Genomic DNA, 144179 nt, shown 5'->3' on the forward strand with positions numbered 1-144179 from the left:
TAACTATTCTGAGGACAGGTTATATCCCTAAACTGTGATAGTGACCTATGAGGGCCTCGTGGCTTACCTCGAGTAGGTATTTGATGAAGACCTGGGGGATTGAATGGCCTTTATCTCCTATGTGGGGGAAGTGGGCACAGGGAGGTCAAGAAGCTTCACCAGTGATAACAAACTGTGAAGTACTAGCAGAGACAAGAACTCAAAACCTCTTGTCCCAAGGCCCCAAACACCAAGCATTTCCTACCTGTGACACTTGCCTCCTTCCCGGCAGTACCTGGTCTAAGAGACTATGGCAGTGGTCATCATCAGAAAGAGAGACTCGTGGTCAACTTCTCTGTCTTTCTGCTTGCTCCACTCCTTGGCACCTCTGACCCATCTCTGTGCCTGCTGTGTACTCTGGACACAGGCTGAGAAGGTGGGGAGGAGCCCGGGGGTGTGTGTGCTGGTAGAGCCTGGTCTCTGTCAAAACTCTAAACACCAGAGAAAGGCCAGCAGCTTGGTTTCCATGACAATCTGCCCACCCTGTCCCTGCAGCTGCAGCCCCTCACAGGCCTTGTGGCGGGGGCTATGGGTGCCCTGAGTTGGCCCCGTGCCCACATCAGCCCCCACTGGGTTCTAGGGCCATGGCAGGAGGGAGGGAGTTTGGACGCCGCTCGCTCGGAGTTAGAGGTTTGCTGGATATGGTTCCCATGGGGACAGCTGTGGGCGGGTGCTACCTGTGATCAGATGCCTGAATTCAAGCTGCCCCACCATTCTGCCAGCTCTTCTCGGCCTCCGAGAAGAAAGTCCGAGTCTGGAGTGCTTCCTACCACACCCCAGTCAAAGTGGGGGGTCTCAGAATTGGAGTTATATGGCTCTCTGATTTCATCACACCCCATCTGTGCTAGACCCTCATGGCAACAGGTTGGCCAAGGTTCTGTCTCATCTTTATCACAGGTCACTTTCCCATCAAGAGCAACTTAAGGTTTGAGTAAGTTTGAGGACAGAGCCCATCATGGCCGGGATGCCTTGACCAGGGAGTATGAGGGGGCCTGGTCACATTGTGCTCCAGTCAGGAAGCCGGGAGAGGTGAATACTGGTGCTCAGCTCACTTGCTCCTGCTTATTCTTCTGGGCCCCCAACCTACGGGATGGCACCGTACCGTTTAGAGTGGGGTTCCCTGCCTCAATCAACTCAATCTAGAAACTCCTTCAGAAGCGGGCCTGGAGGTTTTCCTGCTGGATAATTTCAGCTCCTGTCAAGTTGATAATCTTAGCTGTCAGGCTGCCCTTAAGAACCGCTGAGGAAGAGCTGTTGTGCTATCATTAATCATTACAGTACAGTGTGGCCCAGCAACAGAGCAGCTCAGAGATGGAGACGTGAGGACTCCCTCACTCTGGGGAAATGTCAGAGATGAGGGCGACGTTGCAGATGAGGGAGGGCCTGTAAGATGGGACAGTATGCTGTGAGGATCACAGAGTTTGGGGTGGAGCCTGCCTGGGAGTAGACAGGACCTCCTGAACTGAGCTGTCGTCCGCCGAACTCTAAAGAGGTGGCGCTACACCCCACATGACACAGGAGTGGGGTACAGAGGCACAGAAACAGAATCTCAGCTCTCAGGAAGCTGAGGCAGGAGGGTTGCGAGTGTGAGACTCACTCTCAAAGCAACAGCACGGCAAGCAACAATGGGTATGTCTCTCTGTACAGAAGTACTGTGCTCTGAGACGCTACATTTAGGCACAGGGGTAAGACCAGAAGGACAATAACACAGCTACAGACATCAGGACAAGGATGCAGAGAAGGACCAACCACAGAGCCAGAGATCTCTGTCCCTGCAAGCTGTGGCCAAGGCACTGACTCTGCTTGTTGGAAATGGCAGGCATGAAAGCCACGGGACAGTGACTGACACATACCTCACTCCCTGCCACAGGAGATTGGTTCTTGAGGAATGTTCAGAGATGAAGGGAAGCCTGAGGGAGCTAAGTGGGGAATGTCGAATCCTGATGACAGGATTGAGGGAGGCAGGCCTCAGGGAGTCTGGATAAACCCACAGAGAGGGCTCTAGAGCTAAAGGTTCTGTCAGCGTTGACCTATTTGGGGTGCAAAGCCCAGGTTGAGTCACCACGTATACAGCAATGCTAGACAGACATGACCTAGGTCTAACAGGCATGACGTAGGCAGTTATCCAGCCCAGATGGTCCCTGGAAAACTGAGAGCCCCAGTGTGCCTTCAGGACTCCCGGGGCTGGTCTGTGGATCTTTCACTGGATCATGTCCACTCATGATTTAGACTGTGAACTCTGAAACGACCTATATTGCCTTGCTTGCTGTGGGATTCTCGGCAGCTCTTACGAATGAAAAACGAGTGGGTTTGGATGAAAACGTCCAGATGCCAGCTCCTAGACTCTAGACCTCTTATGGGGGTCACATAACTGAACATGGGGAAGGTTCCCAAAGGGTTGGCAACAGTGAAAGGTTTTTGAATGCTCCGCCCCATAAAATTAATTCAAAAGCAAAGGCCATGACTTCAAGATGCTCCTGGCCTCAGTCAGCCGTGTCATGTCATGTGACCTCACTGCAGCCGTGCTTCTGACCACACACATGTGCCCCTTGCTCTGCACCAGAAGTCACGAATGCTGCCCGAAACCTCAGCTCAGGTTCAAAACTATTCTCTCTTATGGCCTGCCATGTTTTTCCTGTAAATATGAGATCTTCTCTTGCAGAAACATAATAGTTTGATTACAGGAAACCGAGACTTTTCATGTCCCCCTACCATTGTTCCCAGTGTGGAAGCATCAAGTTTGTACAACTTCACATTGTCCTGGGCTTGAGTCTTTTAAAAACTACTGTGTGGTGGTTGACTCAAGTTTCATTTTAAAAAAAATTATCCAGTGAACTTGGGTTGGCCCCAAACATATGTCTACGGTTTATACTATGAATTTATGCAAAAGCAGTATTCTCAGAATTGGTGATTATAAGTAGAAAATATCAATCAATTCTGAAAAGTGTTGCAGAGGCTCTGTGTCCTCAGTATAGAACATCCAGCCAAGATTTAACTCTCATGTAAAAATAAACAAGCTCGCCCACTTCATCAGCATGTATGTTTTCTTTTGTCTTTAATAAACAGTAAATTATATGTATACCAACGAATTGTTTAAGATAAGAATATGAGTTGATACCAGCAAATCTTCGATTTGTCTGTGTATCAAGGATTGCATCAAAATTATTGGATATAGAGAGATTGGCGAATGGAGAAAATTCAAGAAGCCCTGCTCCAGAAAGTCCTCTCAAGCTTGGGCCTCAGTTTGTGTGCTCTGAAGTCAAGAGGTTGTAACAACAGCCAAAACTACAAGGTTGGTCCTGCCTGTGACAAGGGCACAGATCCCCACCTTCTGCAGCCGCTCATGGAACTGTTAGCTTTTTCTATGGGAGAGAAAGCCAGGCTCAGAGATGTGGTGCACCATGCTGGAGTCCATGGTGCTTGGTGACAGGAGAAGGTCTGGCTTCCGTATTCAGCCCCTGAGAGTTTATTTTACCACGTACCCTCAGCCGCACTATCCCTTGGTTCCTGACCATGCCCTACCCTTGTAGGAAGAGAGGGGGATAAAGCAAGCTAGGGAGATGGCCTGGCTGTTACACTGCTTGCCTTGCAAGTGTGAACACTCAAGTTCAATACCCTAGTACTCGTGGGGAAAGCAAGGCAGGGTGGCACACGCTTATAATGCCAGCGCTGGGGCGGTGAAGACAGGCAGGTCTCTGGGCTTTGCTGGCTAGGCTGTCTATCCCAATCGGTGACCTCCAGGCCAATGAGAGACCCTGTCTTAAAAGAGCAAGGCGAGAGTAACTGAGGCCTGATACCCTAAGTTAATCTCTGGGTTACACACACACACACACACACACACACACACACACCCCACAAATATGCATATACAAAGTAAGCACAGGTCACTCAGAAAGCCTTCTAGAGATGACGCACCATTTACCCAGTATCCAGGGTGTGTGTCTAAGGTCCAGGACATCTAGGCTCCTGTCCCGAGAGCCTTGGGAGGGATGCAGGTTGGAAAAGATGGTCCTTGAGCGGCTGAGGGTGTTGCTTGAGCTTGAGTGTTAGAGCACTCACTTAGCATGCACGGAGCGCCGCAATCGATCTACAGTGCGATAGAAAGTGGGCCAGGTGTCCTGTCCCTGTACCTAAGGGGGTACAGACAAGAGGATAGATGCTGTCATTCTTGACTCGAGAGGGTTCAAAGCCAGCCTGGGGCTCCATGACCTTGTCTCAAGAACAAAACCAAAGACAAGTTTGAATCTCAGCAACTGCGTCTATCTGGGTTCAAAGCAGAATCCACTCGGTGAGTGGGACAGGTTGGGGAACCTCATTCTGAGAACCATTGCGATTTACTCAGGATTATCTCCCTCCAGGGCCTACATCTCCTTCCCTTGTAAATACCACTGCGAGGTGAACTCTCTCCTTCTGTCTCCTGGGAGCCATTTCTCGGCGCTGCCAGGCACTGAGGACTTTTTGCTTCCCGGCAAAAGCAGGTGCTGTCTTCCCAATTCTACACAAGAGAACGCTGTCTAAATCACAGAGCCGTCACAAAGCAAATCTGTGTGCAGCACTCCATCCATGCAGCCCTGTTGTAGACAGACAGATTGACAGGGGGTCTGGGTATGGGGGCGGGACTACAGAAGACATAGCTTTGCAGGCTCCAGCAAGAAAGGAGAAGCTACCCAGAAGTGGGGTTACTCGGGTTAGATGCTAGAAGCTGCGGCAAAGTTTCTTCCCTCCCCATGGGGCATTTAGAAAGAATATTGGAGGTGGCTGGCTTGGAAGGATGTCACAGGAGTCTTAGAGAGTAAAGTCTGAAGGATAGTGAAGTATGACTCAGGAAAGCTGCCCTTTCCTGTCTGGGACTCAGGGCTCCTTAATGCAGGCAGCAGGGTATCCTTTAAGGATCTCATGGTGCCTGGAGCCAAAATAGTTGTTATTAGAACAAGTGAGGTGTTTGCTAAAGTGGGTTTACCCTGGGCTCCACTTCGAGGACCTGGCTCAGGAGGCCAGATTTGGGGAGAATTCCTCTTTCCTGAGAAACCTGCAGTGACACTGGGCTCCTGACCCCCACTCCCAGCATGGTTTACTGGATGCCTCTCCTGCCATTGTCCCAACTCTTCCAGTCTCTGAGATCCAGGACTCTGCACTCGCTCAGGAAGGGCCAAGATGGCCTTCTGCTCTTGGAATCATGAGAGAGTGCGGCCACCACTGAGCGTGTGTGTATGTGTCTGTCTGTCTGTCTGTCTGTCTGTCTGTCTGTCTGTCTGTTTGTGTCTGTGTGTGTGTGTGTCTGTGTGTGTGTGTGTGTGTGTGTGTGTGTGTGTGTGTGTGGTCAACCTTGGATTTTATACCTCAGGCATTGTCTATACCTTATCTTTTTTTAAAAGCTAGGGTCTTTCACTGGCCTGGATTAGGCCAGGCTGGCTGGTCAGCAGACGCCGGAGTCAACCGTCTCACTTTCCCAGCCCTGGAATTACAAAGCCACACAACCAGCTCCAGCTTTTTCTAACACCGGGTCTGCATGTTTATCAGACAAGCAGGAGCCATCTCCCCAGCCCCGGGTGCATGGGTTTTGTTGGTTGGTTTGTTTTTGTTCCAGGTTTACAGACACAAACCTAGAGCTCAGAAAGGGTTTTTCAGCCACGAGGCTACAAAACTCACAAAGGCCAGAGTCAGCACCAAACCCTGGAGTTCAGCTGAGACCTTAGAGAATCAGGCACAGAAGCGCCGGAGGACTCATGTTAGACCCTCCAGGACCTTGGATGGTCATTGTTCTGTGGGAAGGTAGAGGCGATATTCATTTGGGATGCCCGTGGCTCTGCGGAGAGCCAATTCATTCATTCAGCCCCCAATCCAAGCTCCTGGGACAAGAAGGCTGATGGGATTGAAGAGGTGCCATCTGCTGAGGGTTCACTGGGGAAGAATGGCTCAACTTCCCCTACTGGGGTTCAGACAGAGACCAACCAAGTTCATGGAGGTATGAGCTGGCAGAACTCAAGAAGAACGCCCCTTTGCAAGGAAAAGCCGGGAACACAGCATTATGCTCAGCAGAATACCAAAGGAGACATGTTTTGTTTTGTTGCCCAAGCTCCCCCATTACAATAGCCTGGGAAGTAGGTGGTGTGTGTGGGGAGGTGGGGGGAGCTACACACATTATGATCGTTTAAAATAGATTCATATTCTTTTAAATGACAATTGTTTTGGAGTCATAATTGATCCCTGTTTTTATCATCTCAAAGTATGAGGGAGGAAATAGTAAAAAGAAACAACACCTAAGCCAGAGGCACCGTGGAATCTGAAGCTGCCGCCTTCCAAACAATAGCACTTTTTATATCGCGCTTGGCTCAAAGGAAGCTGCCCCTCCTGGTGTGGATGCTGTGCAAGCTGGAGGGAGCGGCTTTCATAAAAGGAGACATTTAGGATGTCTACCCTCTCGTTTCTGAGCAGGAAGAAAGCTCGGAGTGGACTGAAGTAAGCAAGCAAGGGCGTGCCCTAAGAGCTGTGGGATGCCCAAGAGAGAAGGGAATCGGAACACAACTGAATCTAAATGGACAAAGGAAATACACACTGGATGTTAATGGAGATTTCAATCCAAGATGAAATTTGAGTACAAGGAGCATTTCAATATAATATATATTTAATTGAAATGAACCACACACTTCTTAAACCAGAAATGATGTTGCAGTTCCACACAGGATGAGGGCTGCTCGGATAATCCTCCTTCTTCTCCCTCCGTGATGTTTATTCACAGAAATCAGTAGAGAAAGGTTTACCATATATACTTTGAGGGGAAGGAGGAGGTGGCTCAGTGGGTAAGAACGTTGGCCTGGGCGAGCATGAGGGTCTGAGTTAGGTCATCTATTTCAAGCCAAGCATGCCTGCAAGAGTCTGTGGCTCCAACACTGGGAGGGTGACAGCCAACAGAGCAGAAAAACAGTGAGCTCTGGGTTCAGCCAACAGTGAGCTCTGGGTTCAGTGAGAGACCCTGCCTCAAGAGAATGTGGTGGAAAGGGATAGAGGGGAATACCAACATCCTCCCATGGCTGCCATGCACTTGCACATGCTTAGAATATATGCACACATGCACTCACACACAGAGTGTACCTTGAATTATGCAATTAATTTCCTGTGCTTTCTAGGTTTCCCCACCGTGGAGACATAGGACTTTGATGGTTGGAATAGAATGAAAGCTGGGTGTGGAGGAAAAGTTCTGGAAAAAAAATTCCCTGAAGGGAATTGGTGAGATGCCCGCTCTCCTGGGTCAGAGATATTTCCCCGGAGCCAAGAATAAACTATGAAGGGGCAGTTGAAGGAGGATGCCAGTCACAAGACTGGGCTGCCACCAGCTGCGACCGGGCTCCTTCTGAATAAGAAACTGTGGCAGATGAGGGAGCCATATTAATATTTATTGCACATAACACACATATCCTCTCCCTTCCTCCCTTCCTCCCTCCCTCCCTCGTCCCTCCCCCCCTCTCTTTCTCTCTCTCTCTCTCTCTCTCTCTCTCTCTCTCTCTCTCTCTCTCTCTCTCTCTCTCTCGGAATGGGGTTTGACCCCTCCTAGCACATTAGCTGCTGCACTTCAGCTACGCCTTGAGCAGGAAATAGAGGAATCTTCTCCTCTCTTTCAGTCTTAGCTCCAGCAACTCACTTACACAGGGGTGCATTGATTACCTATGCTACATTGTATGTATTGTGCACTGATTAACCATGTGTTACATTGTATGGGATTCTAATTTTAGCCCATATTTGGACCTCACCATCCCATATGTATCATGTTTGTATCTTTTCTTTTAGTAGAATATAAACTAAGGCACTAGTGTGGGCTGTGAGTGGCACCTTGTGAGAGACTGGTCCTCAGTCGCCAGCTATCGATTTGACTTTTGTGGGTGTGAAGGAAATAATTCACAGTTGAGCTAACCTGAGGCATAGATCACAGAACCATGCTAAGGTATTTACTGTATATAGAGTTCATGGGACTTTTTATGTTTTTACTACATTTTTATGGTGCGTGTGTGTGTCTGTGTCTGTGTGTGTGTGTCTGTGTGTGTGTGTGTGTGTGTATGTGTGTGTCTGTGTCTGTGTGTATTCCAGTGTACCCTGGTACACATGTAGGGGTCAGAGGACAACTTGCAGGGATCAGCTCTCCCCTTCCACCATGTGGGTATGATAGATCAAACTCAGGTTGCTAGACCTGCTGACAAATACTTTTACTGGCTGGGCCACTTGCCTGTCCTCAGGAGACTTTTACATCAGAGAGGCAGAGAGGTTGACAGAGGGATAGATGGGAGACTGATTTTGAGAAGATCTGTATTATTAAGAATTCCAATTTAAAATCTTTATTACTTATTTTAAGAGACCCCAGGGAGAGTTTTCTAAGCCTGGTGGCCTTTCCCTGTGAGTGGGGAGCTAAGTCTCCCTAAGACCATAAGGATGCATGCTGGGATGGGGGTGGGGGACCGAGGGCAGCGGAGGAAACAATGCACCTAGTGAGAAGAGCCGCAATGACCTCAGAGATGCACGAGCCACCGGTCAGACATGATGGGGACACAGGGGGCCACTCTCCATCACCTTTCTGTGCTTCCTGGCACTCAGCAGGTGATCCAATGTAAAGATTGTCCTTGGAGCTGGGGTGGAAAAGGGCTGGCCAGGGTCCCTAATGGGTCCATACGGGACGTGTGAGGGAGAGGATGGCTTTGGGTTGTCCCCGAAAGTCTCACACACTGAAGGCTTTGTCCACAGCCTGTGGTGCTGTGTGAGGAGGTGGAGCCCGGGTGTGAGGAAGTTAGGTCATCGTGGATGAGCCCTTGAAGGGAAGTCTGAGATGCTGGCCTCCCTCATTGCTTCCTGGTTGTTGGGAAGTAGAGAAGACTATTCTCTACAACACACTGTCCTCATGATGTCATGAGGCTCACGTGACCGTGGACTGAAACCACAAGCCCGAATAAACCCCTCCTCTCTCTCGAGCTGCTCCTGTCAGTTGCGGTTGGGGGCATAAGACGGGAGAGCAAGGCACCGAAAGAAGCCAATGAGCAGAAACGCTGGAAACTCCTGCCCACTGAGGCTACACGCAACAGGCAGAACAGCACAGGGAGAGTGTCTCATGCTTGATGTGTATAAGTGATCCATAAAAGGTCATGGCTCTCCTGTCCTAGGGCCTTTGGGTTTCCAAGCCTTTGACCCACTTCTTAATAAGCTGTCCCTATTTCTACCCTTATCTACACGTATGTGGTTGGATTCTTTGTCTTGAAACACCAGAGTCTGGAAATCCCAACACGTGCTCCCTCTGAACTTTATGACATTATGACTCAGTGGTAGAAAACTGAACAACACAAGAAAGAAACAATGTCTCCCAGAATCCCCTGGAGGAATGCCTGCATGAGCTCTGGAATCAGCCAGGAGCTTCCCCAGAAAAGCTCCTGCTACCCACCAAGAGCCACTCTGCTTGGTGAAAGCAAGGGTATCCTGTCCTGTTGATCACAGCTCCCAAGATGAGACCAGAGGGAGCCACTGGAAGGAAATTGTCTGACTCTATGCCCTAACGTGCATCTTACCTCCCAGGTCCTGACCTGGGTTGGCGGCAGGGGAAGTGGCCCTGGGTGTCAGGCAGCAGGAGTCACTTTCAGGAGGATTAGGACAATAAGCTCCCTGAAGCTAGTTCTTCCCCTGAGAGCTACATCCTGGACTGAGCTCAAAGAATTCCATTCTCCTGGAGCCTGACTCTCCTCACATCTCAAGTTCACATAGCAAGAAAGCGAGACGAAGAGGGCAAAATTTTAAAGTGCACAGACTCATGAATTTATCTCATTTAAAATTTTAAACTATGTTTCTTTATTTATTGGGGGATGCATGCCATAATATGCTGAGGAGGTCAGAGAATACTTTATGGAAGTTGATTTGCTCCTTCCACTGTGTGGGTCCTGGGATCGAACTCAGGTCCTCTGGCTTGGTGGCAAGTGCTATCTTGCTGGGCCATTGCTTGTTCCTTTTGAAGACTTTTCACAGAGCCTCATATGGTGAAGTCTGTTTATACTTTATGGCTAGAGCTTGCCATAAAAAAAAGTCTAAATTCAAGGCAGAACAGAATATCACAGTTTTTAAAATCAGATTGCTTCAATACCTCAAATAAAATTATGTGTGTAAGAATGTGTGTGCACATGTGTGTGTATATGTGTGCAAGTGTATGTACATGTGTGAATGTGTGTGTGCGTGCATATGAGTATGTATGTGAGTATATGTGTGTATGTGTATATGTGAGAGTGTGTATGTGAGTGTGTATATGCAAGTGCATGTGTGAATGCATGCATATGAGTGTGTGGTGTGTGAGTGTGTGCACATGTGTGTATATGTGTGTGAGTATATGTGAGTGTATGTATGTATGTATGTATGTATGTATGTGTGTGTGTGAATGTGCTGGGGGGGGTGTCTGGTTGGTTGATATCATTGTTCTTCCTATGGGGTTGAAAACCCCTTCAGCTCCTTCAGTCCTTTTTCTAAGTCCTCCATTGGGGGCCCCGTTTTTAGTCCAATGGTTGGTTGAAAGCATCTGACTCTGTGTTTCTCAGGCTCTGGCAGAGCCTCTCAGGAGACAGCTACATCAGGCTCCTGTCAGCATGTACTTCTGAGCTTCCACAGTATTGTCTGGGTTTGGTGACAGTATATGGGATGGATCCCCGTATAGGGCTGTCTCTGAATAACCTTTCCCTCAGTTCTCTGCTCCATACTTTGTCTCTGTCTTTCCTCCCATGAATATTTTGTTCCCCCTTCTAAGAACTGAAGCATCCACTCTTTGATCTTCCAATTTCTTTAGCTTCATGTGGTCTGTGGATTGTATCTTGGGCATTCCGAGCTTTTGTGCTAATATCCATTTATCAGTGAGTGCACACCATGTGAGTTCTTTTGTGACTGGGTTACCTCACTCAGGATGATATTTTCTAATTCCATCCATTTGCCTATGAATTTCATGAAGTCGTTATTTTTAGTAGCTGTTATTTTTAGTAGTCGTTATTTTTAGTAGTACTCCATTGTGTAAATGTACCACATTTTCTGCATCCATTCCTCTGTTGAGAGACATCTGGGTTGTTCCCAACTTCTGGGGTTTCCCCTGTCCACACTTCCCACCTCACCACAGGAGCACTGAGATTACAGACACATGCCACCCTTCCTCGCTTTGACATAGATTCTGGAGGTTGAAGTTAAGTCTTCCTGCTCATGAGGCAGAAACCCTGAACCATGTCTCCAGCCCCAAATGTCTTTTAAGAAGGAAATTGTCAGTTAGGGTTTGTACTACTGAGGTAAAACACCATGACCAAAAGCAAGTTGGGAGGAAAGGGTTACTTCAGCTTTGCAGTTCCTCATCACAGTCTGTCACCCAGGAAAGTCGGGGCAGGACTCTGGAGGCAGGCACTAAGGCAGAGATCATGGAGGGGTGCAGCTCACTGGCTTGCTCAGTCCCATTCCTTACAGCACCCAGGACCATAGCCCAGGGATGGCACCACCCACAGTGTGCTGGACTCCCAAACATTAGTCGGTAGTCTTTTCTAAAGGGAAATAGAGGAGGGGCAGTGGATGTGGAGGAGGGAGGAACTGAGGAGAAAAGGAGGGAGGCTGCAGTTGGGATGTGTTATATGGGAGAAAAAATTTTAAAAGATAGAAAAAAAGAAAAGAAAAGAAAAGAAAAGAAAAGAAAAGGTCCCACAGACTTGAATCCAGCCTCACCCAATGGAAACATTGTTTCAGTTGTGGTTCCGTCTTCTCAAATAACTCTAGCATGAGCCGGGCCAAGTCGACAAAAACCAACCAAACAAACAACAGGAGAGAGGAGACCGCTGAGTCTGATTCTGGCCGGCCACTGTTCCGTATCTTTGCCCTCGAGTGTTCTTGGAGCACTTCACAGAGACTAAGCTGGGAGTCATTTCCACCATAGGAGACCTAGAGGGCTGCCTGTCTCTGCTTTAAGGTCTTCCTTCTACAGCAGCTGATGTGTTTATAAAAATATAAAGGGGTTGGGAGGATATGTTCTATGGAGGTGTGGTGAGGTCTAGGGAAAGGGCGTGCCTCGGAGGGCCCATGCTGAGGCATCCCTTCCCCCCTGAGGGACCAGGCACACAATGGTATAGAATAGAATAGAGTTTATTCAGGGCATGGGGCGGAGAGTTAAGAGGGTAGTAGAGATGGGGGGGGGGAGGGAGGGAGGGAGGGAATAGAGAAAGAAGTAGAGAAGTATAGACCAGTGCAGTCATAAACACTTGGAGAGAGGGAGGGGGAGGGAATGGGGAAAGAGGAGAGAGCAAGAAGGGAAGAACAAGAGCAAGAGCAAGAGAGAGCAGGGAGCCAGCAACTCCTTTTATAGTGAGTCAGGCTCACCTGGGTGTTGCCAGGTAACTGTGGGGCGGGGCTTAGACAGAATGCTAACAGCAGCCTTCCAGTAAAGCCAGGGTGGTACAGGAGAATAAAGACCTCTGGTTTGGCAGTGCCCTGGGCTTTCTGTTCCCAGGTCACCAAAACTGCATTAATTATGCTTCTCATAGTTGGATGGTGTTGCTGTCACAGAATACCTGAGGCAGGGCAAGGTCGAAGAATAAAAACCCTTTTCCTCGCCATTCCTCAGGCTGGAAGTCCAAGATTGGAGGTGGACACCTGTGGAGGCTTTTTTTTTTTTTTAACAAGGCACAGGGCAGAGAAAGACAAGAGGGCCGGACACACCCGATTAAGATCACTAATCCTAGCCATGAAGGTGGATCACAGTGTAGTCACTTCTCAAAAGTGCCACGTCTTGGGTCTGGAGAGATAGCTCAGACAGGAAGGTACCAGCCTGGAATGAGTTTGAGTCCCCAGCACACCCAAAAGCAGTCAGACACAGTGAGCTGTGATCCCAGTCATAGAAAGACAGAGACAGATAGAGCCCTGGGGCTCACCGGCCAGCCAGATGAGCCTACTTGGTTAATTCCAAGCCAGTGACAGTCAGCTCCTGAGGAACAAGATCTGAGTCTGAACCCTTGACTTTTACCTGCACACATAGACCTGTGTTTTTAAAAAGTTTTGCCTTTTAACGTAAATGTCAACATTTATTTGAAGGCTGTACACAAACACACACAAACACACACACACACACACACACACACACACATACGGATGCAGAGATACAGACAATTATGCCTCTGTCTCTCTGTGTCTGTCTGTCTGTCTGTCTGTCTGTCTGTCTGTTTCACTCTCTCATGTTCCACTTTTTTTTTTTTGTTTGTTTTATTGCTGTTGTTTTCAATGTGTTGTTTTCATGTGACAGGCCTGGCTGTCTGGGAACTTGCTCAGTAGACCAGGCTGGCCTTGAACTCACAAAGATCAGATCACCTCAGCCCCCTAAATTCTGAATTAAGGATGTGCACTGCCAGTGTCCATGTTCTGCCTCTGCAACATTGTTGCAATTTTACTAACTGCCAACACTACCATCCTCTAGAGATCTTGCTCACCCCATGGGGTCCTTAACCTTGTTGGGCCCCGGTAGGCTCAGAGAGTTGTTGCAATGCAGTCTCCCCTGCTACTGAAAGACCCCTGGAGCCGGGAGACCCTCACTCAAGTCTCAGGATGACGTGACCCCCCCCAAAAAAACTCATGTGAGACCGTCCTTGCTGTAATAACACTAGGTTTATTGATAGGAACCAGTGCACTGGGGTTGAGACTTGTATCCCATGCAAGGGTAGAGGGGTTCGACCACGAGGAGCTGGGAGAAGAGGTATTTAAAGGAAGAAACCACAACCCAAGGGGGTAGGGATGGCGTCATTGGAAAATGTCGAGAATATCAGTGAAAAATCACAAGGAGAAGCTTCCCGTATCTCAAGATTGTTCTTTAAGATTTTAATCTAACTTTTATGGTCAGCCAATTCCTGGAGCAGAGTCACTGAACTGGCTAACCTACATTTTTGGCTCTACTCTGTTTGCTAGGAGGTCTGAATTTTTCCTGGTCCTTCACTACCACAGCAGTAAGGCATCAGACTGTGTTTGCATTTTCACAAGTTCCTGGGAGACTCACTTGAGCAGTGAAGCCCAAGAAGAAAGCTCTTGCCTGAGGGCTATGGCACTAGCCACACAAGGCAGACAACAGCCTCCCCGACCCTCACTGCAGTGTCCTGAGGAAGGCATATTCCTCTGGGCTCAGTCCCCCCCATTGCAGTTTGAGGGGCATACTCTACGCTCTGGGCTCCTCAAATGTGTTTGTGACCTGAAGCGTCCGTATCAGCACTGCCTTGAGCGATGTAGAGTCCAAGACCCCACCCTGAGGAGCTGCACTGAAGATGTGCCTATGTCCCGCACTAAGGTATGCCTGTGCTCCGGAAGCCCCGGATTAGGGAAAGTTTGCATAGCAGCTATCCCCAGGGATCTGTGCAGTGATGTAGATAGAGAACCCAAGTGAGGTAGAATGATCCCCCTTTGCACCTCAATAATTGGCAGGTTTGTGGACTGGGGAGATGTAAGAAGGGCAAACTGTTGGGCGGTGCCACGGATGTCTGTGCCAGGCCTTTGGGTTCCACACCTGGCACGTCTCTGCTGCTAGCTAGATACATGGAGACAGAAACAGGAGAGCCAGGTGGGCTCTGGGAACGGCCCTGACCACCCTCCTGCATCGTCTCTTCTCCCCACGTCAGAGAGGCACCCTGAGGTGCACCTCCCTGGGTTTTTCCACCAGCTTCGGAACAGAGCCTGCCTTCCTTCCCTAACCAGCCTGGCAGGAAGGAAGACAATCTCAGAGGAGCCACACCCCTCTCCTGGGCCAACAGAATACCGAGACAAAGTCTCTAAGGAATCGGGAGCTCCCCAGGCGTGAGGGAAGGAAAGAGCTGAAGCCAGATGCCAGTCCCAGGAAGAGACTTCATACACTTCTGACAAGTAATCATTCAAGAATGACTGGGGCGGGATAGGGATGTGCGTGACGGCTGGGACGGTACCTCACCCAGGACTGCCGAGAGACGCGCACCTCTTGCCTTCTGTTAACTTACTTATCTGTGTGTTTTGACTGCGTGTGTGTATGAGCACTCTGTGTACGTGCATATGTGCAGTGTGTGCATGAGGTACCATGGGGACTAGACGTGAGCGTCAAATTCCCCAGAACTCAGACACTTGTGAGACACTGTGTGGGTGCTGGGAACTGAAGCAGAGGCCTCTGGAAGAGCAGCCAGTGCTCTTAACTGCTGAGCCATCTCTCCAACCCCCTTCTTACTATTGAAACCTACACCTCCTTCACATCGAGAATCTAAAGATGGAGTTGGGGGTCACCAGACCTCTTGGTGTGTTGATTTTTTCCATTGTAGAATATGGAGTAAGTCTGCCTCTCTTTATGACTTGTATCTTAATCTGCCTGTTGAGGATGGTGACTGAGGATGGCTTGTTGGACCACCAGGGCCCAGGCTCTGACACTAGAAGCCCTGGTAGCAATTTTGCTGGCCTTCCTGCTATGGAAGATTCATTTGTCTAAAAAACAAAACAAACAAAACAAAACAAAAAAACCTTTGAAACCATTTGAGACTCGGGCCAAAAATAAAGCTATGCTCCTACTCCAAGTGAACTCATAATGGAGTCTAATTTTAAAAAAGAAGCCAATTAATAGCTTTGTAAATATAAAAGAAAGGCTCTCTTCTCTCCCACCAACCTCTTGACCAAAAGGCCCCAGAAGTCAGTCCTGCAAAAATGTCAGATTCTGCTCTAAAGAATGGCAGGACTTCTTGGAGGAACTAACAGGAAATGACTCACAGAGGGCACCCGGAGGCTGCTCAGCCTCACAAAGAGGCCCCCTGCGTAGTAATGCCTGGCTGCTGGCCTCAGCCAAAGGCTGGGAGGAATGTGTCCCGCCTACAAGAGGGGACATTGCCATCTTCTCCAGGCAGGGCAGCTCCATGGGGCAAGGGGGCAAGGGGAGGGGGAGCGCTGGAGGGCTGGCTGCTTGTTGGCTGGCAGGACCAGAACAGCACCTCAGGGTGGCAGCCAGGCAGTCAGGATTTGGTGCCTGCATTATCTATGAGTTCCTGAGACAAAATAGCCGACTTCTTGGGGGTGAGGTGGGGGGTTGTTTTGGCTCCAGTTTGAAGGTCCAATCCAACATCTCGGGGAATCGTGGCAGCAAGAGCTTGAGGAGGCAGTGGGTCACATGGCACCCGGAGTCAGGATGCAGAGAGCTGTGAATGCTGGAGCTTAGCTGACTCTCTCCTTTGTATTCAAACCCAGGAACCCAGCCCAGGAGATGCTGCCCACCACAGTTAAAGTAAGAGTCCCCAGCTCGATTAGCCTGATCAAGACAATCCATCGCAGATGCTGCAGAGACGGCTGAGAAGGGACTGTTCCTGCAGAGGACCTGAGTTCTGCTCCCAGCACCCACATGATGATTAGTAACCATTTATAACTCCAGCTCTGAGGGATCCAAGCCCTCTTCTGACCTCCACAGGCTCCGGCACGCACGTGGGACACCGGCAGGCACACATACATATAAAATTAACAGATAGTATTTTAAGAGATAATCTCTCACAGATGTACCCAGAGGCTTGTCTTCTCAGTGAATCTAGATCCTGTCAAGTTAGTAACTGACCGACTCCAACCATCACAGTGCCTGAAGGAAACCTCCTGCCTGTAACGGTCAGTCAGAACATGGTGTCACTGATCTGGGGACAACGTGTCACCCTCCTGATGTTCTTTTAGGCTCCTTCATAGGTTCTATGTGGTGGGTTAGGTGAGTTTGTTGCAGACCAGACCCGGCAAAGACAATTTCCTCCCTGACCTCTTCATGAACTAACTCAGGCCTGAATCATACATATGTGGGCACGCGTGTGCACGTGTTTGTGTGTATGTGTGTGCTCGCGCATGTGTGTGTGGTTGTGTATGAAGGCTAGAGATCAACTGTAGGTGTTGTTCCTCAGACACCACCTACCATAGGTTTTTTTTTTTTTAACAGTCTCTCTTATTGGCCTGGAGCCCTCCAAGTAGCCCTCCAGCTAACCAATCATTGACCCCTAGGGACTCACCAGTCTCTGCCCACTCAGCACTAAAATTGGAATTCTGTGTTGTTGTTGTTGTTGTTGTTGTTGTTGTTGTTGTTGTTGTTTTAACGTGAGTTCTTGACATCAAACTCAGGGTCTGGTCCTTATTCTTGCGCCGCAAACCCTTTGTAGCCTCAATACCTCCCCAGCCCGGCCTGAATCTTAGTCTGCAGTCTCACTTTCTCCCTGGCCGCCCCTGGACTTCCCTCTTCCTATTTCTTCTTCTTCTACTTATTTCCTCCTTAGTCCTGGGGCTGTTACCTAGGTATTTCAAGGATGGGTGAGAAGAGACTCAGATCAGACACAGCAGCACAGCCATCATGGAGGCACGAAGAACGTAGTAATGGTTGGTGGCTTCAGCAGCCCTCACTGCTCACACGCTGAGGGTTTAGGACCCTGCTAGTGGTATTACTTTGAGAGGTTCCAGAATTTGGGCAGGTGGGGCCTGGATGGCAGAGGCGGGTCACCAGGGGCTGCCCTTGAAGGTGCCCCTGGTTCTCATCTTCCTCTCTCCCTCCAGGCTGCAGTAAACAGCTGTCCCCACCCCACGTTCCAGCAGCCACGGTGTTCCACCCACATAAAACGGAGCCAAACAACTGTGGCCTGAATCTTCTTGGAATTGTGAGCCCAGATAACTCCTTCCTCCCTTGAGCTGTCTGTACCAATTATTTCGATCAGAGAAACAGAAGCTAAATGACCCAGCAGTGTTCCTTCCACGGAGGCTGCAGCCTCGAGCTGTATTAGCAAGCGGAATCCTCCTCGGGTGGTTCACGGAACAAAATTTGACTACACAGGTATCCATGCAGCTCTGGTTAGACATCTGTAGCCGTGTAATGAAGGGCCTAGTCCTTGGCAGCTGAAAACAATAAAGGTTTATGGCCGCTCACAGCTTCTAAGAGATGAGGCTCTGAGAGTGGCTTGGCCACGTGGCCGTGGCTCAGGGTATCTCCCAAGGCTGTAGTCAGGCTGATTGCAGAGATGACCATCATGCAAGCATCTTGCAACTGCCCCACGGCTGCAGGGCTCTCTATGGTTATTCAAGGAATCGTTGGCAAGCTGCCCTTACTTGCTGTTCAGGATTAGATGCCTCTGTGTTTAGGCTTGGGGCTTTCTCTGGTAGAGCTGTTCATAGCCTGGTGATCTGGGCCAAGAGAAAGCAAGCCAGAAGGTTTCCAAGACAGAAGCCACAGTCTTTCTGTGCATGTGCTTGTGCACACACATGTATGCATGTGTGTGAATGAGCAGGTGTACATCCATGTGTATGCATGCACCTACAGAGGCCAACAAAACCAAAACCTTGAATGTTGTGCTGTCTGTTTTATTTTCTTTCATTCATTCATTCATTCATTCATTCATTCATTCATTCATTCATTTGTGTTTTTGAGACTGGCCTGTAACTAGCCAAGTAGTCTAGGCCAGCTAACCAGAGCTGGCCAGAGAGCCCCAGGGATCTGCCTGTCTCTGGCTTCCCAGTTCTGCAACATTGGAGGAACACGGCTGCCACTGAATCCTGAGTACAAGAACCCCAAAGTTCAGCCGGCCACAGGGAAGAGGCATCGAGGAAGTACCTGACCACAGGGGTTTCCTGCTGGGCCTCCTGTTGCCGAGACCCAAGCAGAAATCAGGCAGCGAGTGAGATGAGCAAGTTAATATGAACTGAGCAGGGCTCTCCCCACAGACAGAGACTGAAGAGGGACAGAGGGTGGGTCTGAGATGAGGGTGCACTTGGGGGACTCTGGGCAGCACCCCTAAATGTTCTCTCCTGACACATCTGTGTTCAACAGAACTTGGGATCCTACAACAAAAGGTTCACCTAGCCACGTTCTCATCAGCCTCCTGTCCTCCTTTCAGCCAGCTTCAAGGACCCTCTCAAGCACCCTAGCAGCCTGTCTGTGACCAGTGCCCATGAAGCAGGTTCTTTTTCCTGACTCAGCAAAGTCGCCAGTTTAGATTTGAGATGGATCTTTCCAGATCGCCGTGTGTTACCTGTGGGCCAGCAAGCTCCCTACCCCACCTACATGGATGTGTGTACATGTGTGTGCCTGTGCCTGAGCCTGTGTGTACCTGTACTGTACATATACATGTGTGTGCTTGTGTTTGTGTGTACCTGTGCATGTGTGTGCCTGCCTGCACTTGTATGTGCCTGTGCATGTGTGTGCCTGAGCTTGTTTGTGCACGTGCTTGTGTGTGCACCTGTGTTTATTTATGCCTGTGCATGTATGTGCCAGCACATGTGTATGCCTGTGCAGTTTGTTTGTGTATATGTGTGCCTGCTCATGTGTGTGCCTGTATGTGTGTGTGCCTATCAGTATGTGCCTATACATGTGTATGCCTGTGCAGTGTGTGCCTGTGCATGTGTGTACCTTTGCATGTGTGCCTGTGCATGTGTGTACCTTTGCATGTGTGTGCCTGTGCACATGTGTGTCTGTGAAGTACAGGCCAAAGATTGATGTCAGGTCCATCCTTCATGACTCTTCTACCTTATTCATTCACGGAAGGTCTCTCAATCAAGCCCATGGCTTGCCAATGCAGCTAGTCTAGGTCTCTAGTTTACCCTGGTAATCCAATCGCCACCTTCTGAGGCTGGCATTGCTGGGAGGCTACCGCACTCACCTGGCATTTATAGGATTTCTGGAGCTCAAACTTGGCTCTTCATGCTGGCTCAGCTATTTCATTTTGGGTTCTGGTATACTTTGTGGGGTCCTGGTGGCCTATGATGGGGTGGTACTTTCCCATGTCCTCAGACAGATCTTGTTCCACAACCCAGGATCACCACAGAATGAATGGAGTTAGCCATCGAAGCTTCTGGAAATGGAGTGCAGAGTTGCCTCAGGAAGGGAACAGGAGGGGTTAAGACACTGTAGAGGATGGGTAAGAAGAGACGCAAGACAGAAACAGCCAACCTTGTGAATGTGGAGCCATTCCTGGGCCCTGCCTGAGCTACTCACTGGGCATCAGAGACCAACGTGGTGCACCTGGAGCTGCCAAAGAGCGGTCTGTGCTTGGAGGTGAAGTCAGATCTAACCCTGAAAAGAAAATGGCCACATCCCTGTCCTTGTGCTAAATTTTTGCATAATCCTTGCATGCTGGTTAGAGTGGGTCCATTCTCCAAATGGCCAGAGTCCTCCCAGAATGTCTCTTTTCAGCCCCTTTGGTCAATGATGCTCCTGCCTTCTCCCTTCTCCTTCACAGACCTCTAACTTGCTGCGTCCAGAGACAGAGCCTGGGAAGAGGAATAGATGAAGCCCAAGAATATCAACCACAGTCAACGCTTCCATTTTCACGAATGTCAAATCAGGCCCAGAGAGGGGATGACCTTACTTCAGGTTTCACAGCAAACTGATGGGAAGAAAGAGATCTACCGCCCTGCCTCGTGGAGAAAAGCAGGGGAGTTTTCTTAGCAGAAGTCGGTGAGAGACGCTCACTGTAGGTCCCGTGGCTCAGAGACGAGCTCGGGCGCTGATGAACGTACTTAAGTGTAATTGATTCTCAGGCATTAAACTTTTACCAGAATGAGCTCACATGGCCTTTGGGGAGAGGGAAAGTGCCTCTACCCCTTAGGGTTCCTCTTGGGTGCAGAAAGCCTACAGCAGCTACTGATGGAGGCCTCTTCTGGGAGGGAGTGAGGGCGAGGTCCCTGGAGAGGCCATAGGAAGGATACAGAGTGCTCAGTGGCCATGTTTTCTCACCAGTTCTGGGTAGATCGAGGGGCCATGTACCCAGAAGCTCTCCAGTAGCATGGTGTGCTGTTTGTCACAAGAGACACAGGGAGAAAAGATGGAGGACTCCATCCCTGCCTTGATCACTCTTCCCCTCACCCTACTCATTCCTCAGTCTGTTCCCATACCCATGACTTTAAGTCACTACCCATTTCTGGGTACCAGAATCTTGAATCTGCGTGTTGAGGAGCTAAACAAGGTCAGCCCTGTGTTTCTAAGATCTGGTGTTTCCTAACAGGGCTATCCTTGTTCTCATGCAACAATGCCCACAGACATGAAGAACCTCTCTACTCCCTCGGGCATCCTTCTCTACTGTTTTTCAGGCAGTTGGAAGGCATGGAGGCTTAGCAGCCATCCCTGGAACAGCAGCCAACTTTTCCTTCACATTTCAATGAAGTGAGAGATCCAGAGGCCTGGAGAGATGACCATTGAGAGCTAGATTTTTCAAAATTGGTTCCGTAAGCTAGGTGTGGCAGTGACTGTAAGCCCAGAGCTGGAACAATGGAGACAGATGGATCCCAAGGGTCTGCTGGCCAGCCAATCTAGGCCAAATGGGCACATGCTCACACACATGCATGCTCCTTGAAGTTAGACTTCACATATTTAAACAGTACACCTGAAGATGAATGTGGTGGTACACATTTGTACTCCCACTCTCAGGAGGCAGAGGCATATGAGCTCGGGCCATAATGAAACTCTGTCTGAAAGCAAACACAAAGTTACAACTTGACAAACTAGAAATTTGTCTCCTTACATGTGAAGCTGATACCACAGTCAAGATGGAGACTATATATATTCCTGAAAGTTCCTCATAGAACACTTTTGTGCCTCTCTTCTACCTTGCCCCACCCCAGATCATGACTAGCTTATATCACCCTAGCTTAGTTTATATTTTCTCAAATTCTATGTAAGTAAAACCATCTTGTTTTTATCTCAGTCGCTTTCTATAAATCTCTTGAGGCCATTTGTTGGCCCACTGTCTTGCTTGTTGAATGGGCATACCACAATCTTGTTGGTCCATTGTTTTACTTGTTGAATGGACATACCACAATCTTGTTGGTCCACTATCTTGCTTGTTGAATGGGCATACCATAATCTTGTTGGTCCATTGTTTTGCTTGTTGAATGGGCATACCACAATCTATTTAACCTTCCCTCTGTTGATGGATGGTGGTATCAGGTTTTGATTATTTAAAACTAAATACTTGGTTTCTACTTGGAGTACAGATTTTTGTGGGCATGTGACCTCATTTCCTGTTAGGAACTGTCCAGTGGAATGGCTTTAGGCCATCCTTTGTCAGTGTACATTTAACTTTATGAGAAATAAGGAAACTATTTTCCCTGTGGCTGAACCACTTTCCAGCCCCAACCCCAGTGCTGTGGGATGGTTTCAGTCACTCAACATTCTGAGAAACACAAATTAGGTCAAATTTTATTTCTCCCCTTCCCTCCTTGTCTTCCCTATTTGATTCCCCTCCCTTATGTCTTCCATTCCCTCCTGTCATTTTCTTCTCTTGTCCTATCTTGCCATTTAGATGAAGTCCAATTTACTGATTTTTCTTCACTATTTAGGGTTTTGTGTATCTTAAAACTTATGCCAACTCAAGATCACTAAGATTTCTGTTTTTCCACAGATGTTTTTCTTTTATTTTGAGGTTTATTTATTTTATGTATATGAGTACACCATTGCTGTCCTCAGACACACCAGAAGAGGGCATCGGATCCCATTACTGATGGTTATGAGGCATCATGTGGTTGTTCAGAACCTTTGGAAGAGCAGCCAGTGCTCTTAACTGCTGAGCCATCTCTCCAGACTGCTACAGATGTTTTTATAACTGTGCTTACCCTGCTGTCTACGGTCCACCTGGAGACTCGGCTTATGTGTGATAAGAGCAGGGTCTCATTATGTAGCCCAGATTGGCCTTGAACTTGTAGTCCTCCAGCTTCATCCCTCCAAGGGACAGAATTACAGAAGTGTACTGCCCAACCTAGTGTGTTTGAGCCAGTTATGTATTTATTTACTTTTAAAGATTTATTTCATTCTGTATACATATGTGTGTCTCTGTATGGGTAAACACACATGAGTTCAGGGCATGAGAGAACCAAAAAGAGGGTATCATACTCTTTGGATCTGAAGTTCCAGGTGCTTGTGAGCTGCCCAACGTGTATGCTGGGAGCCACACTCGGGTCCTCTACAAGAGCAGTATGTACTCATACTCTGAGCCACCTCTCCAGCAGTAGTTCTCCACTTCAAACTATTAATTTATGGTGGAAAACTCTCTGGAAGTCTGATGAGGGTTCGTGAGTAAACAGCGTGTGAGGCACTTGAGTAGTTCAGCTCTGTAAAGTGATAGTGAAATACCAGAACTTAGCAAACGGAAAGACAAAACATGACCTGATGCTGTGCTGGCCCAGTAGCTCATCCAGGGTGACTGAAATCGGAGGGCTGATGGGGGAAGATGAAGGGAGGCTAAATCAATACTCACAAAGATGCATCATGGTGCCACCACTGTCAGACTGGCAGAACTGGGCTTACAGCAACAGCATTCTATTGCCCAGAGCTATAACTGTAACTCAGTGGGTGGTGCTCTTGCCTAAGGGGCACAAGCCCTGGGTTCAATCCCCCACACCGCATTAACTGACACGGCTACATGGCCTTGTATGAGCCTCAGTTACCTCATCTAGACGAGAAAGGCTAAAGGCGATTTCTCTCTAACGGAGCTTCGGTGAAATCTCAGCCAGGTGTCGGGGATGGCGTGATGACCTAGCCCAGAACACGCTCTCGGTAAATGTTAGCTCTCCTTCCTCACAGCTCTGCTTTGATTACTCCTTGTGTGTGAGGGACAGGATTGCCCACTGAATGACCCCAGAGGTTCTATCCTGGTTGCCAAGCAACAGGCTACCTGAGCACTCTCCCTCTCCTCCTCCATCAAGAGGGAGATTGTATGGGACTTGAACTTTTCCTAAGGCCTGAGGTGCTTGAAGCTGACATTCCAGGGCTGTTCCTGGCATAGCTGGCTCCTGAGCCCGGCTATTTATAAAGTGAGTGCTTATCTTTGTCCCATAATGCACACGGATGTAAGGGCATGGCTCTTGGTGCTTGGCGGGAGGGGTGGGAACATGGGGTCCTGATGCTCTCACAATAGGTTGTGGTGTTGGCTTTGAGCAGGCGGCCTACACCCTAAGCTGGGCTCACACTACCTCTCCAGGTCATGCCCCCTGCCTTCTGGGTCTGACTGTGCTCTCTGCCCTGATGTCAGCTGCTCCTGGGGTTTTAGATGCCTGTGCAGCGAACTCCTGCTGCACCTGACATTACATTTCTGTGCCTGTCTGCAGATAGAAGACACCTTGGCCCTGGGATCTTGAACCAAACTGAAACAGCTTGGGGGTTTCTTCCTCTCTAATCGTGAGAACAAAAGAAATGGGAAGGAAAAAAAACTCTTGGATCTCCCTCCCCTCATTGCCTTGGTAACGTGTTTGGGTTTTTTTCCCTTTAGATGATAGTTAGTTGTTAGTGTGTGAAGTGTGTGTACATGCCATTGGGAGTGAGGTGAGTGTGTGCAGAGGCCGGTGCAGGGATAGTATCAAGGGACAGCGTGTCCTGCTCTACCATGCCTGTGCCTTCCCTTCCTACAGGGTCTCTCCCTAAACATGGAGCCAGGCCAGTGGCCAGCAAGCCCTGGTGACTGCTCTCTCTCTACCCAGTGCTGGGATTATAGGTGGGTGTGGCCAGTCCCGGCGTGTGTGTGTGTGTGTGTGTGTGTGTGTGTGTGTGTGTGTGTGTGTGTAGATGCTGGCACTCTTACCCACAGAACCACCTCTCCAGTCCCACCTTGGGAGATATTTTACTGCCGTCTGTCTGTCTTGCTACCAGTTCCTAAGTCTAAGGGCCTCCCAGACTATTCTTCTAAGGGAGCCAGCTGGTCCCAGCATCACAAACACAATACGTTGTCCCTCTGCCCTCCCTGGCTCAACCTTTCTTCTCCACCAGGGTCAATGTCACAAGTGTTTTTTCCTCCTCTCTGCCCATCCCATCCAGGTATACTCTCTGCACCGTCCAAACACCGTTAGTGCCTCCCCAGCACCAACTGGGTATAACTCACAGTGGTATTTGAGTCTCTTCATGAGTAGGGGTGTGTGTTTGTGTGTGTGTGTGTGTGTGTGTGTGTGTGTGTGTACTCTTGTGTACAAATGTGTATGTGTGGCTTACATGTATCGGTGTGCATGAATGTAGAGGTCAGATGTCAACTCAGGTCTACCTTGTGTTTTAAGAGAGAACCTCTCACTGGCCTAGAACGTGCCAAGCAGGCTGGCTGCCAAGTGATGCCCAGGTGTCCCGTATTTACTTCCCCAGCACCGGAATGGAAAGCTTGTCACAACACACCTGACTTTTCTCATAGGCTCTGGGGAATTAACTTGCATCCTCATGCTGGCAACATCAGGATGATACTGACTCAGCCATCCCTTCAACTCAGACGTTCCTGGGGTCCTGCTGCTGCCTCTACTCTGCTCTCTGCATTTCTCCTGCTGTTCGTTGGGTGATTCAAACCACCTTATCTATCCTAGCTTCCCTGGTGCCGCTGGGGGCTGTCTCCTCCACTGAAAACACCCTGCCACACCACCTGTCTTGTCAAAATCCTCCCCACCCATCCTTGTCAAGCTCACACCACTGCCACTCAGCCGAAATCCTCCCCGTCGACATCCCGAGAGCAGAGCTATCCCGGGTTTCTGGCATTTGTTACATTGTTACTGTTTTATCACCGTGTAAACACTTGTGTGATTCTCTTCCTAATTAGATGCTCTAAAGGTCAAGGGCCACTGGTTAGCAGCTGTCACACAAAGTGTGCCGGATCTGTCCTCAGGACTGTTGACTGGATTTAGAAATGGATCTACAGAGACAGATCTGGCAGAGAGGACACAGAGGACAAATGGGTGGGAGGCCTCCATGTCTGTACAGCTGTTTATTGGGATATTTGGTGTGTCCCCACCCCGGAGGAAAACACTGAGAGCATCATTTCACCCTTCTGGACTACATCTGATTTCCCAGTCCAGAAATTAACAAGCACATGACACTATTCTGGCTTTTTCACCAGGATTCTGGGGGTTGAACTCTTGTTCTTATGCTTACAACACGAACACTTGATTGGCTGAGCTCTCTCCACCCAGCAGTCGCCCTCCTAAGGTCCCTCTGACCGCCTGGCACTTGCCCAGGGGGAGCCATCCCTGGGGGGGGGGGGGACTAGCTTCCAGCTCTCCAAGGCTTCAGTAATTCTCCCTTTCCTGCCTGAGTGTCCCCCTCAGCCTTCTGGTTCCCCTGTTCTGGCTCCCCTGGCACTTAGAAAGATCGAGTTGGGTGTTTGCTGCCATCTAGTGAAGGAAATGTGCATAGTTCAACCCCTGCCTGGAGCCAGTGCTTGCCTTCAGAAACCCATTCCTTGCTCTAGAAACCCATTCCTAGCTAGGGCCCATGTAAGGGTGGATGGACATATGTAAGGGGGACTGAAGGAAAAATTAGGGTTTTCCAGTAGAGTCTCACTGGATATATAAATTACACTGAGGGCAGACCCCATGCTCATCAGTAGATGGCCAAAACAAAATAAACTCAACGGTATTTCGTAGATTTTTTAAAAATTATATTGCTTTGCTTGGACATTCTTTTCATCTTACAGGTCTTTTGTTTGTAAAATATGTTTTAAATTTTGTGTTTTTATGAGTTTTGTGTGTGTGCCCAGGTGCGCATGTGTGTGGCATGTGTGTGTGGATATGTGTATGTGTGTGGCATGTATATGCATGTGTGTGGCATGCGTGCACATGCACACGGGTGTTTGCTGTTTCTCTGTATATTTCATTTTCATTTTTTGCCTGTTTTTATTTGCCTGTTTGAGAGAGAGACAGACAGACATAGGGTTTGGGTGAATGAGAAGGTTTCGAGAATCTAGAAGGAGATGAGAAAGGGGAAAGTGTGATAAGAATATATTGTAGGGAAAAAATACTTTCGATTAAGAAGGGGAGCCCTTGGGATGGATCTATAAGGTCCCACCCTCGACTAGCTTCTATACAAGGATCTATAAGGGCACACATTATCTAGCCTGCCTCATCTGTAATCACCCAGACCCGAAAGGAGAGAATATCACTGTGACTTTTGAACTGGCAACTCCCTCAAGATATTTACAGCCCTGAACAGGACTCCTTGTGGCTCATCTCAAAAGGTCCCTGGTCTCACAGGCACCTCCTTCCTCTTTCCATCAAGGTGCCAGGGGTTAGTCTGTTTCTGTCACTGTGATAAATCCATAACCAAAACAACTTGGGGAGGAAAGGGTTTAATTTCAGCTTGTAATTCCAGAAAATAATCCTGAATGACTGAAGGAAGTGAAGGCAGGAAGCTGAATGGAAGCAGAGACAACAGAGGAGTGCTGTCTGCTGGCTTACTCTCTGGCTCATGCTTGATGAGCTTTTTATACACTCAGGCCCTCCTTCCTAGGAATGATGTCGCCCACAGTGGGCTGGGCCCTTCCACATCAATCATCATCCAGACGGTTCCTCACAGATGTGGCCACAGGGCAATCTGATGGAGGCAATTCTTCAACCAAAGTTCCCTCTTCCAAAGTAACTCTATGTACATCAAGTCAGCTATCAAAAACGAGCCAGCAAACCCTGTCTCTCTAGGGAGCTGGGATTATGGGTGATAGCTCCAGGTTCTAATATTGCCCAGCCACGTTCCCAATTGAGCCATACCCAACCCCCTGCTCTAACTCTGCAAATACTTTACCCAGAGTCAACCAGGATTCTTGTTGAAACCAAGAAATGATGGCTGGAGCCAATCCAGGCTGGCTCTTGGACATTTAATACACCCATTTCTTCCCATCTCACTCCTCAATAACTTCCGTGTTTGTAGCCTGAAACCAGTCACGGCGGGGACATTCACGTCACAGAAATATGTGACACTGAGACACAAGGCCTTTTCTACCCAAAGAGCCAACAGCTAACCACCTTCCTGACAGATGACTGGCTCGGGGCTACGTCAAACCCCTGCTCACACAACCACCAAGCAAGAGGGACATTTCGGCCCCTGACTCAATGAAATGCAAACTAGATGTTTCTTTTACCTATTTATTCGTTAGACACCTGGGACAGAGATTGGAGCGTCTGAAAGTCGGGGTGCTGACTGACAAGTCAGAGTCATGCTTTTAGGTTTGAGTCATACACCCAATTCTGTGATGCTGGTAGGAACACCCGTAGCAAGCTATTAACTTACTGCAGGGTTTTGACGTACATGCAAAAAAGAGCTACATGTGGCAGGTCACATACTCAAAACACCGAACAGACACATTGGGGAATGTACTGAGAACACAATCTGAAGTTTTCCTGGGATCTTTCCTTCTTGTTTCTCATCTTTATGTAAGTTGGACTGTCCTCCAGGCCTTCCGTTATGGTCGGTGTCCTTTGCAGTCCCTTCTAACATCTCTCTACATGAAATCTTTCCAAGAGTCATTTAAAAATGGACGCCAACCTGTCACCTCGTTCAGCCAAAAACACAGATCGAACGGCCTGTGTTCAGTGAGTCTGCCGCCTGCTCGCCAGAGGCTGGAGGCTAAGCTGGGAGGCAGTGAGGTAGGGGTGGAGATGAGGGTTCAGTCATTGTGAACCTTGACCTTGGCCACATCCAAGCTGGACAAGTCTCCATTGCAAAACACCTGGTGCGATGAACTTGACCTGTCCTTCAGCCTCAGTTTGACCATCTTCTCCATGTGTTTCCGGTAGGCCCTCTGGATGACGGCGGCGCCTTGCTCCTCCTCCTTCCTCTTGGTGGTGGTGACTATGGGCTCGTAGAGCTTCTTAAAAGGGTTGGCCTCCATAAACTTCTCCTCCATCATGGTTTTCATGGTATCCAAGCCGCTGGAGTCCCCGAGGACCCTGGTAGTGAAAGCAAAGAGAACATCCATGCAATGGAGGCGGTCGCCCATCACCATGGGCAAGTCCATCACTAGAAACTGAAACTTATTCGGCTTGGCCACACGCAACGGCTCCGGCAGGGCGTCCGCAAAGTCAGAGAGGGCCGAATACTGGATGAACTGCGACGCCTCGGGGTCAAACTTCTCCCAGACCTCATAGAAGATTTCAAAGTCGTCCTCTCCCAGAGGGTCCTCGCTCTCCTCCGTGGCTGTGTTGAAGTTCTCGAGGATCACAGCGATGTACATGTTGACCACGATGAGGAAGGAGATGATGATGTAACTGACGAAGTAGACGACGGCTATCTGCGGCTGCTGACAGCTGTCTTGGGAGGAGGAGTTGCAGTGTTCTTTTGCCTCCAGCATGGGGTTGAGGAGGGTATCCCAGCCAGCCGAAGTGGTTATCTGGAAGAGGCACAGCATGCTGCCCGTAAACGTCTCGAAGTTGAAGATGTCGTCGATCCCGGAGCCCTTCTTCACTTTGGAAAACCAGCTCATCCCAAAGATGGCGTAAATGAACATCACCAGGAAGAGCAGCAGACCGATGTTGAAGAGAGAGGGGAGAGACATCATCAAAGCAAAGAGGAGGGTCCTGATTCCCCGGGCAGCCCGGACCAGCCTGAGGATTCGACCAATCCGAGCCAAGCGGACGACTCTGAAGAGCGTGGGCGGGAAAGAAATGTCACTGTCCTCCAAGCGGGAAACCAGGGTACCTAGAGAGGGAGGACCAGTGAGCTCCCAACAAGCACTCCAGCTTCGAACCCAGCCATTCTCCCACCTCAGAATCCTGAGGGGACCAACTTGTTACACACACCTTCTCATTTATACACAAAACTAAGAACTGGTCACTTGTGTTTCAATTTGAAGAATAATCTCTAAGGGCCATAGAATTTTAGATGGAACTTTTGTGGGGGCTGGGATGCCCACGCCACTGAAGGCAAGTAAGGAAACTATGGCAGCTTATACTATGCAGGGTTTTACCTGTTGCATTTTCCCACAGGGCCACACCTGCCACGATGTTTCCCTATTTACTGGATGTAGATGGGACACGGGCCCTTTCTTCAAATGTTGACTCTCCCAGAGTGCACGGAGATGCTTCTCCTAGAGTATGGCTGAGAGACCCAAGCTTATTAAAAGGGACGGATGCTTCTTCATCTGGGTTCTGAATGGGGCTCTGCCATGAGGACGGACTAACTGTGCTGTGTAGAGCTGCAGGGACGCAGAACTGAGCTTTCCTCTACTCCGAAGATGCCCACTGATCCCTGTTTGATGTTCTGCTCACCCTGAGGACCCGCTGAGGTCTCACGAAGCTCACACATGTTCTCTGCTGTGGACAACCCAGAAATGGTGTCTCCGAGCTTTGTGAAAACTGGTGAATATTTGGGCCTAAAATGTCACCCTGTTTTCTCATTGCTTGTCCAGCCGGTACATGCTATGAGCAGTTAAGGCAATTTACATTTTGGCCCAAATATTATAGAATGGCTGGAACATGCTTGCCTTGTGTAGGCATGGTCTTCCCCTTGCTCTGAGGTCATTAGGGATCATGGCAGTGAAAATGCTTTTGCCAGTCTCCTAATGACTACAGAGAGCTCACTGGCTAAACCTTGTCATCTGACTGTATAAAAGACATACGCTAGTTGGGCAGACAATCCTAGCAAGGATGGTGCTCGCTCAGCAATACCAGCCCTTTCAGGCTCGGCCTTAAATCCTTTCTGGACTAACCGGGTCTGTGTGAATCAGTCTTTTCTCTGAGTGCAGTTTTTTTTTCTTTTTTCTTTTTGTGTGAACCCCATGTTTGGTATTCAACTAAAATGAGTAAGCCTTACTTGGCAACTAGACAGCTAACTCCCAGACTCACTCATTTTGCGTTACTGTAAAAGCTCAGGGAGAAGCCTGGGGAAAGTGTAGAGACCAGGTGCTGGATGTGTGGAGACCAGGTGCTTTGTGTGTGTGTGTGTGTGTGTGTGTGTGTGTGTGTGTGTGTGTTAGACCAGGTGCTGTGTGTGTGTGTGTGTGTGTGTGTGTGTAGACCAGGTGCTGGGTGTGTGTGTGTGTAGACCAGGTGCTGGGTGTTGTGGGGGCGGGGGAGGAGACCAAGTGTTGGGTGCGTGGGGACCAGATGCTGTGTGTGTGTGTGTGTGTGTGTGTTTGTGTGTGTGTGTGTGTGTAGACCAGGTGCTGGGTGTGTGGAGACCAGGTGCTGGGTATGTGGAGACCAGGTGCTGGATGCAGACACACATGGGACTCTGCATGTCAGTGAAAAGTGTTTGGCTTCTTGTGAAGGTTGGTCCTACATTGGAGCATGTGGGATTTCCATCATCTGGGAGCTGTTAGAAGGATCCCAGATATAGTTCTAGAAGCTGCACAGTCACCCTAGAATGGGTGGTGGAATGAGGACCCTCTTCACTTATGAGAGGAAGGGCTCATGGTGCTCCCTTTGGTGCAAGGAGATCCCCGAATCATCTGTTCACCATTCTCCAACCTCAATTGACATCAATTTCACCAGAACTTAGGATCGGGACTAATTAATAAGGATCATAGGTCTATTTTGCTGCCAAGAGATGAGCCTATTTAAACTAACTACATAAACCTCCGAGCTTAGAACCCAAGCACACTCCCTGACAGCCCGCATTACTCGAGAGAAGCCACTCAGGTGTAAACCTGTGGTGCAGTCTTTCTGAGATGGGATGAAGCCTCCATTTGTAAAATGTGGTTCTCCTTGTCTTCGTTGCTTTCTGAACTACGAGAAAGACTCTTGGACCCTCCTGCACCATGTGAAAGACGAGGTTAAGTCAGATGTGACAGCACACACCCATAATCCCAGCACTCAGGAGGCTGAAGTAAGAGGTTTAAATGAGCTTGAGGCCAGCCTAGGCTGTATGATAAATCCCAGGTCAACCTGCACTAGAGTGACACCCCATCTTAACATTCCTTCTCAGAAAAAGAGAAAGAGGGGAAAAAGTCAAATTAATGGATTAGTTCCAATCAAATTTCAAGGACCCAAATAAACTCTAATCTCTTAGCCATGAAGAAGTATAATACTTAACATGCACAGGACTGAATTTTGATTCTCAGCACAAAAGAAAGAAAAAAAGAAGGAAGGAAGAAAGGCCGGAGGGAAGAAAGACAGGCAGGCAGGCAGGCGGGCGGGCTAGAGACGGCCCAGAGATGAAGAACATGAGCTTCTGTTGTGTTGCACTTAAGTTTGATCACTAACGTCCACATCAGGTGGGGGCCTGGAACTCCAGCTCCAGAAGTTCAATGTCTTTGGCCCTGGTCTCCTTGGTCACCCATACACATAATTTTAAAAACACGAAAGAAGAAAGGGAATGAGTGTGTGCTAATAACGCTCTTTCTCCCATTTGCTCTGCGCTTGATACGGCGGGACTGTAGCTATGAAAACCCCACTGGTTATAGAAAGAGGCTTGCCGGCCATGGTGTCAGCTGAGACGCATGCAGCCCAAACCCTGTCTAAGTAAACAGGGGATTCAGGTCAAGGAGTGTGTACTGCTTCTCATGTGAGGCAGTCTTGACAGCTGAATGGGAAGCAAGGGAGCCCCAGCAATGGATACTGGTCCAATAGCTGCTCTAGTACCCTTGTGGGTTTTGAACCCAGACACAAACATCAGTACTAACCGACAAGCTCCTAAAACCACAAACTGCCCACGGGGGGGGGGGGGGGGGGGGGGGGGCTCACGGTAGCATGAAAGAGGTGGGAATTCCTATTCAGCCACCTGAGATGTCAGGAACCATGGCAACAACTGTTAATGGAGATACTTTGTTTCTCTCCATTGAACAAGGGAACGGGTCAAGAAAGGAAATTACCGCCTGTGGCAACTTTCCAACAGAGCGGGCCATTCTTAGCCCCCTACCGCCACCCCTGGGGCTACATTAAGCATAATCTGTTGCTTTGTGGAAACCCTTGATACACTTCCAAATGATTATCTTTAGGGTTTATGTCTGCCTTTCCTGGAAAGTCCTGGCTACTGGTTTTACTTACTAATGATAGAAAGAACCACGACCACACAATCAAATAAGTTCCAGCCATTGGTGAAGTAGTGTTGCCTCAAAGCAAAGACTTTGATGAGACACTCTATGGTAAAGATGACCACGAAGGCTATGTTGAGGATATCAAAGGTTTTCTTCACATCTTTGGGCTGGTCGGCAGATTCAGCCATCATGATAATCATATTTAAGACAATAAGACCCAGAATGATGACGTCAAAGACCTGGCTTGTGACCAGGTCAAACACAAAGGCTTGACATTTGTTCTGAAGAGGAAAAAGGAAAGGAGAAAATTACATCGTTAAGACAACAAAATTCATTTTCTCTTACAATGGAGGCAACTCCTTGAAATATACACAAGACCCCTTCAAAGGACAAGACATTCTCATAGCTTCCCATTGTGGCTTGGGTAACTGTTTTATGTGCTCAAGCCTGTATTTTCACTTCTACTTTAAAACAAAAAACATAAATCAAAATATCTCCAGTAGTGACACAACTTTGATGCGATGTGCAGTCAGTGAGGCTGAGCTAAAATGGCTCATGTATGATGTGATGTGCAGTCAGTGAGGCTGAGCTAAAAGGGCTCATGTATGCTTCAACGATAGAAAGATGGCCCTTGATGTCTGTGTCTGCATTTACCCAAAAGATGGACGCAGAGAGCATCTACATCTTGGGCAAAGTGGAACAGACAAAGATCTCTGTCTACCAGTTCAGAATAATCAGCAAAACTCTTCATTCACACAATCCTTAAATGTCAGTGTTTAATTCCAGTTGGAATAAGCTAGGAAAGCAACATTCGAGCCCAGCAGTTATTAAAGATGGAGAACTGGTTATTTCATAGTATGACTGGGGATGATGTTAAACACTGTCTCCTTTTTTTTTTTAAGTTTTAGATTTTTTTAAGATTTTTTTTGGTTTGGTATAATGAGGTATGTCCTTAATTCAAGCATGTGAGAGACAGAGGCAAGGGGTTCAAGGCAGCCTGGTCTACATAGTGATTTCCAGGCCACCAGACCTACCTAATGAGACTCTGTGTTAGTAGAAAAGTAACTCTCAGACTCTCAGTAGTGAACATGCATGTCTAATTTTCCTAAGGACTTGGGTACATCTTGGTTCTTTAAGTTCTAAGATAACACATATATATTTTAAAGATCCTGGGGGTCTGGAGAGATGGCTCAGTGGATACGACTGCATTCTGCTCTTGCAGAGGTCCTGCATTCATTCCCTAAGCATCTGGGTCAGATGGCTCACCACTGCCTTTAACTTCTGCTCTGGGGGATCTGATGCCCCCTTCTGGCCACTGAAAGCACCACACTCCCATGAACATGTACACCCACAAAGATGCACATACACAAATACTTTTAAAACAATAAGAAGAATACTTCCTTTAAAAGTTAACAGGCTTTTTAGAAACCTGCGTGTTTAGATCATGCATCCTGCATGTGTGCTTAGAGTCAGTTGCTCTCACCAGGGGCCTTGGGATGGGCTTTTGAGGTTTCTTGGTTCCTAACTTTTTCATTGCATTGTAATATTTCTTCTGTTCTTCTGTCATAAAAATGTCTTGGCCACCTAAGTGCATGAAGAAATCAACAGTCAATTAGCCTCTGCTAAGCCATCTTTGCAAATCAAGTCCTGAATTTTTAGTAACAATTTTAAAGTTACATGTCACTTTTATCAATAGTTCCTACTTCAAAGGAATTTGAAAGAATCTGGACTCTGGGACCAGAAGGAAAATTGATTTTAAGATAAGAGATAAGAGAGGAATAAGGTCATGTCAGTCAGTTGTGGCTCACTTCTTAGAACACACAGATGACACATTTTAATGAACATCCTATGCAATCTTTGTAAAAACTAAATACACTTCAGGCTGCATAACTTAAATCATAATAGAGCTAGAATTAAAATTAGCAATAGAAATATTAGACTAAAATATCATAGCAGAGGAAGGTTAAAAGAGGGAAGAAGGGAGGACCAAAGTACATTATATATACATGTATGTACATATACATGTACGTACATGTGTGTGAACATGTTAGTTAACATAAAACCAACAATAACTAATATGCACAAAGGAATTATGAAAATTTTAAAAAGACAGAAAATACTATGTAATGATACTAAAATTACTTAAGTAACTAATGTAACATTACTAACAAAAGTTAATTAGAATCTTCCTAGAAAAATTCTTAAGAGGAAACATGTGAGTTTTAAATATTTTTACCACTAATAAGAAAAACAAGCTAGGATTTCCATCTCTAGAAATTCATGAAACCAAAAAGAAAAAAATCTAGAAATATCAGATAAAATAGAATAGAATTCTTTTAGAAATATGCAGCTGGACTTTTACAGGAGTTTGGAAACAGTAAAGAGAGGTTCCAGGCTCAGAAAAGTAAGAAACAAAATGGTTAGTTAGTCCTAAAAGCACTGCTGGAGGCGGCTGGAAGGTTAACACTGAATGGCTCTTCTGGAGGCCCCAAGCTTGGTCCCCAGCACCCATGTCCAGCAGCTCACAGCATATTTAAGTTCTCTGGGATCTGGTGCCCTCTTCTGGCCTCTTCAGGTACTGCACTCATGTGTGCACACCCCCATCCACACACACAATAGCATCTTTTTCAAAAGGAAAGTGTCCCCTGACAGTCAAACCCAATCAGAAGCACTGCTCACTAGCAGTAAAGCACTCTTGAGACTGTAATACTGGAATGCATGTGTCTGGTGTGAGGACAATGAGTAGTTGTGGATGTTTTAAATATTTATTTTGTTTTGAATTATGTGTATGTATGTGTGTGGGTATGTTCATATGACTGTAATTACCTACAGAAGACAGAAGATGGCATCTAATACCCAGATCTGGGTTTATAAAGTCAGTTATGAGAAGCTCGACCTAGGTGCTGGGAATCCAGCCTAGGTCCTTTGTAAGAGGAATGGGTGCTCTTAACTCTGAGCCTCCTCTCCGGCCCCTGACTTAACCTCTCAGCCTCCTCTCCAGCCCGTGACTGGACCCTAAACTGTAATAGAAAAAAAAGATTTCAAAAATAAAAATTAATAAATCTTCCAGGAAAATGAAACATAGTTGTGAATCTTAGGTTTTAAAAAGTCTATGATCTCTGGCAAACATTGATGTGTCTGCTGGAAGGACTTTAGAAAAACAAGAACGGAGCAGTAGAGGGAAAGAGATAAAGTATATCACAGCAGAAAACAACAACATAGAAAGGAAACAATGCAAAGAATTGAAGAAACTAGGACTTTGTTCTTTGAAAAAATAAACAAGAGTAAAAATCCTCCTAGTGGCTATTAGTCTCTCTAAGAGGAAAGCCCAAATCCATAGAGCTACAGACAAGAGAGCCTTCCACGCCCGCCACATACAAGGAGTCACACCCCCAAAAACGCCAAAATGAAATGCATTATTGTGCACACTAACTTAGAAAAACAATGCCAGACATGGTGGGTAGCTCATACATGTAATCTTGGTACTTGGGAGCTGAGGCAAAAGGGTTGTTATGCATTTGGGGCCAGCTTGGGCAACACAGTGAGCTCCAGGCTAGCCTGCCTCAAAAAAAGCAACATTAATAGTAATAGTGATGAGGAAGAGGATGGGGAGGAGGGGGAAGAGGATGGGGAGGAGGGGGAAGAGGAGGGGGAAGAGAGGGTGGAAAAGGAGGAAGAAGGGGAAGAGAGGAAAGAGGAGGAGGAAGAGGGGGAAAAGGAGGAAGAAGAGGAAGAAATGAAGGAGTGGGAGGGGAGAAGGGGGAAAGGAGGAGAAAGAGGGGGAGGAGGGGAAGAGGAGGATGAGGAGGATGAGGAGGAGGATAGCAGCATTTACTGGCTTAACAAAGAAAATGGAAAGGTATATGGCAATCTAAATAAGTATAATTTGATGAATTTGAAGAATTTGTTTAGAGTTTTTTAGATAATATAATGACATCTTGCCACACGAGCCTGAAGACCTTCCTGAACACATGTGAGAACTGGAGGGGAGAACTGACTCCATGAAGCAGCCCCCTGACCTCTACATGTCCGAACCCGCCAGCACACCATGTGCATGCACACACACGCAGTGACAATAAATGAAGAGTAAAAATAGGTTGGAAAAAGTCTCGAGACCAGCCGGGGCTTCGTTGAGAAACCCTGACTCAAAACAAGCAGACTCTGAAAATGTGACTCTTCACCTTATGTGATTAAAATAAAATTTTTTGAAATGTTTATGAATGAAATGAAACAAATCCTGCACGAGGGGCCTGTGGGGCATCTCCGGGAGGCAGGAAGATGTTCTTTGGTCATAAATATGATGCTGGGTGCTGGATATTTTGAGGTTTGTTCTAGAATGTTCTAGTGGACTTTTGAAATTTTCCATAATGTAAAAGCAATGAAAGGATGTGACTGTGTGGTGCACATCGTTCCAGCAGAGGGTTAAGCCTTGACACTGCAAGGCTGACACTCAGGTTGCTGGTATTGATTGCAATCAGGACGGGCATCACAGAGGGGACCCAGAGCCGCCCCCTGCTCCCTGAGCAGCAGACTCAGTAAGGCAGTGCCACAGCAGCACCGGACTTTCCCAGCAGAGAACGGAGGTTGGCAGCAAGGTACGGTTCAGATGATCAAAGAGATTGGCAGAAAAATCTAAACGAGGTTTGGCACAGTTACAAAAACCAACGGCCAAACACCAAGCCAGGGTCAGAAGTGCCTTGCGCCCCATAGGCAGAGTTTGGTTCCACAAAACCTCAGGTCTATAAGAGTTTTAAAAATGTATACAATAATAAACAAGAACTGGAGCAGGGAGGGCGGTAGTGGGTGGTGCCTGCTTTCCCAGCATAAGGACCAGAGCTTGAGTCCCCAGAACCCACGTGAAAAGCCAGGTGCAGGGTTGGGTAGTGTGGCTACGTGGTAGGGACTTGCTTAGCATGGACGAGCCATTGGGTTTCATCCCAAGACTGAAAAGATAACGTTTATCAGTGTGGCAGTATGGGCCTGCAATCCCAGCACTGGGGAGGTAGAGACAGGCCAAGTCAGTGAGTTCCAGCTTCAATGAGAGACTCTGTCTCAAAACACAAGGTGGAGAGATGCTGAGGAAGACTTGCACACACACACACACACACACACACACACATGCACAGAGACACACACAAAGACATACACATACAGAGAGACATACACACAGAGACATACACAGAGAGACACACACAGACACACACTGACACAAACAGATACACAGAGACACACACAGAGACACACATACAAACAGATATACACAGACACAGACACACACAGAGAAACACAGACACACAAACAGATACATACAGAGACACACACAGAGACACAGATACAAACAGATAAATACACACATAGACACAGAGACACAGATACAAACAGATAAATACACACATAGACACAGATACACACAGAGACACAGATATACAGAGACACACACAGAGAAACAGACACACAAACAGATACAGAGACACACATACAAACAGATATACACACACACAGACACACACAGAGAAACAGACACACAAACAGATACACATAGAGACATACACAAACACACACACATACACACATAGACAGAGACACACATACAGATACACACAGACACACACAGAGAAACACAGACACACAAACAGATACACACAGAGACACACACAAACACACACATAGACACACACAGACACAAAGACATACACACGCACACACATATGCACACAAACACAATGTAAAAAGAAAGTCACAAAATAGACTTAATAGATTGAATATGCATAAAAAAGAATGACAATTTGTCTTTAAAACAGTCAAAAGATGTAAGCAGACGGTCCTTACCAATGTTAGGTCCGCTGATCTAAAACATGTCATGATCACTAATGACCAAGTAATGGCATATAAAACCATGGTGCAACACTTTCCGCTGTCTAGGAAAGTGATTATAAAAGCTAGTGATGGGGTGGAGAGGGCTCAGTCCCAGCCATTCTCAAATTTGGGAAGTGATTGGGCAATACCTCTCATATTTTAATAACAGGAAGTTCTACTAAGAAAATAACCAGAATTTTAAGGATGCTCATGATTGCTTAAGCCATAGAGAAATGTAGAAATGACTTAGATGGTGAAAAAGAGGAGACCAATTCAGTCAAATTATGGTATATAATTCAGCTCCCATGGTGTGGGCATTTGCATATGTGTGCATGTGTGCGTGTGTGTTCAGGTATGTGCATTCATGTGTGTGCAGAGAAAAGGACACCAGGTGTCCTGCTCTATTACTCTCCATCTTATTCCCATGAGACAGGGTCTGCCACTGAGCCTGGAGCTGGGCTGGAAGCTAGCAAATCCCTGAGGCTCTTGCATTTCTGTGTCCATGGCACTAGAGCTACAGACCTGAGGAGCCAAGCCCAGCTTTCAACATGGGGACTTGGGATTTGAACTCAGGTCCTCATGATTGCACAGCAAGCACTCCTGCCCACGGAGTCATCTCCCTAGCCCTGAAAATTCTTACAGCAAAAAAATGATTTCCTAAAATAGGCTATGACTAATGAGCTTAGACACCCCAAAATTAAAAGTATAAAATAATCCCAATGATGCAAATACACATACACATACATATACACACGTGCGCGTGTGCACATACACACTCATATACACACTCATACACACACTCACACTCATACACACTCACATTCATACACACGCACGTGCACACACTCATACACACATACACACACTCACACTCATATACACTCATATTCATACACACACTCACACACACACGCACACACACTCATACACACACACTCACACACACATGCAAACACACTCATACACACACTCACACTCATACACACTCATATTCATACACACACACTCACACACACACACACACTCATACATACATACACACACTCACACATACATAAACAGATTCACACATACACTCACACACACACACTCACTCACACACGCACACGCACTCATACATATAAGCCGTGAACAGCCTTCTTTCCGAGTTAGAATCACAGTCCCTCCAAGCACTGGTGGAACCAGGTGAGAGAGAGGACCCGGCCAGAGCAGCATGTGTACTTATCTTTTTCTGCTGCTGATTGAAGTTGTCAATAATAACACCGATAAAGAGGTTCAGGGTAAAGAAGGAGCCGAAGATGATAAAAACCACAAAGTAGAGATACGCGTAGAGGTTCGCCTCAAAGTCCGGCTGCTCGTCTTTCTGTTGGGGACATTTTTAACGAGAGAAAAAGTTACTGAAGGAAAACGCATCAAGCTGCCCTAGCTGCCTCGTTCAGAAGTCCAGAGTGGATTTCCCCAGCAAGTGCAACCACATAGCGTCCTGCTGGGAGGATGCACCTCTGGACGCCCCTTCTTTGGGTCTCTCCTTAAGCTCCAGATGCACACAGTGGGGAGATGGGAGCCAGGAGGCTTGGGTTTTTCTCCCAGACAATAAAGAACATTAAGAGATGAGAAGAAAGGGGGAGGGACATGGTGGTGTTTGTCTTCTGAAAGTCTCCCATATCTATGGAGACCAGGACAACTTGCAGGAACTGGTTCTCTCCTTCCACCATGTGGATCAGAGGGAAGGAACTTGGGTTGTCAGGCTTAATAGCAAGTTGTCCACTAAGTCTCTGGCTCCCTCTCATTTGAACCCAGAGCTCACCAGTAGTCTAACTGGTCAACTTGCTCCTGGAATCCCATCTCCACTCTTTAAGCACTAGAATTACAGGCAGGGAATGTTCCCATGCCAACCCAGCATCTATGCGGACTCTAGGCATCCAAACTCTGGTCCTCATTCATGCACACATATTATATGCACACATATACAAACAATAAGTTAAAAATTAAACATTTAAAATGTATATATGATACACATAATTATGAGGTATAAATATTACAATGAATTACAACATTAACATTATGTCTCTACTAGCTTTGGCTCTCTGGGAATGAGATTTTGTTAATGTACTAAGAATTAAGCTAAGTGATTTATTGCTATGCACTATAGATGCCAGTCTGTTAGGTTATGAGGAAAACTGGTAGCCATGAAGACTTCTTCCTCGGTTCTACATCTCTCCTGCTCCCAGCCCACTTGTCTGAAGCCCTCACTCCGTATCTGGTATCAACTCTGTAGATCCCTCAGTACCGTGACTGCAGATGTGCCATGGTATGAAACTAACACCCCCGCCCCCCCCCACCTTGTTTCCATTCTTGACTCAACTGTCCTGCTCTGCATAAGCCTCTCCTCATCCTTCCGCTGGACCAGACAAGGAGCAGGGAATGGGCTAGACTGCCAACCAAGTGTGCTTCCAACTTTGAGACTCAATTTTGACTTTCTCATACACTGAAATTCTACAGTCACTTCTACTCTCTTAGTGCTTGCCCAGTTGAGACATGAAGACTTTCAAAGGTGGTTTCCTCCTGTTCATCATTTGGAGATGACCTATAGGCAAGTTGGAGGACCTTGCTATGATGCTTAGTTTCTGTCAAGTTGACACAAACTAATATCACCCAGGAAGAGGGAATCTCAACTGGAGATTACATCTATGAGACTGGCCTGTGGGGTGTAGGAGGACCTATCCCTAGGGAGGTGGACCCAAATTGTATAAGGAAGGTGGCCAAGCAAGCCAGGTGATGTCTGCATGCTAGTTTTATGCCAACTTGACATAAGGTAGAGTCACTAGAGAAACTTCAATTAAGGAATTGCTTCTATAAGATAGAGCTGTAGGCAAGCTTGTAGGGCACAAACCATTGTGGGTGGGGCCACCCTGGGCTGGTGATCCTGGGTGCTATAAGAAAGCAGGGGGAGCAAGCCATGGAGAGCAAGCCAGTAAGCAGCACCCCTCCATGGATGGCCTCCACATCAGCTCCTGTCTCCAGGCTCCTGCCTGGCTTATGTTTCTGCCTTTGCTTCTTCCCCCAACAACGTGATATATAAGCCAGACAAACCACTTTCTCCCCAGGTTGCTTTGGTCATGGTATTTCATTTCAGCAACCCTAAAGAAGTTAGAGGAAGTAATCCAGGTTTTCCCTGGCTAGAGTCTGCTTCAGTTCTTGCTTCCTGGTTCCTGCCTTGAGCTCCTACCCGGGTTTCCCTCAACAATAGCCCATAACCTGTTAGCTTAAAGAAACAAACAAAACACTCTCCCTCCCCCAAGTCATGTTGGCCAGTGTTTTATCACAGCAACAGAAGCCAAGTTAGGACACATGGGGTTCTTGTTCTGGTCCCATCTCCTACATGAATGGTGTTCAGCTCTTCCCTGCTAACACAGAGAAAATACTGGACTCTACAGAATATTGGGGTGTCAGACATGGAAAAGATACGTAATCGATCTGTTTATCAGGCCATTCTGCACCCTAATTTTGTCCCCAGAAGAACAAACAAGGGTGTGGGATAGTGAAGCTGCTGTACAGGAAGTTAGGGGGCCGTCCACACATTCATAGCACCTCCGGTTTGAGCATGACATTCTAGAACACAGTGAGACATTAACTCACCTCTCTGGAATCGACAGCAGCATTCATGATTTCCAGCCAGCCCTTATAGGTTGCCTGAAACAGAAGTAGAAACCTCAGACACAGATGTAGACATTTTTTTCATCAAGAGAGGCTTGCCACGCAAAAGCTCGTCAAACCCTGTTGGTGGGTGGGTGTAAGGTGACCCTCTATCCTGCCCCAGAGAGAGGTCGGCAGGGAAGAACAGTCCTGGACATGAGGAGGGGTGTTGTGCCCAATCTCGGTCTTCTTTATTCTCCCAAGACTAATGATTTAAAAACAAATTCAACGTCTACACAAAAGGTTACTTGGGAAGAGCCAAGATAGCACACGATTTTTGTGCTGCCTGACCAACACCTGGCTGGCTGCTGTTGCTGCTGCTTGGAAAAAAAAGATAGTGACAATGCCCTGACCTGCACCAAAGGCTCTCCTGTCTAGCAGGTGATCTGAACAACAAGCAAGGTACCATAGAAGACAAAGCAAGCCATTTAAAACCCTGAAGGGGCTTCACTGTCAACCGGACTGGCTTTGGAAGTCTTAGAAACCCACATCAGGGAGTGTGGTAAAGGTGTTTCTGATGATGTTTAATTGACAGTAGACTCATCTTGAACATGGGCGGCACCGTCCCACAAGCTGGTGAGTAAAAAATGAAAAAGCACCGGCATCTGTCTCTTTCTGCCTACTTCCCTCCCGACTGTAGAGCCAGTAGGACCAGCTTCCTCACACTCCTGCCGCCCTCCGCATCTAGACAATTCTCACCACCATGGCGGCCCAGTCCCTCAAAGCATGTGCAAAAACAGCCCTTCCTTAAATTGCCTTTGTCAGGTATTGTGCTTTGAATGAGAAATGCAGCCCCTATAAGCTCCCGCCCCCATAAGCTCCCGCCCCCATAAGCTCCCGCCCCCATAAGCTCCCGCCCCCATAAGCTCCCGCCCCCATAAGCTCCCGCCCCCATAAGCTCCCGCCCCCATAAGCTCCCGCCCCCATAAGCTCCGGCCCCCATAAGCTCCCTGGGTCCCACTTGACAGTGCAGTTGGGGAGGATTATAGAACTTTTAGGAAGTGGAACCTTGCTGGAGGAAGTGCGTCACTGAGGATGGGAGTTGAGGATTTATAAGGTGCCTATAGATGTATGTAGTGTATAGAGGAGATATGATAGCCAGCTTCCTGATCCTCCCACCATGCTCTCCCGCTATGATGGACTGTGTTCCCTTTAGAGCTATAAGCTATAATAAAATCTAAGAAAGACTTTTAAAAGAAACTTTCTTTTTGTCTGGTATTTTATCACAGCAACAGAAAAGTAACTACTGCGCCAGGTGTTTTTGTCAAAGAAATGAGAAAAGTGAGAAACTCCAGGTGAAAAGACTCTGCCCCGCCCCACCCTGCGAGCAGGACTGGGATCCAGTCTTGGTGGAGTGACTATGTTTTTAGTGACTGATCACTCTTCCAAGCTTCCTTCCTGGACGCAGACACAGACCCACAGAACTTACCACTTGCAGCAGGGCGAGATAGGCATTCCCCACGTTGTCAAAGTTGACCTGCGGGACCTTCCACGAGTAATTACTAATGTTACATTGGCTTCGGTTCGGAACTTCGGTAAAATCCAAATACATATTTATGTCTGTCCCGTTAATGCACCTTCCAAACTTCCCAGAAAATAAATTTACTCCCAAGATACAAAATACGAGCCAGAAAATGAGGCAGACCAGCAAGACATTGAGAATGGCAGGTATGGCGCTGATCAGGGCGTAAACGACAACCTTGGGGAGACAAAACAAAGGAAAGAGTTACAAACAGGGCCACCCAACCTCTGTCTTCCAGGGGAGACCCACTATGCAGGTCAGGGCCCCTAGAGTCCTTCTGTCTTTATTCTGAACCTCTCTCTCCTGGCCCAGCTTTCCAGTCATATGGCCACCAAGGATGACCTCCAAAGTGCCCTGTGACAATGACACTAGACGTACATGGGGTGTGTCTTTCCCTGGATTCAGGGAGGACAGAGCCCTTGGCTGTTTTGAGATAGATAACTCATACCAGTCTTCTCACTTCTCACAGTCCAGGCCCTGGTCTGGTTGGGTAGGACCCCAGGAAAGTCTTGACGAAAGACCGAGGGCAGTTAGTTTCTTTCAGTCCTGATAGCTGGTTCCCGCCCATCCACCTGCGCGTGTACCTTCATTCCTTCAAACTGGGACAGCGCCCGCAGAGGTCTCAGGGCCCGCAGAGTCCGGAAGGACTTCAAGCTTGGTAGATTCATGAGACTGAGCACAGACACCTAGAGGGGAGAGGCTGCCTGGTGAGGACACCAGGTCTAGTACAAGTTGGCACATTTGTAATGTGATCAAACAATGCAAAACTTTCCCCACAACGGCTATCCCAGTTAAATTGCTGGCGGAAATTAGAGATTTTTGATTTCCGACATTCTTCCCAACACAGCTATCCCTTGAAAAAAAATGGTTTTCAACTGAATGAGGCGTGCTTTCACTGTCACATGCACTTCTGTGCTGCCTCATGAAATAAGCCTTATCTGCACATTCCAGCAACCCGGGCCTCTCCTGTGAGGCTCTGTCTGTGTCGTAAGCTTACCCTCACCTTTGGCTGTCATTTCCTCATGATTTGTATTACATATGTTATATATTATAGATAGATATTAGTATCTGTCAGGTATTCAACAAACACTAAGTCCTGGGGCCTGATTTGTCTTTATTTATAATTCCAGCATCGCTGAGAAGAAAGGTTCTATGTTTTAGTACAGTCGGACTTACATATTTTTTGTGCTGCAGGTTCGAGTTTCTCTACTCCAAAATCATTATAAAAAAATCATCATCTGGATTCTTTTAAACTATTTTTCTGTTTATCGATTTATTTATTGTGGGAGGGTGGGCATTGTATGGAGTTCAGAGGTCAGAGGAAACTTGTAGGAGTTGGTTCTCTTCTTCCACCATACAGAGTCTGGGTATTGAACTTGGGTCACTGATCAGGTGGCAAGCACTTTTACCTGCAGGGCTATCTCGATGGCCCCCATTGTATGCCATCCTGATTGATTTGTGTAATCTTGGTGGTTTTAATAAGAATGGCCCTCATAGGCTCATATGGTTAAGTGCTTAGTCACCAGGGAATGGGATTGTTTGATAGGATCAAAAGGATTAGGAGGTGTGGCCTTGTTGGAGGAAGTGTGTCACTGGGGTGGGCTTTGAGGTTTCCAAAACCCACGCCAGACCCAGTTTTGCATTCTCCCCTGTGGATCGGGATGTAGTTCTCAGCTACTGCTCCTGCTCCTACCGTAATAATAATAGACCAAGCCTCTGACACTGGTAGCAAGCCCCTGTTCAATGTTTTCTCTTACAAAGTCTGCCAGGGTAGCAGTGTCTCCTCACAGTGGTAAGACTGTGCCACAAATGAGACTAGAAGTTCGCAGGATCCGTTTCCTGTTTCAGGCATGGGGCTGAGGATCTGTGAAGCTGGGGTCCTTACCACCGTCTGTACAGTGTCAAGACCAATGCTGGGACTTGCCACAGGGTGCCTGCCTCCTCCGAGAGGCATAGGCACGGGCTTATATGTTTATTTTTGGTTGTTTATCTCTGCTCTTAGGTTTTGTTCTGTTTGCCTCCTGAGCAAGACTGTACTGGTATTGGGTTGGGCCTGCAGTCCCAGCAGACAAGAGGTGAGGGAGGAGAACTGGGGTTCCAGGTCATCCTCTGTTATACACAGAGTTTGAGGCCAGGCTGGGCTACAGGAGACCCTGCCTCAAAAACAAACAAACAAGGGTTACGCTTGCTCTTAGTTGGACAGCTTGCATCTTCCCTCTTCTACTCCTCATGACAATTCGATTAATGTCGGATTTATTAAAACTTACTAAAAGGTGCCTGTACAAACCACCTGGGGCTGCTGGTAATTTTTGACACTGACTTTAGAGCACTCTTTGATATATTTAGGGATTGCTGCTAGGTTCATTCTATCTATTTTGACTCTGCTGAATTTATAATCTTCATTTGGGCGGTTTTTGTCCTTGTGGGTATGTACATTGTAACCGAGCGTGGGAAGGTCTGAAGTCAAATCACTCTCCACTTTCGGTTTTGAAACAAAGTATCACTGAACCAGAGCTCACCAACCCAGCTCAGGAGCTCACCAACAAGCTAGCGAGCCTCTAATCACTACCTCTTCAGAGCTGGGATTATCCTGCTGTGATAGCCTGGCCTTTTGGCTGAGGTCTTCACGTTTGCACACCTGACACTCTGCCAACTGAAGCACCGCCCCACCCCCTTCCCTGCCTGCTTAAACAGAAGTGGAATCTGTATGATGATGTATTATGATGCACCTGTGAGAGCCTGCACCCTGGAGGGAGGCTTGCTAGGTCTGACTCTCAGCTCTGCTGCTTCTCGCCAGAAGTCTTGAGCAGTTCCTAGCCTTTCTGGGTTACTTTCTTCATTTGAATACAAGGAAAATAAAAGTCCCTTCCACAGAGAGTGACTATGGCAAGTAGAAGAAAGAAGGCATTTGGCAGAAATGGCAGAAAACGTGGCTGTTGGAAGTTGTTTTTGTTTGTTTGTTTGTTTTCTCTCCAGACATAACAGGGTGCCATCTTGGGCTTTGTGCCTGGTAGCCATGGAAACTAGAGCAGACTGATACAGTGCTAGCCACGTCTATGGACACTCCCTAGAGAGTGGAAGAAGGGAGACCTGGGAATCCCTTACCTGAGATCCTCCTCCTCCCAGCACAGGGGATCTTGGGAGATGCTAGAGTATATAAGAAGTGGAAGGTTGATTGACAGCAGGGCTCCTAGATGGGGCGGAACTCTGCCATGACACAGATGTTCCAAGTCACTCACAGTCCATGAGAAAGCCCAACAGACTCATCAGTCTCACCAAGTTGGACATGGAAATTGTCCTTTAGTACTGATGCCCATCTGGGATGAGTAGACAGATCTTAGCTGTTTCTCCTCAGGAAAAGCTAAAGCCAACGGTGGTACAGAGAAAGCCTCAGAATGTAGCCCACTGTTGCCATTGTTAACTTTAGCACTACAGCCCTGGTCACCACTGGTCTGCTCCATGTCCTGCAGCAGACTGTTAACCTGAGCTACAGGGTTCTTTCTCTGTGATGTGGCAGAGGCCAGGTTGGCAATGCCACTGAAGTCAGGATCTGCCTACTGGTCTGCTTTGAGATGCCTTTAAAGATAAAAAATTTAAAGTTGGGTGGGGTGGGAGGTCTGGGGAGGCTGCTCAGCAGTTAAAGTGCTTTCCCTGCAAGCATGATGTCCAGAATTTGGATCCCCAGAACTCATGTAAATGTTGGGTGGGCATGGTCTCACACCTGTAATTCTAGCCTCAGAAGGCACGGGACCCCTAGAGCATGCAGAGTAGCTGCATCAGTGAGCTCTGGGGTTGATTGAGATGCCTAGAACATGCCACATCAGTGAGCTCTGGGTTTGATTGAGAGGCCTACCTGAATAATAGAAGAGCAAGCACACACATTTGTACGCATACAAAAAAAACATGCATGCACACAGTACACCACACACATATGAAAATGGAAAAAGGAAAAAAGGTGGAAGGAGAAGGAAAAATAGAAGATGCCCGAAGTTCCTCTGGGTTGGACGCAAGCATGGTCCGGAGAGAGAAGTGGAGAAGGCCATTATGGAGACAGTTGGTCAGTGTGTTTACATGAGTATAAGAGGCAGGGCCCATGAGGGCTGGACCGCAAGGATGGACAGATGACAGTCAGCAGTACATACTGTAATGGGTGCTAGGATTATTTTGAGAGGCACCCATAGGAGGACAGGAAAGGCATCTCCCTTACAGTGCCCTGCTCTGATCCCTGCCCCAACCTGAAGAGGACATAGAGACAGTAAACTTACCACCACAATGAGGAAATCAAGCCAGCACCAGGCACTGGTGAAATACCTCCGGAATCCAAAGGCCACCCACTTCAGGATCATTTCCAGGAGGAAAATAAATGTGAAAATATTATCGGTACACCTTAGTAATTTCTCAACTTGGGGCCGGCTGGGGAGATTGACATCTTCAAATATCTGAAAGAACAGAGAATTACCATAGGCCAGGCTGAATGTTTGCAGAGCTCCTTGGTTTAGAACTTTTCATATTTTATTTTATATGGCTAGAAACTAGTCGGCGTCTTAGTGATAAGGTTTTGCTATAAACAGATTAAGGCAGGTCTTTTCCAATAAAACGGATCACTTGTTAAATGATATGGAAAGGGCTGGAGAGATGGCTCAGCGATCTGCAAGTCACACCACTCACATATAAACAAACATACATGACACATACACATACCATACACACATACACAAACACACACACCACAAATACACAATATACATGCACACATCACACACATACCATATTACATACATACATACATACATACAGCATGCAAGCCATACCACATATGTCACTCTTGCATATACAAACACACATACACACACCCCACACACACATACACACACAGACACACCACATGCAAGCCACACCACATACATATACACCACTCACACATAGACAAACATACACTCACATCCATACACACATACATACCTTACCAAGCCTTACCGAAAACACACACCATTCACACATAAACACACATACATGATACATACATGTACCACACATATACACAAACACACACACCACACATATACTCACACTATACATGCACACACACACCATACACATACCACACAAAACACACACACACACACACACACACACACACACACACACGCACACTATAGATAATATAAATCTGTAACTGTTTTGTGACACACTGAAATCGAGAAGCTCTGAACCAAAGCTCTTGGTGAAAATTTCTTTGACTGTCAAACGTCCATTAAGTGTGATTATGGAAATGAGGCCTGATGCTGACCTTTTTCTATGCTACATCCAAACATCTCCCTCAGTCACTGTGTGTGTGTGTGTGTGTGCACAAGAGTGCATGATTGTATGTGTGAGTGTGTGTGAGTGTGCCTGTGAGTGTGATTCTGCACGGCCTGTAGAGTTAGGGTATGATCTATCATTTCAGCCTTCATACAGTAAGAATGAAAGAAATGACAGAGAGAAGGGGGCTTGGAACTAACCCTGCCTGAGATATTTAGGAAAATACTGAAAGTATGAAGAAAACCAGTCCCATTTTAGGCACAAGGTAGGGTCACATCCTAAGGGAAAAAAGAATTCATAAGAATTCATAAGAATCCGGGGTTGGGGATTTAGCTCAGTGGTAGAGCGCTTGCCTAGCAAGCACAAGGCCCTGGGTTCGGTCCCCAGCTCCAAAAAAAAAAAAAAAAAAAGAAAAGAAAAAAAAAAGAATTCATAAGAATCCAACCAGGGCTGGAGAGATGGCTCAGCCATTAAAGGCTAGGCTCACAACCAAAAATATAAGAATCCAACCAAACTCACTTCCACCTAACAAATAGAAAATAGTCCTTGTGTTGTTTGATAGTAAAATGTCTCCCACAGACTTCTGTATTTGAACACTTGTGTTCCCAGCTGCTCCAGCTGGTTTTGGAGGAGTAGTCATCCTGGAACCTTTGGGAGGTTGGGTGAACTTGAAGTGTAACTCTTACAAACCTGAACTCACAAGTTTACAGGACAGTCCCACTTCCTTTGTAGCACACTCTTCTCTGCTTTCTGATCCCTGGGGTCATGAACAGCAGCCCTACACTCCTGCTGTGTAGCAGACAGCCGCTCCTCACAAAGTTTGGCACTGTGAGTTAAAATATCCCTTCCTGGGTTGCTCATGTCATGGTTTTGGTTAGAACAAGGTGAAGAGTTGCAAAAACAGCTCTTGTGTCTTCTCTCCTCCTGGTTCTCTTGAGCTTGGAGGAGCTGACATACTATGGGAAAGTATCCTGTTCCTAGGAGGCTGGGCTGAGCTCTTATCCCTGCTCTCTACCCTTCAGCCCCTCCTGCTCTGAGCCCTTCACTTACAACCATGGTCTACAAATGATCCCTGCACCTGTCTTCCCATCTGGACTCCATGCTCCTGGAGGCCAGGGACTTGCTTATCTAGATTAACTGTCTGCAGAGGACAGGCAAACCTGGACAGCATTACGGGCTCACTTTCTCTTCAGGAAGCTTAGCCACAGATTAGCTAAGCAGGTCAGAGAGATGCAATGAAGTTTCAAAGGCCCGCATGTCATACCAGGGCCAAGTATGAATAAGAGGCTCTTGCCACTGTCATGTAATTGTCCAAACCCAGCCTTCTCAGAGTCTAACTCCCACACATCACCTTGGGAACTTGGGAACTAATCCAGTGGATTGGAAGGGGCTCAAGACTGGATGTTTTGAACAAGCTTTCCAATGGTGTTGAACCTTAATCTGTAGGTGTTGGTGATGGATGGGATTTTTCTTATTCTCCTCTTTCATGTACAGTGGAATGGACCATTTCTTTCTCCAGGAGTTCTCTACGTGGCATGTTCTATTCTGCGCTGCCCAGCCTGCACCTGTCTCAGAGTAGGAGCGAGGTCTCTTCCTGCTGCTGGTAGGTCTCTCTGCTTGTGTCTTCTTTCCCTGACACCACAGATCTGTCTGTGACCTTCTGACAGTCTTCCTGCCGCCCGGCACCATTTGTAAAAATAAAATAAATGCCACCGTGATAGTCATGACACACAAGCATGGAGACTCACAACCAAAGTCCTTCAGGGAAGTTCCCAGGATGGTTCTAGAGAAACCTGCATTTTTGTGTGAGGAACAATTTCTGGTGTTGTTTGTAGAGCCTTGGGATTTATGCTAATGCCAGTCCCTAGGGAGCATGACCTGTATTCCTGTTCTTTCCCTGAGAGGTCACATGGGTATAAAGCATTAGACGGAAGACACGGGACTAAGAACAAGGTACCTCGGTGGCATCTCTGTTTGCTACAATTTTGAAATGATCTGTCACTCCAAATCAGGAAAGTTTCTGTTCACTTAGCATGACCTACAGCAAGAGTTTAGTTTCGTGTTTGAGCCTTCAGGGGAGACAAAGACAGAAGGAGAGGGAGACAGGAAACTGAAGGGATGGGGGTGAGGAAAGGGAACAAGATGTAAGTGACTTGGGAAGCTGGAGAGAGAACAACAGCATGGCTGGCAGGAGTGAGGAGGGGGCAGAAAGGCACCAGGGACCCTGACTCAGACTTATGTGTCTGCCTCAGTGGGATTTACACCCCTGCCTGGACCAGGAAGAATCATGAACAGGACAAACGTCACCTTGTCCCTTAAGGGGCCACAAGTGATGGGAAGTATCAGAGACATTGGTTTCATCTGGATCTGTCCCTGGTACCCCTTCCTGTAATATCTTATCTTAGAAAGTAACACCATGATCTTCAGGGAAAGTGAGGGGAGGAACTGTCCGAAGGAGGAAGTATGTGGATGGAGGGATCTAGGAATCTTCCAGAAATGCAGAGCAGGTGGGCAGGCCAAGCTCAAGGGCTAGACATCCAAAGTACTTTCTGCAACTGGCCTGGGGTAGCCCCTTGACCAGGGAAAGCATCTTCAGAGTATGAATCTTAGTCTAGACATTGTGTGAAACCCTGCTCAACAAGGAAGTTATCAGTGAACACCTCCACTCTACCATGACGCAGCGCCCCCAGCTGCCCAGTTCCCACAGCCAGGCCACCATGACGCAGCGCCCCCAGCTGCCCAGTTCCCACAGCCAGGCCACCATGACGCAGCGCCCCCAGCTGCCCAGTTCCCACAGCCAGGCCACCATGACGCAGCGCCCCCAGCTGCCCAGTTCCCACAGCCAGGCCACCATGACGCAGCGCCCCCAGCTGCCCAGTTCCCACAGCCAGGCCACCATGACGCAGCGCCCCCAGCTGCCCAGTTCCCACAGCCAGGCCACCATGACGCAGCGCCCCCAGCTGCCCAGTTCCCACAGCCAGGCCACCATGACGCAGCGCCCCCAGCTGCCCAGTTCCCACAGCCAGGCCACCATGATAGAGCGCCCCCAGCTGCCCAGTCTCTTCTCCAAAAGCATCCTTACCAGCGCTCCACTGCTCAGCAGAATAACAAAGATTATGAAACTCTCAAACCAGCTGTGCTTCACGATTTGGTAGCAGGTTTTCCGAATGTTCCACCACAGGACCCAGGGGGACTTTCTCTTGTCTGTTTTGTGGCATAGAAAGTGACAACTAAGGCCTGAAAGGAAACCTTTGTAGCATTAGTGTCTGGAGAGGATCTAGTTAGCCACCTGGCTTCTCATGCTTCTTCATGCCCCTTGCCTTCATGCCTCGTCCCTTTCCTCACCATCTGCTCTGATAGTGGATGTCCTAAGGACACCACATATTGTCTGACGAGTTGGCCCAGTAAGCTCTCCAGAAGAGCTTTCTGGATACCCACTCTGCTTAATGGGCTGTGTGGATGGAGCATACCTAAACCAAGAGTTTCTTGAAATTTCCTCTACTAGAATCTAATTATCTCATGATAGTGGTGTTAGAAACGAGGCAGCCACCCCAACCACAGAGGTACAGAGAACGCAAACCCCATTCAAAGGCTATGTGCAAAACCATGACCACTTACCCTTGGGAAAGCATCTATCTGGCTGCTTTTTGGGGGAAACTGTTTTCTGTAAATTTCTAAAGATATCATTCAGGTCAATTGTGCTGCATTCCGAGAGCATGCTCACTGCGTCAGACTTCTGCATGTGAGGACAGAGGGAAGAGACGTCAGCCACAGAGATGGCCAAGCCGATGACCAGGCAGAGGCTTCGAGATGTACGGATATAAGTACACACCGCTTTTGTTGGGACTTTCTGTTCTCTACCGACCTTGCTTCAGGAGAGAATTAAATCACCTCCTGGGCTAAGGAGCAGCCAGGTACATGTGTGAACATTAGCTCAACCCTCCCCTCCAACAAATCATAGCCCTCGTAGGCTGCCAGTTAGAGAGGTAGATAACAAGAAAGCTATTCTACTGAGACTGATTTTCAGCTATCCCAACTCATAGAATAATAGGTTAGGCCAGTGGCTCTGGCTGACTTAACCCTGTAGAAGACATTCCAGTGATGCTTAGAGACATATTTTTTTAAAAAAAAATAAAAGTGTGTGTGTGTGTGTGTGTGTGTGTGTGTGTGTGTGTGTGTGTGTGTGTGTGTGTTTGTTCAGGCCACAGCATATTCTTAGGTGTTATGCCTCAGGATCTGGCCATCATGGCTTTTTTGATACAGTCTCTCTCATTGGTCTGGAGATTAACAAGTGGGCCAGTCTGGCTGACTAGTGAGGTGAGTCCCAGAGATCTTCCTACTTCTGCCTCCCTAGTGCTGGGACTACAAGCCCCGACTACCGTGCCTGGCTTTCTCTTGTGGTCTCTGGAGATCAAGCTCAGATCCTTATACTTGCTGCAAGCAATCTACCAAATGGCCATCTCTCCAGAACTAGAGACCTTTTTAATTATCATAGCTAGTGGGATATTCCTTTTTTTTTCTTTTTTCTTTTTTTCAGAGCTGGGGACCGAACTCAGGACCTTGTGCTTGCTAGGCAAGCACTCTACCACTGAACTAAATCCCCAACCCCAGGATATTCCTGATATCTAGTACATGGAGACCAAAAGTTACCAATAGGCGTCCTAAAGTTCACAAGAAAGTTCACCCCAGTGGGCAGTTCTCTTGCCCCAAATGTTAACGTAGCAAAGCTAAAAGGCACTGACTCATACGCTTGTTTAAGGCTCTACCCTGGTGGTCATTTCTCCATTCATTCTGCTACTTCTCCACAAGCTTCATGTGGAGACTCCGTGTGGAGAAGTCGCATGCTCCTCCCAGCCATACCCCAGGACCATTACCTTTCGAGTACTCTGTATGCTTAAATGCGGATCTTCTTCAGAAAATACTTCCATTTCAACCCCTTGGTCATCCGGGCTAGTGAGCTGCTTGGTCTCTGGAGGGAGGTCACCGGCCTGACACATAGAAGCCCAGAGTGGAGTTAATATCACTCTGGACAGATCACTTGACATAAAGGGAGTTTAATCTGTTCCTGAAAACTACTGAACCAAATAGGGACAGGAATGTACTGCAAAGTTCCTTAATCGCAACAGTAAATGGTTCTGGTGTAAGACTCAGCCTTTGCAGTTAACTCCAAGATGTGTGTGTGCGTGTGAGTGTATGCATGTGTGCATGTTTGTGTGTGCGTGTGTGTGTGTGTGTGTATGCATGTTTGCATGTAGAGACCTGAGGCCTTTGTGAATCACTTTACCACCATACTTGAGTCTCTTGCTGAACCCAGAGCTCACCAATTGGCTAGACCAACTGGGCAGCAAGTGGTAGGGATTCTAGCCCCTGTGATCAAATCACAGGCACTTAGCAGCATTTTGTTTTGTTTTAATGCATGTGCTGGGGATCCAAATGCTTCACCCATTGAGCCACCACGCAGTAGCAACATAGAGATTTAAAATATTTTGAAATTCGTGCATTCATCGCCACAATTTAGTAAAAAGTAAAATTCGCAATTACCGTGAATAGACAAAGAGTCAGAAAGATGAAAAGCAGTTTTTATCCTTTGAATATGGAGGGTTTCTTAGCAACTTAGCATGCTGTCACCTTGGTAGAATCTAGAATCACCTGGAGTGTGGCCCCGGGGCATGCCTCTGGGGGATTATCCAGGAATGATAATGCAGATGGGAAGATGGCCCACTGTGGGCGGTACCCTCCCCTGGCTGGGATCCTGGACTGTGCAAGTGGAGGAAGGGAGCTGAGCAGCAGCATGCAACACTCTCTGCCTCCTGACCGTGGATGTCGTGTGAGCAGCTGCTTAAAGCTTCTGCTGCCTCCTCTATGCCACCATGGTGGGCTGTACCTTGAGCTGTGAGCTGAGATAAACCTCTTCCTTTAGTTGCTTTTGTCAGAGCATTGCATCACAGCAACAGGACAGGAAGCTAAGACACAGAGGAAGTGAAAAGCATGAAGGCAAGCAAGGGTAGCACCTCGTAAAAAAACGGAAAGTTTGGCATGGTGATCTGCAAGGGCATCTAAAAACAGTCTGCAGTGGCTAATCCTGGGTATCAACTTGACAACATCAGAACCAGCGATATATCGAACTGCGGGTTACTCCGTGGGAGATTTTCTGACACCTCCTATCATGCTGCAAACAGAGAACTCATTAACCCTCCTGGGGTTAGCCTGGTGTGTCCAAGAACATATACATTTTATAAATGCATGTCCCTGAGCAAGTTCCCGAGATGACCATATGCTCCAACCACATCTAATGTGATGTGCGGGCCTTCCATACCTGAACTCCAGCACTATGTTGTGAGGTGGGTAGGGCACCGCCTTCACCACAATATTCCACATCGTCCTCTACCTCTGCGAGTGGGGCCAGCGGAGCCCCGGCCTGTCCAGTGTACAAAGCCGTGTCTGTATCATACTCCTTCCAGGGCCTCGCATCCGGGAGGATTGAGTCTTTATTCTCACCAGCAAAGCTTTCTGTTGTCTCTTTTGGCTTTGGCGAGTTTTTCCTCCTGCATTTCTTGCAACAAAAACTCTGAAGAGCGTGCAGCATGAAGGAGAAGGCCCGGCGGAACCGATCCAGGGCTAGCTGCACTTTGGTTTTCCTGGTCTCTCCTTCCAGGCTCCCATCCTTCTCCTCATTGCTGAAGGAATTGAGCAGCAAGGCAATGAAGAGGTTAAGCACCTGAGGGGAGTAGTAAGGGAAGGTTAGCAGAGGAAGGAGTGCTTTGAACCCCTAGAACAACCTTTCCCTCAAAGCTCAACCCAATCAAATGAGATGTCCCGCTCTCTCCCAACAATGCTCTCCTACACAGGAGGTGGCAAGACGGAGCCCAGGGAAAGAAGAAAGACAAGAGACACAGAACCCAGACTCAGGAAGACCGAGACCATGTGTTCTCTTTCGTGAGCAGATCCTCTAAGGCTTTTTAATCGAGTGTATATGTGAGTGCGAGTGTAGGTATCAGTCATGAAATAGAAAGACTACAAGATAGAAGACATGGTGATTTTTTTTAAAGGGCAGCGGTAATGATGAACACATGTGACAGAGAGGAAAGGGTCCCACTGGGCTGAGAGGGCAAGAGCTCAGGAATATGGCTTGGCAGTTCAAGTTCAAGTCCCCAGGACCCACAGAAATGCCAAGTGGGCATGGAAGCCCACCTGTGATGCCAGCCGCAGAGTCAGAGTTAAGAAATCTCTGGAGGAAGCTGGCTAGCCCGACCAGCTCTGGGATTGAGTGAGAGATCCTGCCTCAAAGAACAAGACAGAAGAGTAGACATACTCTCAGAGCCTCTACACACCTCCAATGCACACACCCAGGCATACACGTGTGCCTGCATATACAGGTGCCCACACACATATGGACACACTCAAGTGACACACCACATAGGAATAAGAAAAAACTCTACGTCACAAATATAAATGTCACAATTTATTATGCTTTGAATACTAATTAATTTTTAACTTAACATTAGTCTTTATTTTTTACTCCTCTGTGTGTCTGTGTATGCCTGTATGTGCCTGTGTGAGTGTCTGTATGTATGTCTATGTGTGTGTCTGTGTGTGTGTCTTTATGTGTCTATATGTGTGTCTGTGTGTTTGTCTATGTCTATGTATGTCTGTGTGTGCCTATATGTGTGTCTGTGTGTGTCTATGTGGGTCTGTGTGTGTCCTTATGTGCCAATATGTGTGTCTGTCTATGTGTGTCTGTGTATGTGTCTGTGTGTCTGCGTGTCTCTGTCTATGTGTAGGTGTCTCTGTGTGTCTGTGTGTGTCTATATGTCTGTATGTGTCTACATGTATGTCTCTGTGTGTATGTGTCTGTCTGTCTGTCTGTCTGAGTATGCATACAGTGTATATAGCCAGGTGCTCACGGAAGCACCAGAAGCTGGAGCTGTATACAGGTGGCTGTGAGCTGCCCTTCGTGGGGAAATGTTTGAGGGTATGACTGGCTCTAGTCATAGATCTTCAGCTTTTCCAGGAGAATTCCTCTCCCTGGACCTTTGCTCAAGAAGAAACTCTGTACATCTAAGCCCTTCCTGAATCTTAAGCGGCCTTTTCAAGTACCACAGTGGTCAGTGGATCCTTTCTCAGGGCTCTCTTCCAACTCCCATTAGTGATGCCCTGGTTTCTGACCCTTGTGATGCTTACCAGCCGTGCAGATACCATTCATTAGGCACATAGGACAAAGCCATCCATGTGGACAGTTACTTACACCTGCCCCATGACCTTCTGCTTGTTCCTTACTCCTTTCTCCCTCCGTTCCCCCCACCCTGTGTGTGTGTGTGCCATAGGGGTACATGTATAACCCAAGGTCAACCTCAGATTTTGTTCCTGTTGTTTTGATTGTTCAAGCCAACATCTCTCCCTGCCTGGAGCTCACCTAGGCTAGCCAGCGATCCTCAGGAATCACCCGCCTTCATGTTGCCACCATACTGTCACGTAAGTGCCGGCCATCACGAGAGACTCTTTGTTTCCATTCATTCTGGGATGGGATTTAGGTCCCTGTGTTTGTACATTGAACACTGCCACGTGAGCTCTTTGCCTCTTGTGCATGTTTTTAAGAACGAAAAGCCGTCCTATGTTCCCCCAGTGGATACTTCTGTCTATCTTATCCACCAAACCGAGTCATACGGCCTTGCCTTAGCCCGGCGGATCTCAACCTGTGGGTCTCAACCCCCACAAGGGTCGCATATCAGATTATATCACTACTCAGTAGCAAATTTACAGTAGCAATGAAATAATTTTACAGTTGGGGGCCACTACAATATGAGGAACTGTATAAAAGGGTCGCAGCATTAGGAAGATTGAGGATGACTGTCTTAGCCAATCACTGATCAGGAGTCTTAGCCAATCACCAAGCATCAGGGGTGGGCTGGCCAATGGGCAGAGCCGGTGAAGAACACACCGCTGTCCCGTGTGCTAAAGAGCTTTCGTCTCATGTCTATACCTTCCTCTGGTCAAAATCAAAATAATATTCTTTTCAGTTTCATTTTTACATGTGTGAGTCTTTTGCCTGCACATGACTGTCCACGGTGTGCTTGCTTAGAATCCGAGGACTCCAGAAGAGGGAGTCAGGTCCCTGGAACAGGAATTACAGTCGGCTGTGAGCTGCCGTGTGGGTGCTAGGAATTGAACGCAGGTCCCCTGGAGGAGCCGCCAGTGCTCCTAACCAGTGAGCCATCTCTCCAACCCCATAAAAAGGAGAATTTTTAAGATTCGATTGTCTCATACTTTGAATAACAATGGTCACTAGTGAAGTGTTGTTAAGAGACTGAGGAATGCTTAGCTCTAAATGGAAGTGCCCACCACACGCTGTCTCCGAGGCTCACAGATCATTTTGTGTAAAGACTTAAGACCCAGGAGCAGTGGACCAAGACAACAGGGAACCCGTGCCTTCCCGACACAGCCAGGCAGCTGCACACACAAACTCTCAGCAGTTACGACGGCATACACCGTCCAGTGCAAACCCCAGCGGGACCAAACCCCAGCCTGAAGTCCCACCCTAGACAAGGAGAGATTTGTAATTCCTTAGCTGCCGTAAGGGGGGGGGGGGGGGTGTCAGTTTCCTTTAAAAGTTTTGCTCCTAGTAAATTAGCCACACGTCAATGGAAGACCACAGATCCAAGAGTATATAAGGATCACAAACTGGATTTGATGGGTTAAAAAAGAGAGAGAGAGAGAGAGATGTGAGTGCGGTAGGGTATGAATGAGATCAAAGCACACTGGATGAGAAAGCCCAGCAACTCACCACAAGCTTCCCGATCACCATTATCAGGACAAAGACAATGATGCACAACGGGGAGCCGTCCATATCCTGCATGCAGCCCCACATGTTCTCGATCCATTCCCCACAGAGGATGCGGAACACCACCAGGAAGGAGTGGTAGAAATTATCCATGTGCCAGCGCCGCCTGGGCCGCTCCTGGGTGGCGTAGGCGGTCTTGTTAAACTTGGTGCCGAAGAGCCGCATGCCCACCACAGAAAAGATGAAGACCACGATAGTCAGGACCACAGTCAGGTTTCCAAGCGCGCCCACGGAGTGGCCGATGATCTTAATGAGAGTGTTTAACGTGGGCCAGGATTTGGCTAACTTGAAGACCCTCAGCTGTGAAAACGGGGGTAAAAACAAAGGAAAGTTACGCTCACACGTGCAGCGAGCTAGCTAGTGTGGAAAGCAAATGGTGACCCTCAACCCCAGCGCTTAACCTGCCACGCCTACCTGCGCAAGCTCTTAGGACTTTCAAAACCTGCCACGCCCACCTGCGGCATAGTCACCAGCTTCCGGTCTCAAGTTCTACTTTTTAATTTAAATCTTTTTTTTATTTTTGAATTTTATGCATATTGGTCATCTGCCTGCAAGAGTACAACATCTGCGCAGTATTGGAGGAGACCAGAAGAGCGGGTCGGGACCTCTGGTACTGAATTTACAGACAGCTTCGAGCCACCGTGTAGGTGCTGGGAATGCACCTAGTCCTAACTGCTAGGCCATTTCTCCAGTTCCTATTTAAATCTTTTTAAAATTGCATTTATCCATTTATTTGTGGAAACACACACACACACACACACACACACACACACACACACACACAAAAAACATACCGACACATGCATGACAATACACACACCTGTGCATGTGACACACACATAAAACTTTTAAAAATCATTTTTAAGAAATCAACCTAAACTAGCTGGGGGTGGCAGCCCACATTTGTAATCCCAGGCCTTGGGAGGGAGATTGGGAAATAGAGGCCAATTTGGGCTATCTAGAGAGGTGGATGAATACAAATTTTGTCCTAGAGTTAAGATGTGACAAATTAAGATTTGGTCCAAAATAGTTGTTGAACCTATTCAATTTTTTTTTTCCTATTCAGGGTGTTAGGTTACATGGTGACATAAGAAAGTGGGGCCAGGGCCAGATGTGGTGGCACATGCCTATAACCTCAGCACTGGGAGACACAGGCAAGTAGGTCTATAGGATTACAGCCAGTCTGCACTATACAAGGAGAACCAGGCCAGCCTGGGCTACATAGCAATACCCTGTCTCAAAAAGAAGGAAGAGAGAAAGGAGGGAAAAGAATAGGAAGGGAAAAGGAAGGGAGGGAAAGGGAGGGGAGGGAAGGGAAGGAAAGGAGGGGGAAAGAATGGAACAAGTGAAATGGCTCAGTGGACAAAGGCACTTCTTTTTTTTTTTTTTTCTTTTTTTCGGAGCTGGGGACCGAACCCAGGGCCTTGTGCTTGCTAGGCAAGCGCTCTACCACTGAGCTAAATCCCCAACCCCGACAAAGGCACTTCTTGACCTTAGTTGGAACCCCAGGATCCACAGGGTCGGAGAGAGCATCAATTCCTACAAGATGTCCTGTGACACTGCACACATACACACATGCACTCACACGCATGCGCACGCTAAAAGTAAATTTAAGACGTAAAAACGAAACGAAAGAAAGTGCCTTACCACTCTGAGGGAAGCCAAGAAAGACCTATTGTTATCAGACAGTGTGTTGTAGAGCACATCAGCGAGACTCAGGAGGGCCACGATGCTGTCAAAAACATTCCAGCCGTGCCGGAAGTAGTGGTAAGGGTCGAGCGCGATGATCTTGAGACACATTTCCGCTATGAAAATTCCCGTGAAAACCTTCAATGGGACAAAGGACAGGAGGAAGTTAGCTTTGCTGAAGGACGGTCTGAGGGACCCACAGTGGTTCCTGTGCATGGTGGCCGAGGCCAACCTAAGGTCCAGGCACAGGGCACACAGGCCCAGACGCCTCACTGCACTACCACAGCTGCATCTACCAGGAGGCGCTAAATGGCAGGTCTGCTGACTGCAGGGGCGGGGTCTGTGCCCCCGACACCCAGATCCTGCCTCTAGCTACATTTCTGCTTTAAACTGCTTTTATTGTTAACTTCTTATGATATCATACAAGGCAGTGTGTTAGGTAACATTTCTCTACATAATGTCATATACTCTTCTTGTTCATTTTCCTTCCCGCTGCCCTCCCCCACACCCACTTCCCTCCCCCATTCCTCCCGCTCGGTCTCGCTAGCCCCCCTCCCCAAGAAAATACATAAAGCTGGAGAGTTTCCTTATTTTAAAATTTAAAATGTATGGCTTGGTTTGTTTTGGGTTTTTTTACAATTAAGAGAAGTGGAACTTTAGAAGAAGGTTGGATATTAACCCATTAATCCATTAATTAGAATAAATTAGAGTAAATTTACTAATTAGAGTAAAGCATCCACTGACTAACCGTTGGTTGTTTCTGACATATGAGAGACTCAATTTCCCATGAGGGGAAAAAAAAAAAAACTGCCTCTGACAGGAACCATGAAAGAAAGTGGGCAAGCGTTCAAAGCTTGGCTTCCTCCTTACCTTGGGGTTTCCCAGTGTGACTAAGACTCACTCTGTTCAGAAAGAACCAGTGACATCCAGGACGTCACTCCATCCTCTCTCTCTCTCTCTCTCTCTCTCTCTCTCTCTCTCTCTCTCTCTCTCTCTGACATCCACTTACATCTTCTGGGCTTGGCTCATCTTCTCTGAGAACTTATCTAGATACCAAATCTACATTGTTTTGTGACACTCGGTATTCCCAGAATGAAGAACCATGGAGGTCATTACCATGAGTGTCTGGAGATGGTTTTTTCTTGGAGGGACAGATGTTGTGAGACAGGGTCTCATGTAGCCCAGGCTAGCACTGGACTTGCTATGTGAGTGAGGATAACCTTGAACTTCTGATCCTTCTGCCTCTAACTGCTGAGTGCGGGGATCCCAAACACGCACCACCACACCCAATGTATGTGGCAGTGCTGTGGATTGAACCCAAGGCTTCACACACATTACCAACTGAGCTACACCCAGCCCCAGTTTAGCAGCTTCTCAATTGTTTTTTCCTTTTTAACACCCAGAACATTTCTTTTAGGACTGTCTACTCTTCCTTCTCCTACATGGCTAAAGAGACCTTTAGAAGGCCCGAGGGAAGCTGGCGATGTGACCCTGCAGAACTCAGACCCAAACTCCTCTCTTGCCTTGATCCCATTTAAGGAAGCCAAGGCTGCAGTTTGGGTGAGGCTACCGGGAACGCCTACACTTCAAAGGAGCAACGACTCGAGATTCTTTTATGCTTTACAAGAGCCCAAGATTACCCAGTTTCCTATTTTCAGTATGGTCTTTAAGTTGTCATCCATGTTGTGGTGCTCCACGGCTAAGAAAACGGTATTGATGATGATGCAGATGGTGATGGCCAGCTCAGTAAAGGGATCCGTCATGATGGTCCGCAGGACCTTCTTTATGCACAGCCACTGAGGGCTACAGTCCCACACCAGGTACTTAGAGGCCAAATTTTTCCCACATGGGAAACAAGGCTCCTGGAATTTTTCTTGTTCTGGAAAATGGAACGGAAGAACAATCAAGTGTTTGCTCTGAACCAGCCCGGCCGCTCTCTGCCTACCTCTTCCCTCCTTCCCAGGGTCTTTTGTGATACTTGACTGATCGAGCGGGCACTGATTGGAATAACCAGGAAGTTTTTCCCGCCAAGCGCTGTGCAGGGGAAATGACCTCTGCGCACAGCCAGCATGTGGCAAAGTCAAGTACATCAGACGGGGTCCAGAGGCCGACACTGATTGGCTATGAACCCGTGAGAGAGACAGAGCATGAGCTCTGCTTTCTAAGAGAGTCCACGGTGACAGCTTTAAACCTGGCCAAGGGATGCCAGGGCTGAGGAGAAGAAAAGAAGGTCAGAAAATACCAGGGGACGAACATCTGGGTGTGTCTGCGAGGGAATTCCTAGATTACTGGAAGCAGCAAGACCCACTCTAACATAGAAGGCACCATTTCTCAGGCTGGAGTCTTGAATTGAATGAAGAGAGTGAGAACACCAGCAACTGGTTTCTTCTTCCTCCCTCCCTCCCTCCCTCCCTCCCTACCTCCCTCCCTCTCTCCTTCCCCCCTCTTTCTCTCTGTCTGTCTATGTATGTCTGTCTCCCTCCCTTCTTCCCCTCTTTCTCTCTGTCTGTCTCTCTCCCTCCCTCCCTCCTTCCCTCTTTCTCTCCCTCCCTCCCTTCTTTCCCCCTCTTTCTCTGTTTGTCTGTCTCTCCCTCTTTCCCTCCCTCCCACCCACCCCCTTTCTCTCTCTCTCTCTCTCTCTCTCTCTCTCTCTCTCTCTCTCTCCCTCTCTCCGTCTCTCCCTCTCTCTCCTTGACTGTAGCCACAGTGTGACAAGCTGCCTCTCATGCCCTCCTCCTCGTCATAATGGAGTACACCCTCGAACTGTGAGCCCAGATAAGCCCTTTCTTCCTTCAGTTGCTCTGTCATGTTATTTTGTCACTGGTGTTCTGTCAGCTACTTGAGCCCAGGCCCTCAGGTGCTTGTAAGTCCTGATTTGCTGGGAACCATTTCAAAGACTCATGCAGGCCAAGAGAGGCCATGTGATAGTTCATGCATGTGAAAGGCCCCATCTACTCCCAGCTGTTGATGGTCTTGACCTTTCCTGGGGCTGCCCGCTGTTTGCTGTCAACCAGGGCTAGCACAGAGTCTTGGCTGGTCTGTCTATACGGTCTTGTTTGTCCCATGCAGGATCCCTGGCTCTAACTTTGAGAAAAACTGCTGCCTCCTGGTAAGGTCTTCCAAGCTGCCTTGTTGGCTACTGTCTGTCATTCAGACCTCCTGAGGCTGGCCAGCCTGCTTGTGAGGTGCTGTCTGTGTTCTCAGGCTGAAATCTCTTCCTACCTCTAGCCAACCCCGACCTAGCAGCCCACTGGGGATAGCATATCTCCCAGGAAGGCCCATTTCGATCAAGCCACATTCTTGCATGCTGTCTTTGCAGGTGGTACAGCGAGGTGGTCCCAGGAAGCTTCCTGTGTGGAGGGACTGGGGACAAGGGAGATAAAGAAATCATAGAAGTTGGCTCTCCTGGCAATGCGGAACTTACCCTGCATGGTGATGGTTAAGATACTGACAGCGCTCAGCGCTCTCTGCCTGTGGAGGGGGTCCACGTGCTCATCAAAGAGATCCACTGGCAAGTTCTGGGACAGTCGTTTGGTCTGCTCAAGGAGCTGTGGCTGTAAGGGAAAGCATGGGGAGCCTTCTAAAGGTGGGAGTTGACACTCCCCGAATTTCATAAGGACGTCACGATAAGGAGCATTTTATACGGAGAGGTCCAGATACCGTAATCAGGCAATCAGTTTCCTTTGCCCATGTGGAACAGGCCAGAGAAGTAGAATTTGATCAGTCAATGTTCCTATACGGTCTGACCTACAGAAACTTTTCCACTTTTGACAAAGGGCAAACAAAATACTCTCCACCCTAGTGACAAGAATAATTCTACTAGCGAGGATCACCCAGACCTCATTCCTGTCTTTCCTCAGACAGATGATCCACTCCGTATCTAGTCTGGGAGGCCCCAGAAGCAGCTTGACACCATGCATCCAAAATGGAGCTGGCCATCTTTTCCAACCCCTAACGCACGTCCTCTCTTTTCTCAACAAATCACCCAATAAGCCGCAAGCCCTACTCAACTCAGTTGCCCGGCACCGCCTCCTGTGGGTAAGTTTGCTTACCTCTCCTCATCCTTGCTCTTGGCTGTTTCCTACAGATTCAAGGGCTCCCTCCCAGAAGGAGAAGGGAGTCTTCTGAGACTCGGAGAGCTAAGGAAGCCCCCAAGGTTTAAGCGATTTGGAAAGCTAAAGGGTCCGCAAGGCGCAGTCATGTGGGTTTTAAAGTATTTTCTTATTTCTTGCATCTGCGTGTGTCACAGCACACGAGTAGAGGTCAGAGGGCAACTTGAAGAGATGGATCCTCTCTTCCTACCCCTCCATGAGGGTCTTGAGAATTAAATTCAAGTGGTCAGGCTTGGGAGTGTATTCCCTTAACCCTGAGCCATCTCGATGAGCTGCTTCCATGGAATTATAAAATTAGTAGACAGGTGCTGGGGAGAGCAGACTGGTTGGCCACAGTTGTGTAGACACTTCTTAGATACAGCTTCTGCAAGGCATCACCCACACTGAGGCGGGCTTTTCAATGACACAGGTGTCATAAGAGTCCCCCATGTGCCTATAAGAAAGCCCAATAAAATTATTGGCTCACCAAGCTAGGCTCAGGTGAAATCTTTCTTTGGTCTGTCATTGATGCCCTACCTGGGTAAGAAGATGTTTTATTCTCTCCAGGAAAAGTTACACATTGTTCTGTGGGGGGACTAGGGTGGGGGGCTGGTGCAGGCTGCTGCCACCTCTTATTTGGGTTACCGTGGCAACGTCTTAATTGGTTTCCTCTAGTCTCTCCTCCAACTCCTTCTCTTCAATGTGTTTAGCTCGTTAAAAGGGAAATTTCAGCTCTAGACCGTGAGCTTTAAACCATTATAACTATGCTCAAACACACCTTCATTAATCAAAATAGTAGCCATTACAATCAACATGTTTTTGCCAACAAGAGCTAAGTTTGTTTATCCCCATGGCAGAGGAATCTCTGCTCTGGGGTCCCAGGTACTCTCAGAAAGCCTCCTCTGCACCCTGCTGGTTGTGGAAGCGTTTTCCCTGCAAAAAGAGGTCAAGATGCTTGAGGACCGGATGGTAGGCTGTGGGATTGGGTGAATGCTACAAATGAGACAATTTTCATTCCCCACCCGTTTAACTTTCGAAGGGTGGGTTGTGTGACATGTGGTCAGGCGTTGTGGAAAACTGGGCCCTTGCTGCTGGCCGATGCCAAGGGCAATCGGTGCGGTTTGGGGCACACGCACCTCCTCTCCTCAGCATGTTCCCTGGATGTAATGATTTCACTTCAGAGAACTAAAGAGGATCACGCAGGCAGTAGACTACCACAGAGCGCCTGGGACCTTTTCCTAGGGCAGGTTTGGCTCAAAAAAGTGAGTTGTGATCACTGGTCATCACTGGCTATTGTCTGTAGGAGAGCCACTCTTCCTCAGATGTCAAAATTCTATACAGAAATGGTCTGTCGTCGTCATCATGGAGCATAAGGCTTCAAAACAACATGTTCTTGGGATTTTCACAAGGCACCCACTGTGAGTTGTTCCAGCTCTCCAATGTACTTCAAATACCAAACAGCCTTGAATGTTCATGTTGAGCCCACTGGTCACTTCTCCTCAAGTTGGAAGAGGATGGGATTTGATAGTTGACAGGCAGTGATGGCGGCTGTCAATCAACCACCGTTAATTCCCATGGCTGGCCGCTAAGCTCTCCGTCTCCAAGGTCTTGCCTCCTTTACAAGACTTGTTGAGCCGCCACTGTATCCCACGTTCACTGGGGTCGTCCCTGGGTGGGCCACTGATGTCATGAGTCATCTGCCGCTTTGTGACCCATTTTGAAATCAAGTAAGAAATTTGGCCTAACTTTGTTTCCATAGTATAAGGCAGGGGTTCTCAACCTGTAGGCCACAACCACTTTGAGGGCCTAATGACTCTTTCACAGGGGTCACCTAAGACCACTATAAAACACAGATATTTACACTATGATTCATAACTGTAGCAAAATTACAGTTATGAAGTAGTCATGAAATGATTTTATGGTTGGGGTCGCCACAGCGTTAGGAACTGTGTTAAAGAGCCACGGCGTTAGGAAGGTCGAGATGACACTGGCATAAGTTATATGTAAAATGCACAGCAAGTAGAAATATTTGGCAAGAAAGCATAAGGCAGGAGCTGAGCGTTAAAACGATGCATAGAAGAAGATCTTTGCTTGTTAAGATTGCATTCCAATAGCAAGTAAATGTCAACAGTGCAAAATCACAGTTATTTTTGTATCAACCTACATCTGAGATTTTAAAAACACACGTCTCCGGTCGGGCCTGGTGGTTCGCGCCTTTAATCCCAGGACTCAGGAGACAAAGGCAGATGGATCTCTGTGAATTTGACACCAGCCTGGTCTACAGAGCAAACTCCAGGACAGCCAGGGCTGCATAATAAGACTGTGTCTTAAAAACAAATAACAAAAAACAAACAAAACAAAACAAAAGAAACAAAAAAACATCTCTTGCGTCCCTTTGGAACCCTTCCCAGCTTCCCCACTCTCACCTTCCACAGAAAAGACTGAACGAGCTCCTTGGCTTGGTTTTTAAGACCTTCTGTCATTGGTCCCATCTTACCAATACAGACTCTGTCACCATCCCCCAAACACACACACACACACACACACACACACACACAGAGGCACACACATACATGCACACAGATACAAACACACACATCCGAAAGCACCCACATACATACGTGCATCCATACGCACACACACATGTGCATGCACATACACACACATGCTTTTTAATGGGCATTGTTCGCTTCCAGGCCTTGGCACATGTTAATCTCTGCACCGGCAACACCTGCTCTTCCTTTTGCCTGGTGAACCCCACTGGGCTTAGACACCACTCTCCTGGGCATCTTTTCTGATTTGCTACTAACTCACTACCATTCCTCCAACTCCGGTCATTTCTAGGTTGGTTTGTACCAAAGGGATGTTGTTGGTTTCATTGCCTTATCCATGTCCCAGGGCCTCACCTCAAGCACTTCCTCTAATAGCCCCAAACCCCTTTGTCCCATTGCACAGCAAGTCAAAACCACAGCAAAATTATGATCACTGGTCCCTAGCAATCTTTAACCAATGATGGACTAAAATTAATGTGTTTATATATAGATATAGAAATAAGACAGATGCAGGGACAGACAGACAGACAGACTCTAATACCCTAACTCCATGGGGTTCAGCCTCCGGCTACCTTGGGTGGCACAGTGCACTTCCTTCCTGTCCACATAACACACTCTCCTCTCCATGAGGAACGGCTGCTCAGGTAACCTACCTGTACTCCAGTGCCTTGGGCTTAGCTTCAGATCAAGCCAACAGCCACACTGTCCTTCCCAAAATGCCTGCGCTAAAGGACACGCCCTTGCCTGTCTGTAGCTAATCTTAAGAAGTTCCACTTGGCGGACCTCAGATCATCTTCACCAGTTCAGCTCTTGGTCCCCATCTGGCCTCAATAAACAGTGGGCGCCCACCACCGGGAGCCCCAATTCATAAATCTCCATTTTTAACGTGTAAACTCATTTAGACAATGTGATAAAAAGGAACTGGAGTTCAAGGCCCCTCCTCCCATTAAAGCCCAGATCATCTTAACCCTTCCCATCCCGGCCACTTAACTCCCACTACGCCAGAGCCTGAATGCCAGACGTGTCTGCCGGGTCTCTGTGCCCACTTCCTATAACTGAGATATGGAGCTTTCTGTTCCCAGGATTCCTTTGCCTGTATCTTTTTTTAAAAACTAATGGTCTTTTTTTAAAGATTTATTTATTTATTTATTTATTTATTTATTTATTTATTTATTTATATACACCGTGTTCTGTCTGCATATATGCCTGAACACCAGAAGAGGGTACCAGATCTCATTTTAGCTGCTTGCGAGCCACCATGTGGTTGCTGGGAATTGAACTCAGGACCTCTGGAAGAGCAGCCAGTGCTCTTAACCTCTAAGCCATTGCTCCAGCCCCATGCCTGTGTTTTTGATGTCTTTGTTTCCTCCTCGACAAGCCTGGATACGTTGGCTTGTATTTTAATAGTTTCCTGTTTGCTGGCCTCTGTGTTACAGGTAACTGTATTATTAACAAGTTGGTGTCTTCATGAGAGGGGAAAATACTTGAGCTTCTCAGGTTGTCTGCAGACACACACATACTTACTTTAGATCACTGGGTTCAGTCTCACAGGGATTCAGATGTCTTTTGAGCATAGAAAATGTCAGAAAATTGACACTTTTTACTTCACTGAAAAGCTAGCTCTAGAGATGAGATGTGGCCTATCCGCTTTGGATCTGATCGTGTTTGTCTAAGAGCTTTTTCCAAAGCCTCCTTTCACGACTCTGGGACAGGGAGAAGGCATCAAACCCATCAAAAAACCAGCCCAGGGTAAAGATGTTATGTGCAGATGGGGGGTACACTATCCCCGGCAGGGATTGCTAGTTTACTCTCACTGTGTTTACATTTTTCTTTTCAGTGTTTTGAGGTTTTCCTGTGTGTCCCTGGCTATCCTGGAACTCACTCTAAAGACCACGCTGGCCTCAAACTTGGAGATTCACCTGCCTCTGCCTCCTGAGATCTGGGATTTCTGTCAGTGAGAAAGAAGCAGTTAGGAGAGATCAGTGCCCACAACCCACTGAAGTCAGGTCACAAAAATGACTCTTGAGAGGACTCTAACGGGACATGGCACATCAACTCCTCCCTCCGTTCGCCACTCTAGGTATTGTTCACAGGACTGAACTGAAGCTGGACTGAAGCCCTCCTTGCAGAACCCATGTCTTACACACTCAGCTTAACACCCTCCAGAACTGCCTGGACTCTTTGGCTGCTGCCAAGAAGAGACCTGTTCAGGGTGTGCACTGTCCTCTGTAAGCGATGCTGCTTCCACACCGACAAACCCAAACTAGCTTGAGGTGAGGCACAGGGAGCAGACAGGAGGTCAGCCACAAGCCTCCTCCTGTGTGAGAGCTGCTGGTTCCTCCCACTGTGTCTCCTCCCTTTGATCCTGCCTTTTCTTACTATCCCCATACATACACTGTCTTTTAAATGTTTTACTCACTGAACTCCCCGCCCCCAGTACCCAAACAAAATGTCCCACATAAGCTTTTCCGGTGGATCTCATCCTACAGCAGCTCCATCTGTTCCTGATACAAGTAGAAAAACTCCTCTCAGATGCTGTGGAGAAACCCGGCCCAGATACAATGTTTAACATGAGTCCTCTGTTTCCTCTGACTCCCTTCCTCTGACGCCCTGCAGCTTACTGATGCCTCTGCTGCTCACTGTGGTGCAGAACTCCTGGTAGAGGGACTGGTCACCATCACCCTGAGCCAATGCCATACCCATTTCATCCCTCAGGCTCACTCTGGCTCTCCCACCCCGACTCCTCCCGCTCCGTCCACCTTCCTGGGCCATCAGTTTTTCTCTGCAACAAAATCAACTGTCTAGAATCCTCTAAGGAGTATTTGTTTAAAGTTTCTCCAAGAATATGTGACAGCAATCACATGATCCAACGACAGTCAATGAAGTTAAAACTCTCCTGCTAAGTGACCAGAGGACACGCTCCTTAACTAACCCCCTTTAACAGCAACCAACCTCACCTCAAAACAGTTAAAGAGTTGACACCCTGTTACCTGCTTCTTTTGATGCCCTCTCTCCTTACCTCTTGCTATGCTTTTTTTTAAGGGTTTGGAATGAGAGTGCGCCCCATTCCTATTAGTTCACAGATGACTTTGCCCAGCTCATTGGTGAGCACAGAAAGAAATGTCTTGAAAAATAATCCACCTCACCTTGGGCAAACAATTTCGGGAAGGAGAGAGTGCAGGAGAGATACACAGCCGACCCCACGGCTGTGACAATTCCCTCATTCCCAAGCCCACCCCCCAACCAACTCCTGCCACTAAGAAGGGGGCAGCCAGTTTTGTCCCTGACAGACCCTTCAGTTTCCTGCAGAAGAAATACTGTCCCTCACTGTGTGTGCTAATAACACAGCCCTGTCTGAAGGTCCGACTCTGGTCTCTTTCTGCCTTCTATCCTTTAGGCTGCCTCCAAAATCTAATGGCCACAGGCTCGTGTACCCAAGGACTTTGTCCCCAGACCCTGGTCTTACTTTTGGGAGGTCACAGGCCCGCTGAAGCATGGTGCTTAGCTGACTGACATAAGCCACCATGGATTTTGCTTAGCTGACTCGAATAGGCTACCATGGGCTTTGAAGGCCATACCTCCTGTTCCAACTCTCTGCTCCTTGGTCATTTGACCAGTCACCATGCTGCCTCATTCTCATGCTAACTCAGTCTGAGTCGATCTTGAAGCCATACCTCCCCTGCCAGGACGTACTAGAAGTCCCTCAACCTGGACCGAAATACCTCTTTAGTCCCTGAAGTTGTTCCACTGGGAATTTTGTCATGGTGACGTGGTCACACATTGTGACTGCTCACATATATACCGGGATCACCGCACAGACGGCTGAGTGTGCCCACAAGCGAAGGAAGAGCGTCCCTTCATCGTTCTGATGCAGAGCCATTCCCCCGGAGGCACGGTGATACTGTTGATCCCTGGGAGAAGACTTACATTTTTAGAGGCATCGTCCTCTGAATCAGACGCTGAGGCTTGGGCCATCTTGGACCCTCTCATAAAGAAGGACTTTCTTGTCTTACTACCGAAAAACTTCCTCTTCTTCGGGGAAAAGGATGAAGCTTGAAGGGAATTAAGGGAACTTCTGTCAATTCCCATGGCAACCAGAGCCTTTGAGAGAGAGGAAAAGCAATTAATGAACAGATTATACCTCCCCTCTCTCCATCACACTGAACCCTGTAGGTGGCCCTTCACCTTGGTTGAACGTGTAGCTGGGCTGTCATTTATCTGGGGAGTGGCTTGGTTTCTGTTTGTTTGGTTGGTTGGTTTTTTTTCACACAGGCCTCGCAGGTGTCCAAGGCAGGGTTAACTCTCCCAATGCTTCCCCAGGACCAATCCTTAGCACACCTAGAATGCGCTAGGGACTGGGTATTTATTGCCTGGGGATGCTGAAGAGTTACCATGAGATTCTGAGGTATGCAGAAGACAGCAGAGTGTAAAACTATTGTTACTACCCTGAGAATCTTAGGAACGGAGGAGGGAATGTAATGGCAGGGAAACTTCTTGGGATGCCACGCAGTTGGGATGGGATTCCAGGATGGGATTCCAGGAAGGGAGGAACAAGACCACTTCCGGTAGAGCCCCAGCCCTCCCTGAGCGAAGGTTCTGAAGAAAAACACCTTTGGATTTACATAAGAAGGTTTGCAACATAAGGGGCCTAAGTTTGCACATAAATAAGTTACATTCTGGAGCCAATAATTTGGTTTTCGTTCTAGATCGTACCCATTTCCAGAATTTAATCATCATTGAGACCACATTCTACAGAACCCTGTGTTCAGACCAGTTTGAGAATAGCAGCAACACAGCCATCCTGCAAAGGGCTCAAATTCTCAGTAAATCACAGGGCACTAAAGGGCTGAGACCTGGCCCCAAGAGGCGACCTTCAACCTCCCTCACAATATCTCTGGGTTCCCGAAGACCCCTGGAGCAGGTCCCACTGTCTAAGTCCTACCTCCTTCTCCTCCCTTAACAGCTGCTGGGCTTCCTGAAACATTTTCTCCTTGGCCTCTGTCTCAGCAGCTACATTTCTGTTCTGTTCTTCATAAGCCATGGTGACAACAGCCAGGGTTAGGTTAAGCAGGTAGAAGGAGCCCAGGAAGATGACCACCACAAAGAAGAAGACAAAGTAGATCCCAGAGGTCCGCAGGATCTGCAAGGGGCAGAACACAGCGTATATCTGTTGCACCTTCCATAGTTCAACAGGATGATACAGTGGCAGATGCTCAGATCTCCAGCAGGAGGGTCTAACCATAGCCCAGGGCAGCTACCTATGAGGCGAACACAGAATCACAAACGTACTTAAAATATGAGATATTTTGGAATGTTTTATAACTCGACCACATGGTTCCTTCTTTAAGATTTATTAATCTTTGTGTGTACGTCTGTGATAGTGTGTGCTGTGTGTGCATAGCCAGGAAAAAAAAAAGATGTCAGGTCCCCTAGGGCTGGAGTGATAGGCAGTTGTGAGCTGTACGATGGGCTGCTAGAAATTTCACCCAGAAGGATCGAGTGCTCTTAACGGCTGAGCCACCTCTCCAGCCCCAACTGCACCGTCAAGAGTGTAAGTGACAAATGAGTGCTACACCACCTTGCGAAAGAAATGCGTGTGTGATCTCAAAACCTGCAAGTGCAAGTGACCCCTGTGTGGCCCACGATAATTCCTCTTGGTCCACTGTGATCAGGAAAGCCAAAAGGCAAGACACACACCGCTTCTGGCCTCCTGGTGACACAGCAACTCCTAGTGTCCTCTCTTGCAGTGGAACTACCGAGCATTCACAGGGAGGCCAATCTCCATGAGTTGACCGTCCATAACTCTCTCAGTGATGTTTGCGAGCTTTCAAAATAGAAAAGGCAGGAGAGAGAGAGAGAGACAGAGGAGAGAGACAGAGAGAGAGACACAGAGACAGAGACACAGAGACACAGAGACACAGACAGAGGGGACAGAGAGAGAGACAGAGACAGAGACAGAGAGACAGAGACAGAGAGAGACAGAAAGAGAGACAGAGAGGGGGGAAGATAGAGACAGAGACAGAGAGAGACAGAAAGAGACAGAGAGAGGGGAAGAGAGAGACAGAGACAGACAGTGAGAGGGAAGACAGAGAGACAGAGAGACAGACACAGACAGACAGAGGGGACAGAGAGAGAGACAGAGACACAGAGACAGAGAGAGACAGAGAGGGGGGAAGAGAGAGACAGAGAGACAGACACAGACAGACAGAGGGGACAGAGAGAGAGACAGAGACAGAGACAGAGAGACAGAGACAGAGAGAGACAGAAAGAGAGACAGAGAGGGGGGAAGATAGAGACAGAGACAGAGAGAGACAGAAAGAGACAGAGAGAGGGGAAGAGAGAGACAGAGAGACAGAGACAGACAGTGAGAGGGAAGACAGAGAGACAGAGAGACAGACACAGACAGACAGAGGGGACAGAGAGAGACAGAAAGAGACAGAGACACAGAGACAGAGAGAGACAGAGAGGGGGGAAGAGAGAGACAGAGAGACAGACACAGACAGTGAGAGGGAAGACAGACAGAGAGACAGAGAGACAGAGACAGAGAGAGACAGAACGAGAGACAGAGAGGGGGGAAGAGAGAGACAGACAGAGACAGAGAGAGACAGAAAGAGAGACAGAGAGGGGGGAAGAGAGAGACAGAGACAGAGAGAGACAGAAAGAGAGACAGAGAGGGGGGAAGAGAGAGACAGACAGAGACAGAGAGAGACAGAAAGAGAGACAGAGAGGGGGGAAGAGAGAGACAGAGACAGAGAGAGACAGAAAGAGAGACAGAGAGGGGGGAAGAGAGAGACAGAGAGACAGAGACAGACAGTGAGAGAGAAGACAGAGAGAGAGAGAGAGAGAGAGAGAGAGAGAGAGAGAACCTTAAGGGTAGAAATGCATGAAGAAAAAGATTTGTTTGTGCTCTGATTTCCAGCATGGTGTTTCATTGTCTTAGATTTTCTGACACAGTTTCTGAAGCACGATTCAGTTGTAGAGACGATTCAGATGATGACAAAGGAGGAGCTGGTGGGTGGGTTTAAGTAAGCAATACACGGGTTGGTAAGACAGAGGGGAGTTAGAACATAAATAGGAACCTGTCGGTAAAGCCTCTCCCAGGAGTCTTGAGTCATAACCCGGAACATGGCGAGAAAGGACCAGCCAAAGTTGTCAAACTTTGTATAATTATTGTCTGGGTTCAATGTGGTTTTATCGCACGTAGAACCATTGGGACAGGGTCTAGATGTTAGAGACAAAGGAATCGAGAAAAGATTAGATTGCCTGCCCCCAGCCCAACTCCCTAAGAAAACAGAGGATGGCTATCCCCCCACACCTCCCTTTGCTTGCTGAGTTTCCCTGACGTCCCCTCAAGGACTCTCATTGACTCTCCCAAGGGATTAATGATGAAATCATATTAGCTAGGTGTTCACTGAAAGATTAAATGCAGATCCAAGGCACTATAGCAATATAAAAACCCATGTCCCAGGAGCTGTGGGAACCAGCACAAGATGGGACCTGTCAACATCCCAGCATGGAAACCCTCAAGAGGTTCCACCTTCTCCATGAGGAAAGATTGACAGTTAGTGGTTGCTGGGGAAGGGGCACAGCCACTGGTAAGCTCCAGTAGATAACCTCCCAGCTGTGTTCCTGCAACCCTAATTAAACTCAGTGGGACACACACACGCACACACACACACACACACACACACACCACATATACACACCACACACACATGTACCACATACACACACACCACACACATACACACACACCACATACACACACACCACATATACACACCACACACACATATACCACATATACACACACCACACACATACACACACACCACATACACACACCACACACATACACACCACACACATATACACACCACATACACATATTCACACCACACATTACACACACCACACACATACACACATAACACATACACATACCACACACATACCATACCACATCACATACACACACACCACACATACACACACCACACATATACTCACCACACACATATACACACCACACACATATACACCACATACATATATTCACACCACACACATACCACACCACATACATACACACCACATACACATATACACACCACACACATACACACCACATACACATATACACACCACACACATACCACACCACATACATACACACCACATACACACACACACCACATACACACCACACGCATATACCACATACATACACATACACACACCCCACATATACATACTCCACACACATGCACACACACTACATCACACACATACACCACACCACATACACACATACACACCACACACATACACCACACACATACACCACATACACACACACATACACACACAGCACACACATACACACCACATACATACACACACACACCCCACATCGCACACATACCACACATACTCGCACACTGTACACATACCACACATACACACCACAAAGGACAGAGGGGGACATATTGAAAAAAGACATGTTTCAGAGGGAGAAGGAGCAGAGAGAGGGAGGGCAATGGGAAACCCCTAAAATTCAGTATATACTGCATGACACTGACAAAGAAAGAAAAGAGAAATTGAAAAACAAAAATGAAATTAGAGAACAGAAAAAGAATGAACTTTGAGACAATGGTGATTTGCATAATTTAAAGTAAGAATTTTGTAGCCTGAAAAATATGCATAATAGTTATTAGGTCTCCCTCCTGAGTCCCTTGGTCCTGCCTACTTGGATACAGTTAACAATTAGCTTTCTAAGCTTCTAGTTTTCCATGGAGAGAGAAACACACATTCATTTATTCATTCATCCACCTGTATCTTTCATAATAAATACCTGGGAGAATGTCTTACCAATCTGTAGCTTCCCCTCGAGAATATTGCCTGCTTTCTTATGGATTAATATAGCATATTTTGTGCTCAAACAAGGAGGTTTTCCTTTCGGGGTCTTATAGTACTATTATTTATTTAGCTACTCACCTTTGAAAGATTCAAAGATCCAGTCCACAAATTTCAAATATCATTGAATTTTCTACATATTTATTGTGAGCTACCAATTCCACATAACTGGAAGGAAACCTGCTAACCACACTTGGAGACGGTTTGTTGTTATTTGGGGTGGGGGTGTGTCTTGAGACAGGGTTTCTCTGCATAGAGAAACTTGGTCTGTAGACCAGGCTGGCCTTGAACTCAGAGATCCACCTGCCTCTGCCTGGCATGTGGCACCATTGCCCAGCTGTGAAATAATTTTCATTTAAATAACACAAATCTAAGCTTGTGTAAGCCAGACATGGATGCATAGTCCCACATAGTCCCACATATAGTCCCACATAGTCCCACATAGTCCCGGCTATTTGGGAGGCTGAGGCAGGAGGATCTTAAGTTTGAGGGGAATTTAATGAGTCTTTGACTTTAAAAGCAAAAGTTAGGAGACTGAGATGGAGTTAACATCACTGGCTGCTCCTCCAGAGACCCAAGCTTCCATTCCCAGCACCCACGTGGCGGCACACAGCCACCTGGAACTCCATTCCCAGATGATCTGGCGCCCTCTTCTGGCCTCTACAGGCACTGTATGTACATGGTGCACATACATGCGGGCAAAACACAGACACACGTAGAAATGAATAAAATTTTAAAAAACGATAATGGAAAACTAAGGTAGATGAACAAACTGGCTCTGACACAGGAAACTTATCCTTAAAGACTCCCACTGCTACTAGTTAATATGTGAAGACTATGTGCTCATATCCCAAAAGCTCTCGGAGTGGTTGACTTGGGAAGGACACGGCCTAGACCTCTTACCTGCTGCCGAGCCAGGTACCACACATTATGAAGTCTTCGCTATCTTTTTCCTTTTCAAAGCAATCCTCTAAGAGAAGAAAGCCACAGAGAAGGAGAATGCTAACATGAAGAACGCTAGCAAATAGTAAGTCAGACTACTTTTCAAGCAGATGCATTTTAATTCTCTGAAATGGTCAACACGGGCACCTAACAAGGGATAGAGCCTTAGAGAGAGAAGAGGAAGGAAGGAAAGAGGGGCAGAGAGATGGGAGGATGGGCCGTCACTGTCATCACCTTCCCCTTCACCCACAGGTGGAACAGAGGCCAGCACTGGGCTGAACCAGACGAGACTCAGCTATGACCGGTGTGAGCAGACTACAGCAACACGAGGTTCAGGACTCACTAAACAGGGGTAAATTGGAGCTCTCGGCAATGGAGGTGGGCACAGAAGAAATGTTGGCATTGCAAAATAAATAAATACTTGAGAGGAAGGAAGGGTCTTAGAAATTTCTGGTTCCCTCTGGACAAATCCAGGTATTTCTGAACTCACTCTGAGAAGCATGGCAGTGAGCTGAGGTCTGAATGGAAGAAAAGGCAGCAGCTGCTGCTCTGTGGACTTTGCTTCCAGATTTCCCTTTTCCAGAGAAACTGGAAGAGTGAGGTGATTCTCTGTGCAGCGTGTGTGTGTGTGTGTGTGTGTGTGTGTGTGTGTGTGTGTGTGTGTGAAAGAATGAGGGTGTGTGTGTGAAAGAATGAGGGTGTGTGTGTGTGTGTGAAAGAATGAGGGTGTGTGTGTGAAAGAATGAGGGTGTGTGTGTGTGTGAAAGAATGAGGGTGTGTGTGTGAAAGAATGAGGGGTGTGTGTGTGTGAAAGAATGAGGGTGTGTGTGTGAAAGAATGAGGGGGTGTGTGTGTGTAAGAATGAGATGTGTGGGGGGGAGAATGAGTGTGTGTGTAAAAGAATGAGGGTGTGTGTGAAAGAATGAAGGTGTGTGTGTGTGTGAAAGAATGAGATGTGTGTGTGTGGGAAAGAATGAGATGTATGTGTGGGAAAGAATGAGTGTGTATGTGAAAGAATGAGGGTGTGTGTGTATGTGTGAAAGAATGAGGGTGTGTGTGTGAAAGAATGAGGGTGTGTGTGTGTGAAAGAATGAGATGTGTGTGTGTGTGTAAGAATGAGGGTGTGTGTGTGTGTGAAAGAATGAGGGTGTGTGTGTGTGTGTATGAAAGAATGAGATGTGTGTGTGTGAAAGAATGAGGGTGTGTGTGTGTGTGTGTGTGTGTGTGTGTGTGTGTGATGTGTCTCGGGGTGGACAGTCTGGCCTTGCTCCTAAGCACAGACTAATCAGACCATAGGAGTGGGGAGTTGATGGGAGTCAACCATGCACAAAAACGAAGGGTAAACAGCGGGGACTTACTGTTGGATGCAGGGTTGGGGCCACAGTTGTGCTTAATACACTTCTGGTTCAGAATTCCCATGAACAGCTGCTGACCGACCAGGGCAAAGATGCTGAGGCAGAAGAGAGTGAGGACCATCACGTCTACCAGCTTCTTCACCGAGCGCAGCAGGGCACCTACGATGACCTTCAGACCTGAGGGCAAGAGGCATGTGGGGACACATCCCTCAGTCCCCCGACCAGACATAGGCAATGGCCAAGAAGGGCTCAGCAAAGGCCTGAGGGCTGTCGGCTGCAGGCTGGACGCTGAGAGGTGACCTGCTTATGGTTCTAAAGCCCTGAGTTCCTATCCTTAGCTACCATACCAAAGCACTGAGCCCTAGGTCTTCACCCCTGCTCTTTGGCTGCCTCGGGGCTGCTTTGAGGAGCTGTGAGGAAACTTGGGGGTGGGGGACCATGTCAAACAGATACAGGAGACTCTCTTGGGGTTGGCTGTGAAGGCACCTCCACGGCTGGGGGCCACAGGAAGCCCACACTGGAGAATGACACAGATGTGTAGTTAACATTTAGTAATTACTGACAACTGTCAAGGCACGGGAAGGGTTGTGAGGCTTCCGTGCAGAAGCAGAGGTGCATGCTAGGGCGAGGAGGGTAAATCTAAATAGTGGAAATGTGTAGGTTGACATCATTATGCAGGTGAATGCTAACACGTTAGGTCAAATAAGGTGGGGACAAAGCTTTTGTAAGAGGGGAGAGAAGGAAAGGGAAGGAGAATCAAGATGGAGACAGGGAAGGATGACCCAGATCCGAGTGGTCTTGAATTGCCAAGGTAGCTGGAATGGATTTCTGTAGGCAAATTTATCTTATCTAGTTGGGCGGTTTATATCCTTATCAATTGGTTGTGAGTTTATTGTGTGGATGTACTATGGATTGAGAATTTAACGTATAAATCTGATTGTTGGGTTGTGGTTTGTTGAATCTTGATTTTACTGGGTTGTTGGGAGTGTGGGCAGAGACCATGGTAGGGAGCCTCAATAGGCCAGCCCATGCTGGACTTCTAGAGCCCTGATTACCAGATAGCTGGTTCCAGAGAGATGGCGGCTAGCAGAAAGCCGCTGGGAGAGACACTAATTAGAGATAAATTATGGATAGTCCAATGGCCTGCTGGAGCCAGAACGAGTGAGGGAGCGAGACCCAGGGTACAGGCGGGAACCGTTCCGACGGATTTTTATTTTTACCGCAACAGACATGTCCCAGAGGAGTGGCTTAGACCGTCAGTGATGTTAAGGCTCTCTCCTTCCCTTTCACCAATTCACTGGAGAAATATCAGTAAGCATGAGCGACATCCACGGCAAAGATACCAAGGACACAAAGGAGTTTGATTATCCTGAGATGCACTGGCAAACGTCTCAGGCTGGGTCTTCAAGCAAAGGATAGGCAAAGCCCTGATCCATAGCATTTAGAGGTTCCCTTCCTCACCGAGCTGTCTGGTATGGAGCCTAAATCCCCCTTCGCCCTGCAGACTTCAAGCTATAAACACACTGCCCCTGGACGGTCTGGGATTCCTACGGAAGCACTGAAGCCCCCCCCCCCCAACAACCAAAACAATGGGTCCTGCATGGAGGAGCAGTGATGTCGGAATCACCACACTTGATCTCAAACTACACGACAGGGCCATAGTAATGAGGCAGCCAGAGGACTCATGGTCACCAACAAGGCAGAACGCAGGTTCGGGAAATAATGCCACCCCAGTATAGTCACCTCACTTTGACAATGTGTCAGAGACAAACATCAGATAAGGAATATCTAACTCTTCAACACACGATGCTGGGAAAACTGGAGGTCCACAAACAGGATGTCAAAACTCAGTTTGTACTTCTGCACAAAATTCTACTCAAGGTGGATTAGAGACCTTCCTGTAAGACCTGAACCTGTGAATCTGTCAGAGAAAAGTTGAGGAAAATCATTCTCAGTGCATATGTAGGTGGTGAAAAGCTGCAGAGGGCTCGGAAGACTGGTCCAGGAACAAGAGCACAGGACAGGGGCAGGCAGGGAGGGAGGCAGCTGACAGAACAGGACAGACCTCTGCCAGTGCAGCTGACAGAGGAACGGGGGTGGAGAAGCTAAGAAGAACTCAAAAAGTTAAGCACTCATAAAATCAACTAAGTGGGCAAACGAATTCAATAAAAATAAATATTTAATCATTCATTTAGTCATTTATTGTTTATGTGAGACTGTGTTTCTCTGTGTAGAAACCACGGTCCTAAAATAAGAAACATTTAAAATAAGTTCATATGTATTTTAATTTTTCACACCATACTTTAAAGAACAATGCTGTCATAGAATGATTTGATACACTCTTAACCAGAAGACATGGAAAAATTTCAGATCATCGAGCCCTTTTTCTCAAATCGAACTTTTCTTTAAATCACTTTTCCATAGTAGGTCAGTGTGAGAAGTGCATTTGGTGACTGGCCATGTCTGAATTCTGGTTGTGTTAATGGCCCAGGGGATTAAAAAACTCCCAGTGCCTCAAATGCAGCCTCAGAGGAGTAATGCATGCTGAATTCTTTTGAATGGGACTGGTTCCTGTTATTTCAAAAAGAACAATAAACACTTGGTCTGTGTATGAAAAAAAAAAATGCTCAGAACCCTTAGCCGTAAGGGAAATGCAAGTTGAAAGTTCACTGAAAGAAAAACACATTTTTTGAGGGGACATGAGTGCGTCAGTGCAGGAGTCACTGCTTGGAGGTTTGCTTCTGGATACCCCTATAGAGGGTTGGAGGAAGGGGAGAGAGAGGAGGAGGGAGGGGAGGGAGGTAGATGGCCTGAGGAAGGGAGGGAGGGGGAGAGGAGGGATGGTGTGAGGGAGGGAGGGAAACAGAGGGGGAATAAAGGAGGGAGGAAGAGAGAGGAATGGTGTAAGGGAGGGGGAGGGAGGGAGGGAAGGAGATGGTGTGAGGGAAGGGGAGGGATGATGTGAGGGAGGGGGAGGGATAGCTTGAGGGAAAGGGAGGGATGGTGTGGGTGGGATGGTGTGAGGGAGGTGAAAGGATGGTGTAGGGAGGGGGAGGGAGGGAGAAAAGAAATGGGAATGGAGGAGGACCAAAGGTTGAAAATGGAAGGAGGGAAGAAGAGAGGGAAAGAGTCAAGAGGGGAACTACTAAGGCCACCTGTGGAGGGAGAAGGAACCCTTGTATGTTGTTGGTAGGAATATAAATGTAGTGCAGACACGATGGAAATCAATATGGAGGATCCTCAAACACAAACACAGAGCCACCATACAATCTTGCCACACCACTCCTAGGTGTATGCATATCTGAGGTCAACGTACAGTCGAGATATCTGACACCCATATTTAAGGCAGGGTCATCCACAGTAGCAAAACCAGATAACTGGCTGTCAACTGCCCAACAGGGATACTTGGAACCAAACCCAGTTCTTCTGGGAAAGCAGTAAGCGCTCCTGACTATGGAGTCATCTCTCCCTCACTCCCCGCCACACACACATCCTGTGCTCTGCCTGGTTCAGAAATGTTTCAATGCCAGAGAGCATTTTACCTAAGAGCCAGGCTTACCTGAGATAACTGAAATCGCCTTCAGAGCTCTGAACACTCGGAAGGTACGAAGAGCTGAAAGATTGACTTGGCTGCCCGGAAAACAAGTTGCGATCCTAGAAGACAAAACACAGGGAGAGCCCAGGGCTGCTCAGTGTGGCAACACTGCTCGTCTCCACAGAGGCCAGAGATCAGCAGCAGGTGTCTTCCTCAGTCACTGTGCACTTTACTTTTATTTTGAGACAGGGTCTCTAACTGAACTCAGGGCTTACCAAGTGGGCTGAGCTAGCTGGTGGGCAAGCATGGTATCCTTCTGTCTCTGCCTCACTGGAGCTGGCATTACAAGCACAAACCACCACAAACAGCTGCTTTTATGTGGGCGCTGGGATCAGTCACAGGAGCCTTGTATGCGCACAGCAAGTACTTTACCAACTGAGCCCTTCCACCCCCAGCCCCCACCCCACCCCTGCTCTGGAGCCTATGCTCCTAATCTCTGAGTCAGGACATCTTCAACAGTCAGGGCATGCAAGCTGTGGTCTTCAAACTTAAACTCTGAGCCGAATGCCAAATAGCACCCCTAGCACCATCTGTGACTGAAATGAGTAAAACTCAGGCCAAGTGCTAACCACAATGGCTGGCACAAACACCTCCAACAGATGGATGCACTACTGTCACGCTGGCGTGATTTATTGTATTTACTACATCACTCAGGTGTCAAAACTGTTTGTTTTCCTTAAGAAAGAATCTTAATACTCTTCCTAAGTCATCTACAACTAATTCAAAATGGACCCCTGAGGTTGGGGATGTGGCTCAGACGGTAAAGTTACTAGCTATCCAGGCCTGACAACCTGAGTCCAATGCCCAGAACCCACATAAAAATCCAGGCATAGCGGCACACATCTGTAGTTCCAGAATTCCTATGGCCCTACAGAAAGCAGAGACAGGAGGAACACTGGGAAGTTCACAGACCGGCTAGCCTGGAATATGTGGTACAACAGAAGCAAGAGCCATCCTGTCTCAACAAGACAGATGGTGAGAGCAGACTACCAGAAGTTGTCTTCTGACCTCCACATGTATCCTGTAGTATGAAAAGTTGGGTGGGGTGGGAGGTCTGGGAAGGAAGCTCAGTCTTTAAAATGCTTTCCCTGCATAATTGGGTTCCAATGTCTGGATCCCCAGAACTCATGTAAATATTGGGTGGGCGTGGTCAGAAGGCAGAGGCAGGCGATCCCTAGAGCATGCAGAGCAGCCACATCCGTGTGCTCTGGGTTTGACTGAGAGGCCTGCCTGAGTAATAAGATGGGAGAGCAGGTGGATGTTCCTGACATCAATCTCTGGCTTCCACAAGCATTCACACAAGTGTATGCATACAAAAACCATGTCTCAAAAAAACAACAACACAAACAAACAAAAAGCGTACACCCATTCTCTCACTTAAAACCCTTCCCAGCTTCCCGGCTCCCACCCTCCACAGAAAGACTGAATGAACTCCTTGGCTTGATTTTTAAGACCTGTGATTGTTCCCACCTTACCAATAAGACTCTGCCATCATCCCCCAAACACACACACACACACACACACACACACACACACACACACTGGACTTTAACACAAAGGCCCCCAAGTGGGAAATCACCACCACAATTCACGCAACATTAAACTTAAAAGCCCAAACTAATAAACTTCTGGACCGAAACTCTTCGTGATTTCATAGCAGCCAAAGATACTTCCCAGAGTCCTTGGTTCTCCCTACTTGCTCCTACACAGGTACTGCAGCCCCTGCCCTGGTAACCTGCCAACCACATTGTAACTAATGTTAATCCCGCCAAGCACTTTGTAACTAACATTAATCCTCTCTTTCCTCCTGAGCTGTGAGCCTCCTGAGGCTCTTTTGTTACTTTGTGTTTTATTTTTACAACCCTGTGCTTACAGAGCCTAGCACAAGTGAATGGGGGAAAATGCCTCTGGCCAGTGACTTCCTGGTGTAGCTCTGAAGCAACCTTTTCTACGCTGAGAGATCCACACAACCCCAGGCCACGCTGCTCTTGTAGATCCACACAGAGCCCCAAAGGAAGGGAAGGGATGCCTCTACCACCCCAAGTACCTCTCACAAAAATCTTTAACAGTCTTACGCTGTTCCAATGACAATGAAGTCCAGCCAGTTCCACGGATCTCGGAGGAAGGAAAACTCATCCACAATGAAGCCTCTTGCCAATATTTTAATCACAGCTTCTAAAATATAAATCCCAATGAAGACGTATCTACAAAGCAAATCATTCACAAAAAGAATGAATATGATAAATGACGGGGAAAGAGAGGAGCCACCTAGGGATGGGCCTTGGAGGTGGGTATTGGCCTAAGCATGCATGAGGTCCAGAGTTCGAATCCCAGTGCCACATGAACCAAGTTTGGCAGTGCATGCCTGTAGTCAAGTGCTGGTGAGAAGGCTACAAACAGAGAGGGTGAGAGGGGCTGGGGAGATGGCTCAGTGGCTAAGGGAACTGCTCGTTCTTCCAGAGGTCCTGAGTTCAGTTCCCAGAAGCCACACAGAGTCTGAAAGCTGTCTGTAACTCTAATTTTGAGGATCCAGTGCCCTCTTCTGACCTCCATGTGGTGTACGGACACACATGCAAGCAAAACTGTACACCTGAAATATGTAAATGAAAATAAAGTATAGAAAAATAAGAGTTGAAAGTAAAAGACAGAGCGTGATGTACCACACAAAGGCTGGTAATAAAATTGAAACGCCAATTCCCAGTGTAAGGAAATATTTTTTTAAAAAATTTTTTCATTTCACTTAATCTTACTATGTGAGCAAGACTGACCTTGAACTCATAATCTTTCTGCCTCTGCTTCCAAAGTTCTGGGATGACAAGTCCTGTCGTGACTCATATAAAGAACTATTTTTGAAGATTACCTTTACCTAGGCGTGTGTGTGTGTGTGTGTGTGTGTACACATGTGGGCACTGCACACACATGCAGGTTACTCAGAGACCAGGGGAGGCCGTCAGATTCCCCGAGAGTTGGACCTATATGCAGTTGTGATCTATCCGATGTGGGTGCTGGGACCTGAACCACGTTCTTTTTCAAGAGCAGCAAGTGACCTTTTGTCCGCTGAGCCTTCTTCCCAGCCACCATGAAATATGTGTAATTTTTAAATGCATTTTTTTAGATGGAGTCTCACTAAGCAGTCCAGGCTTCCCTCAAGTTTCTGACCATCCTGCTCCATCTCCTGACTGCCAGGAAGAATTTCAGGCTTCTGTCACCAGGCCTGGCTAAGAAGATAAACATTTGACCACAGAAACTTTTGAATGTAAAATGTGATTTGATTGGTTCCTAGTACTTACGGTGGCAGAATAAACTGATACAAACTTTTCAGAAAATATTTGGTATATGAATATGTGCTTAAAATATAAAATGTAGGGGCTGGGGATTTAGCTCAGTGGTAGAGCGCTTGCCTAGGAAGCGCAAGGCCCTGGGTTCGGTCCCCAGCTCCGAAAAAAAAAACCAAAAAAAAAAAATATATAAAATGTAGATATATTAACTATATGAGCAAGACACAAATATAAAATATGAACACATACTTAAAAGCGTTGTGACACATATTTGATCCAGGAAAGCCATTTCTAACCATCTATCCTGAGGGGAAAAAAAATAACAATCTAAAAGTAACTTTATATAAAATGATGGCTGTGAGGATGCTAACACTAAAATGCTAGAGGCTTTGCGTAATTATAGTTACCATGTAAACTGTCATATATCTATCAAAATAGATCCTCGTAAAGCTTTGTGAACACAAAGAATTTAAAATCCAGACACAAGAAATGTATATGGTTGGAGGGCAGGCATAGGATCTAAACACATTCACTTATGAAATTATCAAAGAATAAATCAGGACAAGTTTGTGTGTGCCGTTTACCACAAATACTTTAAATTCTTCCAAAGACTTTTTTTTTCTATCTACAAAAATAAAATCGGCTCTCCCAGCATTTATGTTGGGGAAGTGAGATCCACTCCTATACCCCCACCCCCCCACCCCCGCTCATCTCCAACTTAAGACACTCGTTCTTTAAAGCATACTTTTGGGGGTTGCGGGGGGCGAGGTATTTGGGGATTTTTTTGGTTTTGTGGTTTTGATTTTGGAGAAGGGTTTTACTGTAGCCCAGGCTGGCCTGAAGTTCAATTATCTATCCGAAGATGTCCTTGAACCTTCTGATCCTCCAGCCTTACCTCCCAAGTGCTGAGACCACAGTGTGAACCTCTGTGCTGCTTCTGCAGTGCTGGAGACAGAACCAAGGGTTTCAAGCAAGCATTCTACCAAGGGAGCCTCATTCTGAGCCCCTCAGCAAGACTTCGGGGTTTGTGGACGCAGGGACGATACTCACTCGGGAATGTCGTTGTCGAAACTTCTCTCCATAGAATTCGCCATGAACATACAGTTGATGATCACCGTGCAGATGATGAACATGCTAAAGACTGTGCCAGGACCCGTTAAGGCGAGACACCGCAGGAGGCGACAGACTGCCATTGTGGTGGGGATCTCTGAGCTTGCGCACAAACACATCTGTTCTCTGTGAGAGCAGCCTCTGGACCTCTAAAGAAGGCTCGGAGGTAGATTTAACCCGCCCTGAGTCCCTGGGTCGGGAATGTTTGTAGCTCAGTTGGAAGAGCATTTACCCAGCATGCACAGCGGGTCCTCAGCACTGCAGGAACCAGTCATGGCAGCTCACACCTCAGCACCTTGAACAGCAATAGTTCTACATCATTCTTGGGTCAGAGAGAGTCTGAGGCCAGCCTGGACTTTTGAGATCCAGGTGCCGTGTGATCTAGGGACTCCCCACAGAGTCAGACTCAGGCAGACTTAGCTGAAACTGCAGCCATCACTGGTTTATCCTCATCCCATCCCCTGCGGCGGCCGTGGCAGCATGAGAGGGCAAAGCCCAGAACTTGATGCACGCTAAGCAGGCGCACTACCTGCTGGGCCCTCCTCTTCGCCTTCCTGCTTCCTTTCCTCCTTCTCCAGAGAGTTCTTCTCTACTGTACTCCTGAATTAAGAGTTCCTACCACAGACCCTGTTTCCAGGAACTAGGCGTACGGGTTACACATTGGCTTCCCTCTCAGGTCTAAAATGGCCTAGCCTCTTCTGTGCTCACTTAGACTCAAATGCCTCTGGGCATGTCTCCTGAAGCTGGTGCTCCTGGGCTACGGCTGCTCACACACTCACACGCGCTCACACACATGTACACACACACACACACACACACACACACAAACACACCAGGAGCACCTTGAGAACAAAGACTATTTGCTTCCACTGAAAATGGAGCTGGTCAAGGGCTGGTCTAGCATACTGAAGCCATGTTCAACCCCCAGCACTGCATAAACGGTGTGTGGCGGCATGTTCCTATAATCCCAGAACTTGGGAGGCAGAGGTGGGAAGATCAAAAGTTTGAGGTTATCTGCTACATGGGGCTTTCAAGGATAGCCTGAGCTACGAGACCCTGACTCAAACTAACAGTAATAGTGGCAACAGAGCACACACGGACCCCTGGGGCTCACACTGGTTTCCCGGCATGGACTTGGAGAAAGGATATGAATGGACAGAGATACGAATCATTAAGCTTCTGAGGGGATTAAAAGGCCCCAGAATGAACAAGGCCCGCTTGGCGCTGAAGCGATAAATTGTTCTCTTCTTGTTCAACACCATGAATGTCTGTGAAGAAAAATCACAACGTGAAAATATTAACACACTGGCAAGACAGCATTCTTCCAAGACCCATTAGAAAAAGTTCTAGGGAAACCACATCCAGAGCCCTAATAACGGCAGTCTCTGGTGGCAGAATTATTGACCCTGAGACTCTGGAGGCCAGCTGCTCCCATCGGCCTCAAGATGAGCGTTGTGCTGTGGGCTGTTTACATCACAGGGCACACTGGAGAGCACAGCCTTGAAGCCCTAGAAGCCAGGGTATGGTATCATATCTGGGCAAGGAAATCTTTGGTGCTGACATTCACAGTATGTATGTATAGAGTCAGGACTAGAAGGAGAATGCACAGAAACTAAGCTTAAACAGCCACAAGCACGTAGCCAGCCTCTTAAAAGGCTACCACTCTCAAAGAAATATTTGCAATTTGTCTTAAGCTACAAAGAGACTCTATGGGTATGCAGCAGGTGTGAGCAGCTCTAATGAAATAACCGATCTGCTTCTAACCTTTAAACTACTTCAGGGGCAGGCAAGAGGGCTTAAGAGGTGAAGGTGCCTGCCACCAAATCTGGAGAACCGAGTTCAACCCGGAGGACCCATATGATGGTAAGAGAGAACTGATACTGGCAATTTGTCCTATGACCATCACACATGTGCTAAGACATCATACAACACACACACACACACACACACACACACAGAGAGAGAGAGAGAGAGAGAGAGAGAGAGAGAGAAAGAGAGAGAGAGAGATTAATTAATTGATTAAATAAACAAATGCAGACTGTTCCAAGGAAAAAGTCACCAGGTGTGACACAGTATGATGTATAATGTTGACGGTTTTTGTGCATCTCTGTGAAAGGACTGTCTAGATTGTATTAATTAAGGTGGGAAGACCCCAAATGTGGGCAGCCGCACCTCACAGTCTGGAGTCCCAACTGAGTAAAAGGAAGTGAGCTGAGCACCAGCGTTCATCTCCTTCTGCTTCCTGACTGCGGGAGCCGAGTGACCGGCCACCACGCACTCCAGCTGCCTCCCGCTCCTGACCTCACAGACTATAGCCCTCAAGGCGTAAGTCAAAATTAATACTTCCTCCATTACGTCGCTTCATGTCAGGGGTTTGTCCCAACTCCAGGGAGAGTAACTAACACACAAAGGCCTCCTCTCAGCCCCCAACACACACAGGGCAGATCTACCTGTGGTCGTTGCCTGAGGAAGGAGGTGGGCACTGCCCCTGTGCATGGAGGTTTAGCCATCTGTCAGGGATGGGGCCTCTACTGGCCTTTAGAAGCAGGTCTACAGATGCTGGATACAGGGCAGTTCTGCCAGATGACGAGTCCCCCCTCTACAAAGCCCAGTGGGCTACCTTAGTTTCCCTTCTGTCGCTTGGACGAAGCTCATTATCAGAAGCTTCTTGGGGGTAAAGGATTTGCTCAGCTCACACATCCCGTCACAGTCCATCATGACAGGAAGTCAGGGCAGGAACCTGGAGGCAGGAACTGAAGGGAAGGCATGGAGGAGCACTGCTTGCTGGCTTGTTCCCCATAGCTTGCTCAGTTTGCTTTCTTAGACACCCCAGGACCACTTACCCAAGAGTGGCACCTCTCACAGTGGGCTGGGCCCTCCCACGCCAGTCACTAATCAGGAAAGTGCCCCCACAGACTTGTCCACGGGCCAATCTCACGAAGGCATTTTCTCAAACCAACCAGCATATGCACTGTGCTCCGTTCTTCCTCCTGACACGTGTCCCTGAGCAGCTCTGGACAGCGGCTTGTCACTCACTAGCTTCTGCCATCCACCCCAAACTCTCCCTTTGACAGCTGATCTGCTCTCCTTGCTGCTCTGAGGATGACAGATCACAGAGTGAGGGCCATTCTGGTACCCCATTCCGCTGCTCCTTTGGTGTGAGGGGAAATCCCACTTAACCTCATGGTCTAGCATGTTCTCAGGTTAGAGGGCAAAGCTAGAAGAATAGTGTAGCATAGGCTCTACACCAGAGCATTCTAGCCACCTCCTTCCCATCAGGGAGTTGCTGGACATACTGACCTGGAAGCCATCTGTCTGCAAGGAAAAGTACGGCCACAGTGTCTGTCAGTCTTAGGGCCATGGGGCTCCTTCAGTGCTGGGAGTCTATGAGCCCAAGACTTGTTAAGAGGGCTCTGTGCCCTTCCTTTGAGTATACAGACCATTTCAGGACTGATAATGACCTTCTCTTTGAGGACAGCCACCCCTGATGCCACAGAGAGGATGGCCACCCCTGATGACAAGGGGAAGAGAATCACCACCAATGACAGGGAGGTACAGTACAGCTCTGCCCCTGTGTACTCTGGCTCTTCTGGAGATTCCTCTCATTGCTTTAAATATTTCAGCTAATGGTGCATTTAACAACACTTGCCAGGGCTTTAATGACTAGAGGGATAGGGACCAGCTCCTCCTACCTGCTCTCGGACTCATCTCCAACTCTCTCCTCAGTAGGAGCCTCTAAAGGAGGGGGACGCTAAGTTGCCAAGAGCTAAAGAACTCTTGAGATTCATTCCCAGTTGTCTGACCTTATAAACTTTCCGTTCCTCATCTGTAGGGTAAAGGGCTCTCTCGTCACTCTTGAGCACACATACCACATGAGACCATAGGCATGCAGGGCTCAAAACATGCCTTCCAGATCAAAGGACAAGCCCAAACTAGGAAGGAAGGGGTGGCCCTAAAACCAGAGCCTGCCCTCCAGGAGTCTGAAGCTCATGAGCTATTGCCTGTCCTGCCGGCTTCCTACCCAGCTCCAGGACAAAGAGAATTCTCCTGACTAACTCTCCTCTGACAACCATGTCTCCAAGAGATACCTGGGATTCTGGGGCATAATGAAAGGAGAAACAAGGAAGTGGGGTGTTTTTTTTTCTCCTTCTTCTCTCTGTCCCTTCCACATATATTCCCAACTTCCTCTAAATGGCCCATCCCCATTTGGTCTGGCAACTCTAGGGTCCCCACTTACAGACCATGCACCCAGGAAACGACTCTTAAGAGGTCACAGGTATCAGCAAAAGGTGGTCTTAGCACCATGGTCGTTATACTAAAAGTTTTCCCAAGCTCCCAGACCTGGTCTAATGAGGGACTTTCCAACCTCTGCTGAACCATGAAACAGCAAGGACGCCTGGGTCTTTCCAAAGAAGGAATCCCCTCAGAGGGCTGGGGGGGTGGCCTCACAGCCCAGGCTTTCAAGGAGCCAAGGACAGCTCAGGAATCAGACTTCCTCATTCTGAAGTCATTCTAGAATTTACAGCAAGAATTGCATCAGAGAGGGCTGGAGCAATGGCTCTGTAGTTAAGAACACCGGCTGCTCTTCCAGAGGACTTGGGTTCAATTGCCAGCACCTACATTGCAGCTTGCAACCATGTGTAACCCCAGTTCCGGGGACCTTACCCCCTTTTCTAGTCTCCATGGTACATAGACACACCTACAGACAAAAACACCCATGCACACAGATAAAAACTAATTTGGAAAAAGAAGAATTCCCTCTAGGGGGTGGTGAGATCGCTCAGCAGCTGAAGACACTCGCCAAGCGGGAGAGGCAGACCCCAGGGTGCATACGGTAGGAGAGGTCCAACTCTGAAATCATCCTCTGTCCACACACATGCCCATGACACATGCATATACACATTCATAACAAAGATAGATAAATAATTGTTTTTTTAAAAAAATCAGAATTATAGGTCGTGGGTAAACCATGGAGGCTTCCATAGGTTGCTGTGAGGGTCACGTAGAATTGCACAAGCTCACTTGATTAACAGGGACCCAGCTTTCAATGGCTGAGCACCTACCTTACATCAACTATCAGCTTGACCTTCGTTAATCTCACTTTAACAGCTTAGAAAGCCTACATATGGTCCAAATGTTTTGGGAGGTGATGCTCTTGCTGAAAAGGACGTCCCTTCCCCTTCCCGGTGCAGCACTGTGAATTGTTGACTGCATGTCTTACCTTGGAGTAGGGAGATCAGACATTGTTCCCACTCTAGACATAGGAAGTGAGGATCTGGGTGTACATTTGTCTGGAGTCATGAAGCCAGGCTCAAGGGAGGCCCTACTTCCTGTCCTGACTGACCACTATGTTCTTTTTGTTTATAACTGTTTCCTGTGCTGACCTTTTAACCTTTCGGCACAGTCTGCCTCATCTCTTTCTTTTTCTTAGAGGAAACAAGTAAGAGCTACAAAGATGGGGTGATGGCAAAGGAAAGGAGGTGTGCCTGCCTGCCACTGACCCAGATTCAGAGACTGGATTCAGAGACCCAGTAATGCACGTGTGAGCACAGGAAGGGGACATCCCACCTGCATGTGAACGTACCTTATGGTCTTTGTAGAATGGGTCCAGGTCTTCCAGAGGCTTCGCTACAAGCTCAGGGGGAATGTCACCATAAAGCTTAGGTAACTTCCTGGAGGCCTTTAGGTCAAGCTGAGGCCGAGGCTGGGGCTCAGCTGCCGCCTTGTCTTTGGACTTCTTCCTCTCCTTTTGGATAGCAATCCGCTTCTCTATGGCAGCCAGAGAGTCGGAAGTGAAGGGGCGGAAATTCCGCTCGTCCGGGAAGATCACCGGGTAGTACCTCTCCTCCATCTTCACCCTTGGCCCAGAAACACAGCTCTCAGGATGGGGATGGCACTCAGCTTGCCCTGGGGCTCACCCTCAAGGGATAGTGTCCAGGAAGGCTACAGAAATGGGTGCTGAGGTGCCAAGGTCTGGGTATTGACTCTCTGTGGGGTAGACTAGAAAGGGCTGCCACACTGGCAGGGCAGAACCTTGGGGCATAGCATTGACAAGGGATAGGAGGAACTGGCAGACATCTTCTGTATGCTTAAGGGTCCTGGGTGTATATATTGTAAACTGGTCCTCTGGAAAAAGCAGCAAGTGCTCTTAACCACTTAGCCATCTCTCCAGCCCCAAGAGTTAGCATCTGGACACACAGTCACCTTCAAACAATGCTTTAAAAGAATTGGGGAAATAAAAGCACCAAAGCCATAAAAAACTGATGACCAGACTCCAGGTATGTGTGAGGGCCAGGAGACCTATCTCCACAGCAACAGTAGAGAGAAAGAACAAAAGGACCACATGCTTGACACCTGCTGGAGTCCACAGCATAGGTCCATAGGTCGCTAAGATAGAACTGCCGAATATACATTGTTGCTGAGACGAAAGCTACAGTTACAGAGAGTGAAACACACTGTCCATGGTATATCTGTTGGACCTGCTGTAATGCCACACTCTTGGGAGACCCACTGGAAAAGAAATACCCTCCGGATCTAACATAGATTGCATTGATTCAAAATGCATTTATCAAAAGAAGTAACAAGGGTTGGAGAGATGGCTCAGGGGGTAGAGGTGCTTGCCACTAAGGCGGATAAGCTAAGCTCACTGCCCTAGATCCATGTGGTGGAAGGAGAGAACCAATTAGTAAGTCGTCTTCTAACTTCCACACCATGCCATGGAATACAGATGCGGGGAGGGATGCAACAAAATTTTGTTTAAGATGTAACAAGGAAACTACTACAAAATGCCATTTGAACTAGCCCAAACCTCAGGGTGCATCTTTAAGAGAAACCTGGTCCTAGAATGACTCTCACATGAAAGCAGAAAATGGGGCTGGAGAGATGGTTCAGTGGTTAAGGGCTATGACTGGAACCCAGAGGACCAGGGTTCAAATCCCAGCACCCACACAGTGGTTCATAATGATCCACAAATCCAGCTCCGAGGGATCCAACACCGTCTTCTGGTCTTGGGCGCTTCATACACGTAGTGTACAGACATACGTGTAGACAGAACACAGGTACCTATAAAACAGTTGTTTTCAAAAAAATTAAAGTGTTTTAAAGTAAAACATATGTCTATACAGACACAGCGGTTGATCCCAACACTGGGATATAATGAAGATAGTGAAAGAAGGCAGAAGACTGTTCCAAGGGTTGGAGAGTCACCAGCAACCAACCCAAGAGAGGTCGCAGTGGACGGAATGTCAAGATTTCAAAACAATTCGTTTCTAAAAGATCAATGGATTGCAGAAAATCGTGGAACAATTAAGAAAGACAAAATAGGGTGTGGACAGGAACTCATTGCAAAGATGGACATTTTCAGAAGCAAAGAGAGTCTTGGAAAGGAAATGGTTGTTGAGCTAATAAAGATACCTGAGCAGAGAGCCCCACGTGGGGTCAAGCTCAATCTAAAGAAGGGGATTTCAGGACTTAAACAGAGTGATGAATCAGAAAAACCAGGCAGTAATAAAGAAAAAAAAACTAAGAAATTATGAAAGAAACATGAAAGAACTCTAGAGGGCAGAAGCAAGAGGACCAGAAGTTCAGGGTCATCCTTGGCTACATGGTGAATTTGAGGCCAGCCTGGGCTACATGAGATTCTGTCTCAAAAATAGAAGACTGGCGTTACATATTATTGTGCTGAAGACACGAAGAAATAGACAAAAGACATTCTTTAGGAAAATGGTAGGCAAACAAGAAAATACCCTCCCAAATCTTGGGAAAGATAAGGACACACAGGTATAAGAAGCATCTAAACATAACCAGATAAGACCTTCCCTGTGTCATTTTGTACCTATGCACAACAAAGAACTGAAGGAGAAATGACTGCCTCTCGAAAGAGGACTCCAGTAGCTAAGACAATGATAGGAAGAACTGACAACTGGGATTTTATCAATCTAAAATGTGTCTGCATAACAATGGGAAAATAAGCAGAGTTGAGCAGATAGCCTACAAAATGGGAGAAAATCTTTCCTGGCCATTCGTCCAACACAGGATTAGTATCCAGCATGTATAAAGAAGGTAAACACCAAGAGAACAAATTAGACAGACGATCAAGAAGTGGGCAAAAGCTTCCTATCCCGGCTGCCATCAAAGAGCAGCAGCCAGGGCCCTGCGCTACCCCATGGCCAGGGGCCTCAACAAGGGCCACGGTTGACGAAAACCGTCACACCGAGACGCAGTGGGCGCTGCGGGCTCCAAGCCACAACTGGCACCTCACCAAGCACACCAAGTTCCTGTCAGACATGATCCGAGAGGTGTGCAGCTTCGTGTCACCCTACAAGCGGCACGCCATGGAGTTGTCCAAGGACAAGTGCGCACTCAAGTTCATCCAGAAGAGGGTGGGAGTGCGCATCTGCGCCAAGAGAAAGTGGGAGGAGCTGAACAACGTGCTGGCAGCCATGAGGAAGGGTTGATGAACCCTCCCCCAATATAAGATCGTTCCAACAACAACAACAACAACAACAACAACAACAACAACAAAAGTGGGCAAAGGATGACACAGACCCTCGAAAGAGTAGGTAGTACAAGTGACTAATAATACATAGGGAAAGTGTTCGCCATCCTTACCCACCAAGAAAATGCCAATCAAAGATGTACTGAGATCCCATCTAAGGCTGGAGATACACTTCAATGGTGGAACGTTTGCCTAGCAGGGGTGGGGCCCTAATTTAATCCCCGTATGGGGGGGGAGGAGGGGGAAGAGGGGTAGGGAGGTGGAAGGGAGGGAGAAAAGGAAGGAGGGAGGGAGAGAAGGAGAGAGACCAATTAGATTGCCTACCACTTAAGACAAAAGCAAAGAATGCTCAGGCGCCTGGGAAATCGAACCTCACCCACTGCAGGTGGGAACGGAAACCACTTAAGTCACTGTGAAATCAGGGTGGAGGCTCCAACGAGACTAGAGCCACAGTACGAACCAGATACAGCACGCCTAATTTCACACCCTAACAACTCGAGGACAGCATCGGACAGAGATACCCACACGCCCGAAGTTACTGGGCCACCCTTCACGGTATCCAGCTTTGGGGATCCACCTCAAAGCTCAGCAACCGACAAGTGCGCCTTTGAATGAAATCTGTGTATGTTGCTCGACAGTAAATTAGAATGAGAACGCGCTGCCTGCAGCAAGACAGGTTGGACTGGAGACGACCATGTTCAGTGACATCAGCCAGACGAAGGCAAGAATTACATTTTTACTCTCCGATGCGGATCTGGGTGGGGGGATAAAGAGGGTAATTGAGGAAGAGGAAAGAAATGAGAGAGTCACGAGCAGGGTCAAAGGGTGTTATTTGCACATATGAAAACACAATGACGCCCACAGTCCCGTGCAGTCAACATGCAGTAACAAAAATATTAAAGAATAAATAAACAGAAAAATACGAATGGCAAAGCAAGAAGGACCTGAGGAGGGGCAGAAGACACTCAGTAAACTCTCCCTTCTTCCTCTCGCTGACAGACACTCCTGTGACTTCTACTTAAGCTTGTTAAGTGAAGAAATTGGGGGTTCAGACGCCAGTGGCCAGAAGTAAATGATGAATTGGTGACGATGAGGCCTCAGGAAGAGGTGAAGTGGCCCTGAAGAGCTGACGTTATTGGGTCTGTGTCCTAGACCGTGGGAGTCCCAGCACGAAGGCACTGGTGTCTGCACGCAGGCTCTGGGCTCCATTTAGAGTCTCTCGAAGTCACATGACCCACTGTGCTGCACCAGCTTGTCCTTCATCCTCTCACCCTGCTCCATCATGCCCTGAGGTGACCCACATTTAGCTCAAGGGTTGGAATCCCTTGTACTCAGGTTGTGTCTAGACAGTAAACGCACTCACAGGTAACCCTGAGGGGAACAGAGAGGGGTCAGGAATATCCTCCTGCCTCTTTCTGGTGTTGGCCATCAGCCCCGCCAGTAGGTTGCCATCTGCATGTCTCTGTCTGGTCCTGCCTTCCCTAAGGCCTTCTGATGTGATGTGTTATAGCCCCCACCCTCACCAGACAAGAACTGCTCATTTCTGTCACTGAGATCTGACTGCACCTTCTTGCAAGGTCCCTTTCATAAAACAGTCCCAAAATGCCCAATTTGGAGAGCCATCTGCTTCCTGCTGCAGCTAGTAAAGCCATTCATTCAATAAGGTTTAGAAAGCACAAACAGGAAATGATCACAAGCCACAGTCGCCCAACACATGCAGGGTTAATGTGTTGGCATACTCTTCTCACTCTCCTTTTCACGGTCATGTAAAACATGACCGTCATTGTCACTTGCACACAACTGTACATGGTCATCTGCTCACTGAGCCCCGCATGACAAACACTTTAACGGACTCAGATGCTGTTTAACAGTGCTTAACCTGTTCCAGGTGAAACTGTGGGCGTGTAGCCTGCATCATCTCATGCTGGTCTTGGAACAGTCTCGTGAAGCAAATGTCCTTCTGCCCTCTCAGAGGAGGGTTCCCAACTAGTGGACTGCTTTCATTTTCTCTCTAGGAAGTTGTCTGGTCAGACCCTCACACTTTACCCCAACCAGTAGGAGAAATGTGTGGGACATCATGAAAGGTTGGCAACCTGCCCACCAGACTCACTTAGGAGGGTGAGTCGTAGAATGTCCATGTCGTAGAATGTCACCAGTCATACGGACATTCATGAGTTAACAATGACTGTAAGCTAAGCTCTCCTCCAATTATTTGTGAAAATCTAAAAGGTAGGCAGCATCGCAACATGGCAACCTGACACAAGAAGGCACCGAGGCTTAGAGAAGTCAAAAGCCTTGCCTGGGGTCCTGTATGCACGTTCTGGAGACCCTCGGGCCCAGTTTCCAGGTCTCAAGCTCTCAGCTGCCCTGGAATTCCACCAAGTTGGTCAAACCCAAGGAAGGCAGGAGCACACAGTCAAAAGGAGCACACAGTCAGGAGGAGAAAGCCACCCAGTCTCCAGTAGGGCTGACAAGGTCTTTGGCTCCCTCACTGTGTGTGACAGGCCCCCTCCCATCTTTGTCACAGGCATCCCACCGCCCCCTACCAGGTCACCTCACCCATCCACCCAGGCAGGCAGGCTCCAAGGTACCTCCTTGTCCACACTGCATGGTGGACTGACCAAGTTCTAAGCCATGATTACCACTAAGTCATTAATATGTACTAATGTAGATTGCAACGGAAAGAACGCCACCTCCCCATCAATAGATTCCATAAGAAAACCAAGAAGCAAGTGAGCAGACGTTCACACAAGGACCCCTGTCCAAAGCCAGCCACAAGAAACCACTCTCCAACCAAGAAACCGCACGGTGATTTCTGATTAAGTGTGCACAACGAGCCCAGAAAATATTTAGATTGGTACCAGAACCTCAGATTTCAGTAAGATTCAAGCATACCTTGTCTAGAAAACACCACCTGCTCACATCAAGCCCCCAGGCTGGTGAGCACCTGTCAGAGCCGGGCAGCCCCTCCTGCCAACTCCTCCCCACTCTGTGAGACTCGATGATGGGCTCTAATACCTGACCACGCATCTCCTACCTGGTCTCCACCTCTGATTTCAATGGGATATGGTTACAAAGGGGCTTGATCTCAGTCTGACACAAACACATGAAGGTCTCTAAATACCAAGCCCTAGACTGAAAAGACAGAGGATTGGGTTCGGCCCAGCCCAGAAGGCTTACCTGTCTTCCTGGTACGGAGGATCAGGGCACCGTATGGCTCCAGAGATTCTCGCTCTTGGCAGTAGGCTAGAGCTCTGGGAGGGGCAGCTGGGAAGCTGGGTGGAGCGCAGGGAGGACAGCAAACGGGAAGGGAGCCAAAGTGATTTTAAAGAGTCGTGAAGGAAGCCTTGTAAGCAGAGAAGTGACTGAGAGAGTACTTACATCTTGCCTTTAATCAGTGCTTAATCTAACTCTGCAAAAAGCATCATTAATAAAGAAACAGGTTGGTTTTTTTTTTCTCCTTAGCCTCATCCAAGAGTGTGAGGGAACAGAAAATCCTCTCAGAAAAGCTACACTGGGCCCTGCCGGCCACCTGAGCCGGGCTGTTGAACCCCACATAACATGCTGCCCCTTGTGAGGAACCCAGTCAGAATCCTCCTGCCCCCTTCTTTTCCTTATGTTTGCTTATATGGGAGCCACAGGGATGCCAAGATGACACCCCTTGGCCACCAAAGCAATTCTGCGGAGGTCCTGTCACCAAACCCCAAGTCTCTCCCATGTGAGACGCTAGGCTGCTTTGTTGTTGTTTCTTTTGCTTTTTAATTTCTGGAGAAATTTAAATCTGCCAGGAATTAGATCAGCACAGCTCTGAGACCCCACAGGAGAAGGTTCTTGGTGCAGAAGACAGTAGTTAATGCTGAAACTCACAACCGGTCACACTGCAAGGAATACGTGCGGCACGGTGCTCAGTCACAAATGGTCATCTGTCTCAACCCCCAACCCCAAGACTCAGAGACCATCAAAGAAGAGGGTGTGGAATGGTGGTAAGAACCAGAGGCTGGAGAGGACCACCGTGAACCAGGGTCTTCTGGATGTGACAAGATTGGTGGACTCGTGACCTCAGAGCAGCTGTGGCGGTCTGCCAGGATCAAGCCAATCACCGTTCCAGGATGGAGGTGGGAGGGGCTCATAAGCCACCACTCCTGGCTGAGGAGATATTGATGGCTGCTGGAAAAGAGGGAGTTTCCTTTAAGGGCGTGGCCTCTGATGGATCAACCATGTGAAGGGCCATGAGCATGGCGGGGGCGGGGGCAGCACAAACTGCACTTAGTGAACTGTTAAATAGAATTTAAAATGTTCAGGTAGATCTCTAAGTTCGAGGCCAGCCTGGTCTACAAAGCAAGTTCCAAAAGAGCCAAGACTACACAGAGAAAGCCTGTCCCAAAAAAAACTTAAAAGTTAAAATTAAAAAAATTATATGTAGTGGTGAGGGCTGAGGATGGATCTGGAATGAATTAGGGGAGGAGTCAGGGAAATAATCAGATTGTACTCGCGTATGACGAGCATCTCCGTGGAAAGTTTCTCTGTAGACCATGCTCAGGCACTGTCACGGTCGTGAGACCAGTGGGTGCACGGACTGGCTTTCATCAGCAGGCTCTAGACAGAGGTAGGTGTCTGAAAGAGGGTAGGGTGGGAACCGAGCAAATGTCAGCCCTGCCCCAGCAACACTGAAGACCACCCTCTGCCCTCCATTGATATGCTGAGGTGCTGGGCACATATTGAAGTTCCCAGGCCTTAGCGTTGTCCCTGCAGAAACAAGATAACTCTTCGAAGTCTTCCTACCGTTAGGAGTGAATGTGAAGTTTGCACCTGACAAACTCTAGTCATGATACCTGCTGGTGTGTGTATGTGTGTGAGTGTGTATGAGTGTGCATGTGTGTGCATGTGTTTGCATGTGCGTGTGTATATGTATATATGCATGAGTGTGCATGTTCATGTGCATGTATATGTATGTGTGTATGTGTAAGAGTATGCTATGTGTAGCATATGTGTGTATATGTATGTATGAGTATACATGTGTATGCATGTGTGTATGTATATGTATGTGGGTATGTGTGAGTTTAAGTGGGTGTGAGTATGCATGTGTGTGCATGGGCATATATGTATGTGAGTGTGCATGTGTATTATATGTATGTGGGTATGTGTGCATATGTGTATGTGTGTGAGTGTGCATGTGTGTATGCACATGCATGTGTGTGTGCCGGGTGTAGAGGGATAGGCACAGCCCACCTTCCTTTTTTCTTCCTTACTTTTGAGACAATCTCTCCCTGACCTTGATCCTTGGGGCCAGTGAGCCCCACAGATCTGTCTCCGCTGTCCCAGTGCTAGGATTAAAGCACACACCACCATATCTGGGTTTGCCTGCTCTTTTTTGTTTTTTAATATTTTGTTTTGTTGTCTTTTTTAGACAATTTTCACTATGTAGCCCAGGCTGTCCCCGAACTCACAGAGATCCACATGTCTCTGCCTCTGCCAGATTAAAGGCATGTGCCTCCATGCCCAGTAATTGTGCATAGGTATTTGTGTTCTCGTGTGAATATGTGCACAGAAGTGCCCCTGCAGAGGCCAGGGGCATTTGATCTCTTCGAACTGGAGTTGCACACAACTGTGAGGCACCGTGTGGGTGCTGGAAACTGAACTTGGGTTCTCTACAAGAACAGCAGTGCTCTCTCCCACTGAGCAGTCTCTCTCCAGCCCATTGCCTGACGGATCTTAAGGGACGAAATGCCTAGTTACTTCTTATCCTACTGAGCTAACATCCTCCATCCTGTGGAAAGGAACTGAGAGCACAGACATGGAGGCCTGTGGCAGGGCATGGTGTACACAGCCCAGCCATTCATTTAAGGATGTCAGGATAGCTTTCAGAATAAGAGGAGGGCAAAGAAGAGAAGCACCAGGTCTCTAAGAGTTTTTATGTGAATGGAAGTGTGTGCCTTTGAAGAGGAGGAGCCCATTATCTTAAAAGGCTCCTGCAGGGGCTTTTTTTCTTTTAAATATTGGAGAGATCAGGAATTCAAGGTCCATACCTAAACATAATAAAAGCAATTTACTGAAAACTAAGAGCCAATATCGAATTAAATGGAAAAATACTTGAATCAATCCCACTAAAAATCGGGGACAAGCCAAGGTTGCCCACTCTCTCTATATCTATTCAATGTAGATCTTGAAGTTCTAGCTAGAGCAATAAGACAACAAAAAGAGATCAAGAGGGTAGAAATTGGCAAAGAAATCAAGCTATCACTATTTGCACTTGATAGGATAGTACACATAAGGGACCCCAAAAAGTCTACCAGAGAACTTCTATAGCTGATAAACAACTTCAGCAAAGTGGCCAGATATAAAATTAACTCAAATACATCAGTAGCCTTCCTTTATGCAGATGAAAAGCAGGCTGAGAAAGAAATTAGGGAAATAACTTCCTTCACCATAGCCTCAAATAATATAAAATATCTTAGTGTGACTCTAACCAAACAAGTGAAAGATCTGTATGACAATAACTTCAAGTGTCTCAAGAAAGAAATCAAAAAAGACCTCAGAAAATGGAGAGATCTCCCATGCTCATGAATTAGCAGAATTAACAGTGAAAATGGTCATCCTATGACGCAATCTACAGATTCAATGCAATCCCCATCAAAATCCCAACACAATTCTTCAAAGACATGGAAAGAGCAATTCTCAAATTCATCTGGAAAGGCAAAAAAAAAAAAAAAAAAAAAAAAAAAAAAAACCAGGGGGTTGGGGATTTAGCTCAGTGGTAGAGCGCTTGCCTAGGAAGCACAAGGCCCTGGGTTCGGTCCCCAGCTCCAAAAAAAAAGAACCAAAAAAAAAAAAAGAATAACAAAAACAATTCTTGACAATAAAAGAATGGCTGGGGGAATCACCATCCCTGACCTCAAGCTCTACTCCAGAGCAATAGTGATAAAAACTGCACGGTATTGGTACAGAGACAGACACATTGATCAATGGAATAAAATTGTAGATCCAGAAATAAAACTGCACACTTACACACACTTGATCTTTGACAAAGAAGCCAAAAATATACAATGGAAAAAAGAAATCATCTTCAATAAATGATGCTGGTCTAATTGGCAGTCTGTATGTAGAAAAATGAAAATAAGCCCATATTTGTCACCTTGCAAAGCTCAAGTCCAAGTGGTCAAGGACCTCAACATAAAACTAGATACATTCAATCTAATAGAAGAGAAAGTGGGAAAGAGCCTTGAACTCATTAGCACAGGGGGAAATTTCTTAAACAGAACTCCAATGGCTCACGCTCTAAGATCAGGAATTGATAAGTGGGACCTCATGAAACTGGAAAGCTTCTGTAAGGCAAAGGACATTGTCAAAAGGACAAATTAGCAACCTACAGATTGGGGAGAAAGTCTTCACTAACCCCACATCTGATAGAGAGCTAATATTCAAAATATATAAAGAACTCAAAAAGCTAACCACCAAAAAAGCAAACAACCCAATCAAAAAATGGAGTATATAACTAAACAGAGAATTCACAACAGAGGAAGCCTGATGGCTAAGAAGCACCTAAAGAAATGTTCAAAGTCCTTAGTGATCAGAGAAATCCAATCAAAATGACCCTGAGATTCCACCTTCCACCAATCAGAATGGCTAAGATCAAAATCTCAGGTGGCAGCAGATGCTGGCAAGGATGTGGAGAAAGAGGAATACTCCCCCATTGCTGGTGGGATTGCAAGCTGTTACAACCACTCTGGAAATCAATCTGGAGGTTCCTCAGAAAATTGGAAGTAGAAATACCTCATGTTCCAACTATACCACTCTTGGGAATATGCTCAAAAGATGCCCCACCTGGCCACGGGAGCACACGTTCCACTATGTTCATAGCAGCTTTGTTTGTGATAGCCAGAAGCTGGAAACAACCTAGATGTCCCACAACAGAAGAATGGATACAGAAAGTGTGGTTGAACACTACTCAGCTATTAAGAATGAGGACATCCTGAGTTTTGCAAGCAGATGGATGGAACTAGAAAAATATCATCCTGAGTGAGGTAACTCAGACCCAAAATGACATGCATGGTATGTACTTACTAATAAGTGGATATTAGCCAAAAAAAGAAAACAAATAAACAACAGAATACCCTAGCTAGATGCAGTCTACAGAACTCAAAATGGTTAATAAGCTGAGGTGCCCAAGTCAGGATGCCTCAATCCCACTTGGGAGGGAGAAGAAAGTAGTCACAGGAGGGGGCAGGGAGGGAGGAGCTTAGGTGGGAAAGGGGACAGGGAGGGGAAGAGAAGAGCATGATCAGGTATTGGGAGGGAGAAAAGGACTGAAACCCTGAGGGCCAGCAGAAAGAATGGAAACAGGCAACCTGAAGAGTTAGGAGGTTGAGGGACCCTTCAGACTGTACCAGAGACATGGGAGGTGAGAGACTCTCAGGACTCAAAAGGAGAGACCATAGATGAAATGCCCTACGGTGGGGATGGGGAACTTGTAAAGTCCACCTCCAGCAGAAGACAGAGCATCAAGTGAGAGATGGGGTTGCCATCCCACAGTCAAAACTCTGACCCATAATTCATCCTGTTTGAAAGAACCTCAGGGACAAAAATGGAGAAGAGCCTGAGGGAAAGGAGGCCCAGCAACAAGCCCAAAGTGGGATCCAGCTGAAGGGGAGGCCCCAAGGCCTGACACTATTACTGAGGCTATGGAGTGCTCACATAAAGGGACCTATCAAGACTGCCCTCCAAAATACCCAACAAGCAACTGAGAGAGTCAGAGACAGATATTTACACACAACCAATGGATAGAGGCTGCTGACCCCTGTGCTTGAGTTAGGGGAAAGCTAGAAGCTGAGGAGGAGGGCGGCCCTGTAGGAGGACCAGCTGTCTCAACTAACTTAGACCCCTAGATCTCTCAGACACTGGACCATCAACCAGGCAGCTGCACCAGCTGAGATGAGGCCCCCAACACATATACAACCGAGGACTCCCCTGTCTGGGTTCAGTCAGAGAAGATGCTCAAGAGACTGGAGGCCCCAGGGAGTAGAGAGGTCTTGTGGGGTAGGGGTGGGAGAGTGAGCTGGGAGGTGGGGGGGGGACATCCTGGTGGAGGTGGGGTGCGGGGGTATGGGATATGGAATAGTCAGAGGGTGGACCAGGAGGGGAATAAAATCTGGAGTGTAAAAATAATTTTCCTTTTTTTTTTTTTTTTTTTTGCTTCTTTTTTTCGGAGCTGGGGACCGAACCCAGGGCCTTGCGCTTCCTAGGCAAGCGCTCTACCACTGAGCTAAATCCCCAACCCCAATAATTTTCCTTTTTAAAAAAAAATCAACCCATTTCAAATATTTTTTTCCAAACCGTTAAGTCATATTTGGGGTCCCTAAAGTTTCGGAGAATCCTTGTAGCTTCCACCTTAAAGTAAATGCAAATGATTTCAAGAATTCGGGCTTAGCTGACAGAAAGAAATGTGTAAACACAGTCCACCTGAGCAAGGAGGATGTGACTCGCCTTCTCCCCAGACTCCCAGGTCCTGTGGGCCTGGTCCCGGAAAGGACATTCTGCCAGGACCTCCTTCGTAGGGTCTTCCTCCTCAACTTCATCTTCCCTTTCCAGCCAGCTTCCCCTGAATGAGCCCCTCTTGCCTCTCACACGGACCGTCACGACAGCCTTCCAGAACAGTCCGCTCCACCCTTCTGCATAAACTGCCCCACATCTTAACCCACCTTACCCGGCCACACCCTGCTCTGCGCCACTCCCTTCCCTGAGCAAGGCCTGTCCACTCCCATCTGCTCCGAGTCCTTCTATCGATGCTCTCTCTCTTCTTACCTCCCCCTCTCTGGCTCTCCCAACCTCATCGCCTCTCGGTCCCTGCTATGTCCATAAAGCTTTTGTGACCTGTGTTGTGGTTGGAACTGTCAGCTGACAGAATCTAGAATCACCGGAGACACGGGTGTCTAGGCGCACTATGGTGGACTAACTTGACTGCACTGATTTCTGTGGGAAGATCTGCCTTATGTGGGTGACACCATTCCCTGGCAGGAGACCCTTGACTGTTTAATATGGGAAAAGCAAACTGAGCATGCGTTACTCTCTGCCTCTTGGCTATGGGTACAATGTGACCAGCCGTCTCAAGGTCCTGCCTCTATGAATCTCACACCATGTTGGAATCAGAATGAACTCTTTCTCCCTTAAGCTGTTTTGGCCAGGGTCCTTCATGGGGCAGTGAGAAAGTAACCCGGACAGCCTGAGAGCCGCTTACTCAATCAGTGAGTCCTGTGTTGCAATGGTCAGTTCCACTCCATGTCAAAGTCCTTCAAGATACTCTCTGGCAATTCGGGGTCGTGTTCCTTTCAAAGCATTAGACATTTCAGCACACAGGAGTTCATTCAGAATGTGAGTACACAAAATAGAACAGAACCGGAGAGAAAGTCGGAGAAGGAGCAGAAGCCCATAACGTTGTGTCTGGGGTTACTACGGTAGTCAGTCTCTCTGGCGACAGCCTAAGGAGTCATGGAGAACACACTTGCATATCAGGAGTCTGGGACACTTATCATCTGATTCACATCCCCAAGTGGTCTCGAAGTGATAGCCCTCGGCCTCCAAGGTCACTTCAATAGTCTTAACATCCAGATAACCATCTTCCTAAGTAGTCTCCTGTCAAACTGGACAGACTGCCCTGTGTCACCGAGAGGCTATTGAAGACATGACTGTGTAAAGTCCCTGAAACTTGGATGTAGAAGGCATTGTCTGCTCTGTACCACTCTCTTGGACTGACCACTCTGTAGGAAGCTAGCCACAAGACTGTGAAGACACCTAGCCCTTTACAGGGTCTGTGGTTGGAGGAACGGAGGCCTCGTGACAACAGCCAGAACCGACTTAAAACCTACAGGAGTGAGTCACCTTGGAAGCAATTTTCCATTGTGAGCTGGGGCTCAGTCTCCTTCCACTTCCAAACTGTTCAAGGGCCCAGCTTTGAAAGCTTTGTACGAAGCACCCACCGAGATAGAAACCATGGGAAAGAAAGCAAATTTTACAGTGGAAGGCTATCAGTCTACAAGAGAGCCACCCAGCATGGAGTTAGCCGGAATCAATCACAGGCTGAGAGAATGTGTCCAGCCACTGAAAGCAGCTGGTGTGCTCAGAGATACCATAAAAGGTAGTTCTCACAGGGAGATCGCTCAGCAAGAATCCGTATACAAAACCGGCATGGAGGACCTGAGCTCAGTTCCCAGCACCCAGGTCAGGAGGCTCACAGCCACCACCCATACCCAGCCACGGGGAATCTGATGTCCTTTTCTGACCTCCATGGGCACACATCTAAATATTAAAAATGGAAGGAAACGTCACCATAAAAGCTGCAGCACTGGAGAGGCAGAGACACGAGGACCTCTGAGGTTCACACCAGCCAGCCTCGCAGAACCCCAGGCTCCAGGAGCCGCCATGGCTCAAAACATAATGTAGCCAGCTCCTGAAGACTGTCCTCCAACCTCGATGATCACCTGCGGAGACAGCTGCATACCAGCGCTTATGGGGACGGGGGTCACACCCCAGCTCCTGCACCCCCTTGAGTGACAGTGGTAAGAAACGCTCCGTCCTCTGGCTCCACAGCTTGCTCCTTGACCTGTCCTCAAACTTCCATGCACACTGCTTCCCAGCTGCTGATATCCATTTAGGGTTCTTCCAGTCACACATTATTGAATCCTAACCTTAGCTAATACTAGGAGAAAAGAGATGTCACAGGCGGGGAACCAGAGTGTCATACGGAATCCAAGGGAAATGAACCTGAGGGTCCTCATGGGATTGAATTCAAACTCTGCTGGACTCTTGTTTCCGTAGCCATGTGACAGCTCTCTTCTCTCCCTGTGTTCCTGCAGACCTAACAGAGACACAGATCCTCTCTGCTGAGGTCAGTGCTGGGAAGGACAGAGACGGGAGGACCCCTGAAGCTCGCTGACCAGCCAGTCGAGTTAAATGCATGCACTCTGGGTTCAGCGGGAGATTCTGTCTCCAAAAGACAAAAAATGATGGTGGGGCTGGAGAGCTGGCTCGGTGGTTAAGAGTACTTGATGCTCAAACCTGAGTTTGGTTGCCGCCACCACCCCAGAGGCTCACAGTGTGTACAGGAGGAGAGGCAAGCTAGATCAAATGTCTGTGGCTGCAGTAAGAGTTAGCGTTCATTCACATGTGTGTCTCCTACCCACCACCACATCACCACCCTACACAGAGGTGAATGTTCTATATACACATTCCACACTTTTGGTGCGTGCGTGCGTGCGTGCGTGCGTGCGTGCGTGCGTGCGTATGTGTGTTTGCATGTTTGAAGGTTTGTGTGGTGGGAGAGTATGAATGCCTGTGTGTACATGTACAAACAGGGTCTCTCACTGAACGTGGAGCTAGGCTGGTACCCAGCAAGCCCCAGCAACCTTGCCTTCAGTGCTGGGATTACAGGTGTGTGTGTGACCACAGCTGGTTTACTATTGTTGTCTTAGTTAGGGTTTCATTGCTGTGAAGAGACACCAAGGCAACTCTTATAAGTGACAACATTTATTTGGGGCTGGCTTACAGGTTCAGAGTTTCAGTCCATCATCATCAGGGCTGGAAGCATGGCAGCATCCAGGCAGGCATGGCGCTGGAGGAGCCGAGAGTTCTATGTCTTGTTCTGAAGGCAAACAGGAGAAGGCTGGCTCCTATGTGGCTAGGAGAAGGATCTCAAAGCCCACCCCACAACAGTGACACACTTCCTCTAACAAGGCCACACCCACTCCAACAAGGCCACACCTCCTAATACTGCCACTCCTTGGGCCAAGGATATTCAAACCACCACATTTATTATTGTTGTTGTTATTGTTGTTATGATGATGACGACGACGACGACGACGACGATGACGACGACGACGATGATGATGACGATGATGATGATGATGATGATGACGACGACGATGATGATGATGTAGGTGCTAGAGATGTTGTTGTTGTTGTTGTTGTTGTTGTTGTTGTTGTTGTTGTTGTCATTCAGGTGCCAGGGATTTGAACTCAGGTTCTTAATGCTTACACAGCAAGCTCTCTTACCTGCAGAGCCATCCCTCCAGTACACACTCAACACTCCTCCTGCCTATCACACCAACCCCTAATGAGCTGCAGGGGCTTACGGGCTTACCAGAGCAGAAGCCAGGCAGGGAAGAGATTGTTGGAAGAGGGGCAGGGACTGCGTAGGCAGACGGGCACGCTGCCAGCCTGGGCCTGGGATAGGTGGCCAAGTCTATATGGAAGCCCAGTGGAGGGACTGGCTAGAAGTCAAAAAGGAAATAATCAGCTTAGGAGTCACAATAAACTTGTTGTCATGCTAAATAGCCTTTAAATATTTCCATTTACTCTGGCTTCATTCTTCTCCTCCGTTGGCCCTGACTGAAGAGTGGGGGAGGTGGAGCCTTAAAGGGCAGCACCTCCGGATTTATAAAGGGAGAAAGGAACAGGTCCACCCTTCCAACAAAATCTCAGTGCAGAGCTGGGGGGTGAGGGGGGGGACAGGGGGATGGCTCAGTGGATAAAACTCTGTCAAAGGACCTGAACTCAGACCCCCTAGCGACCCTGTCAAAGCCAGAGCAGAGACAGAGGCTCCCAGGAGCTGGCTAGCCAACCAGCCTGGCCACAAAGGTGAGTTCTGAGCACAGTGACAGACTCTGGAAAAATAGGGTGGACAGGAATAGAGGGAGACACACTCAAAATGAGCCTCTGGCCTGCACGCTTGTGGACACACATGCTCTCGCAGGCACACGCACTCATGTGCACTTGTGTGACACACACACAGCACACACACACACACACACACACACACCAGTTTTTTTTTTCAGTGTCCCACCATGAAATCATACATCTGCATTAGCACTCCTCGGGGAACACTCCTTGGGGAGCACTCCCTGGGGAGCATGATAGAGCTGAGCTGTCACAACAAAAAGACACACTCATGACTGTTAGAACTCCTGAAAATTTTTAAGGCATCTGGCAGTGAATCAGACATGTACCACCACACTCAGTGTATGTGACACCAGGACCTAACCCAGGACTTGGTGCATTCTGGGTAAGCACCCTGCCAATTGAGCTACATCATCATTACTGAGCACCATATTCTAAAAATTAAGTTTATTACATGCTCTCTCTGTCTGTCTCTGTCTCTGTGTGTGCTTATGCGTGTGCATGTGTGTGTGTGTGTGTGTGTAATACGTGTGTGTGTACATTCTACAGTGCATCCATAGATGCCAGATGAGAGCTTTATGGAGCTGGTTCTCTCCTGAGTTCCAGAGTTCAAACTCAGACTGTGATGTTCACCTTTATCCACTGAGCCATACTGTAGGCCCCTGAACATAACATTTTTGAAGCTGTCCCTCTCAAACTGAGTATGATGGCTCATGCCTACAATCCCCACACTCAGAAGACAGATTCAGGAGGATCACAAGTTCAAAGACCCTACATCAGCCCCTGCCTAACAACAACTACAAAAATTAAAAAGTAAGTAAATAAAAGCCGGAGCTGGAGAGATGGCTCAGCAATTAGGACAATGGATATTCTTGTACAGACTGAAGTTCGGTTCTCAGCTCACAACTGCAACTGCCTATAAGTCCAGCTCCGGCCTGTGTAGACACTGTACATGCATGTACACAATGCTCACAGGCACACACACACAGACACATGAGCACACATACACACACACATACATACACACACGAACACACATACATACACACGCACAAACACACACACACACATGAACACACATACCCATGCACATGCACACACTCACACACACACATGAACACACACAGAGACACATGAACACACATACAGACATGCACATGCACACACACATACACACGCACACACACACAGACACATGAACACACACAGATGCACACAGACACATGAACACACATACAGACATGCACATGCACACACACATGAACACACAGACACACAGATACATTAACACACATACAGACATTCACATGCACGTACACACACACATGAACACATGCATACATGCATACATGCATACACACACACACACACACACACACACACACAGGAACAGAGCTAGCCTTTCTATCTTTCACATGTATAGTTTTTTTTTTTTTTGGTTCTTTTTTTCGGAGCTGGGGACCGAACCCAGGGCCTTGTGCTTCCTAGGTAAGCGCTCTACCACTGAGCTAAATCCCCAGCCCCACATGTATAGTTCTTAATCTCCACCACAAGTAGGTTATCCATTTCTTTCAAACAAATAAAATGCTTTCTCAAAAGAAGTTGTGATAAAGGAGAGACAAGTTCAGCCGTTAAAAAAAAAAAGGCTAGGCTCACAACCAAAGTGTGGAGAAATACAGCCTCAGCTCACTGGCCCTCCCTCGTTTGGAATTAGCTGTAAAATTGTTTTTATTTAGTCTGTCGTCACTTGATATCCAATTTAGAAAGAAAAAGATTCTGGAGCCAAACCTGGTGACACACACTTGTAATCCTAGCACTTGAGAGATGGGAACAGAAAGATCAATTCAAGGCCAGCCTGAGCTACATAGAGAGTTTTGGGCTAGCCTAGGCTACATGGGACCTTCTCTCAAAACAAACAAAACAGATAGTGGACATTTTAGTGAGTTTTCTATTCGGGCTTTGTCTGTAATACAGCTTACTCGGAAACCTTGAAGTGAGCATGCAATCGCACGTTTGTGGGTGCTTAGGAAATGAGGCCACAGTTGGTTCCTGCTGCAGCATCCTTCTAAACCTTCCATCTAGGAATGGCTGCTTTTGTGATCTACGCACTAGCTGATCCAGCCCGTGAGCATGCCGAGCTCCTTGGAAGGTCCACAAAGCCTTTTCCCTCAACTCCCACCTGTTGGCGCCTCCTGAGAAGCCAGAGGGTTGTGAGCACATCTGACCACTGAAGCCTCGGTGAACCTCAGAACTCTGAGATCCAGCTTGAAGAGCGGCCTATGAGGAGGCCCCTCTGTCACTCAAAGGCCCAGACTCCCCAGTCTGTCCTTCCTGGGCCCATCGTCAACCATTAGGGAGCTGACAGGCCTAGAGATACAGAAAAGGGTCTGCAACCCGGGCCCCTGTGGAGTAACCAGGGTTTCAAAGCCTCTGTGACACAAGGATGCAGTTGATCCTGCTGCATCCAGCCACAGGTCCTGTCTCTACTGGGGATCCCTCAGTCACGCACACAGCCCAACAGTACAGACTTGGAAGACAGCAGTGCAGGCGGCCTGAAACTTGAGTGGACTCTAATTGATGTGTTTATTAAAAGATAAAGAGGAGAGGGGTATGTTCTGGTGGATGTGTGGTGAGGTATGGGGGAAGGGGGTTCCTTGGCAAGTCCATCTCTTCCCCCTGAGGGACCAGCTGCATGACAGTATAGTATAGTATAGTATAGTATAGTATAGTATAGTATAGAGTTTATTCGGGTCGTGGGGAGGGGAGTTAAGAGGGTAGGAAAGGGAGGAGGAGGGAGGGAGGGAGAGGAGGAGAGAGGGAGAGGGAGAGAGAGGGGGAGAGTAGAGAAGTAGAAGCTAGCCATGAACACGTGGAGAGAGGGGGGAAGGGAATGGGGAGAGAGCTGAACCAGGAAGGCAAGAACAAGAGAGAGCAGGAGAGAGAGCAGGGGACAAGCAGCCCCTTTCATAGTGAGTCAGGCACACCTGGCTGTTACCAGGTAACTGTGGGAGCAGAGCTTAGACAAAATGCTAACACTGACTCTTCTTATTTCCTTTTACCAGGACTGCGATAAATGCTCTGACAAAAGGAAGGGTTTGCTGGTCATGATGGGGCAGTCCAGCAGCAGGAGCTGGAAGCAGCTGGCATGTGACATCCACAGTGAGGGGAAATGAGAGATGGATGCCTGCTTCTCCGAAGCTTTTGTGCATGTGCGCAGCCCAGGATCCCAGCTAAGGGAATGGTGCCACTCACAGTGGGCGGGTCTTCCTGCTGCAGCTGGTGCCATCTCAGGTGTTCCTAGAGGCTGACCTAAATCTAGATAACCCCTCAGAGGTTCCTCAGAGGCTGGCTGGAGGCTGGCCACTAAGTGATGTCAGGTTCCCTCCAGCTGACAATCAATACTAACACTCAAGACTACCCGATTTCCTCTAGAAGACGGGCTCTGTCCTCATCTCTTCAGCCTTTATGCCACAAACCCACTGTTGCAATTATGCCAAATACCCAATCAGGCCCCTCTCTCCCTCCCCCCTCCCCCCCCCCTCCCTCTGTTCTTCCTCCTCCCCCCTCCTCCTCCTCCCCTCCTCTTTCCCTCCCCCTCCTCTTTCCCTGCTCCCCTCCCCTTCCTCTCTCCTCCCTCACCTCCCCCTTCCCTCCCCACATTCACAGGAACATTTGTCACTGGTTCAAGCCACCGTCTTTCCAGCTCTGACTTTCATCAGACTCCCAGTCATTACTATATCATGAATCCTGATAAGCACCAAGCCCCTCTGTCTATGTCATAAATAACCTGGTTAGACTGAAAGCCAGTCCAGGGCAAAGACTGTGTCTTCTCCCCAAACCTTTCAACACCCAGCCTAGAGTTCACACTGAGTCAATGTAAAGGGACTAGAGACATAGCTCGCTTGGTAAAGTGTTCGCCCAATATGCATGAAGCCCCCTGCTCACACCCAGTGCTTTGTAAAGCTAGGCGGGGTGGTCCTTACCTGTAATCCAAGCAATCAGGAGACTTGGAGGCAGGATGGAGAGAAGGAAAGAAGGAGTGGGGAGGGAAGAAGGGAAGGAGAGAAAGGAGGCGGGAGGAGGCACTCACTAAAAGCCTGTGTAATACATGAAAGAGCTGAACCTCGGAACAAAAACTCATTTAAAAGGGCAAAGGAAACACTAGATGGCTGTTAATGGCGAACCGAATATGATAAATTATTACTTAAATCACTTGGTTTCACTCTTTGTTGTTACGAACAGTTAATTGGAGGGAAGAAAATGCTTGGGAGAAAAGCTGAGCCTGCCTCTGTGGGGGTGGAAAAGCCTCCTGCAGACGCTGGCTCTGGCTTCCCCAGGACCACACAGCCACCTTGTAGCACTGCTAAGCAGGAGACCACTGCTCAGTTCCTGGCCTCCAGCAGGAGCCAGGTCCCATTTATCCACGCTCTGGTCCCCTAACAGAAGCCCAGAGAAAAGAGGATTGGAAAGGTGGAAGGCTCTTGGCTCGGAGCACCCTCCCTTCCCTGACCGGGCCCCATTCCACATCTCACCATAAAAAAGGATAAGTGCTGGGCTAGGTCAACAGTTCCGTTGATAAAATGCTCCCCATGCAGGCATGAGCATGTGAGTTCAGTCCTCAGAGCCCACATTAAAAACGGGCTGTGGTAGCATTCTCGCATCCCAGTACCAGGGTTCCAGATTCAGGTGCATTCCCGGGGCTTGCTGGCCAACTTTAGGTGAGACGTGGGACACAGTAAGAGACCCAGACTCAAAAATAAAGTGGGTGCTGGAGAATTGAGCCTGTAGTTAATAACACCTGCTCACAGTTCCAGGCTGTGGTTGTCACTGCAGAGAAGTCACGGAGGCACCCGGTGACATTATGTCCACAGAGTTCCCTACATCCACACAGCAAGCTAGGCATTCTGTGTGTGCCTGTAACACCAGCTCCAAGAGACACAGAGAGAGGCCAGAGGATCTCTGGAACTTGCTGGCTTCCAGCCTAACCAAGAAAGCACAATTCTAAGGTTCAATCAGAGAGACCCTGCCTCAAAGGAATGGGCAGCAGGTGGCAGAGAGCCTCCCTCGGCCTCCACATGCATACACGGGCAGACAGGAATAGACCCCTGTGCACACACATTCATAGACACAAACATTCATGTTGAGAAACGATATTTAAGGTTGACCTCCATCCTCCGCACACGTGTGTACACACTTCTGCACACATACCCATCCACATACCTACGCCCATACACGAGATGGTCATGCGATCAAAGCTATTTTTTAATTATTTTTAATTATGCGAGGGTGTGTAGGTATGCACAGTCCAGTGCAGGTTGCCTGGAAGTCTGAGGCTTCAGATTAGAATTACGTGGTTTCGATCTGCCTAATGTGGGTTCTGGTCCTCTGAAGGAACCGTAGGTACTCCTAACCACTGAGCCGTCTCTCCTTCCTCCTTTTTTTAATTATCGGTATGTCTGTGTGTGGGTATTTGCAGGACAGTCCAGGTGCCCTCAGAGGCCAGAAGAGGGTGCGTAAGATGCCCTGGAGCTAGAACTTCAGGGGACTGTGATCTGCCTAATGTGGGTGCTGGGACTTGAACTTGGGTTCTCTGAAGAGAGCAGCAAGCACTCTTAATTGCTGAGCCATCTCTCCAGCCCCCATTAACATTCTTGAACTGTTAACTCACAAAAGAAAGAAAGGAGGAGGGAGGAAGGGAAGAATGGACAGAGGGAGGGAGAGAGGGAAGGAGAGGGAGGGAGAGAGGAAGAAAAGAGAGAGGGAGGGAAGAGAGAGGGAGAAGAAGGAATAGAGGGAAGGAGGGAGGGATAGAGGGAGGGAGAGGGAGGGAGAGAGAAAGAAAAGAAAGAGGGAGGGAGAGAGGGAGAAGAAGGGATAGAGGGAAGAAGGAAGGGAGAGAGGGAGGGAGAGAGGAAGAAAAGAAAGAGGGAGGGATAGAAGGAGAGAGGGAGTGAAGACAGAGGGAGAAAGGAAGGAAAGAAGAGAAAGAGGGAGAGGGAAAGAAAGGGATAGAAGGAGAGAGGGAGGGAGGGGAGAGGGAGAAAGGGAGGGGAGAGGGAGGGGATTTCTGACAATAGCCTGCCAGTCTTACACTTTATTAATAACCATGCAGTGGGTGGGAGAAGAGGCAGGCAGAATGGGCTGATAACAACATCAGCAAAGAGAGACATTCAAGAACACACAGAGCTGTGTGACAGAAAAAAGAAATCTCACGCACAATGTTTGCTTGACAACACTTGAAGAGTTTGAGGGACACCATCTACCATCTAGGAGCCGACATCAAAATGTTGAGATCTGAGTGTCTGCGAGATATTTAACACACACTGTGGAGAGGCAATTTTGTGATGGCTGAAGTAGAAAGGGAGGATTCTGAGACATGGTACAGGTGGAAGGTTAAAGATCTGAATTTCCACTTACATTTTGTATTTAATCTCATGTTTAAAGAATACCCCACACCTTCAGTTTCATTGCCAGAAAACATTAAAAAACATTTCCATCAGCCACAAGCCTTTGAGTAAAGCTTTTATTTCAGGAGAAAAAGCTTTCTCACAAGCTTGTTAATTAGAGACTCACAGATTCTCCTTGCAGATTAGAAGTCAACACCAATACCAGATGTGAATGGTGTTGGTGTGTGTGTGTGTGTGTGTGTAGTGAAAGAAAATCAAAATGCTAACAAAGACATGTGTGTAAGAAAATACTTTTATATTTAAAAACCACGGTGCTTAAGGAGCCTGGAATAATATTTCCATCACTGCGATCAAAGCAACCACAATAGATAAAACAATGAAAGGTAAAATTTTAAAAAGCTGTGGTGATTTAAAGAGCGACGCACGAAAGAAGCAGGCACCTTTTGCTCTTAGGTCTCTCTTGACATGATAGAAAGGGCCCAACAAAAGCAACTTAAGGGACAAGGAACTTATTGAGCTCACAATTCCTGGGGTCAGTCCACCACTGCAGGAAAGTCACGGTAGTAGGAACTTGAAGTAGCTGATCACAAGACATCCACAGTCAGGAGCATAGAGCAATGAATTAACACATGAATGATTGTTCTCATCTCCCTTTCTCCACTCTTTCACAGGTCAGGATCCCCGGCCTAGGGAATTGTGCTGCCCACAGTGGGCTGGGTCAATCAACAAGCAAGCTCATCTGTGCCGACAGGTCCAACATCCATAGGCTAATCTGATCTAGACAATTTCTCATGAGGACCTCCTTCCCAGGTGATTCTACGTTGAGTCAAGTTGACACTTGGAGCTGGCCATCTCTGGCTGGAAGAGTATGTGGGAAGCAGTCTCTGTAGAGACCTGAAGACTAGGTGATCCCTTTCAGATGACTACACAGGATGAGGACAGCAAAAATCCCAGGGCCCTGTAAAGTCACATTCTCAAGAGGAGTCAATGTCAAGGTGTGTCACTGAGAGCTGCACCGGAATGGAAAGTAAAACAAGCAGCTGGCAGACTCAGGGAGGATTGAGGAGGCCAACGCAGTCCTTTCTTGATGGTTGTATATTAGAATTGTAGATAGAAACCCTTAAAACCATGGAAATCTTTAAAATAAAGACTTTAAAGGATGGTTTTATCCAAAGTCGGTGTCAATGTGACTTTCCCGCAAGGATGCACTGTCCCCTGGAACTGAGAACCAAATAAACCCTTTTGTTCCTTAAGCTGCTTTTGTTAAGGGCATTTTGTCATAGCAACAGGAAGTGAAGACAAGATATACACAGCATTAACTAGCAGATGAGACACATGTGAAGAGAAAATTCAGTAATCTGGAAGGTTGCCAAAAGGAAATTAAATGAAAATACCACACAGAAATACAAAATGATACAGAAAATATTTGAGATGGATTTTTATTTTTTTTCTCTCCCTCTTGCCGTGTGTGTGTCTGAGTGTGTGTTCGTGAGTGTGTATGTCTGTGTGTGTGTCTGTGTGTGTGGTTGTGTGTCTGTGAGTGTGTGTGTCTGTGAGTGTCTGTGTGAGTGTGTGTGTGTCTGTGAGTGTTTCTATGTGTGTGTCTGTGTCTGTGTGTGTCTGTGAGTGTGTCTGTGTGTGTGTCTGTGAGTGTGTGTGTATATGTGTCTGTGTGTGTGTCTGTGAGTGTGTGTGTATGTTTTTGTGTGTCTGTGCGTGTGTGTCTGTGTGTGTCTGTGAGTGTGTGTGTCTGTGAATGTGTCTGTGTGTCTGTGAGTATGTGTGTGTATGTGAATGTGTCTGTGTGTCTGTGAGTATGTGTGTGTATGTGTCTGTGTGTGTGTCTGTGCGTGTGTGTCTGTGTGTGTCTGTGAGTGTGTGTGTGTCTGTGAGTGTGTGTCTGTGAGTGTGTGTGTGTCTGTGCATGTGTGTCTGTATGTGTCTGTGAGTGTGTGTGTCTGTGAGTGTGTGTGTGTCTGTGAGTGTGTGTGTGAGTGTGTGTGTCTGTGAGTGTGTGTGTGTCTGTGTCGTGTGTCTGTGTGCGTGCCCATGAAAGCCAGAAGAGGTCACTGGATCCCTATAGCTAGAGTTACAGGAAGCTGAGGCCCACCAGATGTGAAATCTGGGAACCCCTGGTTCCCTGCAAGTGGAGCACACACTATTAATCCCCGATCCATCTCTCCAGCCCTTGATGCAAAGGTTTAAAGACGAGTCAGGGAGAGGAAGGAAAAGGTGGGAGAGTAAGAAAGCACAGTATGGAAAGCATTGTGATAATGATGGAGAACATCCCAGAACTGACAGACAAGTGCACCTTACAAATCCAAGAAGCTCAATAAATCCTAAACAAATGAACAGCTTAAAAAAAAAACCAATGACAACGCACGTGAGCGTGAAATCTCGGGACTTCAAAAGCAAAGTCTGAAACCCCCTGGAGAAAAGACAGATCGTGTGCCAAAGAGTGGCAGTTTAATTGGTGACTGGCATCTCAGTGGCAACAGCCGTATCCATCAAACAATAGGGTAAAATGGCTAATGTACTGAGAAAACGGGGGAGACACTCCAAACTGTCAACCTGGAATTCTATGCTGATACATCAATCCTTCAAGAACAATAGAGAAGTAAAGACAGCTTCAAACAAGCAATAAGGAAAGTTGAGTCACCAAAAGATTCCCACTGAAGAGAAGCAGCAAACAAGTGCTTCAAGCAGAGGAAGTGTCTTCCATGGTAAGTCTGGAAGGCAGAGGGACGGTGAGAGAAAACATGTTAATTCATGGAAGAAGCCTGAGCACACTTTGGACAGTCCCAACAGCCACAACCATACCTGATCTGAGGTGAGAGGAAGTAGCTACAAGTTCAGTGCAGGATGATAATAACATTTTAGTTGCAGGAGAGTAATGGTGTTGAAGCATTCGGAACCCTTTGTGTAGTCTAATTAGGCAGGAGGATTAACATACGGACAGACTTGGTGCTAAAGAAATCGACAGTGATTATACAGCGTTTCCCAAGCGTGTTGAGAGGGAAATCATAATAAGAAGAACAGATATCAGGCATGGGTGTTGTTGGGCATTCTGCAAAGTGAGATGAACCCACCAGTCCGTCACACAATGGCAAGTACCAGAGTCTGTATGGGGTTGGGGATTTAGCTCAGTGGTAGAGCACTTGCTTAGCAAGCACAAGGCCCTGGGTTCAGTCCCCAGCTCTGGAAAAAAAAAGGAAAAAAAAAAAAACAACAACAACAACAACTCAGTGGTCAGGAGACTTTGCTGTGCAGTCCCAAGGACCAGCTCTTAGCACCCACATCAGGAGGCAGGCACATCCTGCAAGGCTGTAGCTGCAGACAGGAGACTGGACAGAGGTGGGAGGGTCACTGAAGCTTCCTGCCTTCTGGTCTAGCCAGCAAAACCTGAGCTCCAGGTTCAGGGAGAGACTTACCTCAAAGGACTAGACAAAGAAAGATTGATAGAAGACACTCAATGCCATCCTCCAGGCTCTGAGTACATGTACAGGTGCATGTACACACAGACAGACAGACAGACAGACAGACAGACAGACACACACACACACACACACACACACACACACACACACACACACACACACTCACCTTCAACAACAGCAAAAAGCCTATAACCTAACAACCAGATGTGGCGGTGAATCCTGGCAGTCCCAGCACTCTGGAGACAGGACGATCATAAGTTTAAGGGCAGCCATAGCTACACAGCAAGTTCATTTGACCTACATGAGACCCTGGAGAGAGAGGGAGAGGGAGGGGAAGGGGGAGACGGAAGGGGAAGGGGAGGGGGGATGAGGGTCAAAAACTGTGATTCCACTAGATAGAAAATGGAATGGAGGTGACTGGCAGAGGTGGGAGAGAGAGAGCAGAGGGGAGGATGAGAGGTGGTTTAATGGATACAAAGTTTCCACACTGGACTAGGCTAGCCTGCTGGGGCAGTCTCATAACCCAGTCTATGCAGTCTACAGTCCTAGACATGTTTAAAGTAAAATGTTTAGAAAACAGAAAACAAAGGCAAGCACCATATAGTAAGGGAGCAGAAACTAGGAAAGGGCAGGTAGTTTACAGACAGTACTATTAATTTTTGCTCTAAATTAAAATCCTTAGGTTGTAGACGTAGCTCAGTGAAAAGAGATTGTCTGTCTCCAGGAGCTGGAGAGCTGGCACAGTGGCACAGCTATTAGGAGTGTTACTGTTCTTTTATTAGAGGTCTCAGGTTCAGTTTCCAGCACCCACAGTCTTGTGGCGCATAGACCCTTAACTCCTGCTCTGATGGATCTGGCACCCTCTTGTGGCCACCTCAGGCACTGCACTCACATGCACAGGTCCGCACAGACAACAGCATATATACCAAAAGAAAAAAAAAGTATCTTCACGGGGGCTGGAGAGATGGTTCAGTGGTTAAGAGCACCCGACTGCTCTTCCAGAGGTCATGAGTTCAATTCCCAGCAACCACATGGTGGCTCACAACCATCTGTAAAGAGATCCGATGCCCTCTTCTGGTGTATCTGAAGACAGCTACAGTGTACTCATATATAATAAATAAATAAATCTTAAAAAAAAAAAAAGAAAAAAGACAACATTAAAAAAAAAAGTATCTTCACTCTAGTCAGGACAGTTAAATTTACCAAAGAATCAAAGGAATCTCCAGCCCCCATATTTTTAAAACCAAAATATATCTGGGATGGAGAGATGGCTCAGTGGTTTAAGAGCACTGTCTGCTCTTCCAGAGGAGCTGAGTTTAATTCCTAGCAACCACATGGTGGCTCACAACCGTCTGTAATGGGATCTGATGCCTTTTCCTGGCATGCGGGCATACAGGCAATAGAGCATTCATATGTCTACAATACATAAATAAATACACACACACACACACACACACACACACACACACACACACGTGCGCACACACAGAGTGAACAGTGGCCTGTCTCCCGGGACTCAGCACCTCACTCTCTCAGGACTGGCTGAATAGCTCTGCCTTTCTCTAATCTTCCCTCCTCCACCCTCCGGAAGACGCCCAGCAGTGGCCAGGCATCCTTCACCAGGAACTCAGTTTCCAAGGCTACCGTTGATTTGACTTGTTTCTTCCTTTTCTTTTTCATCTTCCTAATTCAGAAAGTCCTAATGTGAGCTGCCACGTGTTTACAGGCCTCCTCTGAGGGGAGCCTCTCCGCTGGTGTGTTTTTCTTAAGGAATGTCACTTCCTGACCCAGTGAAAAAACTCTGAAAGCAGCTGTCTCCCTGTGACCCCAAGAAGCTCAGAAAGCTGAAAGTGACTTAAAGCTGACTCCAATGTGACCTTAGCCCTGGGAGCTAGGAAAGGCAGAGTGCAGCCTCAGTGGCCAGGCTGGTAGCCAGCACGGTAAGTCAGCAGGGGCCAGCCCTGTAGCCAGCACAATAGGTCAGCAGGGGCCAGCACAGTGGCAGTGTGGTAGTCATCCAGGCCTAAGTTGCTCCCTCCCCTGTTTTGGCCATCAGACTGCTGAAACAGATTGGAATTTCTCCTGGAATCCCATGCTGGGAGGAGGAAAAGGCTGAAGCTTGTTGCCAGGCAGAAGGGGGGAGCCTGTCCCCAGAAAGAGATTTCACACAGTTCTGACAACTTTGCAAGACAGACTGGAGCCCAGGCAATGGTGCCAGTGACTGACAATGGTGGGGTCAGGACTGCTGAGCAATGCAAGCTGTCTTTAAAATAATCGTGGTCTGTAGGATGCTGTGTGGCTAAGCCCTGAGGAGCAGCCCACGCAGAAACAGTGTGTGGATCTCCACGTTTCTAGTTGTTCTATTTTAATTGGGTCATGTGACGAGTGTACAACTGGATTTTTATTTGTTATGACTTATTTGTCTTGTGGAACTGAGTTTCAAACCCAGGACTCTGCACATGACAGAATCTCTTTCCACCTTACAACCTAAGGATTTTAATTTAGAGCAAAAATTAATAGTGCTGTCTGTAAACTACCTGCCCTTTCCTAGTTTCTGCTCCCTTACTATATGGTGCTTGTCTTTGTTCTCTGTTTTCTAACATTTTACTTTAAACATGTTTTATGTATATGGGTGTGCTTGACTGTATGTATGTACATGTTTGTGTACCGTGTGCGTGCAGTCCTCCCAGAGGCCAGAGAAAGCCATTAAATTCCCTGAGACTGAAGCTACAGTCATGTGAGTGCTGGGAATTGAACCCAGGTCCTGTGGAAGGGCAGGCAGTGCTCTTAACTGCTGAGCCATTACCAAGCCTCTGAGCCACATTTTTTAGAATTGTGTGGTTAAATACGTAGAACACTCACCATCTACACTCACCGGATACCAGAACCTAAACCTCACAGCCGGACCCCAGACGGACTTGAGGGGTCACTGGGTTTTTTGTGTGCCTCTTCCTAAGGTGACAATCCACACAGAACACATCTCCTGACTCCGATTCATTATCAGTCATTTGCTTGATTGGCTTATTGGGCTGAGGAGACCCTCAGGGGGTGAAGCACCTTCCCTGTAAGTGTGAGGCCCTGGGCTCGAATCTGTACCTAAAAAGCCAGGTGTAGCGACGCGGGTGTGGAACCCCCCGCCCTGGGAAGGAGGGAGGCAGACAGATCCCTGGTGTTCTTGGGCCAGCAAGTGGCGTTGAATCGATGAGTTCCAGGCTCAGTGACAGACTCTGCTCCAAAGCATAAGGTGAAGAGCAATAGAGGAAAGCACCTCTGGCCTCCTCAGAGACTCAGAGACATAGGTGAACACTCATACACAAATATCACACACACACACACACACACACACACACACACACACACACACACACACACACCCCTGAAGCCATTCTGAGCCCTGTTTGAAGTTGTGATGGCGCAGAACTGAGCTCCATAGGTGGATGAAGAGGCAGCCCCTGCAGCCTGCTCTGCACCTCCACACCTGGACCTCCTCACGGCACAGAATTCCCGGAACTTTTCACGGATGTGCACAGCATTTGCTTGCACAGAGCAAAGGAAATTGGCTTCCTCTGCAACAAAGTGCACAAGCCTCCCTGGCTCCCGATGGCACCTTTTTTTTTTCTTAATGGTTTAATGGGCCTGAGTAAACAGTAGGCAAGCCCTGCCTTCAATTGGGAAGTCTGAGCTGGTACAATACGGCCCTGCCCTGCCGAGCTAATACGGTGGGGTGGGAGCTGCCACAAAGCCTCTGCTTCCACGGGAAGCCAGGGAGATGAGAGCGCCCTGCGGCCTCTTCCATTGAAACAGGCTTAAAGAAAGGCTTTGTTTATTAAAGGAAGAAAATGTCTCTGAGAGTCAGGAACCAGCACAAACGGCACTGAGAAGATCCGTAGCCAGGCAGCGTGGAGTGGCCTGACGTGTGTATGGTTACACAGCAGTGAAGGGGCAGCTGAGGCACAGGCTGGGGTCTGCAGGAAGCACCCCAGGGAGAAGCACCCTCTGCCCAGGGTCAGGAGCCAGGCAGCCCCATGTCCTTGAGCACCAACCATTCGGTCTTAAGGGAATCTATCTGGCTGGATGGTCACTAGCACCTAATCAGAGATGCCGCCATATCTCTCTCTCTCCCCGTCTCCCTCCCCCCACCTCTGTGTGTGTCTGTCTGTCTGTCTATGTCTGTCTGCCTCTGTCTCTCTGAGTCAAAGATGACCTCACCCTTGCCACTTTATACAATGCTAGGGATAGAACAGGGGTCTGTGTGAGCTATTGAGCCCCGCTCCAGGCATCAGTGACGACTTACTTCATTAGTTCAATGGTAAGTCACTTTATTAGTTCTCATGATAATCTCACAGGAAAATAAAATAAAATCTGGCTTCTCCTGGGACGTGAGAAAATCTATCTGTGGTGGGCATCAGTGAAAGATATCAGCAGACCTGCGGCAGACCCAACTGGAGTAGCAGATTGGAGATGAGGCCATGAGCCACAGACCCTAGCCTGAGAGTATGGCTTTGTGGCCCTTCCATCAGATGATCTCGGTGATTTCCACCCCAGCGGGTTGGCATTCTTTCTTTGTTTATTCTACCTTTCCCAAAAGAGATCTGAGATCAGAGGTTAGATGTAGGCAAGGGTACTGGGCCTCAGGGTCCTCCAGTCCAAGACTCAGAGGAAGCAGCACCAGCCCAAGACTCAGAGGGAGGGTTTGGGGATGGAGTCGCAGAGGACACTGGGCCCTCTGCAGCCTGCCTCTCCTGGCGGTGTCATAGAAGCAAGTTACTTAATGATGTTTGTTTGTTTGGCGATAGTGTCTTGGATAGCCCAGGCTGCCCTCCAGCTCGCTAAGTAGCCAAGGATGACCTTGAATTTCTGATTCTCCTGCCTCTACCTCCCAAGTGCTGGGATTACCATGCACCTGGTGCCCCTCATCTGAAGTTAATCATTGCTCCTGCCTTGTGGGGAGGTTGTGGAGGGACAGAAAAGAGATTTCTATGGGTTGTTTATGACTGTTGGGTTTCTGGTCCTGATCCTTTGTCCCTGGTGACACTTTTGCCACCCTGTAATGAGAAGGCAAACCTTCTCTGTCTGAGCCATTCACAAGGAGTCAGAAGACAAAGTCCGGAGTCACGAAGGCTCAGTTCTGTGCTTTCCCACGCATTCTATTCTAAACCTGCCTCTACAGAAGGGAAGGATCCGCTTGTTGATTGTTCCTGGGGGAACCAGCTAAAGCCAGATCCTGCTGGTCAGGCCTCTAATTCTTTTTTATCCCATTGCTTTGGGAAGGGCTCCACTGTAGTCACCTTCTGTGGCTCTCCGTGCCCTCCCTCACCCACCCCCACACCAACTAAAATGTCTTGGATGCAGATCCAAGAGGGACAAAGAGAGAGAGATTGTTGGGGTGATAGAGTTTGTCACTAGAGTTATTGATGCCACAGACGGACAGACGGAGACAGACAGACACAAGTATCGGAATATCTCTCCATTCCACCCTACCCATAGCCCACACCATGGAACTGGTACATTATTCAGCCTTGCTATTCTGTGATGGACTGGGTACTGGATCTCCAGCTGAGCCTTGGGAGTAACCCTGAGCCTTGGGAGTAACCCTGAAGACCACGGACTCTGCCCTGCAAGCATCCATCCCTCGTGATGCTCCATGCAAATCGGAGTGAAGTCAAGGCTCATTTTTCATATATAATTAAGACTTTCAAGACAAAAGAGTGGGTTGGGGATTCAGCTCAGTGGTAGAGCGCTTGCCTAGCAAGCACAAAGCCCTGGGTTCGGTCCTCAGCTCCGGGGAAAAAAAAAAAAAAAAAAACAAAAGAGCACAGTGTGAAGCCAAGCATAGGTCTCTTCTAAGTGTGTGCCCTGTGTGATTCACAACACACATGTACACACGCATAAACATACACATGCATACACACGTACTTGCATACATAAGCATGCACAAGCACATATGCACACACACAAGCACACACACACACCCTAGCCCTGCCTGCTTGCCTGCTTGCGACTTCCGTTGAGTACACACCCTTATACCAGCTAACACTCTTCTGGTTAGTTCCAGTCATGTACCCCTCCGGCCCTGACCTGGACCACACAAGTCTGTGACCTCTGCTCAGTCTCTTTCACTTTCTAGGCCTACTCATGCCAGTCTCCCCACTCCTGGGTCAGGCACATAGCCTGTGGTCTCACCCACATCGATGGTCTATCCCGTGCTTCCCCTCTCTGACAACAGTGGCACCCAGCAGCTCAGGTCTGCTCCCCGGAAGGTCCTCCTCCCTGCAGGCATTGGGCCGATGTCCCTCCTCTGTCTGCCTCTCACTCCACCCTCACCACTGCTCCTTCTGTGGGCCTAAACATCTGTTCAGCAGAGTCCAGCCTACAGCTCAGGGGTCCTTGACTCTCAGCAAATCTTGCTCAGAGGTTTGCGCGGTAACTGTACTTTCAAGACTGTTGGTAAGTGACACGACACAGTTAAAGGTTTGTTTCTGATGCAACTGTGATGTTATAAAATGAGAAAATATTAATATAGACGGACCACGTGGCTGGCCCAAGGCCCCACGGTTAGTTAGTGCATAGCCATCCTGTGACTCCAGCTTTTAGTAACTCCTATTATAATCTTATAATTCCTAAGGTACCTGGAGACTGAGAGTCATAGGGACAAGAAGAAATAAGACATATGTGGTGTTTTTAAAAAGCCATCATTGAGAGCTGGGGAGTAGCTCAGTGGACAGGGTTCTTGTCTGTTGTGTACAAAGCCATGGTTTAAGTCCCCACACCATGCACTCGGTGTGTGACAGCACACGCCTGTAATCCCACTTTCAGGAGGTAAAGCAAGGAAGAACCGAGCTCAACGTCATCCTTGGCATCTCCAGGGCAGCCTGAGGGTGTGTGAGACCATGTGGCCTCCAACACCCATCACACCCACCACACCCCAAAATTTGGCTGCATGTTCTCAAGCACCGTGGAGAGGTGGGTGCCTGCGTCCCTTCCCCTGAGTCCACAAGAGACTGAGGTGAGCATAACTCTAGTTCAGAGAGAGGTCCACCTGGTCCTTTCAGGATGCTCACTGTGAGGGAGGGAAACAGGGCTGGGTATCAGACAGAGTACCCTAAGCCTGTCGTGCCAATGAGGTCTCATCTGGGGGTGCTGGCCAGTGGCTCAGAAAGATCGGCTGGGACCCCCTGCCATGAGCTATCGAGAGCCCCCAGCCAGGTGGGTTTAATCTGCAGCCCTCCCCTGTACACTCTTCCTACATAAAGCTTCCAGAAGCAGCCCTGGAGGAGAGTTCAGCCATCTCCACCCCAGTTCTGCCTGAGCCCCTGACCCACACGCAGAATCCGAGTGTGTGATAAAATGCTTCCCCCAAAATTGTGAGCTCCAGTTGATGTGTTCCTCTTGCACTTGCCGGGGTTCCCTTAGCAGCTAAGGAATAATAGGTATTGTTGGGGAAGACCATGCTCGGAGAAAGCAGGCTTGTGGGGGAGGGCTCTTCCTCCATCGTCTCCCTTCAGGGCTGGTTACTGTAAGTGGGTTTACCAGGAGCTGAACTCTACTTCCGGATTTAATTTCCCAGCCCCTACCCCTCCTCTCTTCCTACTGGATGGAACTGCTGGGCGATTCCAGGAAAGCATACGCATTCACGATAGTTGTGAAGCCCCCTGCCCACCATCTGCTCCCTGCCTGCCTCGCCTTGGCAGATCCACCCCGTCGAAAACATTCTCCAGCCCAAGCCATTAGCTCTCCCGAGCCTCCCACAGCTGCTCCCTCCCCTGCAGTTTGCACCTTCCCAATAAAAGCATCGCCTCTTGATTACAGAAGAAAGCTCCACCCTAATCGACTTCCAGGCATTAAAGTTTTACTGAGATGATCTCAGAGGTGCCCCCTGAGGAGCAGGGGCAGTGCGGAGCAGTATTGCTGCCCATGGGGCCGCGGTGCCTGCAGAGCGCTTCCAAAGCCAGGGACCTACATTTTGGGAGAGCACATTATAGGGAGCTAACGGAACAGCTCAAAGTAAGGCAAGTGTTTCTTCTCCTAACCTCAGCACTGGAACAGAGGGCCGGCCCCTTGAGCTTTGGGTCCCCATTGTATCTCACTGGCCTGTGTTGGTGGGGCACAGGGGGACAGAGGCAAGGTGGCCCTCGCTGATTTGCTGCCCACGGTTGGCTCAAAGCCTGTTGGGGTGCAATGAAGGGCATGGTGTCTGACCCTAAGGAAGCAGCGAAATACGAAGATCCTCTGAAACCGGCAGGTGCTGGGCACAAACAGCCTTGGGCCGCAGGTGCACGCGGGGATGAATTCCGGATGGTCCCATACAGAAGGGGCTGGGGTCCAGCTTACCAGCTCTGAGGGCCGTGCTTGGGTCTCCAGGCTTGGGAGATCGGATCCATCGCTCCTCTCCCCCTCCCTCTCTCAGAGCTTTGCACCTCACACCTTGTGTTTGAAGCTAACAGAAAGAGAGCTGGGTACATTTTTAATGTCATACTGTTTGCAGGGTTTTGTACATGTACACACACACACACACACACACACACACACACACACACACACACCCTGCAGAGATTAAACCCAGGACCTCACTCATACTAAGCATGTAGTCTGCACCATTTGCCCAGCCACAGCCTGGTAACCTGATTCTTTTAAATGACAGAAGTATCCCCGTGGTTGCCATATCCTGCTGAAGCGCTTTTGTACCTTTAATCTTAATCCTTTTTTTCTTTTTTTCTTTTTTTCTTTTTTTTTCTTTTAATCTTAATCCTTTTTATTCAGTGTGTGTTTGTGCATATACACTCGTGTGCATATACTCGCGTGTGCATATACACGCGTGTGCATATGTGTGTGTACCTGTGGAGTTCGTTCTCTTCTACCATGTACTACTGGGTACATGGTACATTTACACTAAAGCATCTCCCCAGCCCAATCTCAAACCTTTAAAACATTTTCTTTTAAGGATCCATGTATATGTGTGTTGCATATGTGTATGTATGTTTTGTACTTGTATACATGTGTTGTGTGTGTTGTATATGTGTGTATCTATGTGTGTGTTGCATATTGTGTGTGTCTATGTCTATGTGTATGTATGTGTGTGTGCATGTTATATACATGTGTGTTGTATGTGTGTGTTGTGTATTGTATGTGTCTATGTCTATCTGTGTGTGCATGTTGTATATATGTTATGTTATATGTATGTGTGTTGTGTCTGTATGTGTTGTGTATGTGTATGCATGCTATGGGTGGGCATGCATTAACATAACACACATGTGAAGATCACAGGACGACTTGCAGGAACTGAGCCTCTTCTTCTATCCCATGGGTCTCAGGAATGTAACTTAGGTCACCAGCCATGGTGAAGGACACCATTATGTCCTGAGCCATCTCTCACGCCCCTCGATCTTTGTTTTGTTTGGGGTTCTTCGTTTGTTGAGACAGAGTCTCATGTCCCTCCAGACAGGACTCATTACATAGCCAAGGATGACTTTGAACTCCTGATCCTCCTGCCTCCCAAGTGCTATGATAACAGACATCTATCACCACGCCCCAGCTGAGTCTCAAACCATAGAGCATCCCCCTGAGAATGGTGTGGTTGCTCCATTCCATATAGGCTGGGTAATTTACAACATCCCGCCCTAACCTGGTCCTTTCTCTCAGGACTTCACGGACTGGTGGGGTTCCACTGGCAACTTTCCTAGTTTCCCTTTGCTCCTGCCTTGAGCCATCATGCCTGAGGGCTTCCTGTACCTTTCTCCTGCCTTGCCCTCCATCCCTGACTCAGCCGTGAGGCGGCTGCTGAGCTGGTCTCAGCAAGCCCTGGGAATTGGTCCCTCTGTGTCACAGGGAGAAGAGAGAAGGGAAATTGTATCTCCTCCAGACTCTTCCACAAGGGAGTGAGCAATTTTGGAGCCAAATTTATAATCTCCACTAAGCACACAACATGTCCAGGGTGCTTTCACACCTTGTGAGCCCTTAAACTTTGATGGGGAAGATTTAAGGCTTAGAGAAAGTCTATTTGATGATAAAATGGGTCCGGGGTGTGTGTGTAGTGGGGGGGGGGCATTGAAGGCAAATCTATTTAAAAGGGAAGTGGCATTTTATAATAAGCAGTGAGGGTAAGGGGCATATGGGGGCTTAATTTAAAAAACTGAAGCTTAAGATCTTTGAATTATTATACATTTAGCCGTATTTTTATTACAATTACATCTAGGGACAGTTTGGGAGGAAAGGAAGATAAATCAAGACTTGTTTGGGGTTTGCTTTTTATTTTCAGAAGACAGATGTAACATAGCTGGCTACCGGGCAGGGAGATGGTGCAACAGTTAGAACGTACTCTGCCCTTGGAGAACATTGGAGCTTGGTTCCCAAGGCGGCCGCGCGGTGGCTCACCTGTAACTCCAGCCCTAGGGGATCAGATGCCTGCTTCCAGCCCGTGCGGGCGTCTGCACTCACATGCATATACCCACACACATACAAATAATTAAAAGTAAAAATGAAATTTTTTTAAAGGATAGCTAACTGTGACACCTTTGCTTCTTATTTGACCTTTTTAAAGATTTATTTTTATGATTTGTGTCCGGTCGGACCATACTCATGCAGTACCTACAGAAACCAGAAGAGGGCGCTGGGTTTCCCGTGGGACTGGAGTTACAGATGGTTGTGAGCTGCCATGCAGGTGCTGGGAACCCACTGAGCGTCTCCCCCAGCTTCCTACAGCCAAACTCTGCAAAATAGTCAAGGGCTTCTCCAGGACCCTCCCGAGGCATCCTTATGTCGCTGCCTTTCTTTCCTTCAGCTGTAAGCAGGTATTCTGCTAGACCCTCATTTCCTTGGAGACTTTTTAATAACTACCGTGTCCCTGAGCCATCGCTTCCACCTCCCTTGGGGAAGCCCTGCGTCTGTTGTCACGCCGGCGATTTCACTTTGCGGTTGGTTGGCATAGTGATCACAGCTTGGGTGAGAGCACCAGTGAGGAGCTACAGCGAGCAAGCTGTGAGCAGAGCCAGCTGTTCAAGAATCTGTTCCAGGGAGTGCTCACGCGTGCTGACCTCTGCTTCCTGACTTGCAGTTCTGAGTGTCCCATAAATCAGTGTTCAGTAGTAAGGCTTCCCTGTACTCAGAAATAGAAGTTAGCACTGCCAATTCTAGGTGAAAGGGCTCCATGGGAGAAGTTTGAAGGTGGGCTCACCCTATGAAGGCATTTGGCTCTGGACTAAGTAATGTCGCCCTCAGGCGGAGCCTGGAGGCTTAAACCCTGGAGCTGTGTCCCACACTTAAAGCTGCAACGCAATGCAAAAGTCTGCTTTGTGCTACTGCTGTCTGCTGAATACAGCGCTCTTTACCAGTTCTCTCATTGTTGTGACACACACTAGGGACAGACAGGTTGCATGTACCGGACAGGTGGAAAGAGACAGGTTGCATGCATGTGACCAGGAGAGACAGGTTGTATGCATGGGACGGGGGAAAGACAGGTTGCATACATGTGACAGATAGGCCAACTGAGCTGTAGATAGGGGGAGGAGATTTGTAAGAACCAAGAAGGCTTAAAATCCCTTCCTTTTTAAAAAATGTATTTATTTATGAATGTATTTATTATTGAGACGAGGTCTCCTATAGCCCAAGCTGGCATTGCAGATAACCTTAAATTTAATCCTTCCTTCACCTCCCTGAGCAATGAGATTACAGCTGTGTGCCACTGAGCCTGTTTTACGCAGTGCTGGGGTCAAATCCAGGGCTTTGTGCACACTGGGCAAGCATACTACACAGTGAACTGCATCTGTAGCCCTGCTTCCTGTTTGTTTACCTTATTTCATTTGTATGGGGGTTTGCCAGCCCATATGGTTCTGTACCATGTGTGAGCCTGACTCTTGTGGGAAGCCCAGAGACAGTGCTGGAGGCTGGAACTGGGGTTAAATAGTTATGAGCTGCCACGTGCATGCTGTGAACTGAACCCAAGTCAGACACACGTGTTCCAAATGCTCAGCCAAGAACAAGTCAGGAACAAGCACTCCTAGCTCTTGGCCTGCTCTCTCCTCTCACATTTCATACTCTCCAAGGACCCAGCTAATCCAGACAGGGTTGTACACACCTTTAACACCAGCACTAAGCAGGGGGGTCTGTTAGATCTCTGAGCTCAAGGACAGCCTGGTCTACCTAGTGAGTTCTAAGCCAGCCAAGGCTACAACACAATGAAGCCCTTTGTCAAAAAGGGGGGGAAAATCAGGTCAAATGTCCTATCCAGGACAGTCTCAATTCCCTCAAAGTTGTTCTTATTTTTGTGTGTCTCTCTGTAGGGTTCAGGGTAGAAACTGAGAAAACTCACTTGCTTCCGACACAGAGGATTTATTTTCTAAGCATTCAGAGAGGAGGCCAGTTTGGGATGCGAACCCTGATCTGGAAGGGAGCTTGTACAACATTTTTATACGGTGGGAACGCAAAGCAAAGGGAGCCAGTGGGCTTTTGGCATTGAACACTTAAAATTGGTGACTGGGCCTTATCTGGGTCACCTGGTTTCAGGGTCCTTGAGTCAGCTTTTGCAGCCACGTCCCTCCTGGACTCTGCTCTGGAATTTTGGAATAAGGGAACAAAGCCTGGCCAAGCTGCACACAGTCGATTAAGACAGGACAGGCAGCACATTCAAGACTCATGTGCCTTAGGTTAGATGGCAGGATAACAGCGTCTTCTCCTTCCTCCCCTTCCTGGTTAACAGACAAACCTGAAACATCTGAGGAAGCAGGATAGGAGTGGGTTCTGGGGCCTGGGAACGTGAAATCTGTTTTGACCCTGCCAGCAAGGTGGAACTCATTTCTGAGATGGCTGAACTCAGGAAACTACCTCCTAACACATTCTTTTCTTTACAGGGAAAATAATAAAAATGCTAAATAAATTGTCTCCAACAATCCAAGACAGGGTGTTAGGGGGGGGAAATAACTTGAGAGTACTGTGCTTGTGCCAGGTGAGCGGTGCCAGCCTGTGACCTCGGCTCTTGGGAGGCTAATTCAGATCATTGTGACCCTGCCATCTGGGGCTACATAACGGTCCTAGCACCCCGTGGTGGCTCACAACCACTTGTAACTCTGGGTCTAGAGGATCTAATGTCCCCTTCTGACATCTGCAGGCAAGATGCACGCATGTGATACACATACATTCACAGAGGCAAAATGCCCACACATAAAAGCAGGACTAGCAAGATGGTCCAGTGGGTAGAGACACTTGGTGCCAAACCTGACTACCTGATCTCGATACTAAGGTGTCACATGATAGAAAGATAACCGACTCCTCTAAGTTGCCCTGTCTGGTCTCCACATGCATGCCATGGCCCAGATGTGCACGTGTACACACACACACACACACACACACACACACACACACACACACACACTTGTGTTCATACAGCTGTGGAGAGCTAAAGCCCTTAACATGGCCGGCTGGTGGGAATGCAGCATGGTGTAGCCATTGTGGGGAAAAGTTTGGAAGTTCCTCAAAGAAGTTAAAGATAGGTGGGCCGGCTAATTTTATGTCAGCTTGACACAAACTAGAGTCATCTGAAAAGAGGGGGCCAGGATTGAGAAAATGCTGCCACAAGATCCAGGTGTAAGGCATTTCATTCATTAGTGGTTGGTGGGGCAGGTGCTAGCCCATTGTGGGTGGAGCCATCCCAGGACAGGTGGTCCTGGGTTCTATAAGAAAGCAGACTGAGCAAGCCACAGGGAGGGAGTAAGTAGCACCTTCCATGGTCTCTGCTTCACTTCCTGCCTTGAGGTTCCTGTCCTGTTTGCGTTCCTGTGTGGACTTCCTTTGATGATGAACAGTGCTGTGGAAGCCGGGCCGAATAGATCCTTTCCTCTTCACCCTGCTTTTTGGTCATGGTGTTTCCTCACAGTAGTAGAAACCCCAACAAAGGCAAGTTGGTACCAGAAGGGGAGCACTGCTGTGGCAGACCTGACCACGTTTTGGGGAAGTCTGTGTTAAGACCATGGAACGATGGCCTAGAAAAGACATTGGTTCAAAGAGCTCAGTGAGTTGTTCGGTGGGAGCCTGCAAGAGAAGAATGCTGAGAGCAGTGCGGGTGATGGAGGCCTGGCTCGTGGCGTTTCAGAGGAAATTTTAAAGACTGTCTAGGCCCTTTGCTAGTTTGAGCTAAGATTCTCTGGTTCTGGCTAGCTGAGGTCGGAGAATCGGTTATGATTAACAAGATACTAGATCTACTAAAGTGAAACCTTTGTGTTGCTGGAACACTTGGTGCTGGTCAGCTGGACCTGAAGAATGCTGTGAGACCCCCATTGTTGAGGTGGGATCTAGAAAATGTTTGAGAATCTGCAGAGATTGCAGAGGTGGCCAAGATTGTTCCTCATGCTGGCAGCTGAACAACTTGTTAATTTAAGACTCATCCAGATGGTACTGGTTCTGAAGGCATGAATGGGTCATGGACTGCAGCTGAGGCTTGGCACTGGGAGAGGCCAGGAGAGGCCACTGGTGAAGGCACAGCCTCAGTGGCAGTTGATGGTCCAAGACTGAAGGGGTCATGCAAAAAAAGTTGAGGCTTTGCACCATGAAGAGTGTCTTAGTGAGGGTTTCTATTCCTGCACTAACATGACCAAGAAGCAAGTTGGGGAGGAAAGGGTTTATTCAGCTCACACTTCCACATTGCTGTTCATCACCAAAGGAAGTCAGGACTGGAACTCAAGCAGGTCAGGAAGCAGGAGCTGATGCACAGGCCATGGAGGGATGTTACTTACTGGCTTGCTTCCCCTGGCTTGCTCAGCTTGCTTTCTTATAGAACCCAAGACTATCAGCCCAGGGATGGCATCACGCACAATGGGCTGGGTCCTCCCTGCTTGATCACTAATTGAGAAAATGCCTTACAGCTGGGTCTCATGGAGGCATTTCCTCAAAGGAGGCTCCTTTTCTGTGATAGCTCCAGCTTGTGTCAAGCTGACACAGGAAACCAGCCAGTACAGAGAGTCTAAGATTCTACTGGTGAAATGTGCAGCCAGTTGTAGAAGACCCAGCGTTTTGGAGATAACTAGAACCATGGATGACTACCAAGAAGAGAAGCAGCAGGAGAACAGAGCCAGCCAGGACCAAGAAGATGAGTTCTGTGTGCTGTAGAAGGCAGAGCTGGAAGACTGACATAACCCCTTTGGAGGAGTCCAGCATCGTGAGTGAATCCCAGATATTGGACACTGGGTTATTTACATTGCTGGGGTTTGGTTTTGCTTTGTTCAGATTGACTATGCCCAGGGTGTTACCTCTTGAAATGGTGAAGTATTTAACTCTCCATTTACTGGAGCCCACAGTGGAGACTTTGAGTTTTAAAAGACTTTGGATATAGGAAAAAAAAAATGGCTATTTTAAAGGGACTGAAATTTTAGTGCGTTTGAATTTGTAAAAATTGTACAACTCTTACAGTTAATCTATTTTTGTTTAGTTTTTCCACTAACTTATTTGCTTCCTGATTGCACCCCCCCAAAAAAAAACCCCTCTCCAGTCCCCTCTTCCCATTCTCTTCTGAGAAGGAGGACATTCCCCCTGGGCACCAACCCACTTGGCAGCTCGGATTACTGAGGACAGATTACTGAGGACATGTGCTATCTTCTCCTACCAAGGCCAAACAAGACACCCAGTTATGTGTCGGGGGGTGGGGGACGGTATCTACAGGCAGGCAACAGAGTCAGGGTGAGCCCCCACAACAGTTGTTGGGGAATCTATGAAGACCAAGCTGTGCGCCGGCCACATCTATGCAGGAGACCTGGGTCCAGCCCTTGTATGCTGTTTGGTGTGTTTGGTGTTCCAGTCTCTGGGAGCGCCCTATGTTATGTTCTTAACGTAAGACCTTGGAGATGAATAAGACAGGAGGGTTTCCCCAACAACTGAAGCGGGACTGTTGCTAAATTTAGTCATTGCCTGCCTGCGAATTCTGTTCTCAAAATTGGGCTTCCTTATCTGACCTTAGTGGGAGAAGATGCACTGAGTCTTGCAGTGTTTTTTTTGTTGTTGTTGTTCTTTTTTTTTTTTTTTTTTTTCTCTCGGAGCTGGGGACCGAACCCAGGGCCTTGTGCTTCCTAGGCAAGCGCTCTACCACTGAGCTAAATCCCCAGCCCCTGCAGTGTTTTGATGTGTAGAGGTGAGTTGATACCCAAGGGGGCCTTCCACCCTCTCAGAAGTGGGATGGGGGAGGGACTGCGAGAGGGGAGGCTAGGATGGGGGGTAGCAATCAGGATTTAAGTAAACAAAAAAAGGAAAGGAAGGGCTGTGGCTTAATAGTGATGCTTTTGTGTGTTGACAATGGGTCAATTGTGCAAGCCAGTCTTAATGTCAACTTGACACAAGCTAGAGCTATCTGAAAGGAGGGGACTTGCATTTAGAAAAAGAAATATGCCTCTGTAAGATCAGCTGCAACACATTTTCTAACTAGTCCTAATGGGGAAGGGCCCAGCGGATTGTGGGTGGTACCATGCCTGGGCTGGTGGTCCTGGGTTCTCTAAGAAACCTGACTGAGCAAGCCATGAAGAGCAAGCCAGGACAAAGCACCCCTCCATGGCCTCTGCATCCACTGCTTCCTGTCCTGACCTCCTTGGATGACGGACAGTGCTGTGAGAATACAATGTAAGCCAAATGAACCCTTTCCTCCTGCCTCAGTCCACTGGATTCGGCAGGTAGCAAGGTGTCCCTCCCTTGATATTAAAACTAAGGGAAGGTCTGTCTGTCTTGAATGTGTGGCCATGTTCTTATTCCTGACTAGTCTTAAATCTAAGCTTACTGTGTCTACATGACTTGGTTATAGATAAAACTGGCTTATAACTTATGTATAGTTAGAAACCTATAACAACTGTAACAAAGCTAGTTTTAAAATGAGTAACTCAGGGTTGGTACCACTCTGGACAACATGAGGTGACCAAGGACACAGGTCTCCAAAGATACTGGTGAAGTGGGATAATATTTTCATGTAACTACTGTCCTGTCTTAAAATCCAAACTTATAAAAGGTAGGATTTAAAACCATGTTTCTTTAATGAGGTGTTGAAGCTGGACCTCCATGCATTTGTACACAAGAACTTTACTTGCTGGCAACCAAACTTTGTAACATGAAAATATCCCACTTGGTGTTCATTTTAAAAACACTAAAATGTTTACACTGTCAGAACCTGGTTTTGCCTTCAGAAAATTATAATTAGGTTCTGTCTCTTTACTTAGGTACTCTATTTTAATATAAAAACACAATTGAGAGATTTTAAACTTTTTAAAATTTTGGAGACTTGCTAAATGAAAAAGGTTAAAAATCGCCACAATAGCTATAAAAATGTCTAGCCTTGTCTTTTTTTTTTTTTTTTTTTTTTTTGAGATCTGGAGTGATTTTACCTTTTACCTTTATTTCCTTCACATTGAGCCAATCATTAAATTTCATTGTGATTTCTGGGGTGGGGCAGAAGGAAGGGTCATTCAGTGTGATGGAAGCCGTGGCCTGGTTGGCCTCACTAGGGGAGCTGGAGGAGCACGGACTGCCCTGCTGGCAGGTGGGTGATGTTCTGAGAGTGGAACAGCTGGTAAGCAATGTTCTCAGCAGCCTCCAGCTTACGCAGCTCCATCAGGCTATCACCAGCTGTGGCCAGCGAGTTGGCAAGCAGCTCAGCTGCCTTGGAGTTACCCTCACCAGAGATGATGGCTGCCGCCTTCTGCTCAGCCTTTTCCACCACAAATCTGGCTCTCTACTTCCTGCTGAGCCACCTGGTTGGCTTCCACCGCCTCTGTGAACTCCTTCCTGAAGGTCAGATGTGTCAGGGACGCGTCATCCAGGATGAGCCCAAAGGTTTGCGGCTTGCTCTGTGAGGTCATCGCTCGCCTGCCTGGAGACCACCGCTCGCTGGGTAATCAATTCTCCAGCATCAAATCGAGCCACCACCGACTTGAGGATCTCTGTGGTGATAGACGGCAGTGCCCGCTCATTTTAGTCCTCGCCAATGCTGGTGTAGATATGAGGAAGCTGGCTGGCCACCGGCCGGAAGAGGATGTGAAGTACGATGTTGACGTTCTGCAAGTCTTTGCCACCAGTGATGACTGGTACATTCCCTGGTCGAGAGCTGCAGTCAAAGATAATTGGCTTCTGTACCCAAGGGTTGAGAACGTGAGTCCCTTCCCCTACCACAATGTCCTGTACGCCACGGGCCACGGAATCGGTCAAAGATGGCAGCTCTGTGTCTAGCATCCACGTCACGCCGAACTTTTCACTTTGGCAGCCATGACTCCTTCTGTTGCTTCCACTCGCGCCTGTTTCCACTCTGACCTCCACATGAATTCCCCCTAGCCTTGTCTTTTAATAATCACTTTACGTGGGGTTGGGGATTTAGCTCAGTGGTAGAGCGCTTGCCTAGCAAGCACAAGGCCCTGGGTTAGGTCCCCAGCTCCAAAAAAAAAAAAAAAAAAAAAAGACAGAAGTATAAAAGTATAATAATCACTTTACGTGTTTATAAGCTGTAGGTTTTTTATGAATTTAATCCTACAGAAAACCTATGTTTTATGAAGATATGCACATAAAAAGATCAGGAAAGGGGTTGGGGATTTAGCTCAGTGGTAGAGCGCTTGCCTAGCAAGTGCAAGGCCCTGGGTTCCGTTCCCAGCTCCGAAAAAAAAGAAAACAAACAAACAAAAAAGATCAGGAAAGTCCCTGGACTCCTATGAACAGTGATTATCGGTAAGAAAGTTTTATGTTTGATATAAGAGCTTCAACTCAAAACTATGGAACCAAAATCCTAGTCTCATGAGAACATCTATAATTAAAAAAATACAAGTTGATAGTAACATTAAAAATGATCAAAGCCTTAAACATGTTCAGAAATGTATTTGACTGTATCCATGCTAAATACCAATGTAACTAATTACAAGACAAGCTTTACTTGGTCTCCTGCCTTATGTTTGCAAGGTACAGTTTAGAACAGCACTAAAACAGACATAGATGGTGTAACTCTGATATGCTAGGTAGTAAGTAGGCATCAAACCTATCAGATCTGCTGAATGTGGCGTTTAATGTTTAAACTTACCAGGATGGACAGAGACTCCCAAATCCTCAGTGACTCCCCAAAGTCTCCAAGAAGAGAAAGGCACAGTCACGAAGGTCATCACCTGAACTGTGGTATGATAACCACTGAGCTTAACTGTCCTGCTGTCCTTGGCCTGGCCTGGGCTGTGGACACAGGACACTGGAGAATTGATTGCCACACGGTGCATGGACAAGGTGAGGTCAGTCTTCCCACAGGAAAAGCCCCTTCATCTTCAGGGTCCGAGGCCAAAGACTGCCTCTGCCTCGGTGCCATGGAGACACAGGAGCCTGGGGCAACTGTCAAGGTAATGGAAAGTGGACCAGTCTGTCATTTTAATTGATACATAGGCCATTTGGATCACACTTTACTCTTCTCAGGTCTCTGATTATATTGATGGCTAAACTATAATTGTAACTTGACAGCTTCAGAACAATAGCTAACGCCTTACCCCAAGGTAACCTAGCAGTGTGCTAGTTCATTAGTCAGTTCATTAGTTTGAAAACTACTAGGTCTCCTATACTAAAAAATAGGCAGACAGGCTCGCCTTGCTCTCGGCTCCGTGTTAAAAGATCTAACAGACCTTCATTTTAACGACTGCTCCCTGTGATCGACCACCCGTGTCTCGTGATGAATGACTGGATAGGAACAAAGATAAGAGCTGTGAGCTCTGAGGACATGAGCTTAAGTTATGAGGATTTAAATCTACTGCAGCATTTTATGGTTGGTAAGTAAGTTATGAAAGTTGGAATGTCTAAGAAAGTGCTCCAAGGTTGGTAATGGAGCTTGTAAAGATTGGAGGGGCTAAAACAATTATTTAAAAATGTAAACACATCGCTTCTCGGCCTTTTGGCTAAGATCAAGTGTAAAAATGTAAACACAACATGTGGTCCATACATATACAGCCACCAAACTAGATAAGATGGATGAAACAAAGAAGTGCAGGCTGACAGGAACCAGATGTAGATCTCTCCTGAGAGACACAGCCAGAATACGGCAAATACATAGGCGAATGCCAGCAGCAAACCACTGAACTGAGAACGGGACCCCCGTTGAAGGAATCAGAGAAAGGACTGGAAGAGCTTGAAGGGGCTTGAGACCCCATATGAGCAACAATGCCAACCAACCAGAGCTTCCAGGGACTAAGCCACTACCCAAAGACCATACATGGACTGACCCTGGACTCTGACCTCATAGGTAGCAATGAATAGCCTAGTAAGAGCACCAGTGGAAGGGGAAGCCCTTGGTCCTGCCAAGACTGAACCCCCAGTGAACAGGATTGTTGGGGGGAGGGCAATAATGGGGGGAGGATGGGGAGGGGAACACCCATATAGAAGGGGGGAGGAGTTAGGGGGATGTTGGCCTGGAAACCGGGAAAGGGAATAACAATTGAAATGTAAATAAGAAATACTCAATTTAATAAAGATGGGGAAAAGTAAACACAAGTTGTAGAGACATAAGAAAATGATTTAAGGTCCATGAGAAATGGAAAATGTTTCCTATTTCTCCCCTGACCATGCTAGGGTTAGAAAAATTTCAAATTTCAGAATTTTAACATTGAACAATGGAGTTCTGAGAAGCTGGAATGCTGGCTGCTGAGAATTTGGTCGCAAGCTCAAGGTTTTAAATTCCCTTTGGTTGCCTTCTGGATATAGACTTAAAGGTTCTTCTCATGCTAAAAACATCTCTGTTCATCTGTGTATCTAGCCCTCTGGACTGAGGAGAATGTTCATGCTTTTTAACCCAAATCTATACGTTGTATTAGATCTCAAAGGCATAAATCTATTCCTTTTGTCTTCCAGACCCCCCTAAATCTTTTTCTAAAATCTTTTTCTAAAACGTTAAGTCTATATCATCTCAGCAGATTTTCTCCTGGCTGACAGACGCCACCATCCAGGGATCTTCTGTGGACTGCACACTGCCGAGCTCTGGACTTACTGAGAGCCACTGTCACCAGTCCTGCTGATGTGACTGCGCTGTCATCCAGCTGGATCAGCCAATCAGCTGCTTCTGATGGATGCCTCACTGCAGGCTTCTTTTTTTTTTTTTTTTTTTCTTTTTTTCCGGAGCTGGGGACAGAACCCAGGGCCTTGCGCTTGCTAGGCAGGTGCTCTACCACTGAGCTAAATCCCCAACCCCCTCACTGCAGCCTTTGACTAGCCTTTCAGCCTTCCCGGGCCCCCAAGAACAGCGTCCTAATGTCAGCAGGAAGTAGTTACAGAAGAGAGTACTTCGTCCCTTGTCCCACCTAACAGGCTGAAATGCTAAGTTAAAAGAACCAAACAGGAGGCAGAACATCAAAGATTTGATTCAGGTACATAAAGCCGGGGGTGGGGGTGTTAGGAATTTCCAGAGTTCAGCCATCTCAGAAAGGAGTTCCACCTTGCTGGCAGGGTTGAAACAGACCTCACGTTCCCAGGCCCCAGAACCCACTCCTATCCTGCTTCCTCAGATGTTTCAGGTTTGTCTGTTAACCAGGAAGGGGAGGAAAGAGAAGATGCTGTTATCCTGTCATCCAACCTAAGGCACTCGAGTCTTGAATGTGCTGCCTGTCCTGACTTAATTGACTGTGTGCAGCTTGGCCAGGCTTTGTTCCCTTATTCCAAAATTCCAGAGCAGAGTCCAGGAGGGATGTGGCTGCAAAAGCCGACTCAAGGATCTCAAAACAAGGTGACCCAGATAAGACCCAGTCACCAATGTTAAGTATTCAATGCAACAGCCTACCTGCTCCCTTTGCTTTTTGTTCCCATCCTATAAAAAAATGTTATAAAATGTTATTAAAAATGTTATAAAATCTCCATTTGGGGATGGGGTTCAGATCCTGAATTTCCTGCCTTCCTTATGTGTTCAGAAAATAAAACTTTCATTTTTAAGCTTCTGTGTCTGAAGTGACTTGTTTTTTCTAGGCTCCACACCAAACCCAACAAAGAATAGAATAGAATAAAGTGGGCTAGCAACCTGGCCTAGTGGCAGAACGTCCATCTCACGCGCACAAAGTTCTGGTCCCTGTCCCCCAACGCTACACCGAAGGTGATGGCAAGACATTCCACCATGGGGTGGCTCAGTGATTACACAGGGCTGGGCCTGGGAGTGACTCAGATGTCGAGAGTACTTGCTCTTGGCAGAAGACCTAAGTTCAGTTCCAGCACACACTTCAAACGGTTCACAGCCACCTGTAACTCCAGCTCCAGGGGATTCCATGATTCCATGCCCCGCAGTTTTGGACCTCAGTCTTCATACTACCACAGACCCCTCCCCATATATACATACATGCACATATATGCTTAATAACTTTCAGTTTTTCTAAGACACTTTATAAATGATAGCTTAATTTTTCATGTGCAGACTGCCGTCACAGGGCAAGTGGGATTTTGGATCGTACTTGACAGGGGAAGGGGATAATACGTGAAGCATGAGGGAGTCTTCAGCAGGGGTGTGTGTGGTCGAACATGAAATAAGGAAAACCCTACTGTTCAGGTAGGAACTCTCATGCCCATGGTTAGCAGGGACAGCAGGTTCTGTAGAGTGGCATGTTTCCCTAACTAACCTCAGTCTCTGCTTCCCTAGGGGCCAGGAGAACTGGGAGTGGCTGTCCTAGGATTATAAGTCCAAAATTTATTTTAACTGCTCATATTCTGAATAGCAAAAGCAGGGTAAGCTGATCCACACACACTTTTTCATCCTCAAAATCGAAATAAATACATTTTGGAAAAGGAAAACAGGCCTTAGTCGGGCTCTGAGGCACAAATTAAATATGAAATCGGCATGCTGGGTGGGTTTCTGCCTGAGCTCCTTCCCTGGGTCTGTGTCCCACTGGAGATGTCTTCTCTTGCCCATCTCTGTGGTGGTCTCTGTGCTTAAGTGATGAAAGCCTTGATGTTGCTTGTTACTTTCTCTTTGGCTCTCTTCTATAGACTCTCCTGCAATTATGTTGCCTTACTGAGGATGGCTAAAAATGTACCTGCGGGGAGAACTTGTAAATGAGAGATAAACGCTTGATGAGCTGCAATTAGGGGTTCCTGAAAATAAATACCAGGTGACTGTTAGCACTGCGCATCGAGGAGCAGGAGAAAGGGGTGAGGGGGCACATTGTCTTCCTTTTAACAAAGGACCAAAATGAAGGGAATTCATCAGTAATTCTGCCACTTAGAGATAACTGTCTTTAATGGACAACATCATTAGGGGCTACTGATCCACTGCCTTGGCAGGAAGAGCAGCTGAAGCGTGGTCCAGAGGGCATTTCAAAGGTAGCTATAGGGCACACGAAGCTTCCCCATGTGAGGAATTTGTGTTCCAACACTACAGTTGTGGGGAACCCCAGCCTGTGCTGGGGATAATGGCGGGACACAGAAGAATGAGGAAGACCCCATGCTTTCCCTTTCAGGCATTTGATCCTGCCTGTAATGTAAGGTGATCCTGGTGGAGCCTGTCTTCACCTTAATCCCACAGGGAAATCCAAGGGGAAGCTTGTAACATGTAACCTCCTAGACAAGGAAAGGGCTTTCCTTCCAACTCAGTCATTGCTCCTGAGCTGCCAACGCGTAGTCTCCGGGTCTTATCGGCAGACATCGTCAGCCATTCGAGGGCAATCCCTAAAGAAAGGTGAAGGACAAGGTGCAGCCTGAAGCCCTTGCTTCAGCTCGGGACTCTGTCCACAGGAGAAGCACTAGAAAGCGCCTGTTTGGGCAGGAAAGATTGCTCAATGGTTTAAGAGCACTGGCTGCTCTTTTTGAGGATCCAGGTTCAATTTCCAGCACACACATGGCAGCTCACAGCTGACTGTAACTCCAGTTCCAGGGAACCCTGGTGCCCTCACACAGGCATAAATACAGGTAAAACACCAATGTACATAAAAATAAATCTTAAACCAAAGGGAGAAAGGAACTGACAAACCTCTTCCCTGGTGCTCTTTGCTTCTTGTGTTAATCCAAATCCAGGTTTGCTTTCTGCCCGGTGGGCATCCCTCTGTATTCTGTCTACTCTGTCAGGTAATGGGGCTAAGTTGGTCTGGCTTCTATATCTGAAATATGTTTTTTTTTTATGCAAAGCAAGAGCTCTACAAGTGAGCCACACCCACGGGACTGGAGTTTTTGTCTCCCCTGTTTAAATTTTGAATTCATAACGAACATCGATTCGATGGCAGGAGGTGAGGTGGTGGGGCTTTGGAGGAAGTAATTAGGACGTAACTGAGGAGCCACTGTGAATAAGACGGGTGTTCTTAAAATCACAGTGGAGGGGCTGGAGAGAGGCGAGCAGTGGGGAGTGGGTACTGTTCTTAGAACCTGAGCTCAGTCCCCAGCACCCACATCAGATGGGTCACAACCACCTGTAACTCCAATTCCCAGCATCTGCCGTCCTCTTCTGTGTTTGGAAGGAAACTACGCCATGCACACATGTGCATACACACAGTTAAAAATGAGATCGATACTTAAATAAAAGCTTGTACAAGCTTGTTTTTTCTCTCCCTCCCATCTCCCTTGTGATGATACAGAGATCTGCAGATTTGAGGGGCTCCTCAGAGCCCGGATCTGAAGAGGAATTGAATCTCTGAGCCTTGACGTATTCAGAAAGCCAGAGTCCTAGACGGCAGCTGCACCACTGCTTTCCTTCTTGCTGTGGTAAAATATCCAGCAAAAGCAGGTTTACTTGAGCTCAGTTTTTGGGGTACAATCCATTAAGCCTGGGAGTCACAGTGGCAGGTGGCTGGTCACAGTGCAAACGCAGGCAGGAAGCTGAGGGAGACGATGGCCTGGTGCTCTGCTCTTTCTCTCCTCGCCCATTCTGAAGCAGCAGCCCCTGGAGTGATCCTGCTCACACGTAGGGTGGCTCTTTCTACCTCAATAAATGCAGTCTAGAAACGTCCTTTAAAACATACATGAAGATTTGTCCCTGGCTGACTGTAGGTCCCATCGCAGTGACAATCGGTGTTCACTACCACAGCAGCAGACTCATGTCCTAGAGGTCGGTCACCCTTCTCCTCTTAGGCATCAGATCAGGATGTCAGCCTCGACCTCCACATCCACACTACAGCAGGTGCACAGCTTCACTCACACGCGAGTGCACAAGCACAGCCATACATTATTCTAATCTATGAAGGCCATTCCTTCCTTTTTTTTTTTTTTTTTTTTTTTTGTTCTTTTTTTCGGAGCTGGGGACCAAACCCAGGGCCTTGCGCTTCCTAGGCAAGCGCTCTACCACTGAGCTAAATCCCCAACCCCCTGCCATACATTATTCTAATGCAGAAAATGACCTTTAAAAAACGAGAGAGCTGAAACTTATAGCTGCTTTTAAGATTTCTCTCTTTATCACTGGTTTTAATTATGGTATGTTTCCAGTGTGTGTGTGTGTGTGTGTGTGTGTGTGTGTGTGTGTGTGTGTGTGTAGGTATGTCTGTGTGTGTGTGCGTGTGTGTGTGTGCATGTGTGTCTGTGTGCGCGCGTGCACACACTTGGCTATTTCCGGAGGATCTTGAATGCATAAAGTTCTCATTTCCACCAAATTTGAATTCATTATTTCTTTAGCTTTTTCACACAGGGTCTCACTGCATGGCCCATACTGGCCTGGAACCTGCAATCCTCCTGCCTCAGCACCCCATCTCCGGCTTTTTTTTTTTTAAGGTTTTTCTTTTTAATGCTATGCGCAGGGAAGCAGAAGTGTGTGTATGTGAGTGTAATGGCCATAGAGACTGGGAAAGGGTCACGGGTCCTCCAGA

At 47.7% G+C, this 144179-nt stretch overlaps 1 protein-coding gene, 1 long non-coding RNA gene and 2 pseudogenes across 5 annotated transcripts; 2 read left to right on the forward strand and 2 right to left on the reverse strand.

Annotated features, from left to right (window-relative positions):
- Positions 1–23669: 23669 nt before the first annotated feature.
- On the forward strand, positions 23670–26416 carry LOC120094291 (uncharacterized). The gene is made up of 3 exons (XR_015628115.1): positions 23670–23808; positions 24103–24234; positions 25167–26416. It is a non-coding gene; the product is annotated as an uncharacterized LOC120094291 (long non-coding RNA).
- A 1446-nt stretch (positions 26417–27862) lies between these two features.
- On the reverse strand, positions 27863–98194 carry Scn11a (sodium voltage-gated channel alpha subunit 11). Of its 4 annotated transcripts, none has more exon segments than NM_019265.2 (27): positions 27863–29428; positions 32716–32986; positions 34189–34293; positions 39787–39924; positions 42201–42254; positions 43687–43956; positions 44364–44465; positions 48045–48218; positions 52163–52317; positions 52699–52816; positions 53955–54068; positions 55397–55798; positions 58862–59218; positions 60566–60745; positions 62248–62486; positions 64032–64161; positions 71178–71351; positions 72193–72390; positions 74330–74471; positions 77070–77136; positions 78467–78640; positions 82023–82117; positions 84134–84262; positions 86387–86479; positions 87596–87714; positions 92031–92304; positions 98124–98167. In NM_019265.2, coding segments are annotated over 26 exon segments (5298 nt in total). In that variant the 5' UTR covers positions 92298–92304; positions 98124–98167; the 3' UTR covers positions 27863–28397.
- Positions 92398–94902, forward strand: LOC148004383 (large ribosomal subunit protein eL36 pseudogene; annotated as a pseudogene).
- A 37582-nt stretch (positions 98195–135776) lies between the features above and the next one.
- Positions 135777–140668, reverse strand: Phb1-ps2 (prohibitin 1, pseudogene 2; annotated as a pseudogene).
- Positions 140669–144179: the final 3511 nt, after the last annotated feature.

Source organism: Rattus norvegicus, chromosome 8, assembly GCF_021556685.1.
Source record: "Rattus norvegicus strain SHRSP/BbbUtx chromosome 8, alternate assembly SHRSP_T2T, whole genome shotgun sequence".
NCBI classification, from domain to species: Eukaryota; Metazoa; Chordata; class Mammalia; order Rodentia; family Muridae; genus Rattus; species Rattus norvegicus.

Bases quoted from the DNA above. Each gene is read 5' to 3' on its own strand.
- Scn11a (XM_087560758.1), bottom strand. From the start codon at position 92,297: ATGGAGGAGAGGTACTACCCGGTGATCTTCCCGGACGAGCGGAATTTC. The intron at 55,799-58,861 runs GTGAGTTGCTGG...TACTCCCCTCAG, and splicing joins TGGTGATCGGGAAGCTTGTG to GTGCTTAACCTCTTCATTGC. The intron at 44,466-48,044 runs GTAAGTTTACTG...TCTCCCCTCTAG, and splicing joins TTGATTTCCTCATTGTGGTG to GTGTCTGTGCTCAGTCTCAT.